This window comes from Melozone crissalis, unplaced genomic scaffold (assembly GCF_028551555.1).
Source record: "Melozone crissalis strain CALT ecotype California unplaced genomic scaffold, PUWL_Pcris_2 ptg000023l_1, whole genome shotgun sequence".
Lineage (NCBI taxonomy): Eukaryota > Metazoa > Chordata > Aves > Passeriformes > Passerellidae > Melozone > Melozone crissalis.
The window spans coordinates 12,252,175-12,396,353 of NW_026535801.1; positions in this window are offsets into that span (position 1 = coordinate 12,252,175).

The following is a 144,179-nucleotide window of genomic DNA, read 5'->3' on the forward strand; positions in this document are numbered from 1 at the left end:
GTCTTCCTGCCCTTAGTCCTTTAGGATCCCGTCCTTCATACTCATAGCCATGCATGCTGCAGCATTTCAGTCTTATGAAAGAAGCACTAATGGAGAATTTTCCCACCTTCCCATTTATTGTAATTTCAACAGGAAAAATAACCAATGTCAAGTAGCAAGTGAAGGGATGAGAGGAAAAGTCCTAAAGCTGTGCCAAGGGAAGTTTTACATTGGGTATTAGAAAAAATTATTTTGCTGAAGGGGTTGTCACAGAAACAGGCTGCCCAGGGCAGCAGTGGAGTCACTGTGCCTGGAGGAATTAAAGAGATGTGGATGTGGCACTTAGGGACAGGTTTAGTGGTGGACTCAGAGAAGCTGGGCAAACAGTCAGACTCAATGCTCTTAAGAGTCTTCTCCAACCAAAGTGATTCTGTACTTCTATGATCAAGTTTTACCAAGATCTGCAATTTTTCCTGAGATATTTTTCCCCCTGCATGGTATTGAGGCTATTTCATTTTTTCAAAGCAGGCCTCAGGCTCCTTACCTCAGCTGGTGGGTGATGGCAAGCCCAGAAGATGAATTAGCCACCACTAAGGAGACAGTGCCAGGATCCTTCAGGGACATGAAGTGGAACAGCCCCTGGCCCTGGCAAAACAAACACCTGCAATAAGAAATGGCTCTTGACAAAACTGCTCATGCACTGAACAAGAGAGAAGGAAATAGCTTTTTATCTTTGAGTTTGGAAGAAGGGAAATAAGTAACCACTCCTAGAGGGCAAGTGGCTCTGGGGAGCTGCTCCAGTAGCCTGGGAGGAAGGTGCTACTGGCCTTGAGCTTAGGTTGTTTGCCATAGCATTTATAAAATCTCCTGGCAAATGTTAGTGCAGTGCTGACTTTGCTGTAATGCCCTTGGCTGCTTGGTCTCACAAACAGTCTAAATGGTCTGGGGTTTATGACAAGACACACTTACTAAACAAACAGGATAAAGATATGCATGCTTCCTCTCATTTGAATTACTAGGAATTTCCATGAAAACATTTCTGGTTTAGTGTCTGTTTTCTATTTAGCAGTTCTTAGTGACACTATAAATGTGTGTTATAAATAGATATGCATAACATGCTAGAAGTTTCCATCAGCCTTGGAGCACCCTTTCAACACATTCTGCAACTATGCATTTTCAGAATATTTCCAATGCATTCTAAACAAAAACTTACTTCTTACCTATGTACTACACAAAATTTAATGTATTATGGACAAATTCTTAGCCATAAGGGCTGACTATTCTCATCCACAAAAATGGAAAACTGATAATTTATAACAGCTTAAGATGAGACAATGAATTTTGGATGTATGCCTGAATTTTAGTAGTTTTTAGGAGTAGTTTTACAATAAATTTTGAATGTCATCTCTATGTAGGAGTCTGTAAATATATAGGAAGCTTTGGAATTGGATGAACACTTAAGAATAATTTTATTTGAAATCTACTGATTGAGAAACTCCTGTAATTTGTCTGGTTATTTATACAGAACTTGAAGGGGAAGTGAATTTACTTTTGGATAGCCGAAACATCTCTGCAAATCCTCCTGCTGAAAAATACTGGTTTAATTTTGCAAGAAAAGTAATTTTACCTTTTTCATTACCCAGACCTGTATAGATGGGTTAGAGATACTCAAAATACAAAGTCACCACCCTGATCTTCCCTGGACAAGGCAAATTAGAGCAGATTGGTGTCACCCACTGGAACAGATGTTTACAGCAACTGAGCCTGAAGATGCAGACAGACCAGCCCTGCTCCAAGATTTTGTAAGGCAGTCAAAGGTACTGCTGCTGCTTTGAGACCTCTTTGGTTCTTTTATAGTCTCTCTAAGCTGTTTCAGCAGTCATACCTTATCAAATCAAGTAATTCCTTGCTTTCAAAGCCTTCCTGGCTACCTTGGAGGAAATTCTTTATGATTTTAACCTGATTTTTTGGTGCCTTATGCAGTATATTTCCTGGGAGCATGTTCCAGACAGATGACAAACTTGCCAGATAGGATTCTGGAGAATTTGATAATTTGCATTGACTTATACCAAGAATTCTGAAGTTCAAAGAGGCAATATCGTTTACTGTGCTAATACTGCATCTGTGCATACTAACAGGATATTTTCTAGGACACAAACAGATGAACAGGTCAGGCAGATTTAGGCTAATGAAAACCAAATTGTTCTAAAATGTGCCCAATCTTTGCCTACAGGTTTATTTCTTGGATAAAAATTTCAGACTTTCAGTGGTTCTCATGATTCTGAGATTTTTTTTTTGTCATTTGTGATAAATTTGGTTATTTTAGTTTCTTTATTTTTATTTTGATGTAATTGTTCAGAAGTTAATCCCTTACTAACTACTGTCTGAAATAATTGAATGTTTCTTAGATAAATCTCTTTTTTTCTTAATTCCATCAGTATGAAAACTATTTGTTTCTGCTTGGCCCTTCCCAAGGCAGAAAATCTGATAAGCCCAGATAACCAATCATTGACAAACGGCAAATATTAAATAAATGTTTACTCAGTTGCCTTATCACAGTAATTCCTTAATAGTGACGATATTTCTTATTGCTTTAGTGGATCATATAATTGTTTAATGATATGGGATTTATCCCTTGTTCATTATCCCTTATTTATTTACTATGAATTTTTTACTACTCTAGAAAATGCTTTCACTGAGAACTGAAAAGACTGTCTGGGATAGAAAGGATACGAAGACTCAATCTCCTGAGCCCCAGGCCAGACAAAAACAGCTGATGGAGTGGGTGCAGGGGAACAAAGCTAAGAGGAAGAGGAGGTGTCCCAGCCACAGAAGAAAGTGAAGCAATCCAAAGGTGATGAGCTACATGGAACTAATGAGGATGAGCTCAGCAGCACCAAACAGAGGCAGCTGAATGACAGTGGCACTGCCTGAAGGGATCTCTGGAGCAGGGGGAGGTGGCTTAGGAAAAAGAGAGAGAAAAACCTGCGGAGCAAATAAAAGGGGATAAAAGGTGCATTTTAGACCTGCGATGGGGGAAAATGGAAAAGACAGACATGGGTGTGGCCCGATCACAGAATGAGGCCATCAGCTGGCAAGGGTATGGAGAAATGTCTGTGAGACAGGAGACAGAGTAACTCTTGGGACAAATGAGTAGGTCAGATGTAGCTACAAACACCTACCATGCCCTGCTTTCCTGCCTGTTCCCTCCTGACAGAAATTTAAACACAAGGCAAGAGGCACTCAGTGTTTGCTGAGAAATGGATGAAAACAGAAATGTCTGTTTTTCCAATCAATTATTTGCTTGCTTTGTGTGGATTTCCTAGTGTATAATTATTAATAAACTTATTTGAGATAGAAGTTATTTGAAACTTAAGAAAACCTCCAAATTTTCACAAGGAAAGGTTTTTTTAAGATTGAGAAAAAGCCTGAAAAAAATATTTCAGACAGTTTGAAAGACAACGAGGAATAGGTACAGAAACACAAGAGTCATATAGTTCTTCAGAGCAATTTTGCTGCTTTCTTTGGCACTGGCAAGAGGAGGGTTTTCACCCCTGACTGAAACATTTTTAAATTGATTTTTCCCAAGGAGGAGAGTAGGAAGAGTTCCCTGGCATGTACTCAGCTGACAACATTTAAATGGCTCACACGGGTCTGAGCCTTGGAGTCCTGTAAGCAATTCTCATCCTTTTGACTTTTCACAGCCCTAAATTCCCAATTTTAACCTGTTGCCTGGGGGCTCCAGACTAGGAAATCTTGGAAGGAATTGTGTTCTGGTTACACTATCCCACTTTGTCTTTTGTGATCAGATGTGACCATCATTCAGAAGACAATACATCAGGATTTCCCCTCTACTCAACCACAGTAAATCCTATTTCTGATGTCAGATACAGCCTGCATAACAATAGCACAGAATTATCCACTATCGTTTCTATTGCCTGACTTCAAGTACAAAGAAACATTTTTCCCAGATTTTTTTATTCTCAGTTTACAGTCATTTGCAGCTTAGTTATTCATGCTAGGCAAGACTGAATTATTTACCTTTTTTCCAGGAGTTCCTCTTTTTTTTTATTAGTCTCACCTGAAATAATTAGAAAATAGCATAAGAGAATTGTAAAAACAGTATTTAAAATTAGGTGAATTGAATTTATGCCTTGTTCTAGAATAGTGTGTATTATTGTAACGTGCAATTATATTGGTTAAAAAAGACCTCAACTCCCCCCAGGTTACAGATTGATTTCATGGTTGTTTTGTAAGCTATTGCTCTGCTTCCTGGGGTATCTCTCAGGCTCCCTTCAGCACGGAATCCATTATAAACTACACATTCAGATAGATGAAAGGTATTATAGCAAGCTTAACTTTGCTGCTATTGAGTGAATAACGATTTATAATTATTCCTTTTATGATGTTGAAGGTAGCTGGGCATGTGCCTACCAACCCATTTCCTTTTGTTCCTGGAGGTGTTGCTTTTTAGCAACAGTGGTTCCTGACATCTCTCAGACAGTAGATTAAATGAGAGCTGCAAGCACACCCTTGATGGTCACAGCTCTCATCTACAGATTTTTACATATGATTTGCAGTCTGTTGTACCCTATTTATTGCCTGAGTTAAAGTGAAATCATCAACACAAAGAGACAGTCACCAGTTACTCTCTATTCCTTGCTGGGGCACTCAAATGAGAAGGAAGAACAAAGAAAAGGAAAGCAATCTAAAGGTGAGAAATGTATAGAAATAAACTAGAAAGTTAAAATAAAAAACACAAGAAATATAAAGAAAATAAACAAGAAGCCTAAAGAAAATAAAAAAGAAGTATAAAGAAAAATAAAAATAAATAAACATAAAAGTTACTCATTATCTTCCTTTTTTAAAATATTACTGAATCACTTCACAGTTTAAAAGACAGATCCCCAGCAGACGTGAAGCAGCATTGCCTTTTATCTCCAGAACATCACCTGGTCCATTCTAAGTGATGGGAAGTAAAAGATACTTGAGCACAAACAAATATGCAGATAGTGGCAGAACTTTGGTGAGCTTTAGCAAAGGCTTCTCCCTGATCTCTGGCTTTCCTTGTTTCACCTCTCCCCTACCTTCTGTGAATCATTGTCCAATTTCTCTCTAAAGTATTTTAATCTCTTGTCAGTAGTAATTTCTGCAATTGTCAGAGACTTGCTACTCCTCTCTTCCTTCTGTTCTTGGTGTTCCTCAAAATGCCCCTCCACATGCCTGCTTTTCTGCTGGGTGTACGTCAGTTTGGTCCCTGCAGGAGAAAGGTTTTGCCATAGGACACATGGTCCTCACCTTACTAAGAAGTCATCTATTTTATCTTTTTCTTGCTTCCATTAATAATGAGTGGAGAAAAATGAATGAACAACCATAGATGGGCAAGATTATATTTTCAGGAAAACGCTGATATAATTACACAGAGATTTCAGACTGAAAACAGTGACTTTGTGCAGTTCTCAGCTGCTACTAATACAAAGCCAAACTGCTTTCTTCAGGAAACAAAGGTCATAACTGCATCAAGCAAAAGCAGAGTTTAATGATAAATTCAGGATTATTAGTTCTTGTGCTGGAATCCTGGCTCCATCTAGTCTGAGTTCTTCCTGAAAGCTTTTTTAAAGATGAGAAGATATCTGAGAATAGCTCCCCTCATGAGAGACAATACCCTAAAATTATGCTGAGTTTTCAAGGTATACTCCACATTGTGGAAATAATGGGGGGGGGGGGGGGGAAATAGTGATGAAAAGATGGGAATAATATTCCTAAAAATCTTCCATTCAAGAAAGTAATATTATTCTACAGAGGAGGGAAGTATTGTAACTTATGAAGCAATGAGGCAGAGAGGTGAGCCCCTCTCTGCACACAACCCAACACAGCAAAAGAGCTCTGGAGTGTGAAAGGCAGAGTGTGCTGCTGGAGCCACGACTGCATTTCCATGCTGGGAGTAGCAAACCCCTCTCTGAGGCGAGGGTGAGCTAATAGTGTGTGAGGAGGAAAAGCCCTGGTGACTCTGAGTGGATGTGGCTGCTCCTCTGTGCATTCCTGTTAAAGTGCCAGTTGTTTGTTTTGACTGTGCTTTCTTTATTTCAAACAAAGGATATCAACAGTTTTAGATTCCAAAGCTTTGCCCTGCTTTGTGAACAAATAAATTGTACTACACTTAGCACATTGAAAATTCATAGGATTTGTGAAGGCAAAGGCTTAAGGCATGCTTGCCATTACTCACTGCATATTTATACAAGTTCTCTAAGCCTGGTTACAGCCGCTGGCTGCACTCAGGTCAACAGCATCACATAATAATGTTGAACTGTATTAACTGCATAAATAAGAGATTTTAACAGTGGGCTCCATTTGAAGAAGGGGTCAGCAGCGTTAAGCTAAGGGCAAAATTATTCTCAGACCTTCACTGTACATCTACATTTCTGTAATCCGGCTTCCTAATGTACTAAGAGAAAAACAAAAGTGCTGTGCTGATATGAAACAAGTAATGAACAAATCTACCTTGAAAATAGATCTGATTAATTTTTTCCTTCCCAGAGAAGACAAAATCTTTTCTTTTTGAGAAAAACTGAATTTCAACTCATGTTTTTTGTTCTAAATCCATTCTCCTCTGCTGATAATATTGTATGCATTATTAATTCTGAGTGAGATACTCCAGGCAGTCTAAAATGACATGAAATAACAGCTGTGAAGCTACAACTGAATTATAGCTATTCTAAGACAAATGTCCAACTATTTTTATTCATCCCACCAAGAATGCTGATTTAGAAGTAAAGCCCTTTTAAGGCCCTTGAAACACCTTTAAGCACAACCCTTTCAAGCTATTTTTTCTGTACTGAGAAACCTTCTCATTTCAAAGTGAAACGTGGCACATTTTTATTCATTGCCTAGTGGTTTCAAGAAAGAAATAATAATTGATAATATTACCTCAAATATTGTGTGCATAGTCAGCCTGAGAATTTCTATCCAAATAATTCATAATATAAAAGACTATGGAGATATTAGAAAAAAAGATAAATGCTCCTAAAATCAGAATCCCTGAGATTAATGGCATGATTCTGACTAAGATGAAATAAACTGATTCCACTGACTTTTGAAGAAGGGCAAAGACTTCTTCAAATGACAAGTGGAAAAAAAGACAAAGACAAGAGAAAAAAAAATAGTGACACAAGTAGACATCTGATGAGATTCTTCAATTCAATACTGGATCTGATTACAATCAGTCTTTTGATTGCAGAACTCAACTGCTTACTCTAAGGTGATATACAAAAATAGCAAGCAACACTTTGTGGTCCATATCCTATTCATTCACAATTATTTTAACATTAAATTATGGTGCTTGGATATAAAATACAGGTAAAACAGTCCCAGTTCTCTATCTCTCTCTCATTCTTCTTTGTCAGTGTTTAGCCTCTCTGAAACCAAATCTAGTGTGTCAGTGAACTACATAGAAGAGATTCTTCCCTTGATTTTGCTCTCTGGAGACTGAGCAACAAGTTCCTTACATTTTTTGAAAATACTTCTTCAGCAAGGTGAGCATGGTCTGAGGAATCACTCGACTGAGCGAGGCTGACTGTCATGTCCCAGGAGAGCCCCTCAGAAGGAAGGAAAGAGACAGGTGTATTCCATCTTCAGTGAGTGTTAGCTGAACACTTTCCCCTTCACAGGCTGCAAGCTGCAGCCCTTCCTTGCCTCCTCGTGTTCTGGGTTGGAATTTTAGGAGGCAGATGTAGCAGCCTGTTAGTTTGCATTACTGCACTTCTACCCTGCAGTTGTGGGCTCTGAGCTGTGCCCCTGGCACGTGAGGGATTCTTCATGAGGGATGAGCTCAGTGAGTGAGAAATATGTCTGGCTTTGCCAAAGCCACATCAGCTGTGGCTGTGAGACAAGAATGGATGTAAGGTTTCATTTATCAGTGCTGCCGAAACTGAGAAACAGCAAGATCTTTTACTTTTGTATTAAGGGATTGCATGGAAAAAAGTACAAAGTATGTACAAAGTATGCAAGTAATTCCCCTTCCTTAGGGGATGGGAGGTCATTAACATCTATTTCCAGGCCTGTAATAAAGCTGTTTATGTTCACCCTCTGGCTACCACTGTTCTGGAGCTGCCCTCAATCCCTCATCATTACACATTATCCATTGCTTTAATGAATGATGCTCTCACACCTAGGAAAGTAAGGTATCATGGGCAAGGCACAGGTTGACACAGTTCATACCAAATTGAGTTAAAAGAGACCTGTGAAAACATATTTTATCTTTACAACTGAGCACAATCTGCTGAAGGAAGGGATAGCCTTTTAACAGGTATTAATGTGCTAATCTGCTATTGAAATTACATCCACAGTCTCTTCAGAAATTAGGACCTCTTGCTTGTATTAGAATACATATCTGCTGAAGATATAAAACATATGTTTAGTGATGGGGTGTAAAAACCTCTTGATTTTCAAGCTGCATGAACAGGACTCAGATTATTTACAATTTCACAGGCATGATTTTTATACTGGAGTTAATAGTAGGTTAAAATGGCATTAGTTAACCACCGATTTCTCCAATTTGCTCACGCAGAAAAACACATGGTGAAATTTTATAAGTATACAATGGTTAATACTAAATTAGAACCTTTTGAAAAATTCTGGTCCAAACCCATGTTTTACTACTAGTAATTTAGTAATTCACAAAGCTATACACTTTCAAACCACTAATTCATTTTATAGATCAAGCATAAATAAGGTTCCTTGAGCAGGCCTTTAAATATCAGACTGGAGACACACTTTAAAAGGTCAGAAAATAACTCTCTAACAGCACTGATCCTGTTTGGAAAGGCAGGTTATTTCCCCTCTCCAATGACCAAGAAGTAGTTTCATGGTAATTTACAGTGTTTCAGGAAGAGAGGAAGTATGGGGAGCCCAAAGGAAAAATTACATCCCTGTGCCCTGCTGGTCATCAGCTCCATAAAGAGGGGACACTGGCTAAAAAGAAGAGAGCTGAATGTGTGGCAGCTACTTAATGGAGAAGGATGAACTTGCCATTTCCTTGCTGTCCCTTTCCATGGCATTAATCACTTGCCTTTGTGGGAATACCATCTCTGGGATTGCTGAGGGCAAGTACATTAGGCAAGGTTTGCTAATTAGAAAGATACTTTTGGTCTGAACTCTTAAAATATTTCCACATCCATGAACGATTTTTCTACATTTGGAAGAGTACCCTCAAATACATGTTTTAGGTATTTTTGCAGAATTCAGAGGAATATAATTGCTGAAGTAAATACTGAATACAGAAATGGTTTCCTTTATGATTTATTGAAAAGTATAGACACTGTGAGTTTATTGAGGTCACAGAAGTTTTTTGATAAAGTTGAGCCATATAATGAAGCTTAACTAGATTTTGCTATTGTATTATGGGCTTAGCTAACAACTACTAAAGTTCTCCAGAACGGAAGAAGAAGAGGAAATCCAGGCTGAGATTCTATGCACACAATTCATAATTACAGCTCACATAAATGAAAATCAGAAAAGAGGATTGGGAAACAGTACAAAGAATTCAGGCAGCCTAATCAGTGGCAGAACAGTAAAATTAGAGAGCAGGGAAATGTATGTATATATTTATTTGCAAACAATAATACAGAAATTGAAAATTAATTTAAACTAAGTTTAACTATAAATAAAGTGTGATTATCTATAAACAGTGTTAAGTCACCTTTTAATATTTTTTGTGGAGATTATCTCTAAGATTATTCAAATGCATGGGAGTTTTCAGATTTGGATTTAGATTTAGACCTTATCAGAGACAATGAAAAATCTGTGTAGAGGAAATAAAAATGCATCTTCTCTGAAAGATGGAAAATGCTGAGTTTTGAAATCTGCTTTGGTTTCATAGAGTCTCTGTTCCCTGCCAACACCCCCTTGCCATGTCCTCATGCCCTCAAAATCCACACAGCAAATAAAACACTTAGAGGCAGGATAACCCTGTCTAAGCTTTATCTCCAGAGTTGGACTTGTGCTGCCTGGGGCTGTTGGTGCCATGCAGTAGTGATGATTTTGGCCTGGAATGTGGTCCTGGGCCTCCAGTTCTCCTGATAGACATCAGTTTTCTGAGCTCAGCAAACTCCATATCAAGGCGAGTTCCAACACAGAATTTTTAAAATTGCCTCTTAATTACTGTAGTTATGCTAAGAATAGAGAAGAGCAGCAAAACATCATTGCTAATGAAAAGTCATTGAACTAGCAAGACAGATAGATGCTTTTAATTCAACGACTTGAGATGCCAGAAGATTTTCTCATCTAGACATCTGGGAATTAAAACCTTACCGAGCATAATTAAAGTGTTTGTCTGCCCTAACCTATAAAAGGTTTATCCACAATGCCAGTTACCATCTAATGAGAAAGGATATCTGCCAAAGAGAACAGTAGTCTATTTTTCTCCTGTATCTCTGCAAAGATGATCATCACAAGTAGTTGGAACAAATGCAAATAATCAACCTCCTATTATTATAATTGTTTGTATAAAAGGGTTGCAGTTAAAGACTCATGATATAAATCAGCAGTCTATTTATGCTGTTAGTTATCAGGTGTGCAATTACGCGCATTTATTCCCTTGAGTAATTGACCTTAGCCTTAAGTGGATGCCCTCTCCATCATGTTTACTCTGCTGTTCTTTCCCATCCTCTAAACAAAATAACAGATCTATAAATCAGAGACATTAAAATAGCTCCAGAAAGACGCCAGGCTGTTTGTCAGCCTTCCTGCTCTCCAGACTGCCCAGTTACAGACTGCAGGGTGACGCCTCGAGGGCTATTTATTTACTCCCTTTTGTCTTTGCTGTGCCAACTTCTTTAATTGTTGGGGATGGGTGATTTTTAGGATTAGCTGGCCAAGTCCCAGATGCAGTTTCTACAACAGGAGATGTAACAGACCTGCTGTGATTATCTAAACCAAGAGAGCTCTATGATATACAGGCAGATCAGCTTTAATACAGCTCAAGTGTCAGTATAGGCTTGCAGTCATTTTACCAACCATTTAAATGGGAAGGCCAGGGTTTGGGTAAGTAAGAAAGAATTCATGCTGCTTCTTTAACATAGCTTTCACGAGAAATTGAAACTAGAATCCTGTTATAATAACTCTATTTTCCTCATTTATGTAATATTTATATAAATGTTTATTTATGATATCAGCTTGGGAATCCTATTTTCTGGTATTCTCTACACACCAGACAACTTACTTTACAAACTCCTGCTTCCTACCAGTGATAAAACATTCCCTTCTTGGTTTCTATTGCATCTGTTGAATTACTCTCTTGAGAAAAGCCACATAAGAATAGAGCAGAAGAATGAAGCATATTCAGTAGATGTGAGATGAATCTATCCTGGTTGAAAGGATTCACTTCAAAGCCTTAAAAAAATAAAATCTGCCCCATAAGCTCGTGAAGCCTGACCTTAGAAAGCTGATCTTAGCTTAGAAAACATTAAGAAAGGAAAGGAGAAAGAAGAGAAAAAGAAAATACCAGAACTTTTAAAGACCTCATTTCCCATTTTAGGCATAAGCCCCCAAATGAAACAGATTTATTTTCCAGTCTGACAAAAGTTACCCCTCCTAAATCAAAGGTTTATTTCCTACTCAGCACTGTTCTTCATGAGCACCTAAATTACAAGAGCCACTACATTTCTACAATTTGCTTTTTTGGGCAAGGCTCTTTCAGTCTTTACAGCAATTAGGTACATCCCCAGCAGTCCCTTGATCCATTTGCTGCTGGGGCTCACAATCCCATCTATCAACACCAACCACCTTCATTTGGAAAACAACAGCCCTTGCTTCAGCAGCGGCCTGGCCACTCCTTGTTCTCCTCAACTGCAGCCAGGAAAAGGTAATATCAGCACAGCTGCCAAAGACCTGTTGATAATAAACAGTTATGTGCTTCCCACAGAGAGTCCATATGCTTTTGATCTGCCTGAGCTGAAGCAGCCCTGTGCTTCTCTTGCAGCTATTTCACTGCTTTGAGGGTACTATGATTGCAAGAACATCTGTCAAATGAAGTCATGACACAGGACTGTGTTTTATAGCTAATGCCTTCAGGAACAAGCAAACTGACACAGCTGAAACTGAGTTAGACATCTAAAAGTTCCAGTTGTTCCATGTTGAGATTAAAACATATTAAAGACCCACCCAAACTCAAACACAACACTTTGGGGTCAAGTCCAAAAGCTGTGAACCATGCAGGGCTGGCTGTGGAGGGAGCCAGGCCTCACCCTCAATGTTCAGTATTAGCAGTACCTACGTACACATCATCCTGCTCATGAGATCTGAGCAGAAGCTCCTCAGTCTGAAAGGTCATAGAGGAGCTCAGATCCATCTTGGGTTTCACCCCATCCAATCTGAGGATGTTTTTCTTTAAGGCTAAACCCTCCCAGGGGTCAGATCTCAGGGAATATTCCTGTATAAAGTTCCCATATGAAATTTTGCCAAGCTTATTTTAGAGAAAATACAAGCTTGTCTGGGTTTGTGTCATGAGGAAACAACTGGAAATTCCTGCTCTCATTTTGTTCTTGCAGTGCATCTAATAGGGTGCCTGTGGGACATAAGTGTAATGATTTTATGGCATCAAACCAGACAGACTGTCTCTCAGTTACCTTGCAACTCCCTCTGAATGTCTATTTTTATGTTACCTTGTGTATTTTACATTTGTTATTAGTTACAGCATACATGTGACACTCCTGTTTTATTATTCCGTAGCTCATGTAAAGATCAGATAAGTAACTCCATTAACACCTATAATGACTACTACTACCATCTGATTTACTGGGGACTCCAGTGCTGGCACATCCATCTTCCCATCATATACCTAGGGTTAACTTTAGCTTTATACAATTTTTCTAGGCTGAAGAACATTTCTTTTACTCCTTCAAACTGTTCTTCTAAGCCTCATCTCCTCAAGTCACTCCTACTTTGCATCACTTCCCAATTTAATACATTCAAATGCCTTGATTATTATAAAAGTTTTGTCCTTCAGAAAGTCAGATGGGTTTGGTAATGTTGTTTTACAGAGTGATGCCAAATCCCAAGGGTTCAAGCTTGACTTCTTCAAGGGACAAGGTAATGATGTTGAAAATGATTCCATTGTGCCATCTAAGTATTACCCTTATTAATCAATCCTCAAAGCATGTTAGGAATGCTAAAATCTGCTAATACTTATTCTTTAATTAACATTACTGAATTCATGCATTGCTTTCAAACTAAAATAAATCCAAAGCTTCTCTAACATTGTGGGATTTTTTTGGTTTGAAAATAGTCAGCCTAAAGTAATATTTGCAAATGCACATATTGCTTCATCAAAGATATTATTAATGTCTTTTAAAAGTAAGAATGATACATGACCTCTGTGTATGCCCTGCTTGATGTAAGCATTTCCACTGACATCTGTGGGCACTAGGTAAATCTCTGGCCATTCTGTAAATGTTAATTTTGCATTAAGCAAAAATTACCACAACTGTTATGTTCCAAAGGGGAGAAACTGCTGCTCCCTAAACAAGGCAAAAGTCCAGCTCACAGCACAGGCTGAGTGTCCTTCCCAAGCAAAAAACTACCCTATTTTCATCACATCAGAAGTTAAGGCCTTTTCTCTGTCATTGTCAGAAATTGATAGATCATTTCAATGGGAGGGGAAAATAAATACAAAAGAAATGTCCTCAAATAGAAATTGGGAATATAAAATTTCAGTACAAATGATTAATATTTTGCAAAATAATTAGCAAGTGAATCATCATCTTATCATCAGGTGTGTCAGGCAGTCTTAATAGTAACCTGTCAAAACAGCAGTAAAAAATAAGTGAAAAATGAGATCATATTGAAGTTGTTCAGAGAGGGATGCATTACAAAGTCATTATAGTCATCCTAGAAGCTCGTGCTTGCAACTCCAAGATTTCAACACTCAGTTAAAAGAAGAGACTACATATGGAAAGAGTCATTCCCTGTGGCATATGATGTCCACAAAAGGACAAGTATTTTAATCACACACACAAGTAACCGCAGATCTATGCTGGTTAAAGTATGCCTTAAGAGATCTTGAAATTTCTCTCCACTCTTTCAGCATCATACCCAGATATGATAGATATACCCTGGAAGTGAATATTTGAAGCGGTTCCTCTCCATTTCTCCTCACTACTGAAGCTGAAAAAAATCTCTCAGTGCCTTGCAACTTCAAGAAAACAACATTCCCATTACCACTGTGGAAAGTACCCCAGGACTCCTGTTTTTTTCAGGAAATTTAGGCATCTGAGAATCACAGAATGAAATCTTCCATGCAAAATCGTTTAGCTCCCCACACTAAACAATGGCCCTAAGTCAAAGTTCATCACAGGTAATTTTCTGTGGAATTTAGCTCTAGTAGAGGTGAATTCAATATTGGAATGAAAGTGGAAGGTATTTTCATTAAAAGGTCAGTCTGGAGTTAACACTTGTCCTTCTGTACATGTGAACAGCTATAATTAATACTACTTTATTATGTAGCTATATAACTGTACCCACATATAAGAGATCTCATCGTCCCAGACAATAATTACATCCATATGTGTATGTAGCTGCAATCTTGCAGTCAAATTGTGGCCTGCCTAAAATTCATCCCTGGTGAAAATGCAGCAGGCAACTGCCTTCCCTGCTGGGAAAATATTCCTCACCAGAAAGATTTTGTCAAAAAGAAATTATTGTTATGTAAGAATTACTAAAGTCTTCAAGCAGCATCCTGGGGAGGCCACAGGACACGGTGCTGCATTTAAAGTAATTCCTACATAAATACATCCTCTATTATAAACAATTAGAAACCTGTCATTAGTCACACCAGAGGTGTTCTTGCTTCCTGGCTATTGGTTAATGGCTTCAAAGTAGAGCACCTTCTACAGCTCCAGGGAGATTATTCCATGCTATATTGATACACCTTAAAATAGACCAGTTCCTGTAAAGACAGGTACATGAAAAAGAACTTTGTGGGCTTTTATACTTTTAGAGGCCAGGAAAAAGTTACATAAGTGTTCCATGTGCTAACACAAGCCCTCTGCAAACTCTGCTCCCAGGCTTCCCATTCTCCTCTTAAAAGGACAATTTCTGCCAGCCAAAATAAATGATAAAAAATACAACACATATTTGGACATATGAATATTATTACCCAAACCATACAACTGAATAAGACTCAATGAGTTTCTGACTTTTTCTACCATTTCCACATGGCTTTAGGCTGATTATCAAAGTATACAAGCATAAGGATGCTAGCTTTCATATCCAGGTCTTCCATCCATCAAACAGGTGCAAGGGAAGAAGCAAAGTTTTTACACCTGTGCCACACTCAGGGCCGAAGTATATGAATGCAACAGCACTTCTGATTCTTCAGGACTAAGACTAATGTTCCTCTTCTTTTCTCTGGATTCTGAAATACACCTTTTACACAAAGAAAGTCAGCCCACAGTGAAACGTGGTAAGCAATTGCTGATCTGGAAAACAGTCACTCAAAATGACTCTGCTGCTACCCACTGGCTGAGTCACTGAGGTGGGCGACTCAATGTAATTTTGAAAACATGGATTATTTTGTGGGCTCGCCATGAACATTTATTTTCCTGCTTTTATGGAATTAGGACACATTTCAGGGAAAAAATGTCTCACCATGTCTAGGAGAAAAAAGAGAAAGTGAGAGAAATCCACAAGTTTTGTAAGACAGAACTGTGAAAATAAACAATTTCTGAAATAGAAAGTATCCCTTTAGATTATAACATAATAATAATAATGCTTATGGTAAGCCATTACAGATTAAGCAATATTTCCTGAAATAACTGAATAAGAAGAAACAAGAAAAGATGCTTGTGAAAGGTATGGGGAAAGTAGTAACAGTACCCACTTATTTACCTAATTCTGCTGCAATTTTTCAAAGGAATTTCAAGTGGAGAGAAGGAACATCTCCATCTCTTATCTGAGTGCTCCTGTGCCTGTGCTCATGCACTTTATACAGAGATATTCAGTATGTTTCCAATTTTAAAGAAAAAGAATAAATCTGATTGAAAATATCTGCAGGAAATGAAAAAAGGGCTGTATTTCTGATTTAATTGAATAAAAAAATGCATTTTTATATTTTTTCAGAAATTCTGCAGTTTTCCACCAACCAGGATTTGGTTTCAAACCACTACAATAGATCAAATATCAACTACATAAATACATAAGCAACAGTAACATAAAATATTTCCTCTGATTTCATTTCCAAGTATCTGATATCTTTGGTCAGAATGTTGCCTTCATGCAGCCTATATTTGTTGACTATGTATCTAGTAGGTAACGATTTGCCCAAGCTTCTGAAGAATAAAAGCAAAAAATGTTGTTTCAGCTTAATTCTTAGATAAACTTATAATGATGGAACCAATTCCCGAAAGAATTCACTTTCATCCTTGACATTATGATCCAGGTTACCTCAGCCCAGCCATATACAGGGCAAAGCAAATCTTTGACCCTTTTGTGAGATGCTGTAATAATTACAGATATGATGGTATTTCATCTTTGTGAGATTTAATTTGCACCTCAATCTTTCTTGATAGTAGATACTACAAATCCAGGAAACACACACAAGATTTTTCTCAACAAATAATGGGATATATCACCCATTTCTGTGAAAGAAAGGGAAAAAAAAGTCTGAAAATAAAAACACTATCAGCTATATGCTGGATAGTATCCAAGGAAACCATATCAAGCTCTTTGTGTGAGTAAGGAAAAAGTCATGCATTAAGGGTCTGGTTTCTTTCATCATTCTCCTCTATTACCCACCTAACAGCAGATTCACACACAAGCACCTGACTCACAATTAGGAGACAATACAGCTGTGTTTGGAATGGGGCTGAGAATCAAACATAATGGTCACTAGCAGAGATCACAACCATGTAACAATTACTGAGATCTAGCTTATTTCTCAGGTTGTATGTCTCAAAGCTGATTTACCAAGCATTTCAGACAATAAAAATACAGAATTGGCTTTGTACACTCTTCACAAGTTGGGAATTTCAGGAAAGAGATTACATAAAAGATGGAGGTGTCAAAGCTGGGGTCTCTCACTTCACAGACATTGGATGATATCAAGGTGAAAGAGTTATTTATTTAATTTGGAGGTGTTGATTTAGGTTTTCTTAATGTATTTTCATGCAGCTACATAATACCTGAAAAAATCTGAAGTTCCAAAGCCTGTCAGTTTTATACTAGTGCTGTATTTTGTCACATTGTCAATCTGCAAGTATATTGTAATTGTCAAAATGACATTGTTGAACCTGCCATGTGACACAATAACCTTGGGTTTTGCATATGCTGCTGTCAGTTCAGGAGTGAAGCAGCTGAGCTGATCTGGCTTTAATAAACTTCCTAAGTTCGCACAATTTACTGTTACTCAGCAGCCAGTCCTGCAGGAAGTAATAATCCAGTGACTGAACCCATTTATCTATGAACTTTCCCATGACAGAGCTCATAATTTATATCTGTAAGGTGTCCTTCAAAATGGATAAAGATTGATGGTAGAACAAGAACCATGCTTCAACAGCCATTGTATTAAAGACTCCCTCTTTAGGCAAATCCAGGCTCTGATCTCAATTAGGCAGAGGGGATCTAAATCCCCCTCAGCCCAAGCACTCACAGATGCAGAAGCTGGGACACTGAATCATGACTGCCATGGCCAGGCTGGGTTAAGCTCACAGAGGAGGCTGAGAGCAGCTCATGCACTGCATATCTTCAGGGACAACCAAACTGACCAGGAATGATTCCTATTTCCCTGAAGTTCTGGCTTCCACAGGATTTTAAAATATGGTTTTAAACCTACCAACTTAACCTTGGTGAATGGTAAAATCTATTAATTTCTCCCAGATAACCATCATTAAGGGCAAAAATGCTCTTACTGTACCAATGGCTGCTCAGGGCTAACTGTTTCGGAGGAGTTTATTTTACATCATTGATTTGGAACTAAGGCCATAACCTGGTAGTTTAAAAAGAGCAAACATTAGCTCAATTTTCCATTTCTTTCTTGGGGGCCCAACAATTCTTTGCATTTACATGATTTGCACTTACTTGCAATTCTTCTACATTTACAAGATGGAATGTCCCCCAACACAGTTGTTTTCAGGGCCTGAATTACTCAAACACTAAAATGATCACTAATTTAGTCTGAAAATTCAGTATAAAAACTGATTCAGAATTACTTGTTTGCAAAAACATCTTTCCATTAAGTACACAGGACAACTGTGGAGTTTTCTACTTTATTTTAGACTCTTTCAAGTTAAGGATTGAGAATAATTGTAATTATTTTAAATTTGCCAAAGGGACAATGAACTACAAAGATGAAGCAATTTTCTTAGGCTCATTTCTGAGCTGTCATCTGAAGTACTAGGAATTTAACTTCCACTTCTTGATGAGCTGGGCTGTAGCCTATAAAACTTGATCATGGCAGGGGACAGTTTCTTATTCTTGAGAGCATTTTCTGATCTGTTTTGACAATTTTTAATATGTAATCTCTCACAACAAAGTTGGGAAGAATGCATTTTTCCAAATCACAGGTGCCTGAGGATTAGCAACCTTTATCTCAGAATGATATTCACAATGTTTGGAATATCTTCAGATTGAGTACTGAAAAACACTCCTTTTGGAGTAGCCTGGAACATTCACCTGAGAGCCTAGAAGCTGTAAAACCACCTGATGGCAACATCACCAAAAACATGCAAAAGTTTTTTTGCACTTTAATAATGCCCGGTTAATAAAAAAAAAAAAATTAGCAATTGGAAGGGCACACTTGCAGAGGTGCATATGTTTCCATTTTCACTTTCTTGATGTTCCTTTCTACCTTAAACATTTTAGGTGTATGTGAAAACAGGAAAGAATAAAACTGGAAGCCCTGGTAAAATTGTCAGGCCTTGCAGTAGAAAGGATGATGGTCTGCTCTTGATTCCTCAGAGCTAATGCTTTGCTGCTCACACAAATCTTGAGTTGGTGAAGTTTCAGACTGACTCAAGTCCCCTCTTTGTCCATGGGGTTTCATTAAATGGGTAAAAATATGACTGAAAAAATGTAAGTGCCATTAAGCAAGATTCACTGGAGCTGTTATCTATATGTAGACTGGTTTTTGGGTACAGTGGCATTTCAGGTAAGCTACTTAGAACCTACAAGTGTAATTGTATGTATGTACCACAGTGGGCACTGAAAAACATCTACAATGCACAATATCCTTCCCTCCTCTTTGCTGTGTCAGCTGACATCTAAACAGGTCTCACAGGGAAAGAGGAGAACTGAGGGCACCAGAAAGAACTGTCCTACCTGAAGCACAGCTTCACTGAGAAGCGCTCACTTTCATGGTCATCTGCAGGGAAGTAAATTGAATGTTAATGTGACTGATTATAGTCCATGCTTCACTTAAAAAATGGGGCCAGGTCTCAGTTGGGAGAATTTAATTAAAGCAGCCTTCCAGCAAGATAATTATACACCTTTTTTTTTTCCACTGGGCCTTTCTAGTCCTTAAACTTCAGTTAATAATAGCACAATAAACAAAGATTTCTACATTTTTGGTGAACTAGCAACATGGTGAACTCGAAGAGTATCTGGATGACTTTTCTGACTACTGAAGCTTTCAAAACCTGAAATCAACTTTACTGTTAGATTCATTCCTCATATTGAAAATGAGTTCTACTCCTAGCTAAACTATTATACTACCACCAGTACAATAACTGCTCACTCTTCTGATTCTTTCACCCATAGGCCTGAATATTTATTTATCTTTTTGACAAAGGATGCAAGTAGAATTACTGTAACTTACCAAGGAAAAACAACCACATGAAAATCAAGGAAGAAAGAAGACTAGTCTTTAATAGGGATAGGTATATTTGGGGTCTTCCATTTCCATTCAATATTCTAGGCTGTATATTACTTATCCATGAATTTTGGATATGTAACCTGAAATGTTTTGACTTAATGGGGGACCAAAGTTGGTGGGATATGTTTACATGTGAAATATAAGGGTTGCTTATTCTCTTACTTAGTAGAGGATTTCATTACCCACTTAATAAAACTCAAATTTGTCACCACCTCCCTTAGACATGAAAATTCCACTAGAGATTTTTTTTTTCAATTAAAAAAAACAAACAGAAAATTATATCTGTACATATATTAATAGGGTAATAATTAGCATTTTTTTTCTTTGTGCATCAGATACCTTATGGAATCGATTCCTAATTCCTGAAGATGGTTTTGGGAAGGCATAACTAGTCCAGATGCCACAGAGAGATATATATCTAATCTAATTTCACAGATGTGAGTTCCAAAATATGTCTTAAGAGAATAAATTTCATAATGCCCTTGAGCACAAGACGGTTATTGTCAGAATTATCTCCTATACCAGAGGAAGAGCAATAATGACAGAGTGGTTTAAGACTTGACTTTATCAGACATGAAGATATACAAATTAGGATTGGCTGGATCTCTAATAAATAAATTATTGCTTGGGGCAATCAACCTTCAATCATCCACACAGTCATGAGCATTTCATTTAAACTAAAAAACAACATCAAAGTTCCTCAGGGAAACGATTGCTTTTCTCTGTGGCTGGGCTGCAAATTGTAATGATACCAGAGATAAAACTCACATTTTTCTCTAGTACAGTCATTACTTACCATTTGAGGGAGAAAACCCCACAATGTGTCTGTCCTGTCATCTCCTCAGACTGCTTGGATTCCCATTTTCCTGCTGCTTTGTTTTAGTGGAGTTCTCATCAACAACAGCAACCATCACAGACCTCACCTTATGAACTATTATGAACTATTCCTCCTTCAGCTTTTTATGGATGTTGTGAGCCTAGTGACATTTAAGGATAACTAAGGGCCACCACATAGTTGAGAGGAAAAAGTACAAAATAAGACAACTTAGACTACTGCACTAACACAGAGCTACTTGCAAAAGCACAGAAATACTAGCAGGGTGTGTACCCAACTTTGCGCACCCCGCATTCAACAGCCTGCATTCAACAGCTTGCCTTCTTTCTCTTTTCAATCAGATACCATGTCTGCATCAGGAAATAGTGTTGAAATAATCTTCAGATATTTTATGTGTCACAACGCAATGTTTCTCTTGAAATGCACAATTTCCTTATCAAAAAGGATAAAAATCCTCACTGGTTTTCAGGAATTATATTATAAAATCTTATTTGATGTGCATTGTTCTATAAACTACAAACGGCTGCTGCTTAAATTACTTTAAAAATATCAAAAAAGAAGATTATAGTACCTGTTAGCCTTACATAAATAGTATTTCTGTTCTTTGTGACACATGAAGGCAATGCAAGAAAAAAAAAAGATTCATTTTCTAGGCATTCTGTTTTCTTCCTACCATAATGAGCCACAGCACATATTTTTACTAACAGAGGACACAGGTTGTTTCTTAGCATAGCTGTTAGGTTTGGAACCCATCATCCTGATTTTTCTGTGCTGGGTTATAAAAACTTAGCTGTCACTAACCCGGGAATGTGTAGCAAATATGTCAACAAAGTTTGGCATGTTGTGAGACAGCTCAGGACACTACAGGCTCTTTTACCACAAATCACAGCTGACACAAAAGACTGGAAATATTGGAAATTGCTTTTCTTCCTATTTGCAATTTTAGGTGAATTTTCATTTCCTCAAAATTTGTAGATATTCTAAGTTAACAAAATGGGATTCAGGACTTTTCATGCATCAGGGAGAAACAACAGTAGATTCACTGCTATTTTGAACCACATATTTTAATATTCTTTCACATCGGCATCTACATTTTAGTGGGCATTACCACTCAGGAACACAAAGGATAAATTTATATGTGTAAGTATTTCTAAGTCCTGTTCTTTGAGTCTTTTACTGATCAGATCAAATTTTTGACCTTGTTAACTGTACCTCAAAATTGCAGGTAAAAAAATCAGAGATGAGAGTGACCTTACAAGAGGACACTTGCCATGGGCTGTACATATCCTAAGTGGAATCTATTAACAGCTTGGTAAGGGCCAACAATCATCATCAATAATTTAGGGGGACTGATTTAATTGGGTTGCTATCAACATTGAAGCAGACTAATTTTAAGAACATTTCAAAAAAATATGTGAACACCAAAATAGTGCTCATTGGTATACATGCTTTTTGTAAAATTAAATAAATCAATGACAATCATGATAAAAATACAGCTTTATAAAATATGCAGTAACATTTAAAATAGCTTTCAAAAGTAAATTTTACTGACAGTCAATGGTCAATCTGGTAAATAACTTTTCCATCCTTGCACTAAGTGAAGAACAGATTTTACATTTCCTGAGGAGATTTTTCTCTCAGGCCAAAAATAGAGGAATGAGAGTTTGGGATTCACTATTTTGAAACAGACACTCCAGTGCAGAGAGAGTTTCATGAAAGGCAAATGAAATATTAAAATAATCTAAAAGCATACTAGATTAGAACAGCAAGAAACCTCAGAGCTGGTTAGGACCATGCAGCTGAGGCTTGTAAAAACAATTTTGCTCCTGTAGATAGAACATGAGTATAGATACTCTTTCAACATGATTACATAATTATCATCATGGTTTTTTTTACTGTGGTCATTTTTCTTGTTCTTTGACAGATGTGAGACCTTAGTGCTCCATAAACTCAAATGTGTTTTTCTCTGCTGCATCAGTTGCACTGTAGATAATTTTATTTAAATAATGAGCCATGCTTTAAATCTGATACGTTTCTACATTGCCTATGAGTCAGCCATTCTGATTTAGACATTTTCCCCAGCATTTTCAGAGCTATCTCAGTCTCTTCCAGAGGGACACACACTGCCCACAGCAACCTTATCTTCTGATCTTGACAACCACACAGAATACTTCTCTAACTTCTTCACACCTTCCTGATGCCAGTGAAAGTCGTTCCCTGCTGTACCAGCCTCTCCCAACCCAGCTAGAAATTCAATAAAGGAGGTCTCCCACTGCAGGTTTTGAAACCTGAGTGACCACAGAATAATTTACATGGGAAGAAGCCCCTGAAGGAAATCTTACTCAGCCCATCACTTAAGGGCAGCAAACAAGAAAAGAAACCCTGCAGGACACAGCAGATGAGTTTGAATATACACAGAAAATTCACACACCTCCTGCAATGTTATAAATCCAGTTAAATATAAGTGTCCATGTACTGCTCTTTACCCCAAGAAATGTGACAGAAAATGCAGTAAGAGTACTTAGGAGCCATGCATTTGTCTGCCCTTGCAATAAATATTCTCTCTTGAAAGACATTAAGCCCAGTTTGTGGCTGTCTGCAGCCTCCATGGCTCCTGCTCATCAAGGGCCAGAGATACCCAAACCCTACTGCTTTTTATTTTCTCTAAACACTGTGTTAAGGAAAAAAAAGGTGGGAAAAAAATGCAATTTGAGATGTTTAATGCATGGCATGTGTTGGCAACCCTGAAGGCAAAGGTTTATTTGCATCTCCTAAGCTATCTCTTACCATAGCACTTTTGGAAAAGTCTCACAGAAGTGCTTCTGTACAACACTTTCCTGTTCCCATCCGTGGATATTTCCCATATGGATTATCAACCCTTCTCCTTGGAGCAGGTTTCCATAGACATCCCTCAGCCCTTGGAGCTCCACAGCCTTTTCAAAAATGACTCCCATGGCTTTCACATGTGCCATTAGAGCAGCAACAAAATCCCCATGCTACAAAAGTTTGAAGGCTTTGCATAAAACCTTTCAAGGTGACTAATACCCAGGCTTCGCTACCCACAGAGAAAGCCTTCGCTTGAAAATTACAGCTGAATTAAGCACACCCAGTTTAGAAGCAATTAAAACAAAAAAAATCTCAGAAATCATATGAGAAATACCTCAAGGGCTGCACTTCACAAACTATTTCTCCTGACAGGGTGGATCAGGCTGGAATAACAGCTGGTTTTTGAACTTTTCTGCTCACTGCGTTTCCCGCCCACAGGGCCCCTCAGACCACCATGGCACCCAGGCCTCACCTGCGTGGCTCTTCTCAGGTGCCGTCTGCTCCCCGACCCTTCCAGCTCCAAGTGCCCATGGACTCCATGGCTTCCCCACTGCTCCATCCTTGCTCCAGCATCCTCCCAGGAGCACAGTGCCAGGACTGCACCCTAATTCCCCACATTGTCCTCCTCGGTGTTCCTGCAGGCGGGAGCGGTGATCGCTGTCCTGCGCTCAGCCCTGAGCTGACCCCTGCTCACCCATGCCCTGGCACTCCCACACGTGCCTTCTACTTACTGCAAATAAAATAAATAAAATAAACAGCCAAATTCATTCTTTTCTCATCCCTTCTTGCTGCTTAAGAAGAGACAGAACAGACAACAAAATCCTTCAAATGGAAAATCATATACTACTTATCATTTCCTGAATTTACCAAAGGCTGCTTTTTTAAACTCCATCCTCCAACATTAAAACTCCTTTAAATTTCTTTCTTATTATTTCAATTATGTTAAGGTATTTCTTGGAGAAGTATGGGTTTTATTGCATTATTACCTTAAAAGTAATAAAAACATTCATCTATTACCTGTTCTGGACAATCACAATTTTATTTTTGGTACAAAATTGGCCTTATTAGATACATTATGAGGTAAACAGTTTCCTTTTCCTTATTTTCTTATTTTCCTTCTCATGAATTACTTTTCCATCTACAGGTTCAAGAGGCTCAAGAATGATAAATTCCATGTATCTACCAATCCAATTATCTGCAATGCAATCTATTTCAATTAAAAAACATGTCTAAAATCTAAACAATTTGCTCCAATCCAGATGAGCTAACATTACTTAGATCCTTTATTCGGATTCCTGTTATTCCAACAATGAGAAGAAAATCTCTATAAGAACAGAATGAGTTAGCCATGCAGTTGAGAGTCTTATTTTGCTTTCACTGCCAATCTTGCTGCTTTATGCTAAAGTTACAGTTTTAAGATTGCATTTGCTTGTGTGAAAAAAAATTCTTTCTTGCTATGATTTTAAAAAACAGAGCAAGTATTTTGGGAAAACATAGCTGTGTTCATTAGACCTGGCCATTCCCTTTGAATGTCTGACAATTTACTGGTAACCAGATTTATCTGTACATAAAGATCTATATCTTACATGACTATACTTACTTGCTAAATGATAAACATTGAAAATGTAGTAAAAAATTATGAATGTGCAACATAATTTTAAGTAATGCAAAAGAAATAAGTGCATAACATAAATTTCCTATAATTATACTTCTTTCATTTTTATATGTGTTTCTAAGCATATTTTTCCCAATTGGAATCAAAACAGTTATGCTCCAATTGAACAAACTTTTAAGTAAAATAGGGGGGAAAATAAAAACTCAGAAATCTAATATGCCACATGCAGTACCCTTAATTAAACAAATACAAATAAATTATGAAAACCATGTAACAATTCTTACTTGATTTTAGGATTGCTTAACTAAATGCAGTACTGAAAGTCAGCAATTAATTAGCGTTTCATATGCCATATTTGGAATTTTCATAATTCTAAATTTTCTTTCCTTCCTTTTTTCCTTTTGCAGACTTTTACTTACAATCATCCTGCAACCTTTCAAGGCTGCGTTGTCAGATTCCTGCTGAGTCCGCAAGGATTTTTATTGGACCTGGAGTACTTGCAGGATGCTTAAAGTCTGTTTGCCTTCTCCTACCCTGCTGATGATGGCTGCAACTCCATTAAAGCCTGGTCAATACAGCTCTGCAAATGTCTCTGGGTTGCTCTGAAATATTGTTTTCCTAAACTGGCACCTGCTGATCCTTGGACTGGGCTGGTCAGGGAGATAACACAGCTCAGAGGAACCAACCAGGCAAAGCCTCACCTGCGACATTGCAGGAAACAGGTCCTACCCTCAATCTGTATATTATAAAATTAGGGCAAATAAGCTAAACCAGTTTCAATGGGTAATTGTGTGATTTCCACATAAAAGCACTACAGTTTCTCTCTGAATCAACCTCTCTGCTGCTGCAATAGTTTTAACCCTTTCCAATGCACTGGAGGGAAAGGAAAGCTGGTCTGCAGTGCTGTTAAGGCCATACTACCATGGATATCTATATTTAGTGCTCATCAAAAACAAAGAGCTCATTAAAAGGTTTTTAATTAAGTTAGAAATCTATTAGAATTTCTAAGTAAATCCTTGATTAGATATTGTCTTCCTTTGTCTTTATTACTCTCAAAGACGACCAATATTCTGTCTAGAGCACTTTAGTCCCAGGAGGAATGTTCCCACACCTCTTGCTTGTATCAGCACATGACATATTGGAAAGGTACTGTTGAGGATAAAATTAAATAGTAGGGTTGTAAAAAGGTTTTATCTCTTGCTAATGAGTTCATTCATTTTTTTTTTGCAATGACAGCAGATTAAGACTAGTGTGTTTAAATAACATTAAAACATCCATAAATTTTATAGGTTTTGAATAGCAAAGACATCAGCAGCTATAAAAAAGTGAACATTTCAGAGGATGACTTGCAGGCTGTTATTTTTCAAGTCATCTGTCACAGGCTTATTTCAAGGTTGTGCTGTCAATCAAAACTTACAAGACTTGTTTGAATTAGTTATGGGGTCACAGGTAGGTATTGGAGGATGTGCTATTCTGTCACAGGTAAACAAGAGTCCTTTGTTGGCTTTGTAGAACTGACATTAAATTCTAATTAATGCCCTGTTAACAGTTATCTCCAGTTTCCTTAATCCTTCATGAAGATTTGCACCTACACTTGAATGTGTCCTTACTTGCATCATCTGCACATAAAGATTTACCTCCCTGTTGCTTTTCTTTTCCACTCAGTCTCAACAATTTTTTTTAATTGCTTCCTGATGGAATGTAAGTACAGGAAATACCATTTTTTATTTAAATCTCTGTAAGTAGATAAATTTACACTGAGTATCTCATGTTGCTTTGTTGCAACCATCAGACATACTTGTAGAAACAAAAGTGAACTACTTGGAAAAAAGTAGTTAGGAATAATAAAGAACTGAAACATTTTCAAAGTCTGTGTGAAACTTTGAGTCAAAACTTTTCCCATTTGCTAACAATCCCAGTAAGAGCTCCAGTAGACCTGAAGATAACTATTAGACTATAGGCAGAGAGTAGATGTTGGTATTAAATGTACCTGAGATGTTGCTGCTAAAAAGACAAAAGGATTTTTACTGAATTCTTATCAATAAAAGACTGCTCGATACAACTCTGTCAAAACATAGAAGCTCTGATTTTTCCCAGCTCCACCCTGAGGGAGGAAGAAAATTATTATCTCTTACAAGAATAATGAGAAAAGAAGATTAGTATCTCTGTTCTGAGAGTCCTCAAGGAAGATTTTTCCTTCACACGGGACATCTTCATAAATGAACAAAGCACACAGAGACCTGGACAAAGACAGCATGATACTTCTTCCCTCCTCACTCCCATCAGTCAACAAATGTAATGAAGTTAGAAACTACGTTTCCAAGTGCCTTCCTCTCTCTTTTGTCCTTTTTCATGTGGCTTTCTCCACTGATGGATCTACAAGGGCTGAGAAAGGCCTGATGGCTCGGGCTATAGGCAAAGAGTATGAGATCACAATGGCTTCAGCATCTCAGAGTGGGAATGCGGGAAAACACTGGGGCCTTCTGATGAAACCATGGACTGGGGAATTGGGCTTTAGCTTTTGAGCACTGAGCTACCAGGGTAAATCAAATTCTTGCCTTTGTTTGAAAGCCTGTAAAGAAAATTCTCCCTGATGTATTTCCTTCCCATGCAGCATTGATACACAACCTTCCCCCAGAAAAAAATTATTAGGTTTTAAGCACTTGTAGAGAAATAGTTTCTTCTTACAGGACATAAACAGAAATGCAAGTTGAGTGGCTTCATATTTTCTAAGCAGTGTTGCCCTTGCTGGAAACCACAAACATTCAATTTGTTTGGCACCTGCTGGAACAGCTGAACATTTGGAGGCTATCCAGTCACTAGGAAGCTCTGGAAATTACATGTCCAAACTGGACAGTCATTCACAAAGACACAAGGGCACCATTTTGATGTGCATTACCTATGGGCTGTGGCAGTTCTTGTAGCACCAGGAGACATCTAGCCAGTGAAAGAAATGCTGTATAGAAAGATTTTACTTCCTAATGCCATGCAAACACCTGGCATGCCAGAAGAGCCTCAAGCTGCAATTTATGTCTGGCCAGATGTCATTAATAATGTGTAGATATATATGCACCTTTCTCCCAGAGAGTCCAAGCAAGTGTCCAAATGCCATCTAATATTCTGTGCTCACAAAATAAAAACTCCATACATCCACAGCACAAAGTTACTCATTCCTTCAGATGCTAATTCAAAGAAAGAATATATCTGTTTCTTTAAAAAAAACAACTAAAATTACAAGTGGAACCTTTCCAAAGATTCAAAACTTAAAGGCAGTGTTATAGTAAGAGGGACAGTATTCAAATTTAACAGCAGATGTTTCACCATTAATTAATGACTTTAAAAATTACCCTAGAACAGCACAACATGATACTTATGCACCCTTTCCACTCATTAAAAAAAAATCAAACCAAAATTAATTTCCAAGTATTTGTAACACATGCAAAACTTAGATTGCTAGAATTAGGTTCTCTAATCAAAACAAGCCCAAAACTCCCATGAGCAGGGACAGGAAGCTCATACTGAGTTTATATAATTGCCTCCCCTCCAAAAGGCTTCTTGTGCCCTATTATGAAAATAACAGCTTGGTAAAAATGACTTTCAAACCTTGCTCTCCTCAAAGGAAATGGACAGACACTTGGAGAAATGACAAAGAGTGATTCTCCTACTGTACCTTGCAGAACAAACTAAACAGACCATCACACACTGGAACATGAATGCTTGTCTAGAAACACTTCCCAGAGAGGCTGTTATGGCATTCCCAGCCAGCAAGGGAAACTAATCCTTGCTCTTTTGGATACATAGAACACTCAAAACGTATATAACTCCTATTTTTAATAGACATTTTTCACCCTCTGTAAGCCTCAAAATCACAACTCATTTTTGCAAGCTAAAGAAAATTACCCTGATCTTGTTATGAGCTAGAACAGTATGCCAGAGGAATTAAACTGAAATTCTGAAAACAAGTTTCTGAAGGTACTTGCACTCATTTTCCATGAACATTGGCATGATGGCTCCTCCCATGGGGGTTTAAAGAAGCAAAGCAAATCCCAGTAACTTCCAAGGAAAGGCCTCAGAGGTGGTGTGTCTCAGGTGCCATCCCACATGACAGGAATTGACTGCTCAAATAGAAAGAAATCAAATAAAACAAGGCAGGATGTGATCACCTTTCATAATCAAATCATAGATGCCACACAGACAAGGTTTCTTGTAATAAATAAATAAAAAAATAGCCTTTCTTATCCTCAGTATAAAATGAAATATGATTTAAGAGAACTGGGTGCTAACACACATTTTCTTTTCCTTGGCAGCCCAGCAGCAGAGGGCTCAGGCTGGTCCAGCTACAGATAAGAGTCCTTGTAGAAATAATAATAATTCCTACTGCTTTGTTTGAATTTTGAGACAGTAAACACACATTTTGTTTCTATTTGTTCTAGTCAATTAAATTAAACCAACTAGCAAAATATGAATTTCTATATAATGAATGCATCATCTAGATAGGAATTAAAAGTAGAAATATGTAAATGCTCTATAACTGTTGCATTAACCTAATTTTGTTATAGTGATGTAAATAACATTTTTTGAATGAAAATTTCCTTTAAAAACTGATTTCTTAGAAAAACCCAGGGAAAAGAAAATACTTAGGTTCTGAACCACTATAGGAAACTAATAATGTCAGCTTAATCCATCCATTATTGAATCTTCTCTATAATATCATCATTAAAACATATATTTTCAAATAGTTTTCTGTTATTTTTAAGATGAAAAGGGAGAGGGAGCAATTTCAGAGCATAAATAAATTGGATTTTTCCATTCTTCTGAAGAAGAATGTTTAAACATATACTGATAAATAAACACAGCTAGTGGCAAATTTGTAATAGAGCTCTTCTAATAGATTGCAGTGAGAGTTCAGGTTGTACATACCCCCATACCCACTAACATGTACTGAATCTGTCTGCAAAGGGAACAGCAGAGAACATGATCTCAGGCTTTGAGCATGGATAGAAAACTCTGGATTTCCAGTGGGATGCATTTCAGGCACTCAGAAAAAATGAAGTTATTATGGAGTCACCGGTATGAGTATAATGAATAGGTCATTGCTGCCTACTGATGAACAGGGTACAGATAAAGGGCTGCCGATAGATAAAAAATCCCTAACAAACAGCAAAACAAAAAAATCCCAAACACAAAAATCAAATCAACCCCAAACCCATCACCTAAAAAAACCCCATACATATACTTACATAAAACTATTATAAGAAATATGCCAATCATGCTACATAAAGAAAAGCAGGGACTGATTTCAATTCATCTTCTCCCTCCTGGGAATTGTACATAGTTTTTCTATGGTCATTTGCCCCATTCTGTAAGGGGAGAATGCAGCTGTCTGCACAAATTGTCTAGAACAGCCAGAGAGGAAGATAGTTATGGTACAAGCTCCTGAAATAAGCTTTCAATCCAGAACACAGGAGGTGACATGCCATATCTGTTCTTAGTTTGTCTTTGTTACTCTATATGAAGATTCTCCAGTCATTGCAGTATTTCGAAAACAATTATTTTTTTAAAAAATTAGTATAATGGTAGATACAGAACCTTAGAGACAATCACATTAGATTTGTATTAAGAATTAATAAAACAGAGAGCAATGAAATAAGTTGAGTACAGAAAGTGTTTCTAGAGCAGTTCATGAATCAAAACAGCTGCTGCGGAAAGCCTGAAAGGCCCATCATGCAGTGTGGGGTGCAAACCCACACTCAGCAATCCCTCTGACACTTCCCAACTGGAAAAAATAGCCTTTGGCTCAGTGGATACAAAGAATGCTCCTCAAACCTGTTTTGAAGCCACAGTCTGAAGGCAAAAATGGTAGGCTGGGTCTTGGGATGTGGTTTTCAGGGGTTGTTTTATGGTGGCACTGCCTTCAGCCTAATGTTCTGTGAGTGGCACTCTACTACAGCACATTAACATAGTCTCTGGCACCAGCATCTCAACTTGCTAATTTTGAGAAATGTGTTGCTTTAAAAATTGCTGGGATTACAATGAAATGTGCAACAAAATTACAAAATCTGCAAGGAAGTGAGTGGTTGGGTATCATAATTCATTACTGTATTTTCCCAGAGCACCCCTGAAAATGTGTTTGTTGTCAAACATGTAGAGGGATGTGTTGCTGACAAGCGCCAGTCAGAAATTTACATCATCGATCTTGGATTTTACTGGATCAATACCGTTTGTCTTTGTTGTGTGCCGCAAGCAATTCTGTGTCAAGCTATGTTTTTGGAGCTCTTAAAATTGGCAGAGAATATGCCTTGGGAAGAAGGAAGAAAGGGACAAATGGTAAAAATATACACACATGTATACATTTACACACATAAGAGTGATTCACACTGCCTACATTTGTCAAGATCAAATACATTTTTGAAAACATGTCTGATTGAAAACAAAGCATTGATCCATATTTGTAAACTCTATTCTCTGCTGCAGTGAAGTTGATTCCAGTTTACAACCCAAGGATACAGTAATGTTACCTACTGAATTTAATATTTGCAGTGCCTGGCTTTGGATATAGAAACATCATTCCATAACAACAGAGGGAAATGTGTACTGTAACTCACAGATATTTATAAAATAGTTAATTCAAATCAGGAGATCTGTGTGCTCATTATCTAAAATCCTAATCAAACCCAAACTACTAATTTTCAAAGGCTCTGACAGATTGACTTTCCTACAAAACAATATTTTTCACATGCGTGCCCTTAACCTCACTATCTCCCCAACAAGTCCTCACGTAGCAGGGTTCAGTACTTGTTCTCACAGCTTTGCTAACCTTGCAGAAAATACTGTGCACCATGCAGCAGCAAAGACAACTTCCAATTCTAATAAAGCAAAGGTTCAAACATTTGCAAATTTTATACAAATGATCTGCAACAAGATTTACATCTTTGGCCAGGATGGATTTCATTTGCATAAATGACAGAAGGTGACTCAATATCAGGACTCAACACCAGGATGTATTGCACTGCACCCACTGATGAACTTTTTTTATTCTCTTCTATTTGCTTGGCTCCACCTCCAAGGCAGGAGATATGTGATGTCTCTTCTCCAAGAGGGACAGCACCAGCCTGACCTGGACATGCAGGATGAGCAGGAAGGCGAAGCCATTGCCTCTATAAATTTTGAGCTGCAGCAAGAGGTAACTCCCACGAGAACTGTGACTTTTCTCAAAGGCTCTTGAGTGCTACACTCTCCCAGAAATATGGTTCTCTCTTGCACCCACCTATGCTTAAACTCTAAACTTCTAAGAAACCACCAAACTGCAACAGCATGGAATCTTAATGCAGCTGTTTTTTCTCCTGCAGTTTCCTTCCATTTTGCAGATTCAAATCTTGCAAATGCAAGTAGATTGTGAATCTCACACATTAACAACACATCTTAGAAGCTAATTAAAACCATCCATGTTTTAAGAATACCTTTTTAATGTGTCAAATGTGCTGTCACTTCACGCAGAGATGTGCAAAGATGTTTTCCTAGTGGTAAATCTGACTCACTGTCTTGATAAGTAAGCATCACTGTGAGTATATGTGATAGGCATATGCTGCATAAACACATCTCACAGAGATTTCAGCCCCCTTTAGATATGCTGAAAACGACAGCTCATCCATTCTTCTCCCCACCTCCTTCCACATTAAATTGTAGTTCCCTCACAAAGCAAGAGACAAATTTATAAACTTCCAATTTGGGGCAAAGACCAAGCTGCCACTTAATGTTAGAACTGAGTTCTGATTTAGAAATAAAAAGCTCTAAGGAATGACATTCTCCTTCAGGAACAGTTTACTGTTGCAGAAGACACTCACAGTCTTATATTTATAATTCATCCAAAACCAAAGTAAAATAGTGACCCATTTTTGGGTCACTATAAGCAGAGCATAAAATTGTCTTTTTTGTTGCTTGCTTTCCACCTAATTTCATTCAAAAAATATTACATATCTTCATATTGTTTAGAAGATTTATCCTTCCATTAACATGTTAAACTTGTTTTGTCTCTTGGCAATTTTATTCCAACTTGTCTTTGATGATTTCAATTGTGATTTGTGATTTATAAAATCTATGTGAGGGTAGAATCCTCCCTCTGAAGAAAAAATGAGCAAGACATGAATTTTACTGCATCTCCCAATGATCAGCAAATAGTCAGGTGCATATATCTGTCAAAACAAAATAGTTACTAAAGAAGAAAGGCCAAAGTATGTATTTTTCTTCCTATTTCCTGTCAACCACACATTTCAAAAAAGTGATGACAGTCACTCTCTCTGATGCAACAGACAGTTTGACATATATTTCTTTAGTCCTTATTTTATCTGAGACCATTACTTCTTGTTCTAGAAAACAACCTCTGATTTCAGGAAGGACATTTTGATTACAAAGCACTGCTTAATAAAGGAAAAAAACTTTGATGAAAATGTTGAAGCTGTTTAATGGTAATGTCTGTACACAACATTGGAGATTTATTCTCCTTTTTCATTTGAGCCATGCTGATTATTTGACTGGCTGGTGATATTAATGCAGTGGTGACTCAAAAAAATGAGAATATGACAAAGGTCAGGGTACAAGCCTGGCCTCTAGGGTCCTGCCACGAGGTCAAAAGATAACGACAGCCATGAAAAGCTACTGCAATCCCTTTCTTATTTAATTAAGCCAGAGATCTCAATCTTCTTACCTGGGCTCAAAGTTAAACCCATAATTTTCTTCCCTGTTGTCTGCTCTGTACTGTAGAGTTTTCTGTGGCAGAAATCCTGCACCAGCTACACGGTGCTTGTGACAGAGAACATCCCTGCTCCTCACGGCAGACAGCACCAGGTGTAAGGAGCAGCTCCAGGAGACTTGGAGTTAATTAACTGTCCTGATGGGAAATCCCAAATGCAGAATGTGGAAAGGGCTTACAAGAATTTACAATTACAGAACATGGTCCGCCTATTGGGATAGTTTTAGGATTACTGAGGTTTGCAAGTGTGTACTGGCTGAGCTGCTAAGCCCAGCTACAAGGAAAACTCAAAGGAAGCGGAAGCAGCAGTTGCATAAAATGTTTTTCTACTGAAAGGAATACACAGATGAAACAATGCCTGAAAATGGGGGCCATGCTCGGCAGAGCTGCTTGCAAGGATCAGACATATGTGCAACATACTCCACATGCCCCAAACACTGGAAGACTCCCCCTGTGGTGCCCTTGTCTTTTAGGTTATTGGTCTATAGGTTCAGCATCTTACTTTTTTGTTGTTGTTGTTGTTGTTTTGTTTGCTTGTTTGTTTTCTTTATTGTATTTCTTTTCCTGCCCCAGTACAGATGCCCTGACCAGCCTTATTAGCTCATAAACTCATTATCCAGTGGCTGCAAGTCCTGAAAGGCAAGACTTGACTGCCAAGCCAGACAGGTAAGAAAGACCCACCCAGAAATGAAGCATTTCACTGGACCTGGACATAATGGGCACATTTAGGGACAGGAATTCGCCTGAGAAATGAAGATGAAAAGACAAAGGTGCCATAGAAAGGATGGCAACCAGCCACCAAACAGGGCTATCACCTCTGAAAAGTCTTTCATGATTTAGAACACGTTCTCCAGAACAGATGTTAGGATGGAGATTGCTCTGAATGATACAATCAATGAATAAGTGATAAAACGTTTCTCGTTTGTGGCAGTGATCTGAAATAATAACAAAGAGATAGCGGTTTTAGTCTGAGTTTTGCTTATGTCATTAAAATTTAAACATGATTAAAATGAGCCAGTCTGGTTTTATAACCTGTCAGTATGACAAAGGGACTTTGACACATTTGTCTTCTGGCATATTATGGGGATTTACATTTTGCACCATACAATTATATCTGTATTAAAATGACTGAGCACACTGAACATGAAAAGAGTGATTCATAATAATGGCATTAAAAGTAATAAAGAGTTAAGGACACTGGGAAGGAAATTAAGCAGGAAGGTAAAAGAGGTTTTATATAAAGCAGAGTAGAAAGGAAAGACATATCTCCTCGCTCTTACCTCTATTATTAGTCTAAATAAAAAAGAATGTAAATGGAAAGAGTTTCTGCCTAAAGAATCAATACAGAAAGAAAAAAGCCTCCTAGAAATAGTTTTCAGTCCCTTAATCTCATTTTGCACTAAACACTGCATCCTGGGGTTGATGTACATTGGAGTTTGAATTCCACGTATGCCCATAATTTCTCCTGTGGGTTTGGCTTTCTGAAGGGACTTTGATCTTGAAGTCAATAGAGAAAATAGGGGTGTATAAGTAATTATTTTCATCTTCTGCAAATGTTTTTGTCTTACTAGGGCACTTTTGACTCCAAATAAATGAAAAAAAAAAAAAAAGAAATCTCAGAAGAATTTAATGAAATTAACTTAAATAGAAATTATAAGTTCAATCAAAACAAGTGGTAGTTAATAATAATGGCCTCATTTATTTCAGGCATTATTTTGTTGATTTTTTGTTTTGCTACAGATAACCATTAGGCAAAATACTGTTTTTAACATCAGAATATCACATCTCTAAAATCAGTATTTTCTTTTTAAAATGTCAAAGGTTTGTTGGGGTTTTTTTTAGACTTTGGAAAATTAAGGATTGAGTGTAAGAATCTCCCAAACATTTTTATTTGATTCCATAACAAAAACAATTTCCTGCAAAAATGTATTGGTTGTATGGAGGTTTTTTGTTTTCTTTTGTTAATACAAAATATTTCTTTCTTAATTAAGAATAGTTTGGTTTGTGAAACAACAGAGTAGAGAAAAAACTATACCAGGAGCTGAGCATGTCCCTATACAATGCTGAGTCAAATACTATGAAAAACAGAGCTTTGGTTCATTTTTTGGCAAACCAGTAGAGCTGCAACAACCAATACCTGTTGTGAATCTGTCCACCTAATCTCCAACCTCAGCAAAAAATTAATGCTATCACATTTTGCCTATTAAAACCTGTAGTGACATTAAATCTTTAGTTTTGTCATGCCTCTGTAAGATAACAACTTAAATGTTTGTGTTTCTTTGTGTTGACATTGAGCTTACTCCTAAAACAACTGTATGTTTTATTAAGAAGTAAAGCCAAAGCCAACACAGCTAGAAGTTAAATAAAATTATAAGTATTTCTAATAACATTTGCATGGCATTTTAAATTTAAAGTCAATGGTTTATGATTTTTCTTTTTATAAACTCAGTAGTGGAAGATAACCAACTGGATGTAATCTGAAGAAGCGTCCATTGGTCAGGAAATCACAGAGCCAGCACACTCTCAGAGACACGTTTCATAAAACACAACAAAGTGAAGGGAACTATAAATAAGAAAATAAAGCTATAGTCTGCAGTTAAAATCCTTGCTGCTTGCAGTACATCATTCTGCTCCTAAGTGTCTGTTGCTGGGCTAGAGTTTCTAAAATTAACATTGCAATAGCCTACATAGGCCCCAAAACACACACAAGAAAACACTGCTGAACTGGTTATTATAAGTGCTAACATATGTTTGTTATTTTCCCAACGTGTTTCTGTCCCTTGAAAATATTTATCAGGATAAAATTTTGAATTGGCTCTTTGAACATTCAATATACAAATGCAAAGACAGAAGTGTGTGCAGTTTTTAGTCAAAACTGAAGTATTGATGAATTTTAACAGTTTCATAGTATTTATAGGCATCATTTTTACACTTGCTAGGGTCAGCATCACTTCAAAATTAAAAGAGATTAATGCTCATGCATCTGATAAGAATATTAGCAAAGCTTAATTGGTTTATAACCCTATGAATTTAGAAGTGAAAAAATGAAGTCCCATTTTTTACTTAATACAGAAATTAGTAAGGAAATGTTGATATTATAAATATATATAAAGTCTTTATGGTATACATACACAAATACATATATATAAAGCTTCAGTATTATGTCTATAAAAATGTGTAGATAAAGCTACAGTGTTTGATGCACTCATGGCTGTCCACTAAATGCTACCTTTCTGTATGGCAACTCTATACCCACGTAAATGTGTGAGGAGGGCAAGGTTTGGTCCCTGGCTGGTTGGGAAAGGATAAGTGGCTTCCATTAAAAATAAACCATAGAATAGCAGACAATATGACCAAGAAACAGGACAACCACCTCTCAGAGCACACAAGTGGCAGCAGGTCCTCCCTGGTACCTGTTGTTAGAAGCCTTTCATGGAGCTCTCTCCGCTAACACCTTGTCGCTCCACACCAGACATCTGAGGGACACCGGGAATTTTAACGAGCACAGCTAAAACTGCTTGGGAACGACACAAACAGAAGCCAGCCTGATGTCTGCTGGCTCTGATCTGTCCAGCAGGTTCTGGAAAACACGCCACACTGAGCTGTTACAATGGAGAGGAGGAAACCGGCTTGGAACAAAGTGGCGCTGAACTTTCATTGTGATGGCAGCCCACACAGGAGGGATCCCGACTATTCTCCTTCCCTGTGAAATCCATGTGCACTCCTCTCAAATGGCAGCTGAGCCAACAGATATGGAATCACTTGGCTGAGCTCTTCCTGTGGCTTTAGACTACTTTCTTCAGCACCTTTTTGTACTGGCTTTTAAATAAGAGATTGCAGCCACAGTAGAGTATTTAGGAACGTACACATTTCTTTCACAGACACAGTAAAAAGGCCAGTTAAGCCAGATTTCACTCATTCTATTCTGCATACACACACAGAAACAAAAGAATGCTTTTCATCTGATCACCTGAGCATATTCATACTCATCTACATATTGAAGAACATTAAAAATAATTAAAACAGCCAACACATTTAGTTTAAATTAAAAAAAAAAAAAGTTTTGAGTAGGAATTGCTGAATTTGCAATGAAAACACATTGCAATGAAGGGAGCTTGTAGCCTGGAAAAATACAGTATGTGAAAGAATCAATAATTATTAGCGTATCTTAAACAAATTTGTCAACTTATCACAGAAATGAAATTTCATAGGACAAAGTAATCACCTACATTTCTTGTTTCTGGTGGAAATGGTAAAAAATATTCTTCCATTAAAAGTACTCAGCTCAGAGTATGTCATACTTCCATCACTTTTTCATCTGTAAGTTCATTATATGTTGAAGTGCTATACCTTAACTGGATTTTTTTTTTTGAGATGTTCGTGCTGACTATTGCTCTAATATTACAAGAGAGATGTAACCTTGACTGCATAATGCAACTCTTCTGGGCTGCATTTGGTAGAATCCAGCCATAACATGGGGTGGGGAGTCTGATGCAAAGACCAGACCAGACACACAGTTTGGCTCACTCACCACCCTGTGCATGCCAGAAGACATAAAAGAGTAAAAGCAGATGTGAGAGCACCTTAAGGAAAAGGAAAAAATGCAATAGCTGTGCCTAAAACAAGTTCTATATATTTCACCTTATGTACAAAACAAGAGCAGCTGGCAAGCCACAGTCTGGAATCAAAGCTATCCGCTTGTAGCTTGCTCAGAATTTTCTGGGCAGTTCTCAGTGCCTGCGTACTGGCATGCATTAGGACATCTTATTTTATCCAATATCTGAGACTCTGCTCTTTCAGAGATAACATTTGACTTGTTGTGACCTTCCCAAAGCATAATACCACTCCTTTTTTTCTTGTTGGAAGCATCAGATTGAATGTTAGATTGCAGTTGCATACCTCATGGCACCCCAGGAACTACAAAAACCCTTGTATTAGTCCTGTGCAATGCCTTCTATCACAACCTCCTGGCTCTTCCTGGGCTATGACTGATCTTATTCTGCCTTTTAACAAGCTACTCTCTTTACATGACTTTCGGAATATTTAGAAGCCGCTTCAACCAGGAGATGTTATAGCCTCCAGGAAAAGAGTGTAGCTCTTTCAGACCTGTCTCTGGGTGCCTTCCAGAGCTCAGAGGCAGATATGCTTCCCTCCCTGACACTTCAGGGCTGTGTTCTGCTCCATTCAGTGGACGGATGTAACATGTCTTCATACTATTTCCAAACCCCTCACACTTCCCAAGCCGCATCTCAAACCCTGCTCACTGCTGAAAGAAATCAAATACTGACACCTCATAATTTGCTCATTACTTCATGGAAGTGTTTATGAGGAAGATGCAGCTAAGAAGCCATAGAGAACATTAGCTTTTGAGCACTCCTGAATTAGTTTGGGTCTTCCCATTTTTCCAGAAACCTTACAAATTCAGCTGAAAAAGCAGAAGCTGCTACCCAGCTAACAGGAAACGTTGTAGTTGCTGGGAGATGAATTTTCTGGAAGCCAGAAAAGACATTATTATCATTAGGAAAATGGGCACTTATCCTCCCCACAGGAGTTCTAACGGTGGCTATGGTCCAGTTTATAAGAGTCATGCTGAGCGTGATAAAAACGTGTAAATGAAAGGATGGAAAGCAGCTCTCGGGTTTTATTACTACAAAATCAAGGCTCATAAAGAGACCCCTCAAACTGGAAACTTCATACTGGAAGGTACTTGTTTTTTGTCTACAGAACTACCTTATAAGGGAATTAGCAAAAACATCTCTATTTTGCACAGTAGTTTTTGTGTAACCTACTTAATATGGAAAAGCACAAGGCTGCAGATCACTTTTGACCTTGCTGAATACATAAAAAATGAATAACTCTATGGTAACTTTGCTATTTCATAATTTACAAATATTCACAAGTGTGGGAAGACTAAGCTTTTTGCTCTCTTATATTTATTTTATTACATAATGCAGAAACACCCAGAGGCTCTCTATAGAAGCTGTATATATATATATATATATATATATATATATATATATATATATATATATATATATATATAAAAATAAAGGCCTGATCCTCAAAAACTTACAGTCTAATATGAGCAATCTAGATAAACACCATGAGAAGACAGATAATACCATGCTGCAGATGGGAGAAATGATGGGTGGAAGCACAGAGGAAGCTGCACTGCTCAACAGCTGAGTAATTTCCTTTGTGGCCCATCTGTGCCATCCCAGTTCTGGTCAAGCCTAACCACAAAGAGCATCCTGGGACACTGGGGTATGCCTGAATAGGGGACTGCTGGCATTTCAGATCAGCACTGCTGGCAGGGAGCTCCCTGTGGAGAGACAAATTGAAACCCAGCACTTTCCCTGGCCAGACAGCGGCTAATGCCATGGCTGCTACAGGGAGTCTGATGGACTTTCTTGGGAGAAGCTGAACACCTGGAGGAAGGGGTTACTCACAGCTGCTGCTCCACTCCTGTTTTCAAGAATGAGGTGATTGATTATGCTCCCCTCAGAAAATGATGTCTGGGAGCCAAACCCTCCCCTTTCTGCAAGTACAGATTTTCTGCACAAGCAACTAACTGAACTCAGAGATCATAACCTGCAGCTGGGAAAAAGAAGGGACTCATTTCCATCACTCCAGTGAAGGGACTTCATTGCGGAGAAAACATTTTGACCAGTGAAAGGGAGCATAAGGGCAAATAGAAATCTGTAATTCAAGGTTTAGTCTCATGTCTGGGAAGATCTTGGTTTTTTATTCAATGTCATTCTGCGAGTGTTTCATGTGAAAAGCAAAGGCAGAAGCTGGGGATCTGTGCTTCCAGCTTTGTCCCAGCTGTACAACACAGTGCACAAACCAGGCCATTCTGTCGTGGCTTTGAAAGTCATCAGTTCAAATCTCTCAGGACCTGACAGCTTTATACAAAGAGTGTTTGCCAAGGTATACCGGCAGGAGAAGATGTAGGCTCAAGCAGATATATACACTACAAATATATTAAATTTCTAAATCTGAGAAGCTGTATCAATATCCACTACCTGTAAAAGTCCTGACACTTCCCTGTCAGGCAATGGCCGAATTAAAGTTTTCAGAGCTGCAATTCAAAGCCTTCTCCCCAGTGACATGTCCAAGGTCTCCCAAGACATAAGTTTCTGCCTAAATCCTGCCTTTTCACTTATTTCACTAAGTCTCCTTCCTTAAAAAGCTGGAAATCAGCTTACTGATTTAAAACAAACACCAGAAAGCCTCCATCAGGTGTGTAAACTGATGGGTTAGTTTTCAAACGGCCACAGCAATCACAGGGGTTCCGTGGGACATGCTCAAACCTCTCTCTGGTTGATTCTGCTGAGGAAGCTGTTGGTGGGACTGGAGCAGGATTTGGGGGCTGCGAACCCATGTGCATGCACATTGCCCCTTGCCCTAGAGGAGGCTCTTAGGGACAGCCAAAGGGGCAGAGGAAACAGCAAAGGGACTGGCTGGCCCTCAGTGCCCAGCAGTCACTCCCCAAGAGGCCACTCAGAAGGTGTCAGGGCTTGGGGCTCCTGCCACAAGAGTCCCAGCAATGGGGACAGGAAAGAGGATTCACCACAGGAGACACAGGACCATGGCAGCTGGGAGAGAGGCTCAGGGTGACAGGCACAGGACAGCTGCCAAGGGCAGGGCATCCACCTTGTGCAGATAGATGACAGCACTCATGGCACCAAACCCCATGGGTTTGGGAACAGAGATAAACCAAGTGCCAAGCCTGTTGTCTTGAGAATGTGGTAGAAAAATTAATTTCTGATCTTCTGCCACTCACAGGATATGCTTAGGAAAAAAGTCAGCTTCTACCAGATTACAGTTCTTCGAAACAGTGAATTAAACTTGTCCAAGCAGAGACCCTGAATTTCACAGCCCTTGATTTTTCTAAACGGCATATGCTGCTAAAAGAGAAACCAAATGAGCAAGCACAAAATGCCTGACTTTGTACAGTGCATTGTAGATATTTTCTAGCATATGCTATTGTTGTGACACTGTGCCTTGTTGCGCCAGACATCAACCAGGTCACAGCAGGCAAGGAGAGAAGTTTGAGAGGAGCCTGCTCTCAGAGTCATTAGGGGCACAGTGAAACCCAAACTGTCCTAGCAGCAGGGAACACTCCTCATCTTTGGGCTAAACAAGGCTGGAAAGCTGATTTTTTCCTAATTTTGTCCCTATAGGTGGTGCTAAATATCATGTGGCCCTGGAGCTGAAAGAGCAGGGCTTAAAGAAGTTTGTATAACTTCACAGAGTGATTATTTCCTTCAGTAATGAAACTGTGTTCTCCAGATGTAATTTTTACACATTAACAACTATTACCTTAACTTAAAATTTTCCTTCTCTGAAACCAATGCAAACTTATACAAAAATCACCTCAATCATAAAGAAAGAAAATAAAATTTTAAAACCTTAAAGTATATTGCACTTACACTAGATGGAAAATTAGGCCTTCTGTCATCTTCTCCCCATTTTTGACAACTGCAAGCTTATTTGTCTATCTTTAAAGACTTGTATGGTCTGATAAATATTTCACTATCAGACATCAAATGAAACCTAATTTTCTCCTCTATTAAATGTACTTAGTACAAATGCAGATTCAATATTTTCGTGTGTGTGTAAAATTTTAATTGCTCTAATATTTATGCAAGGTCAAATTCAAGTGGCACATGTTGAAAAATGTTATGGATTATTATGACAGCCTGTAACAACAGAGATGGAACTGGTTTAAATTTTTTTTTAATGCCACTGCTTCAGCTAGACAGCTAATTATTCTTCAAGTATGTCAATTTATCCTAATTCCCCACCACCACAGATGAGCACCAATGAGGATTTGCCAAAGAACTGCTGGAGTGTTCGTGCCAATTTTCATCTTCAACAGCCTCACATGGAGGGCAGCACCCAACAATGGTCAAGTGATTATCTAGATAGAAGGAGATATTATTTCCCAGCTATTGGCATTGCTACAACAAATCAAATTGCTAGAATGGTGCAAATTCTTATAGCCATACATCAAAAAAAAGTGCCAAACATATAAGAAACAGAGTTAAGGTAAAAAATTACTAAAGGCATCTGCAGGAACAACTTCTTCAAATGTGCAGAAGAGGCATGTAATAATACTTGGTAATTGCCTTACAACCTGCTTAAATTACTGGCTATTTACAAATTACCTCATCATTTTTCTTACATACAAAGGAGGGCTGTTGCAGGTTTTTCTAAACAAGAGAATAACCCTCCATTTAGCTTTTCAAGAAATGGAAATTGACACTCCTAATCCTTCCTTGACGTTTTTGGAAAATGTTTTTTTTTAGGCACCTTCTGACAGAAACTCCTGCCATACACTTGAGTAATTGTACCTCATAAGGATGAGATAAACAGCTCTTTTGAAAGAATTAGTCATTTCTGAACAAGTCTCCTAAACAATTCAGTCAAATAGATTTCTAAGAGGCAAATCAAACTAAGAGAAAGAAATTCATATAAAAATCTGAGATTTTGTTTATTCTTCCTAAAAGGACAGGAAAAAAAAACACCACAAAACCCCAAACAAACCAAAACCCAAACCAAACAAACACAAACACACACACAAAAATCCCCCAAAACCAAAACAAAATGAAACACTCCTAGCCCACAGACTCATTTATAAGTAGAAAGAGCTGCATTATTAATGTTTGCACAGTTTGTGTGATGCATCTGTTTGTCACGTTGCCTGCTTGCCAGAAAGATATCTAGGTGTGCTCACATTTTCTCATTTCTTCCCCATAAATGATTACCTTCCATTGCCTCCTCCTCTCTATAGCTTTCCACATACTCACATGAAGAATCTGAAACAAAGAACTGAGGTTTAGCTTGCTTTTTTTCACCCTTCTCTATAAGGCAAGAATAAAAGCAGGATATTTAAGCTATGAGGATTTGAAATGGGGAAGAAATCATTGCTTACATCCTAAGGTGCTAGCTGAGAAGATGAAATTGACAGCAAACACCATATGAAATGTACATGTGCCCACTCCAATAGTAGAGGGGGGGAAAAAAAAAAGATTACAACAGTTTATTTCTGTCATAACATACAAGCTGTTAGCAAATTCAGACAATTCTTCCTGTTCAGTATCTCCAAGTCCAACCGTTTTTCTCACCACCCCTAGTGCTAAACCCTGTCATCTCACACACCAAATGTGGTACCCTGCTGGTCCCTTGGCTTCTCACAGCTACACCTTCCTCTCCTTCTGGTTTGCTGACATATGAAATGCCTTGCTGTCAGAATAACTTTCCTCACTTGTTGTTGATTTTACTCCCTTTTCCAAAGCCTTTCACTTCATACCCCAGCGCCTTCCACGTCAAAGGTTTTAATTTTAGCAACTGCATTGTTCTACAGATTAGGCTGCACACACCTGAAATAGTAACTCTGCCACTGGCACCAGGAAAACACCATCCCTGTGAGCACCAATAGCAACTCCTCATAATAAACAAGGTCTGTGCAGACTGTGGAGGCTGACACAGACTGCAGAACAGAGAATTCTGAGGAGGCACCACAGAGACAACTGTAGGCAAAAGGCTGCAAAAAGATGCACACGTGCAGAACAGCTCCCTGAAAAAAAGAGCTGGCGCATTTGCCAAAACAGGGAGTCCTCTTGTGCTAATGTTGTGCATGTGATCCTTGATGCAAATATTTAAAGACAGACAGTTTGAAATCAAATTACTCATTTGGGAGGAAGAGATGTTTTCTCCAAAAGCAGACTGCGCTTGATTACAATATTAGGAAGAATACAATAGACCCTCTCTCATTTTTACAAATTCAGCTTGCTTACAAAGAGGTGTATTTTTATTTGACACAGATAAAAATAATGACTTCAAATACATGACAGTATCTTTTATCTTCTATAACCAATGTCCTACACCCTTTGGCAAATATTGGTGACATTGGTAAAAGAAGACTGAGTAGCTTAAATCCTATTTCTCAAAGGTTAAAAGGTGGATTATCAGAATTTTTAAACTCAGAATATCTCCGTCCCATAAAGTAGAAAGTGATGCTAGAATTTTCAGTGAATTTGTGCTGAAAAATGTAACTCCTCCAAGAAAGTCTATAAGCCTATTGCTATTTACTGGTATTACTGATGATCCTTTAAACACACTTGTGAATTATTCCAAAAACATGAAGGAATTATGCATGCATTTTTTAGCCACTGCAATAAAGCATATGGGACTCAGGGCATTGTGGGAGAAGCAACAGAAACCATGAGTTTTGCTGGCATCTCATAAGGAGAGGAGAGCACTTTGCCACACGGTGGGCTGTTGGTCTGGCCTAAACTGGATGTCAAGTATTCCCCCCCAAACACATCACATCTGCTTTCAGTCATGAAAAGGAGGAATTTAGAGTAAAGAGCATTATTACTCTAAGACATTTTAGTATGTTGTTGAAATACCACTGCTGATTTCTAAAGCTGAATGAAAAATAGTTTTTCAACGTATAAAGAACTCTGGGACTGAAAACATATAGGCTTGTATGTAGAAAGGTTTCCTTCCCTCTTTAGACTTCCAGGCCCAGATTTGGTCACATTTTTTTGGACATTTTGGAGACAGCATTGGAAATCTCCTTTCTATTTTGTTCACCTGAGCAGAGCTCTCCTGATTGGAGTTCTTTCTTTCAGCTCATTCCCAAGCAGTGTGTGGGAAGTCCACACATGATTCCCAACCAGCTGAACACAGCCCCAGCACTTTGCACGCTGCATCCTTACAGTGTAGGGGATGCTTTCCTTCCCATGGGAGTGGAGGAGGTGAATTTTTCATTTATTGAGCGTGAAGAAAAAAAGGAAGAAGCCAGAACATCCGATGATGTGTTGTGTGAGGCTGCAGTTTCAGACTTGGAACTCGCTCTGCTCTCTCTCACCGCCACCATCTGCTCTTCCAGTCTCCCCATCTGCCTCCCCCACCACTGCTGAGCACTCTCGTGACTTTCTGCAAGCACTCAGCATTCCCTACTCTCTGCTTCTCCCACCTCTGCACCAGAGAGAGTTTTCCAAGGCTCCTTCCAGTGTCTCTTGGTCATTGTTGTTGAACTGGACTTCTCCAAAGCACCACCATCCATCCAAACTCCTTCCACTGTCCCCGGGAACACTGGAACTCCAGCTGTCCTACCACATTCACTCAGCTCTTCCTTAAGCTAAAACTTCCCATGTTCTGCAAAATCTCAGCAAGCCTGTCATCATTATTCAGCCTGAGTGTTTTTCTACCCTCCTGTTGACTTATTTCATGGGTTTAGAGACTTCCTGGTCCTTTGGGCTGTTTCTAATCCTCCCTTTTATTTTCAGCCTTGAGAAGGGTCACTCCCTGACCCTTATCACCTGCTAGTTAGAACAGGTTTGCCTGCACAACGTAGACAACAGTGTAAGGCTTCATTTTTATTTTAATTTTTCAATTCAAATTAGGCCACAACTTTTCTTTCCAAAAACATTCCCCCCCCCCCCCCCCAATTTTATAATCCTCTTGAGTAATACTTTTAAACCAGCTGGGATACTGCATGTAGCTTATTTATGCTATTAATTGAAAAACAAACAATCACAGAACAACTTTGGTTGGAAAAGACCTTTAAGATGATGAAGTCCAACAGTGAGATACCCAATAACATTATAGCATTAGTAGTGTTTTCTGTGAGCTGCAAAACCATGAATGCTGCAACATCACAAATGTGAATGGGTCTCAGTAACATCACAAGGATAGATATTAGATTAAAATTTATGCCATATTTTAACTGTCCTCATATCATTACATTGTTCACAAGACTTTCACTGGATAAAATACACACAGAGAAAGCTGTCACTGTCAACCATTTATCTTGAAGCCTTTTAGTTTTCTCCCCAAAATGCCTTATTTTCTTAAGAATGAGCTGCTGATTTACATTTCTGTGAATAGCTTATTTCAAGGTCTCTTAGCGCTATTTGTGTTACTGGGATGCACCAGCTTTGATTTTACTATTAAATCAGACAGAATATCTCAGTTATGGGGGTCTAAGAAGAAAGGGCACTTAGAGAATAAAGAAAGTGAGAAATAGCAAAGCCTGGCTTCTCTTAGCATAATTCACATTGGCCACTGTGTTTTGGGACAGAATTGTCCTGAAGACCAGGGGGCAGCTCCTACGGAAGTGCTCCTGGATCAAGTATAGTTGGGAAGGCAGCCCATGGTGCCTTCCACTTTTGCATTAATGCTAGAAAACCTCTACAGCTCAGAGACAATGAGATGCTGTGACATTTGTGGCAAATTTTCATTTGGGATTTAAACTGTCCTGGAAACTCAGAACAGAGACACTAGAAACTGTAAACAAGGATTGCAACTAAGGGAGTCAGAGAGGTGATGAGACACTCATAGCAGGGACATGATTTCATTATGAGCTCAAACATCTCAGCAATTGATTTAAGGATTAATATTAATTTATAAAATTACAAAGTACAGATTATTTAAAGGCTACATCTTTTCACTTCTAAATTTCCTCTCACCACCATTAACTTCTGATCCCTAGGCATAAAGCTGACCTACTGAAGCAATTTCTCTCCAAGTTCCTAACAGCTGGAAATTTATCTCTGTGAGGTGGGGCAGCAAGAGGCTTAGTCAGCTCTTGGATTTCATTGAGGGCTGGTCTCCACCACAGTAAACAGGGCACTGCAGTCAGTGAGGCCTCAATCCTGCCTTAAACAAGCTGGTTTGGAACAAAACTGAGTCACGAAATAAAACAGCTTGAAACAAATGGGACCCTTTGCATTTTGCAGCTTGTACATTGTGGCAGCAGCAGAATTCTGAGTGACCAAGGCAGCTGGTCAGTGCCTAACAGGGACATGCAGCCACAGACTGCTGCTCATGGCTCCTTGGAGCACTGTCCTGATGGATGGACTCACCTTCTATATCCTCTCCCTACACTGAGGTGATTTCTACCCAAGGAACATACCTTATTTCTGAACCAGACTGAGAGAACTGATGTTTTTGACATGTTTGGCTCTAAAATATTCAGGACAATACTTTCTTCCAGTAAAATGATAACTGATGTAAAGCTTTGGAGCTATGTGTTGGCAGTAATAACTAGTGTTTTGACTGCATGGATTTAGGGGGGGAAAAAAAAAAAGAAAAAAAAAAAAAGAAAAGAAGCATAAGAAACAATAAAACTATGAAAGAGACCTGATTTTCTATTCATGAAATTTAGATTTTTTTCTATGACTAGAATGCTTAAAGCTTCCTAGAAACCAGAGGAAGCGGTTTAAGAACTCTGAACAGCAACAAATTGTTTATTCCCTTGCAAGTCAGACTGCTGGAGAACATGTTTAACTTACGTCATTCCCAGAGTTATCCTTTGCATCAAAGAGATGATTATTTATGCAACAAGACGTAACTGGGGAAACAGTTTTTCTGAGATAATCACACCCCTGGGACACTGCATGGCTCAGGGTTCATTACTGTTGAGAGGAAAAGCGTGTTTTGTTGTGGAGTTTTTAATTCCAGCCTGCAGTTTCAGGTGGATTCAAGTGTCCCTTCAGGAAGCTCACCTCACCTGTCAATCACAGCATCTCACCCAACCTAAATAAAACTCTTAACCCCTTCTTTACTACAAAGGGGTTGCCAAAAGGTAATACCTTTTGAAAAGGAGTTTGTTGTTTTAGTTTTAATGACAGGAGATGAGCAGAAGATACCCAAAGGGTAAGCTGGCGTTAGTACAGAAGAGATTTGTCTGCGGGAAGTGCAAACTCAATACTGAATTAACAATATGACAAGTTTGCATATGTAAATCAATTGTTTAATAAAATGAACACTGATAAGTACCAGTAGTTAAAGCCAATCACCTGAATTACAAAATGAATTATGCACACCTTCTTTGGAACAAAGCACTTTTATAACTTCAAGGTAGCCCTTCAACACCCAGCATGGAACAGCCATTTCCAGCACACAGCCTCCTCCAAGCTGCAAGCAGAGGGTGCCAGTTAATGCTCAATGGAAGTGAAATGCAATGAGAAACTCACATGGAAAACTTTTTATGCCCTACTGTGTAGTCTTAGGAGTAAGATGACAGAGGCCTGTTCAACTAATCCTCTTGAGAAACAACTCCACTGACTGATGGTTTTGATAAGCTGGATCTCTTGCAGTTTGAAGCATGCATCCAAACCAACAGAAAAAACAAATGTTAATAACCTAATGCAATACTTCAGACAGAAAGAAAATGTAACTTTCTCCCCTATTTGTTGAAATAGAAAGTGAAATAAATCTTATCAGCTGTCTACATGGATGCTCGTTCTACCCATAGGTAACAGATGAGAGTTCTCTATGGAAGTGACATCTAATGACTATGCACACGTTTCTCTTTCTCCCAGTGGGATAATTGCTTCTACTCCAGACTCTCCACACTTTCTCCTTTTTTGTATTTTACAGACACAGCTTCCATCTGCTCTATAAGCCAAATTTCATTTTCAGCATACAGAGTGATTAGGAATTTCACTTTTCTCCTCTTCCTGAAGAAACCATTTGAAGCCATCACCTCTCTGGTCTGTCTGCTTCTGCAGTATGCTTGGCCATTGGCCTAGGGCAGCATTTTGCTTTCATAAATATTCTTATGCTTTAGATATGCAGAGGTTCTTTAAATAGAATTTTTTTAAAGTTTAGCTATTCATTCAATAACTTTGTGCTTTCATTTCTCTCTTCTTCTCTTATCTGTTTCCAGTTCACCAATTTAGCTTTGGAAGAAGATTTCTTTCTTTTTAATTTTTTTTCACCTGCACCACAAGCAATTATCATCTCTCAAATACAAGATTTGCAGGCATCTTGTAACACCCACTATGATGAATTTTATTCAAAAGTAAGTTATTACAGAGAAGATATAATTTCTACATGTTATATCTCTGGGTTAGTCAATTTTAAGCCTCTATATTCTTTTGCTACCATAATTAACATACTCCTTCAAAGACACAAAAGGACAAATGATCCATGGAAGCCAGAACTGAGCATGAGAATTCCAGTAAGATATTTTATCTCTTGGAGTCCAAGTGTATTAATTCTAGTACTAAAGAAACTGTCTGTTCTTAAAATAATTGCCAAAGATGGAACAACAGAATGTATATCCTTAACAGCAACATGCTGTGCTCTCCATGCCTCCAGAAGCAGATTCATTTATTGCATCAATTAATGTATTTGTTGCCTTTGAAATATGCTGAGGTCTATGGGACAAGCTATTCAACTTTGCACTAGTTCACTATCAAATTCCCTCCTCAGATTATTAAAATACTTTGTACCCTTTAACCACCAGTTCTTTAAAAATTATTTTCCTGCAGCTTATCAAGGCAAGAGGAACAGAACTAACATCTGGTAGAAATCAGGAAAAATGTTGGCCTTCTGGCACAAAAAACATCCTCTTCATGAATCGTCAAAAAAATAAAAAAATTGGTCTACAGTCTTTTCTAGAGTCAAAACAAGATTACTCAGCTTCTGCATCCCAGCCCCTCAAATGGCAAGTAGCTGGATTTAACAGCCAACCCAAATGCTTTCAAATTGTCTTATACAGCTACAGTTTTTCACAATACAAGGAAATAAAAAGGCAATACAGAGGAATTGTTCCAAATAAATTATTTATCAACCTATTTCCAAAGGAGTTACAGACTTCAGGAGAGCTGGCCCTTCTCACTGGAAAAAAAAACCAAAACAAAACAACACATACACAACATGCCCTAAGGGAAGACAATTGTATTGCTATTAGCATTAGACTTCAAGCTCTTGAGCAGAAAGAACCTATTTCATTTTATGGGTTTATAAAGCAGAGCACAGAGAGGTCCAGTGTAGAAATCTTGCCTCTGTTTCTCTTTCCATAGCTGTGCATACATTGTGTCTCTTTTTACTGAGTGTTAAAAACAGGTTGTTTATAATTAAGACAATACTGGCAGTTTATAAGAAGTTATGAAAACGTGAAAAAAACCCATCAATAATTGATTTAGAGAATTCTTCCAGACAGAAATAAAATCAGGAGAATAAACATTGAGTGCATCTCTCTAGGCCTTTGAATGAGCGATATAAAAACATGTCTGGTTTAGCAGCCTGTACTGCTTGCTGTCATCTGATTTTAAACATATTCTCCCTGTTGCCCTACTGAGTAATCAATAAATTCATTTTCTTCATCAGTGGTTGGTTTTCTCTTTTTCCCAGCTGTCATAACACAAGAACTCCTCTAAGCAGGACTACTTGGTTATTAGATTTCACCCAACTGAGCCACATAATGCTTTTTTTACAGATTGGCAATCAAGGAAATTCTCTTTATATGTAGATAATTTTGAACAAATAAAGTTGACAGGAATCAGGTACCTGTGCTTCTATTTTCTTCTCTCATTTAAAAAGAAATGTTATGTACTAAGTTAATCTATTACTTCAAAGGTTCTAAAATTTAGTCTATCTGAAGGTATAACAGCTAGCAGTTAGTCTCCAAAGCAAAGTATAACAAAAGATTTTGGTGTCTGATAACACTTTTAAAGAAATTAGCTTAAATCTGCAGAAGCCAAAGCACAGAAACAGGGGGTTTACTTCACAGTTCCTGTCAAGTGCACATGTGAGCTACCTCAGGTGGTCACTACCTAAGGATGGGCAGATTTGATTATAAAGGAAAAAGACCCAAGAACTTTCTCCTTCCAAACAGCAGGAATGCAGTCTCACCAGATCTTTGAGGCTAACCAAACAGCTGCACAGAGGTCCTGGTAGTGGAATGAGAGCAAAAAAGATCCTGTTGTAAAGTAGGAGAAAATGCACCACTGAGCTGCATATATTTACAGTGTGGTCACCAAGGCAGCTGGGTCCATGACTGGCTTAAAAACATGTAAATTACCTCCAAATGAAAATACAAACACAAAAAATTATATTCACATTTCTATCTTCCAGAAGGAAAAATATTTGAATTTAACTCCTAATTCTTGGGGTAAAATTAATTGTAGCAAGCCAAAATCTCTTTTTCTGAGTCAGCAAACCTACTTGTAGCATTATAAAATTCTTAACCTGAGTTGGAGTTGTTGGGCTTTTCTATTTTTTTGAATGATATTTTTGTAGTAATAAAAAGAAACCCATTGGAACTCATTTTCAAGGCAAAGTCAGAGATTGGAACAACTACATACTCTTCCGGGATTTGTGGTTTTAATTAGGCTTATAAATTCTGAAATTAAATTCTCAGTTACTTCTTTTTTGAGGAAAGTTTATCATATAGAAACACATATAGAAAAAAATAAGGAAAAGATATTAGACACAGATATGGTTGAAAGAGCTGTCACATAGAAGCCCTGCTGTTTCTGTAAGTTATAGACTGCCACAGCCACACTGGCCAAGCCCTGAAATGTTCACTTCTTGTCTCTGTGCAGGAAAATTCTTTCTGGAATAAATGAGAAATTATTTCTACGTGTTTACTAGAAAATACCACCTGTTCATATTTGACATTGCTTCCTGCTTTCATATTAAGAGGAATAAACAAATAACTTTATATTAATCTTTCCTGTACAACTCTTAGCTAGTAAATTGAAGTTACTCACTGGTTCTGTTGATGGGAGCAGGAATAAACAGACTTTATAACAGTTCAACAGCATATTTAAGCAATTAGCTGCAATGAATCCATTCAATAATACTCTAAAAAACAAGATTTAAGTAGTAGAAATGTGTCATATTAAACTGGGCTGTTTTCAGTGAACATGCATTTAACAAAAGAGAACATATTGATTTGATATGTCTCTCAAGTTAGGGCAGATAACACGAACAATTTGTTTAATTGCTAAATTAACAGTAAAGCCTGCAGTGTGTGGGACAATTGCCTGATCATCTGGGAGTCATTGCTGTGTCTCATTTGCCTGCAGACTGACAGGACTCTACCTGCTTGTTTTACAGCACAGCAAGCGAGTCCCACATCCAATGGAAGAACCTGAAGGAAGAGCTGTATTGATACTGAAAATATCTCCAGTTTTCTTAAGGCTGATATAAAAGCAAATCACAAAAATAAAAAATACCCCAATAGGGTGGTTTATCTGAAAATTGACAGGGCATTCAAACAAGAATAATAGAATGAAAGGCATGCAGGGGTTTTTTTCTTAGTTGAAAGCAGCAAGGTAAGGATCTGCATCTGATCTGGCATCACAGGTCAATAAAAAGTTAAATGAATTGAAGATATTTTTAAGCATTAGAAACAACAAAACTGTCTTTGAAACTATCAGCTGCATACAGGGCAGAATGTCATCCTCCAATATGCCATTGATGGCTGGAGGACATAAATAAAACTGTTAAGATTTAAATGAAAGACCACTGACCACTGAAAATGGAGCTAAATATGTTCTGCTACTCAGTGGAAAAAAAAGTGCAGTATATTTGGGTGGAATGAGTTATGTAGTATATTAAAAAAAAGAACAAAAATGGACAGTTAAAGGTGTGCAGAAGCTGAGTGTATCACCAACATAGAGAATTAGGTGAAACTGAAAGAGTCTCAAACTTCAGGGCCACTCCAATCATCCCTTCAGTGGGCTTTAGATTCAACATTTCTGTATCTATATTCTGCCAATACAGAGAACTGCATGTGGTTCATTTTCTCTAGACTGCTGTGTCTGAGCAATGCTTTTCATTTTATTTCATAGTCCATGATATAGTTCATAACTTTAATAACTACACTACCTTAATCAGTGGATATAACTGTCAAATTACTGTTGAAAAAGAGCTGGGAGAAAAGAATAAAGTAATCTATACCCTCAGGTGTGGCTCATTTATATCCTCAGGAATTGCTGGGCATTCTGTGGGTAGATTTTGTAACTTTCTGTTTGGTTTTACTCTTGTTAGTCACAATATAGTAAAAGTTTCTGGCAAGGCACAAAGAGCAGGATCCAGTAATTTTCTCCCTGCTAAAGACTGCTTTGCTCAAGTAGCAAGAAGAAGCAGGGTATAAAAAAAAATAATCTGTAGATTGTGAAAATGATTGATGACAAGTGTGCTGAGCACAGAAACACCTTTATTCAGCAGGGTGCCACACTCAGAAATCCCCTTGCTGTTGAATAACAGCTCATGGCTGCTACAAGAAAGCCTCTCCCTGCTGGGAAATTTTGAAGCAAGGCAGAAAAGTTCTGTGTCTCTCTGCAGAGAAAATTTATATCTGAAATGACAGCTATGACTACACCTTTGAGACAGCTTTCAGGGAAGGAAATAGAGTGCACCTGGGTGTCAGTGCATGAAATAGCATGAGAAATGGAAAGTTATTAATACAAGGCCCTAAATACTTTAATGGCAAGGAAAAAATTACCATCCGTAGATGCTTGTTTCACTTTATTAAAAGCTTTATTGCTTCAAGGATGGAGGGAAAGTGCCATTGCTGTGTGTTTCAGAGGTGGTTCTCATTGTTCAGCAAGCCCATATCCAAACAGAAAGGAAACTGCCTGCTGTTCAGTTAGACAGTTGCCATTTTCATCATCTCCTAAATCTACAAATAAGTCCAGGGCAGGAACTACAGGAGCAGCTCCTTGCCTGAGCACGGCCTTTTGATCATGTTTCACTCTAAAAAGACATTTCCTACATGAGGTTTTAACTGACATGACAATAATTTTGGCTAAACTATATGTGAAAAATGTTAATTCAACAAGGAACTCTCATTTTAGCCCATCTCAGAACTTCCACAGAAAGGAAAAAGAGCACAGAGCTGAAGAAAAAGACCTTTACAAATGTGTGTGGATAATAAAATCCATGGCTGGCTTAAAGGCAAAGATGTGAGTAAAGGAAGACAGAGATGCTAAACTGGATCATATGGAACACTTCAAAAGGTACATTCTGAGGAATGTGTTCTGCCACATAAGTTGGAGAACGCACTAAATTCATCAAACAGCTATAAAAATCTTCAGTGAATTATAAAAATCTACCAGATGGAAAAAGGCTAAACAAGAAAGGTCTGAGCTGTTCAAGAGCATAAAGACTTCAAAGGAAGGAATGGCAGAATTTGAGTTAAAATTTTAAAATAAAATACTTTCTGAAGACAAGAAGATGGACTTTCACTCAGAATCAGACAAAAAAATAAAGGAAAGGCATTACCATGCTCGTAACTTCAGAGACAAAACTAAAATAAACCCCCATTTATGCAGACATGAAGGAAGGAAATTATTCTCCCTGCCAGATGGCCAATAAAAGGTCTGTGTCTCTTCACATCCTAGAGATGAGATAAAATGTGTGTAGGCCTTGCAACACCTATCATGAGCAGAGTCAGACAGCACTGAGCCTGCTGCCTTGCAGTGACTCAGAATGCCGTGGCACAGCCCTGAACACAAGTGGGTTTTTAGCAAATCTCCTTGACCCAGACTAAATTCTCCTGGCAAACAGCAGAGGGTGGGAACAGCCACGTGTGGGCCCAGCTCTGAACGCAGCCCTCACACTTGGGTTTGCTGCTCAGTAATGACATTTACCACTGAGGGATTGTCTCCAACAGCGCTTTCACTCCTATTTTTGGGGTGGTGAAAGTTTCTCTAGAGCCCTGCTGGAGCTCTGTGAGGTGTTTGCTCCAGCCTGGCCATTTATTGAGCACATTCATGGAAAGCGGCGCATCAAAAGCCAAGCCCCAGCACTGCAGCGCTTTGTGTTTGAGTGGCAACAACATCCACTGGGAAGCTGTGGGGGATGGATGGGGCTCAAGAGGAAGCTGGAGCATTTCCCTTTGTGCATCTCTCAGGATCAGGAGCTTCCCTACTTTGCAGCAGCATGAAATGGCTTTTTCCCAAATGCACATCAGATAAAAGTATAAAGGTCACTCTTTGATGCGACTTCACAACAGCAATAGAAAAGAGGATAACACTGAGGGCACATAGCTTCCTTCTACCTATTTCCAACAGCAGACCTGTACTTAGCAAAAACAGCCTGTTTTCCTTAACCATAGGAACACCCATATTTGTCTCTTAGCTGTACACTTTGAACAGAAAACAACAACAAAAAAAAACCTGCAAGACCCATGTGGATTTCAAACCACACAATGTAGGGAAAGTACAAAATAATAAAGATATGCTTCCAATGCTTGAAAATTTTTGTCTGAAAAATATACAATGCTCTACATGAGAAATATGGATTAATTAGACTGTTTACATTCAAACAGCTTATTTTAAATTCAGTATATTAGGATTTTCAAATATGACAGGCAATACCAAAGTGTTTATTTACCATATATACTATATTTACCATATATGCCATATTTACCATATATTTACGTATATTTGTCACGTAAGGTGTTTTATATTGTAAAGTCTTTGAGATTGGAGCTTATGGATGGAAAATAGGTCTTAAGCCACTGCTCAGAAGATAATAGCAATAACTTCCACTCATAATGACAGTGATGCAATATGTCTGCACCCTTTTGCAATCCCTTTCACCATTTCATTATCAATCTGTTGTCCCTTATGGTTGCTGAATGCAGCTGCTCTTACAGCCCAATACACAGGACTGTGAAGTCCTTCCAAGAGGGACAATCCAACCTCTGGCCTGCTCTGTGGTTTGGTTGCATGCTGCAGGGTCATTCTTCTACTCCACTTACTGGGAAAAGCTTGGCAGGACAGGTGAGCCTTGCACACCAACCTGATTGTGGCAGGGATTTTACATTTTTTTTTTTTCATCTTCTTTGGGAGGGGGGATCCTTGAACATTAATGGTAGGTGGCTGTACCAGAGGTATTTTTTGAAACACAATTTCCTCTATGTCTTGTACCTCCATTAAGAGCAGAAAAGCAATTTTTAATTTATATTAAAATTCCACCAGTTCTTTCACAAGTTACATACTCCAAGTCATCTGACATCTCACAGATCTCCTAAATGTGAATGAGGACATAATTTGGCCTCTTCTTTTTAATACATCATATCTGTGATGATAGAAAGCTCAGCTTTCAGACTACAAGCCTCAACATCACAATGTGAACTAAATTTGTGTGCAGGCCAGTATGCACCAGTCTGACAGAAATCACTGCATTGCGTTGTGCTAGTGAAAATGCAGTGCCTAGGCAGAAATATATTTCAACTTTACGTATTTAGCAAAAAATGAAACTCCAAACCCAATTATTTTCTTACAGATTTACTACAGAGTCCATTCTTTGAAGTATCAAGAGCAGAACCTTGCAGAAATGACAGGTACATTAGGTCAAGGTAAATAAATTGTTTGAATTAAAGTGAAAAGAACTGAAAGAAGCTTCGAGGCAAACAAGTTTGCTTTACAAACAATTTCTACAAGCTTAGAGATGGATTGGAACTATTAAAACCAATACAAAATTTTAAAGAGACAAAAATGAAAACAGTGAGTTTACTTGATTATTTTAAAACTGGAATAATAAATTATATGCCACAGTCCTCAGCCACAGAAACCAACAGCAGAAAGCTCAAGAAATTGAGGACAATTCTCTAGTTTGATAATTCACTGAAAGTCAATTAAAAAGAATGAAAAGAGTAGGTACTTAGAAACCCATAGGAAAAGAAATTTATACAGTATTATTGAATATTTCCATCTCTCTTCTTACATACAATGGGAGTTTATTGATGGCTTTTTATAGCGTCAAATTCCAGTACTCACAAATTTACTTTCTTCTATTTTAAGTTTAAGCCTATTAAGATCTTGAGTCTTTCATCCAGTTTTTCCACAAGACTTTGGTGTCTTTCAAATGCAAATCTGATTCAAATTAATTACAAGTCAGCATCATTTATTTTGTCAATTGATACCCACTACTCAATGTATTGCTGAAGAGAAAGGAACAGCTGCAGGGATTAGAATCAAGACACTATCAACCCCTCAATTGTTGTCAAGTTAGGATTGTGCGTGCATTTTTTCTAATAGATATTTTTTCATCTGGTTTTGGGAGTATTATTTTTTTTTTCTATTTAGATATTTAAGGAGTCACATTATCCATTAACAATGGCTAAATACTGTCAGCCATCTTGTATTGCATGCTAGAGAAAACATCAGAAATCTTGTCTCATTGCTCCCATATATTTTAATGTGCAACCAATGCATCAGGATGTTCAACAGTGCACAAACCTGGCAACACTTTGTTGGTGCCAACACAAACGTTGTGGCACCTGATGTTAAGAATTTCTCCTTGACTTGCATCTTACCTAGAACCAGTAACACAGGAGATTCAGGGTACAAGGTACCCATAATGCTGTGATATTTCCAACTTCCATTAAGAGGACTAGTTTGGTACAACTACAAATTTGCAAAATAAATAGCTGAGTGGAATTAGAGGGAAAAAATGCAGTTTCAACACATAGAAACAAGGAAAAATCTCAAACACAACAACATTTCTGCAGCCTTATTCAGAGTGTTTTAAAAGATCTCTGTAGGCTCACTGAGAAAAATCAAGGTTTGTCTGCTTGCTCTAAGCCCTCACCCAGGCACCTTCCTGAGAAATCCCACCTCCTCTCTCTGATTCCTTCCCAGGGGGGACAGATGGCTTGGTCTCAGGAAGACAAGTTCACCTGCTTCCTTGTTTTTTGTTTTCACAGGCATCAGCTAAGGCTCCCAAATGTGCAATAGACCTCACTTACACTTATTTCACTTTCCTTTCCCTCCCTTCCAACACACTATTCTCACAGCTCAATACAAATGGCAGTAAGAGACATGTCTGCCTGCAGCCTGAGCAGCCAGACTCGTAAGCAAACAGCTAATCAGAAACTGGTCTCCCACTCTAATGAAAATTCAAGATACTGGAGGTGGATGGAAATGCTCCAGTTTGGCTGAGAGAGCAGAGCCCCTGAGCTTCCCAAGACCTTCATGGAACACCAAATGCAGGCAGGAACCGGTGGGGAATCAACTGAGCACAGACGCATGAAGCAGCCAATGTGTCAGATCAGACATTTTCCTTACTGCAAAATAAAACAGGGAGAGTGCTACAAGCAGGGATCCTGCAAGACAGATTAATCATTCTGTCTGGAACAACTGTTAACACCATTCCTGAGCAGAAGCTTTCCATGAAGCGGCCCAGCAGGGAGGAAACATGGACCCCGATGGCAGCGAGCTGCAGAGGAACATCAAAGAGTGTCCTTGCAATTACAGGCTGGCAACTGAGGGGCTGCTGAATGTGAAAACATCACCAGAACAGGTACTCTAAATGGAGCTGGCCCATGGAAGAAATCTGCTTGTTATTCAGCTCCATTATCACTCACAGAGTAATAAGTAAAATGAAATTCCATTCCGATTCATTTGGCACTCATTCCTGTCTGGGTTTGAATAGCTGAAGTGGTCTCTGCACTGCTCTGTTATCTCCATCACTGCAATTTCAGACTGCTTAAACATGCCCTAAACTTTAGGTACCCTGAAGCTGTCTGCCTTAAGCCAAATTGCTGAAAGCCCTGAGCAGCTGGCACCCACTAGAAAGGCTTCAGAATGCCCAAGGTGTTATAAAAATCACCAGGGCCTCTCTTTGGAAATGTAGCCTTGCTTGGTACCGTCTCCAATTTCTATACCTCACCTGAATGATGCAGTGTTAGAAAGGATTATTATTTTAATTAATAGAAAGAACGCATCTGTATGTAAATGGCTGGTCACCAAGCTGTGATCTAGAGAAGTATGCATAAAAACTTTTACTGGATATAAATTGGTTTTGATTTCTTTTTACTATATTACCACAGATTTATAACATACTGAATACTCTGGTTTCTGAGGTAGAAATCAGTAAGTCTACAGTGAAAGATATAAAAAGGTGAGTATGGTGAATTCCACATCAACATATAGCCAAATAGATAGGGACTAGCAAAAGTTCAATAAAGTCATTTTAAACCTTCCACGTAAGTTCAATGGTTTTATTTTATAGACATTTAGTATATGACATTTAACTTTCTGCCTTTAATAAAACAGGTGAAAAATCATTTAAGAAATTACATGGGGAAAATGCAGTTAAATATGTGAGGAAAATTATAATTGGTTAAAGATGACTGCAGTGCCCACAAGAGTTGACTGCAAGGCTGCCCCTGACCAAATGGGAGCTGCTCATGCCATTTATCTGCTTGTCTGCAGGAGAGCTCCAGCCTGGCATCACAGGACAGAGAAGTACAAAGCCCAGAGTCACAGCAGTGTGCTAAAGCCTCAGAGGGTGACCCCTCCTGAAAATCCATATACATCAGTAAGCTGCAGCTCTTCAGGGAAATGAAGAGCCAGACAACAGCTCTGTTATCCCTGGCCCTACCACACTCCCAGAGACTCAACCAGCTGTGGGCTTGAGACATCTTACCTTTATGAACAGCAGTCAATATGGATTTAAAGTTCAACTTCTGAATTCAACTAAATACAGTTGAAGCATTTACAGTAAATACAGTCTTTATTTCTAAAGAAGGGCATCAGAGCTGGCCTCTCTGGTGTTCTGCTCATGCCCTCTTCTAACTGCTACATCCTAAATCCTGGTATTAAGATCCTTAAATTACCTCAGGATGAAGACTCCTAATCCCAGATTTTATGTACCATAGATGCAGGTTTTCCACTTGTGGGATTGTTGGAGGTGCGAGTTTCTGCAGAAAATATGCACCCAATAAAACAAGGTGGAGAAGAAAACTAAACTTTGAAGAATGCTTTTCAAAATCAAAGCTTTATAAAAACCTTGTACTGCATATGAACTAATCAGCATCCTTTCACTTTTCTCCCTTCCCAAGTACAAAGCCATCCTTCCATGAACTGTCTCCTGCTCACACTGGCCACAGGAGCATGTCAACGAGGCTGCAGGCTTCTGCCTCTGCAAACAGAGATTCCTCTCTGCTGAAAACTTCTTCACGTCTTCTGTTCACCCATCCACAATAAGTCTCTCTCACACACACATTTTTCAGTTTAAAGCACAATATTCCAGATAGTGTAATGCTCCATAAAATGACATGAAAAGCACATCCCTACAAATGTGACCCACGAGCTCCTGAGAAACGGCTTGAAGAGCTTCAGAGAAACCAACAGTGTGTTTGCACAACACAAAATTCTTTCTGGCTTAATTTGTATTACAGCATCCTGAGGAGAAAGCCTGATCATCGTTCATTACTGCTCAGCACCTGTCATTTAAGTATCAATTTCAAACAGTAAAAACACAAACAACAAAGGAGAATACTTTTTTACAAATACATTAAGCAGTATTACATTTTTAATTGCCATTACCCTATTTAAGTTCTTAAACATTAAAGCAGAAGGATATCAACACTTTTATCAATACACAGACATTTGTGATGCATATGCAAACAACTGTAAAAAAAAAAAAGTCCTAAGCAAGAGTTGAACAATGCAGTAACTGAAAGACAGCTTGTTGCATCTCATTTGTTGGAAGGTGGGGAAGCACAGTGAGGAGGCAAGGTGATATTTTAGATTAGAAGTACTTTTTTTTTGCAAAAGCCTTGATTTTAAACTTGCATAGTACCTGACATTGCAGGGAACTTGAAGTTCAATAAAGGAAAATGCATGCACACGGGAACATTTTCTTAATTGGACTCTTGAGCTGAAAACTCGGATGTATTTCTAGTAGATGAAATGCTTCATATTAAATGTCAAGATGTATTGAAGAAGTGACACTTAAAATGAACTGAAGAAAGAAATAAAACGGAAGAAATTTAAGACAGCGTTTATTAGCTGAAGATATTCTATGCATAGAGCAACTCACATTTTAAAACTAATTTCTGTCTATCTGGGATAATGATTGCGTGCCAGGAGTCAGGAATACAATGCAAAACCAGTATCAGAGGGAAGAAAGGAACTTCTATGGAAATAATCTGAAAACACATAACACAGCTCAGAGAAAGACTACTGTCTTCAGCAGGTCTAATTAACACCAATTGTGCTCCATTTCTTGTCCATAAATACACCCGAGGGAATTTTATTTTTTTAAATAGAGCTCTAGAGCCTTGTTCAAGTTGCAGTCACTGTCTGGTCCAAGCACATAGCCTGCAAAGCCACAGTTGCCTTTCCCTGTGCTCCTGCCCCCTGCTCCCAGCTCTCTGCCTGCCACCACTGCAGGGCCTTTGGGTCCAGCTTGGAGTCCAGATTTGGGGCCCCTCAGCTCCCAGCCTCTCCTCCTGGTTCCTCTCCATCCTTCCATGCCACTTGATGGCTTCTGGCTCCTCTCACCCTTTGCTCTGCATTTTCAGTCTTACTAAGAGTCTTCATTTTCTACAGTGACCCCGGAAGTTCAGGTATTCTGACCTCACTTTTACATCCCTTTTAAAAATTTCTTCCAAAATTTCCATCCATTCAGGGTACCATTACTCTTTTGCTCCAAATCTCTTTCACTCTTCGATTATTTCCTTTTGCTCATCACCTATTTCAATTCAGCCTCACCAGCTTTCTCTTTTCACCCTGTCAGACACTTTTCACATCCATCTTTCCGGCCCTCCCTCCCTTTGTGAAATGACAGAGTTTGTCCTATCACCCCTGACAAGCTGTCCCCTCAGTTATTGACATCATGGCACCGTCACAGCCAAGCTCCAGCTCTCCTCCTGCTCCTGCTCTCACACTGCTGAAGCAGGCGTGAGAAAGGGCTCAGATTTTGCTGCCTTTCCGTGCCTCACATTGATTCTCCTCTTTCTCATCTTTGCCCTTTATCTTTTGGAACAGCCCAGATTGATCCTTCTGCTGTCAGCCCTCGGTACCACCACAGCTGCCTCTTACCCGCTACCACACACTCTGCTCTTCAGACCCTTGCTAACACTTCACCTGAAAAACCAGCAATCTTCTCAACATGCCTTTCTTGATCTGTGAACTCCCTGAGGAATCCAGAACTGCCTTTTAAAGCCTTACCAATGCCAATTTGAAAAAATCCTGAAATTTATAATTTGCTCACATAGCCTAAATTTCTTTGTCTTTAATGTTCTTCTTATACCTGGTCATAAGAACTGATGCAGCTAAATAGGTATAGGTCCTTTTTTCCAGTCCCTGATATACTTTTGTTTCTTCCTATTTTGAATATCTTCAGCATCTGAGGAGTGAAATTCGTCTTTTTTCTTCTTCTCAACTAACCAGTGCTCAGGAAAGTCAAAGAAAGTCAAAACTAGAACTCTCACTGCTACTTAACAAAAGACTTTTATATTACTACAGATTTACACTCCCATTGCTGGAAATGACAAGTGCAGAAAAAAGGAGTAAGTATAAAGAAAGCAAGGAAATACAAGCCAAACTGTATTCTGCACAAAGATCAGGGGTGGCTTTGGAGATCCAGAGCCTGCAATTCCCCTGCCTGCACTGACAGTCCTGCAGTCTTCTTCTCAAGGCTGCAAAGTGCCTTTATGGTTTTACCTATCACTGGGTTCTGGGGACAACATATCCCAAATATCCCTTTCCCATTTTCCTTCTCCATTCCAGTATATCACACTTTAAAGAAGATTGAAACAGGCTCAATGGTAGTTCAGGCTCACCTGAACTTTCAAACAGAGCAGATTACTTTTATATAGAAAAATGAAGCCACAAATTATGATGATTTATTTTAATAGCATCCATCCCAAGCAGAGAGAAGTAAAACCACGGGCATGTGGGAGTTAGCAAGATCAATGCTCCATGAGGATATTTGGCACTATTTATACCTAACATAGGTGTATTTTCTTATGTATTGGCTTAGAGGAACCCAACTATCAGAGTTCCAGGGAAGGATTTATGCAATGCTCTTACATACAAAGAATCAGAAGAAAGAACTAAATTTTAAAAACTCATTTCTCTCTCCTGTTCATATTAATTCTCCAACTCCATGCTGGAAGAACAACTGGAAATTTGGATGCTCACAGCAACTCTTTCCAGGATTCAACGCTGGACCTAGCACAAGAAGATACCTACAACAGGATTTTCAGGCGCTGTGTTTAATCTTCAAGCCAAATTAATATTCTTTTGCTAGAGGTGAAACTGTTTTGTGCACAGGAGGACACCAAAACTTCCCATAGATGTCAGTTAAGACATGCCATACACACAATTGTAACAAGAACAGTGAATCTGTTCTTGTTGGCATTAACTTCACCAAGCCACTTCTGGGTCAGTTTTGCTGTAAGCATGTGGTTTCAAAAGGAATCTGATCTCAAGAACTTCCACACTTCCAAAATTCTCCCTTGACTACAAACTTTAAAAAAAAGGTTGAGGAATTTGGAAAATACAAGGGAAAAATGCTGGGTTTGTAAAACCAAGGGACTGACAAGAAAATAGGAGAGCTCTTGTTTGTCAGGACACAGGTCTCAAAGTCAACCTGAAAATGAAAGAATTCTCTCTCAAATGCTAATCAGCCAGGATCATGTAGCACCTTAGTGAAATGATTTAATTTTGTGTTTAACAGCTTTTATCAGTGCCAGAGCACACTGGGACTACAAAACAACTTAGCTCTTGGGAGCATTGCCCACAGCTGGCTGCTCCAAGGCTGCACATCCAAGGGCAGGACCTGGGGTGGGATACAGCTCTGAACCTGCCTGGGGTGGCAATCCCACTCTGCTGTACAAAGCACTCATCTATTTCTCTGACCTCGTATAAATATCCTGGTTTTAAACTCCTTTGTTTTTCCTTATAGTTATTTCCTTTATATAGGAAAGTTCCTATATAAAGTTCTCTTTATAGTTCTTTCCAAGAATTTTTTTTTTCCAATCTGCAATAAATACTGGACTTGGTTTTTTATTTTAAACTTAACAATGTTTAAACAGAAATAATTAAAAATCTGATACACAAAGTTGCAATTCTAACTGTAATAACATCTCACTTCTAAGCATATTATTTCTCAAAAGCCACTCATGTAAGAATAAAATGTGCTCATATTCCAAAATATTTAAAAAAAAATTAAAATGTGGAATTTAGGTGGAAAGTTAAGCATAATCAGTCTATACCCATGGCAAGGCACTGTGCTTTGCCCAAAATGCTGTGTGCCCTATAAAGAGACATGTGATGTGAGGAGGAATTTTTTTCCAGCTCCATCCTTGTTCTGTTGTGCATCAGCAGCCATGCTTATTCCATTTGTATGTGTAGATAGCATGGGAGCTGTCATTATAATTGCATTTTTCAGAGAGAGCCACAATGATTATTTGCATTTTCACCTGCAAGACAATCCAGGTAGGGAGGTCTGCCTTTGGAGAGAGCACAGGAGGAGGGTTGGCTCCTGCCTGGAGGAGGAGAGCAGAGGTGAGGACAGAAGTGTCCCTGTGCCATTCTGCGGCTGCCACCTGCAGCAGCCAGGGGGACCAGCAAGCCGCCCAGGCTCTGCTGCCTGGCTGAGGTTCAGAGGTGTGAGATCAATGCTGCCTTCAGCCAACAACACACTGGCAATTTCAGCGGCTGAGGATTCCTCCTACACCATTGGCATCACAGGGATTTCTGAACTTTGATGCAGAGACCTTGTTTGGCTGCTTCTTCAAAAGCAAAAGGCTCACAGTCCTTTTCCTCTTCCCTTGCACATGGCTCAGAGCCTTGTGTGAGAGAAAAACCTAATTAGCTCCTTCTGCAACACTTTATAATTGAGATCTTTTCTGAGATGATCCTTGAGACTGCCCAACCATATTTCATTCCTATTTATCAGTAACATGTTTGCTAATGCATTACATGGCACCATTAGCATCTATATACTCTGAGATTAGTCAGTGTTTCCATTAGGGAATTATAACTCATCCTTACAATTTGATTCCAGACAGAATTGTAGCTTTCAGCATCAAAGCCCAGAGTGATTTAAATAATGGAATTGGGCTATAAAATCTGTTTAGTTTCCAGTGTATATTTTATATTTGAAACCAAATGCAAAAATATTGAAAGACTTAAAATTGGGCTATTGCAAAGCACATTTGGGATGCAGTTTTACCAATATCAAAGATTGCTACTTTTGTGCATTTATCTTTTTTTTTTTAAATAATGGTACTCTTATGTTGAGCATTCTACAAATACTTTTCTCAAAATGAAATTTCACAAGAACACTTACAATATGGGCTTGCACATCCATCTATCACTATACAGATAACTAATGCCATTTACATGGGTGGTTGATAACAGAATATTTTGAACATTTAATGGCTGTGAAATTCTGAAGAATGCATAGGGAGCTCTGATATTTTTCAGTCAACAGAACTAAACCATCACATTACATCAAAGACAGCATTTTACATTCAGGAAACAGCTTTTTACAGAAGAAAGATGGGAGTGCCAGGAAACTCATTTAATAAATGAACAGCAGTCTTTGACAGAGGTTTTCCAAATTGTATCCTTAAATGCAGGTTTTAAACGCCCAGATAGGCATCATTCTTTCTACACATGATGGGAAAGGCATGATGCTTGGAGTCCCAGGGAGAATCCCAGATGTTTCTGCTGCTCTTTACAGTAAATGTTGGAATCCACAGATAAACTCTCCTTTGATTTATAATTAACCCTGATTCTATGACCTACTTAAAACAATGTACATAACACACCCCTTCCCAATTGGGGTTATTCTTTTATTCTGGCTTCAATCAAGTTTTCTAAAATTATTGGCTTATTACATCATTGAACTCAGCAAATTTCATGTATCTATCATAGAATCACAGAGACTGGAAGGGTTTGCAGAAGTCATTTAGTCCAATCTCATGTTCCAAGCAGGGCCACTTAGCTGAGGCTGCTCTGGGGTGCATCCAGGCAATTGAACCCTTAAGAGATAAACTCACTCCCACCACCTCTGTGAAAAGCATCTTCAGTTCTTGGGCCCCCTCATACTGACAATATTTTCTTAAAATCTAATCAGAACTTCTTATCTCCATTGCATTTTTCCCTCTCACGGAGCACTTCTGGGAAGAGCCTGTCTCTGTGTTCTCTGGAGTGCCCTGGTAGGGAGCTGAACACAGAATTGTGTCCTCCCTTATATTCCTAAAGCTGACCAAGGCTCTCCTCAAGCATGGCATTTTTCAGATCCTTGACTGCACTGATACCCTCAGCTGGGCTCACTCACTAAGATCAAAGCCCTGCTTGTACTGGGCAGTCAGAAACTGGACACAGGCCAATGGGACTCCCAAGGGGAGTCATGGCCTACATGTGGAAAAAATGCTACAGTGAATTCACTTTTCATTTTACAGATTGACTGTATTATTTTTATAATGTACCATTGTAAATTTATGCTTATAGTTACAATATTTATAGTAGTATTTTTTAAAATAGAGCTTGTATTATGATTTTTCTAAATGTAACACATTGATTAAAACAGTTAAATATTTGCTATACACCCCTAGGAATACAAGCAAACGAAATGACTGAAGTATCTTCCAAGGGGAAGTAAATGTGGCATTCTCATAAACTAAACAATTTTAATTTAGCATTAAAAACTTTTATGCTTTAACTTTAGAAAGCAGCACTAAAGAACATGCGTCCACTGAACTAGTCAAGAGAAGAAAAAAGATTAAAATTAAATTTTTATAACTTTCTTTTAGAAGTTGCTAATATTACAGTTAAGAAAGTCACAACACTTAATTTGTTTATATTTCAAAAAATCTGTTACTCATTTGCCTTACAGAGCTAATCTTGTTATAAAATTTATGATGTTTTACGAGGATGGTCAGGTTGCAGGATTCATACACAAACAACAAAACTGCAGAGACAGAAACTATTACCCAAGTACCACAACAATTATCACCATCTAAACACAAAGATGACAACCACATTATGCTGCAGGGATTATTCCTCAGCACAGGATGAGAAAGTCCCCAAGACTATTATGACAAAGCAAAGGATGAGATGCAAACATGAAAAGCTGTGTTATTTCCATTTGACAAAAGTAGGAGACAGGATGCCAAGCACTGAAATAAACTGCCTAAGGCAGCACGTGAAGACGCACGTGCTGAAACCAAATCTTCTGAAGCCCAGACTTGGATTTTACGGTCATTCAAGAGCTCTGGTTTCAGTTTCTGGGCATTAATGCACCCTCTGAATGCCACCATTCTTCCTCCTCTTAATCAAATGAGGACTTGGACTGACTTTACAGCGCAGAGGCTGTACTTATGAATGGGCAGCTCTCTCCTGCACCCTCAGAATGTGTCAGGCACCAGCGGTGAGGGGCCCTGGGAGAAGCTGGGGCATGTGGTGAGGCTGTACCTGGTGAAGAAGGACATGGTACAGCATTCCTGGGTCTGGGAATGTGGAAAGGCTCCTTCCTGGGGCTGCACCAGCAGGGAGACAGAGCCACCCACCTCCAAACCACAAAGAGCTCCTCAGCCTCACCTGAGCCCTGCTCCCTACTGCTGTGCTCACTGCCTGGCCCTCTTCCTAAGCCACCCATCCAACACCCTCATCATCCCAAAACCACACGATTTATCCTCTATCCCAACCTCCTACCAACTCACTGCTCACTCAACCCACTCCCTTCTCCAGAAGTATCAAGAATTTGGTTTTGTTCCCTTCAAACATCTTTGTAAATATCTTTAGATCTGCTGTTAATTGTGCAATATATATACATTACTGTAAACATACATACATGAAGCCTACAGTGTATACAACAAGGAATACATTGGGTATAAGCAGGAAAAAAGGGCTATAGAAATATTAATTCTAGCCTGTACTATTAAAAATGCCCTTCATATTCTATATATGAATATATATAGAATATATATCTATATCCAATATCCAATATCTATATCTTCATATCCAATATTCTACTTTGGCATAGCATTGTCAAACTGAAAACTCAGGTCTTCCTTTCAGTGTGTTCCAGAAATTTACACAATTCCTGAATCCAGAGTTCCTATATCCTGAAACTAAGAACAGATAGAGTAAAACCTATAACTACAGAATTACTCCTTTTTTAATATTTATAGTGAGAAAGATGGAAAATTGGAAAAAAACCCACAACAACCAAAGACACAGACTTCAAACTGAGTATGGACACAAGTATTTTCTATTTCGACTTCAATGTCCTATTACAGAAGTTAGGTTGTTGCAGAAGGAAGCCCTGCAGACCACTTTTGTACCAAGTATGAAAGGAGAGGTAAAAAACAATTGCAATGAACAAAAGCAGCATGATGACAGCCATTATTGCATCTGCTGTTCCACTGCTGCATGTGCCATGTAGCCAAGCTCACACACAAAAACCTGTGAAGTATTTAGTGGAATTGCACTGGCTACAAATTTTACCCCTAATCTGGCATGTCTCTAAAACTAAAGGTATTATTACACCCCAATGGCCTGATTCTATAATTTGGGTGTTGCAGGTAAGTCACAAAATCAGCTTTCATCTATAGTTAAATCACAAAATCAGCCTTCTACTGTTCTTATCATGGCCTTGGTACCATGTACACAATTCCAATTCTTGCTCATTTCAGTAGAAGCAGTGGTTGTAAAATACTGAAAGACATCATGTAATTGATTTTAAGCTGATTAAAGGGAAAATACAGCATGAGTTCATTCCTTGTTTTATCTTCTCTTTGTGTTCTCATGTGAACACAAGTGGAGAAAATATAATGTTTTCTCTACCCACAGTAATGAAACATTCCAACTCTGTTTGTGGAAAAAACGAGTACAATGTTTGCATTAGATACAGTGTTATTTTCACTCATAAATGGATTTAATTTTACCGAATGATTTGTTAAATTTTTAAACCTGGAGGAGGCTGCTGCCATTCACAAGCTGCATTACACGAGGCAGCATCTCTTTTTTTATTCCTCATTCAGTGACCTGGAACACTGTGGCATTTCCAAAAGCTGATGCTGCGCCAGGAGCTGAAGCATCCAGTGGGATTGCAAACGTGCTGAGATGGGCAGAGCTGAGCAGGACTGAGCTGGGGAGAGACAGAGCTGGCAAACAAAGGCACTCTGCTCTCTCCCCACTCCCTTTCTTCCCCGTGCCTGGCATTTGTGCATGCAGTCCATGAGAAGAGAGGTTCCCAAGGAGCTCCTCGACGCCTGGCTCCATGCCTTTGGAATGCCACGTGGCTCCTGAGGCAGCCAGGCCACAGAGCAGCTACTGCACAGCTCCAGGGATGAGCAGCAGCTGAGCAGGAATGCTGACTGCTCACGGGGCATCCTGAACACCTTCCATCCACTGGAATTCCAACAGCTTTGGGCTGCTGCAGCCTCCTTTCTCACATAATTATGTCCCACAGCCATCCCCACGGGAGCAGAATTCTAGCTGCTAGGAGCAGCAATAGCAACACATGGCAAATAAAAAGCAAGTACTTTTTTTCCCTCTTTAATAATGTTATACATAAAGTAATAGCATCAATCCTGTTTCTGATTTGAGGAATGTAGGTTGTCTCACCTTTGACAGTGTTAAACAGCTATCTCAGTCTTTTCAATTAACATTATGAAAGTAATTACCTAAAATGACTCTGGATTACAAACAGAATAAGAACTGGACAAGAACTACCAGCAATTAACAAATAAAATACCATATATAAAAGAAAAAGTAAAACTGTGATTATATTACTAAAGACAATTATCAGTGTGTATAACGGATGCTTACACAGTGAACCAGTCATAGATATTGTAATTATTGTGCAAAAATTGCTTTATCAATTATATTCCCAGAAGTTTGAAGCATGTGTATATGATGCAGAGCAAGATATTACTGATGCTGAAAGCAAAACAGATTCTACAAGGAGGTCCTAGAAGAGTGAAGAGTAGGCACATCCAAATATGCTTTTACTCTGCTTACAAACGAAGTGGAGAGATGAGATCTTTCATATTTCCAGCTAAATAACAGGCAAAATGACCCTGAAATATTCTGCTAGATGGTAGAGTCCTCTGCATTTCAGAGGTGAGGTGAGCAAACCCCCAAACCAGTCAGCTCCAGCACCACATGGCTCACACTGAGGTTGCTCCATGGTACCAAACACAAACACGTCAGTCACAAGAGCCATGGCAAGACCAATTTTAACATGTTCAGGGTTCAAGTGCCTTAGGTATTCTGAGATGCAAAAATGTACTGAATTCACTCAGAAACTGTGTCCTGGAAAACAACCCCCCAAAGCACTGAAAATGAAAAGCCTTCCTGTCCCTTGTGCTGACCTAATGCCCCCTGCAGCACGTGACACAACACCCAAGGTTTTTTGGCGACACCTTCTTGCTTGGGCTCTCCCTACTGTCCACCTCAGTTGCCCCTTCCTCAAGAGGTAGTGAGAATTAATTACACAGTGAGAACAATTACATACTAGCTGAAGACAGCCCAGAACATGGAAATGAGCATTAGGTGAGATTACATTAAAAATATTAGTTATAAATCATGTAGTAGTCTGTGCAGGGCACTGAGCAGGATTGAAACATGAGGCTACTTAGAACCAGAGGAATTAAAGGCTTTGAACTGAATGCTCAGGAAATATTTTTAGTCAAGAGGGATTGGTACAACAGGCCTGTACAGGCCAGGACAGTGACTCCATAATTTGGTATACCCACCAGAGAATTCAAAAGACTAAGAACACCTGCAGTATTTCTAAGTGGCTTCCTGTGTTTGGCTCGACCCATTTACAACGAAGATAAAAGCAACTAAAATTATTAGTTTTGTTTGCATTCAAGTTGATAAACAAAAGTTCTATTTGTATTTGAATAAATCATACATCATGAATTATGAAATTATACAACATTGAAATGATGAAAACCATTGATTTCTGTCTCTGCCTAAGGGCAGACACAAAGAACAGAAAAATGAGATTTAGAGCGTATTCACTAGGAATACTTCAAAAACGATGTACATTTTTCCTGTGAGAGCAGATCAATACAGTAATTTTATTTTTAAGCTAAGACATGGGTAGAGCTAGGACAGCCTTATCTCTTATCTGTCTAGTCTCACACATATGCAATGATATTCACATAATGTCTACACCAGCAAGATACAGTTTTTGAAAATATAACACTTCACTGAGATCCTGGCAGCACAGATCACATTTCTGCACTACATCTTGCACTTAGCACAAGCATCCTGGGGCGAAGTGACATTTGCCTTCTTCACTCTACAAAAGAAAATGCTACTTTACTTGAAACAATTAACGGCATGTTGTGAAGGACTGATTGAAAAACATACATTTTCAATTTTATACGCAATATGGAATAAGATGAAAAAGTACTCCTAAAAGGGTCTAAGCTCTTCCCTAGGAGGAAAAGGTGCAGCAAAATCAATGTGTTGGGGGGTTTTGGTATGGCTTTTTTAATGGCTCATAAACAGGCCAGCAGGAGAGTCTGCCAGTAGGTCAGTCTGTGCCCAGTCCTGGGGAACACACCCCTCTTAGCATTACATTGATTTTGGACACCACATTCAAATGGGGAACACATATCCCCCCTGGGATTTGCAAGGCTTCAGTGAGGGAACATGCAGCATTAAGGCTAATATGGCATGAATTTGCACTGTGAATTTGAGCTGCACATGGTCATTGTCTCAGGAGAGGCACGAGAAGAACCTGCCAACTTCCCCACTGGGCAGAAGATGTGTCTAATCTTATTGATAACGTTCCTGCAGCCATCACAGCCTCAGGACAGGATTGAGAGTGTCTGCAGGGGAAGGGAATATCTTCCCTTAGATCAGCAAATGCAGCTGAAGAGTGGACAAGCTGTCAGATACACAAGAATTTTTCTGCACTTGTTGGAAACCAAACTCAAGGACTCAGGAGTGATATTATTCTTATGGACATTTATAATCTCACCTGGTTTGGTCCTTTCCCCACAATCCCTTCAACATTCCTTAGGAGATAACTTATCTGTTTTCTCTCCTGTACAAACAATTGCTTTCCCTGTAACTTCACTTTCCTTCCCTTAATTATTCAGTTAGCAGCACTTTTTTTCTGTCTACCACATCCACTTAAACTCACATGTAATTTGTCATCAACTACCATTAGCTACAAAGCTTAATGGTATTCTTTCATAGAGTAGGGTGTGCCTGAAAGCTCATCCACTTTTTTCCAGGCATCCCAGACTCCAAGAGGGAAAACAGCTGCAGAGTCTGGAGATGCTTTTGCTGTTCATCCTTTCCTGAGAGAAACTGATTTTGCAAGGCACAGATGCAGTAATGTTGCAGACAGTAAATGAAATTTTATGGTCAGGAAGTTCCTATGTAAAGTCCATACATTGTTAATCATTAATTGGCTGTTTAGGGGCATTTACCAGTTGCTAGAAATTCTTCTTTAAAAATATCATGTGGGTCCTTAAATAGAATTTATAAATAAAACAAGCAATTAAACATATACACAGAGACTATGCCTACATTGTCTTTGAAGTCAAGGTTGCTTGGTGGACACAGAGACTTTAATTGACTGTATTTAGGAAAGAAGGCAACATTGCTAATTGAGCACTATGATTCACCATTATCTTTAGTATTTACAGTCCCACAGCCAATAAAAAAATTGTGCATGATTTACTATTGATGGACATAGAATCTCATTTTTCATGCCAGTTCAGAACCATCTGAACAAAATACAAAACACATGCTTTCACAAAATACACTGAAAAAAGTTCATTTATTTCAGCAGGATAAATATCAGATGTTATTTGTATTTTACATGGAACTACACATAAAAACACGCCACTCTCTTTTGGAAGTTTTGAGGACAGCAGTTACAATCTGTAATATATCACACTGCTCTCAGTTCTACGAAGTTAAAACCCTAGTTCAGCAAAAGAACAATCCTTACATAAGTTTTTAATGTTTCAAATTTAAAATGAAAGAATAAATTATGTGCATTATCACATTAATAATTCTAACAGGTATTTTGAGTTTTGAATTTCAGACTAAAATAGGATTCAAGTAATCACAGGACTTGCTCAGAATGATTAACACAATATGAAACTCCTCCTTTGAAGAACAAAAAATATTCTGCATGTACCTTTCATATCCCTACAGCACTGTATTTTCTACATGGCTACATTACCACACTATATACAACAAATTGTGCACAATACTGTAGCACAGGAATGGTTGGAGAGCCAAGGAAGAAACCAATTCAAAGAAATTCTAGACCCAGATGAAAGAACTAGAAAGGTGTGTCTGTGCAGAGTCCTGCCCTGCCACTGCCAGGGAAGGGACAGGATGAGCCTCACTGACCCCTCTCGCTGCCTTTGGGACAGGAACCTTTCCAGACACGTGGGAGAAGAGTTACAGGCTTTGCTTTCCAGAATGGAATAAGCCAGCAGCTTGCATTGAGCTTGAGCAGCCACCCAGTCTGAGCTTTCTAAATATTTCCAAGGGATGTGCTCAGGTGGTTGCATACTCCAGCACAAAGGCACTGCATTGGCAGGGCTCAGCTGGTGCCACTGACCAACCTGGGCTTTTTAGAACACAGTAAAAACAGCCAAAATAGCTATGGGGGAACAGGAAGCAACTCCATGCATTTCCTGCTATATCCTTCCCACTTTATGATTCCAGGTTCCAGGTAATCTTTCCAAGTGCAGAAAGTGGAGTGAAAACCACATAGAATCTTTGTTATAACTGCAGACATGACAGAAGTCAGCAGGAGTATTCCAAAAAGGAATGAAGCTCGGCCTATTCCAGTACAAGCATTTTATAAATGTGGATGACAGATCATTATGTATTATAACATCTCAAAGGTAATAAAAGCAATAAGAAATAATTTACAACTAGTGCCCCGTTTATGGCCTCATAATAGTAAGACTTAAAGGCTGCACAGACCTTGGAGTGGCCCTCAAAGAGTGAAAAGTTTTATCTTTATGAACCTGGCATGATGGCTGTTTTATCTGAAGCAGCAAGCTGGTTAAAGTCTGGGAGCGGGACATTTCCCCCAGGTGTCCCTCTTGCTGTATGACTGATGTGCCCTTTTGGTTTCTATTGTATGAAAATCCACTGGGAGGTTTAGGGGGTTTTATTGCAGAAACCCATCAGATCTTATTGCCCTTCTAGGCTGATGAGTGGTAGGTTGTTTCTCACTGGTCTCCTCTCTTCTCTCTCATTTTACCCCTCCTTCAGCTGCCTTGGTGAGGTTTATGACACTAAATCTTATTTCACAGGAAGATGTAGCTTGGTTTCTATAGCCTGATGTCTGTGTCACAAAGAATTACACAAGGCGTCCTTAAAAGTGACAAAACTGGTTGCATTGGACCTCTGTTTTCAGTTCATAAACTTCATTGATTTTTTTTCAAATACAAATATGCCATTAAATTCAGAGTCAAAAGTGTCTGGATATTACAAGCCTTCCATGGAAACAAATGTTTGGATTTTTGGATGTCTTCCAGACACTTTCTTATGCTAGACTGGTAGAAAGCAGGCTTAAAACTGGTGATGCCTGCCAGGATCAATGCAGGATTTGTCTAAAACAGCTGTAAGGAAGGTGTGTGAAAGCTATAGGCACTTTGGTAGTGCCACCCTGAATAAAACCCTGAGAAAGCCTCACCCTTCCACTTGCTAGCCAGACAAGAGTTGATTATTTTACACAACCACCATGATACAGTATGGGACTGAAATTATTCCACAGTTGTATATCTTAGAGACAAAGGAACAGGGCAAAGCCCTGGTCACCAACAGCCAGAGAGGGACTCGTGTGGTACCTCACAGTAACCCACTCCAACCTCAATTTCAGTCATCTTCAGAGCAGCCTGATACTGCAATGAACTTGTTTCTTAATCCATACATTCTGTCAAAAAAAGAGAATGAATTCCTCTTTCCTCTGAATTCACACGATAGGACATGTGGGGGATAGCATTTCACAAAACCCAAGGTCTAAAGTTCCTTGCTCTGTAGTCCAAACCTTAATCAGAAATGTAACTCCTACCATGACAAGTTTGAATGCAAATGGTCTGTTCTGGTCATGTGCATTATTAGCTGGATGAAAATCTTTAAGATAAATTATTTGCTTAAAAAATAAAAGATGTCTCACACTCCAAGGATGCAGCTTAAGCTTGGCACAACTTTTTGTGGTTAAAAAAGCCAAACAAGACAAGGGAATTCAAAATATTAGACTATTTTTAAATGGAAATATTCTGTTTTCTTGTGTTTGAGAGTACACTTAGCCACAATAATTTTAGAAAAAGATCAAAGCAAAGAATATTTCATTTCAGATCAGGCCAATTTTTCACATTATTATTAAGCATTCAAACACCAACACAAATGACAGACTTTTCCCACATATCTGCAGTTATTCTGACCTGCTTTATGCAAATGCATTGTTGTGTTGTATGTTCATTCACCATTCATCTCTCACAGCCTTTCCTTCTAACAAGCCTTGTTCAATTCATAAAGAGAACATAAACAATTAGCACAAGCAGTAAAGTTCAGTAACACCTGAAATGTCTTCTAGCACCCCATATTAATTTAAAAGTAATAACAACGAGAATGTCAACACATCTTAAAAAGAAGTTATTGCTGCTTGCTATGTGCAGCACTCTATGATTCATTGGTTGACACAAAGAAAATCTTTTGCTGAAACGCTAAGCAGGTTATAAAACACCATTTGTGTGTTACTTTCACAGTGGCTTTCATCTGTCATTATAAAACCATCCAATTAGGACAACAAAAAGGAGGGCTGTATTTTTTAAGTGCTGTTTCTTCCCAAATTAACTGCTTCATTTTGACATAGAACACTTTTGCCTTGTAATTTTTCTGAAGCATTACGTTTGATTTTTATGTCAAAGAATTGCACAACATATTTTATTTTTGTTTTGAATGGGAGCAATGGGAAATCTGCCCTGATTTACTTGGAACTTGTACATTTGCACTATGATAATTCAGAATTTTCAAGCAAAGGCAACACATCAACCTCTATCAGCTACAACAGAAAATCACAAACAGAGCATAGTAGTTCATTCCCCCTGCAATTCCATGTAGTTTGAATTCAGGGTCTTTATGGGCTTCCATTAGACCAGTCATTATTTTATTAAATTTTATAAAAAGGAAATCTTGGTCTGTAACTATGAGACAAACACTTGCTTTCATAGTAAAGTGCCTTTTACTTGTGCACTTGGATCAGGCAGAATCTTGCTTTAGCTTTGGAATGACAGAAAGAGCAACAGTTCTCCAAATCTGCATCCTGCTTCTAGTTTGAATTATAAATGCATTCTCTCAGTAAGCAGGTCAAGGCTTTTTTCATCCCACTGACAAACAGCACCACTCAACCAACCACACTTTCTCATTCAGGAGTTGCTTTGTGCATTTCTGAGATGCCAATATATGAGTACAGTATTTATTTGGTATAATATTTGTTCTTTTGTTCCAAATTAAATTTAAAAATATTTTAGGCATTTGCATGTTTTCCTATGTCACACTTTTGCCAATTCTGTAAGGTTTTCCCTTTATAATGCTTCAGGACTAACTATGAATAAAGCAAGACCTCTCTCCAAGATTCCTTGGAGATGGTCTCCTGCTATAAAGTATTTCTTGGGGCACTGAAAAAACCATGTACATATTTAAAATACATGGCATGTCTAATGAGGTAAGTTGGGGTTTTGTTAGAGCCACATATTTTTAGCAGGATCCTGCTCCTCACATTGTAACAGTGAAGTTTTTTCCACAGCTCTCAACACTTCCTCTCCTTCTTATCTCAAGTCTCTACCTTAATTATCAGCAACTACAGAAATAAAACTAAAAAGGTTAGAAAACAAGGTCCAAAATGAGGAGTGCACATTCTTTTCACATGAGAACAGTTATGGAGTCAATTTAAGCTAAGGTACACCATAGCAACAAAACATGCAAGAACCAAGTCTAAGAACCAAGTCATGCAAGTCTAAAATGGCACAGCACATCCCGGTACAGATCCCTGGACTTGATGCATAAACATGCAAAAAATTTTCAGCTCTTTTCTCTGCCTAACATTTTATTCTGCTCTTTCAAGTTTATAACTGCCCTGACCACCTGGTACATGATATGGAACTGCCTTCTCCAGGAGAACACAGCTTAATTAGCCCCTACATGGTATTTATCCTGCTTATTTCTCTGCCAGAGAGAACAGAAATCATCTGACAGAAATGTCCCAAATGTGTTTCAGTCTAAATTCTGATTTTGCCTCTTTCTTGCACACACTTCAGAAAGAGTCCCTCTCTTGCACAAAGCTCTTCTGCTCTCAATCTTATTCACAGCACAAGAAGTGGTAAACTACAGATTTACTGAGTTCTCTGTGATGAGGAATTACAGGCACACATTCCATTGTTCTCTTTTTCTTTCTTTATTCCTCATTAATGTTGTTGGGTCTCTTGATTGTCCTGCAAGAGTGTTTATGCTTCAAAGTCAGACTTTTTTTGGCCAGCTGGTCCACAAGAGCTTTTTGAGGTAACACAGCAATGCTCTAATCCTCAGGAAGTTATGACAAGCTACGTTTAAAGGATTTATGTGCCTGACTGATAACAAATTAATTAAAATCAAACTAGCAGCAATATTCTTTGTGCCTTCACATAATGTCTGGCACTCTATTAATGAAAGAAAAAAATTCTTAGAGAATAAAAGTTAAGTGTCAATACTGAATTCCCTGGGATTCAGGAGCAGAAGGGTGAACTCTTTCATTAATATCAGTGGATTTCTTCCAGGGAATGAATTTGCAGTGTTTCAAAATGTTGCTCTCCTGTCAGGACATTATATGGAGAAAATAGCAGAAGCTATCCTTTTTCCTTGCTCTAAAACTCTTTGAGCTAATTTTTTTAAATATATTTGTTTTCTCTGTGATTTTCATTACTATTTCAAAACTAAAACTACCTAAAGAATTTACAATGTCACAGAAAAAGCCTTATGGAAATCTGTATGTTACAGTCCAATGCCCTATCCAAGAAGGTTCAGAATAAAGCACACATAAAAGGTTTGAGGCAGTGGAATATTTCAAAACACTTTTCAGAGTCAAAAGCAATTTAAAATGTTTATAGCACCTTTATATTTTTGCTGTGAGTGCTCCAATTTGGTTATCAGTCAAGCTGAATGCTCACAGCACAGGGTAGGGCAAACTTAACTTATTTGCAAATATAACCATGAAAAAGGAAAATAAAAAGAAGTTCAGGAAGGCCAGCTGGGGGAGAATAACACCCTAAAAATAAAAACAGTTTTGGTTGCATAAAAACCAGCAGAATTCCTACAGTCAGCTATGGATATAGAGAGAGAAAAAAATAAAAGAGAGGCTTTTGCCATGAAAATAAACAGAAAGAAATGAAGCTGTAAAATCTCAGCAATAGCTGGATATTTAACTCCAGTCAGTTCTTGTTCCAGAATCATTTCTCATGTGCACATGTCTGCATACGCTTTTTTTTTCTTCATACAGCAACATGGCTATGACAAAACTTTTTGAAGGGGCTCCAAATTTTTTGTAGACAGCTAAGGAGAAAGGAGGTGTCTGACACACCTACTCCAAGCCCACTTTCTCCTGCAGTCAGCCAGGGCCCCTGTCCAGCACAGGAATTAGGGCATATCCCAAGCCAAGCAGAAAGAGGAGGGCAAACCAAGCTGCTGCCTCCAAGACTTTAATACATTAACCCCCTCTGCCCATTTCCCACTTGTACATCCATCCAAGAGCTCTGTTCTTCAGCACCCTGACACTCTCTGCTGCTCAGTTTTGCTCTCCAAGCACACCACCTCACCCTCCAGCTCCAGACAGTGAATTTTATTGAATCTCCATGGTAAATGGCCTCCCAGCCCACTTCCCTGGTAGGCCAGCCAAAAATGCTTCTGCCCATTGGAACAGTTACTAATGTGCCTCACCAGTCATTAATTTGTGTTTATACCTTTAGGCCAATAACTAAGTGGTTTAATACACAGAGTTACTTGCTTGGCTGTAATTTAGCTAAAAAGCAGTGGCCAGCAGCAACACTTAAGCTATGCTGCTCTGATCCCCACAACATATCTTGGCAAACACAGCCTTTTTCAATGTGTTTCTTCTTATTGTTGTTTTGCTATGGGTGGGGTTTTTTGTTTGTTTTGGGGGGGTTTTTTTTGCCATTTTTTTTGTTATTGCTATAGTTTTTGGGCTTGTTTGGGGTTTTTTTGGTGTACATGTGGGTTTTTTGTTTGGGTTTTTTTTGGGGGGGGGTTGTTGTTTTGTTGAGGTTTTGTTTGTTTGGGTTTTTTTGTAGGTAATATACAACCTCTAAGCAATATCATAAAGTTAAAAACCCCCAATGATAAAAGACACCATCTACTTTATAAAGCCAGTTATAAAAGAATTAGCCTACTTTAACTAACTGCAGCAATGGAAGATGGCACTGATGACATTTTCATTCATGTTGACTTCAGCACGAAGGTAACAATTCGTCTTCCAGCCTGACCACAAGCACATAGAGCTCTAGCTCTCTTACCTGGGGAAAGTTTGTCACTTCAGCAACAACCTCTCACAAAGCAAAAAATAAAAAATAAAAAAAGGAAGGCGCATTTAGGAAATAAATAGGAATAAAATATAAAAAAATAAAAAGGAAGGCGCATTTTGGAATATATAAGAATACAATATATAAAATAAAAAAAAAGGCGCAGAATCACAAGGTTGGAAGAGATCTTTAAGATCATCAAGTCCAACTTGTTCCCTGACACCTCAACTAAACCATGCACTGAGTGCCACATCCAGGCTTTTTTTAAACACATCCAGGGATGGTGACTCCACCACCTCCCTGGGCAGACCATTCCAGAACTTTAGGAATTTAGGAAAGCATTTTAGAATGTGAGCACAAAGGAGTAATAAAACCAGCAAGAAAAAACAAATCTTCAGAAGGGGTGTTTTCCTTCTGTATCTCCTCAACAGCCAAATCAGCTCTACCACAAAGCCTGGGCAGAGAGCTCACACCTCACCTACATCCCAGCTGATGAAATCCTATTTTCAGGGCTCACATCAGGCTTCCTGCTGGCAGCAGGATGAGCCTCACTCCCACCAGCAGCTGCACACTCCCAACCTGCACACCTTCCCCTCTGCACTGCCCCAACACAACATGCCCAGACTTCACTGGGAAACAATGGAAATGCCACACAGCAACCTGGGGTTTATTTCTGTACTCTACCATTCACTTCTGCTACCCTGTTTGGTTACCTAAGAAACAGTCCCTGGGTAAAATTTGACTGATTATGTTGTCAGGTTGATTGTCACTGCCGTGGGTAGAGTTTCATGGGGTATGTGCACATGTGGGATGCACAAAAAATTAAAATAAACACTCGACAATTTTAGTTCCTTTTTAGTAGTATTATGGAAAAAAATATGAAAACTGTTGGAAATTACACTTTGAAGAAGTTTATTAGGATCTGCATTATATTTTGAGGTTAACTTAGCCAAAGGAAAAAAAAGAGAATAGGCCTTCATGCAGAAAAGAGGGATATTTTTAGAAAAGCAATCTGTATTGGAAGGTTAATAACACAGTAACTTTACAAACTCTACAAGATTGTAATAAGTACTGAACTTATTTTCAAATAACAGCAGTGCTCATTGCTTTCATTTATCATTGCCTTACACAAAATATTGAAGCATAACAGCCTTATTTAGTGAATTTCCAATGTTAAAATCTCTAAATTATTTTAGAGATTATTTGGGCACTGGAGATTTGTGCAATTTTATTTGCAGCCCACATTACTTAGATTCAAAGAACTTGCTAAACAAAAACCAAATAGCTGATTGAGAGATGAAAACCTTGTTGTTAACCACAGGTAATACAGATGTTCTAAGACCACTATTTTCTCTCTCATATAAACAAAGAAGCAGTCACATCTAATAGAACTATTTCTGAAAATATGGTGGTGAGGAATATAAAAAAGAGGGGAAAAAAGAAAGAACATCACTTTAATTACCACAGACCTGATAAAACAGAATGTTTTCAGGGTTCTGATAATATTGCAGAGATTTCTGAGAAGCATCATTTCTGAAAGCTTTCTAAGTCAGGATAAATGTGGGCACCAGAGAACAGGTTTTTGTCTGCAATCTAAACACATTTTCCCTCATTATGATCTCCCAGCATTTATTACAAATGTTGTTTCACCCTCTTTGTTATGGTTCTAACTACAGTGGGGGATTTGCTGAGCAAAGTTGTGACATATAACCCCTTTTCCTCCCGCGGTCTGAGACTGCTGCCACTGTATCTGAAATCTCAAAGGATGCTGACAGCAACACATGCTTCTGTGATAAGTAATACTGATAAAACAGGGCTTTGGGTGGAGAAGGAGGATTGTTTCCAAGCATTTCTGCATCAGTTTTCCCAGCATAGGTGCAGAATGTTTCGACCAAGGACAGAAGTGCACACAGTAAAACCAGAAATCTCTGGGGAACAAGTCACTGGTGACTCTGTAACAACAGGGAAGAACAAGCAGCCTTGTTCACTTGTCCTAAGCATGGCACACTTGCTCCTAAAGTGCTCTTCTGGCTGGCAATTAGCCAAAGGTTCCTGGAGCAAGTCCCCACAAGGTCAGCTGTTTTTTCCCTCATTCTGCAGTAATGTCAGAGGCACTGTAGCATGGTGGCTCGACAGCCCGGTGCATCCTGCTTAGAGCTCTGGCCTTCTGCTCCCAAGCACCAGCTGGGGATCACAATGCACAGCAAAACCTCCATGCATTTCCAGGTCTGCTGCACTGGAACACAGAAGGGTCTTTGGGTTTTGATATTATGAAGACATTTTGCTTTTGGGAAGGTAAACAGACCATATGTTTGGAGAGATGACTGACTTCTGTAGGGATTTGAAAGAGCACAGATCTATTTTGTTGATTATTTCTATAATGAGGATAGAGTGAATAAACACATTACCAAAAATCCAATGTACTGCAAGAGTGCTCCAAATGAGAGTGTAACTCTATGGTGTACAGCATTTATTGCTTGACATGATGTATTAATGGACAGGCTACCTGAAAATCATCCTATTTTTCAAAATACATTAACATTCCACCATTATTTCCTCCTACTCTGCAACACAATTTTTTTTCTGGTTTTTTTTTTTTTTTCCAGTTTGTCTCAGGGGAGATAGAGCTTGGGGAAGAAGATTTTTAAAAAAAAAGGAACTAAAGCCAAACCCTTCTAGTTGTTCAGTGAGCCCAGTGACTTGCGCAGTCACCTGCAAGGCAGGAGATAAACACAAGCTCACCCTCCATAAAGAAGGAGAATGAACCTGGTTTCATGTCTCCATCTTCCAGGAGGTTTCAGAGTTTGAGGCTACAGAACTGGCCCAGGGCCAGGAGCTGGACTTAAAGATCCTTGTGGGCCCCTTCCCACTCAGGATATTCTATGATTGTATTACATTTTCCTTCATCCATTTAATCAAGACTGAATCAATTTTATTAAGCAAAGCAGAAATTTTGCAAAACTGAGTCTGAAAAAAAAATAGGGCTTAAATCTGATTTCTTGGTTCAATGAAAGAAAATTGCTTAAAAAAACCAAACTCTTAGGAAAAGCACTGGGACAAAAGGGAAATATGAGGAGATGGAATCCAGCATTTGTGGAAGATCAAAAGATTACAGACTATATTTTGATATCTTCTTCTTCCATAAAGTATCCAGAAGATTCCTGCACTTATGAAAAGCTGATTTTCTGGCTGTAAGAAGGGCCTAGCTCTCCTTGGCTGCTGTTCCAGGGCAGAAGGAGATCTCTGTCACAGGGCTCTGGAATGGACTGGCAGCCAGAAAAAGACTGCCATAAGTGAAAGAGCTGTTGGGGTGCATTAAACCATTCACTTCAAGGATTGTCACAATCAAACTCTGCATTTCTCCAAGCCACCTCACAGCAGAACATGCATTTCACTGCCCAAGACACAATCTTTTATCTACATATTTCTCTACCACTGCAGGACAGGCCATGACCTTGCTTTATACTGACTGCAAATTATATTTACAGTACACTGAACAAACAAAAATTCACAGTGCTCTTTTAGCACAATTAGCTGCATCACTATGTTATTCAAAATAACTTCAGAGCTGCAGTGAATGGCTTCAAACAGAGCAAGGCTGCATCTTTGGAGGTGTTACCATTTTCCCCTCTGTTCTACATCAAGGTGTGCTCTTATGTGCAGAGTTTCCAGGTAGGTGTTTCCCAAAAGTTTTGGCTCTCAAAAAGAGGACCTTACAACCCCTCCCATCCCCAAGGATGGAAGGGGGAGCTGGGTTAAAAATGTCTCTACAGTGCTGGGGACAGGTCTATTTTCTACTGCTATTTTATTTCTACAGCTGATGATTAAATAACCCACCGTGCAGTTGCCTTATGGCAGTCAGTGCAAAATTAAATATTTCCCCATGCAGAGTTCATTAGACATCAGAGTTTCCTAGTTAATTCGTTAGGCCTCTATGAATTCCCAGGGAATATTATAAAATTATAATTTTGGTCTATTCTCCTCCAACCTATTACAGAATACATTTCATTTTCCCATATCTAAAGCATAGTGAATGAAACTGTTAGAGGAGAAAACACATCTGGATCTCATTTACATTTCTTTTCATGCAGATCAACATAACAGGATGAATTCAGTCCTTCAATATTCCTTATTCAGAGAAGCAAAAAATCAAAATGAAAGAAATACTAGATTGCTCCTCCTACTACATAGCCTTAATGATTTTTTTTTTCTTCCCACTTCGCTCTTTGCAGCTTTCAAGGCAAGAGTCCTATTTCAAATTCCACAGCACCTCCTGGAGAAGGGAAAGAGCATCTGGAGGAATGCAGAAGCTGCCAAGTGAGATTCACACCTTGAAGCCCCATTCATGCTCTTCAACACTGCCTGTGTGCAACTGCCTGAACTCAGCCTTGCAAATGCTTTCCACATGAGGAGTGATATTTTCACCTACACGCTGTAAAAAGGTCCCAGCTTAGACACGGTAAGCTGCCTCATGGGGACAACATCCAGAGCAGGCAAATAAGAGAAGAGGACCTTCTAACCCCAAGGGACGTTGTCAAGTCCAGAAAAAATTAAATTCTACACACAGTAGAACACTCAATTTTTAGGTTATTTCTCATATTCCAGCAAACTCCAACCCTTTTAGGAGAGGTAGAGGTGGGAGAATGGGCTGAAGGAGAGCCCATGGAGCTTTATAAACATTCCCCATCATGTTCCAGGTGCCTGTGAGGAAGGAGCAGTTGAGAAAGGGCAGGACTTAATGAACTCATAGCAGCTCTCAGGTTGCAAGGGGAGAATAAGGAGGATAAATGGTCTTTCTTTCCTGAGCAGTTAACTATCTCCAGTAACTCGGGCACATCCAACACAACCTGTTTTATTGGACCCTGTACACCCTCCTCCTCACCTCAGGGAAAAATAAAAAGGAGATAATTTGGTCAAAACTGGTGTTTAAAAAAAAAAAATTGAGTTCAAGCAGAACCTATAAACTGTCATGGCAATAAAGTACTCCCCAGCAGATCTGGTAATGTGGGGAAAGGCTGCACTTTAATGGATGCAAGATCTCAAAGGAGATTTACCTGAGAGCAGCACACACCCAGCCTTCACACAGGTATTTTACATGTCTGAACAGCTTCATAGCACATTGTGTGCAAAATACTGAGCCTCCATAAATGTCCATATTTCTTCATTCAGATACAAGGTCCTAAAGCATTAGATATGCTTCTCATCTCACCGCTTGTCCCTCCTGAACTGCTCTACCACCAGCAATGAACCTGAATATCTGATCAGTTCCATTCCCCAAAACCGCACAGCATATTTTCATCAACACGGATATAGTTTCATGAACACAGATATATTTACTGAAGTCAAAATTTTCTTTTTGCCAATACTAAAACTTATCAGTAGTGCTACACTGAGGTAAGTGGCTTCTCTCATAACTACCAGTTTGACTAAATCTTGAGTGTTGATTGTACATTTTACCCTGAATATTCATGTATTTAAGTGAAGTTACACACACAGAAGCAAACATGTACAAAAACATGTACGTGTCCTTGGTTCTCTGTGTATTTCTCTATCATGCGTACTCATTTAGGCGTGTGTCTGGTGACAGGTATAAAACAAAAGCCAATTCCAATAAAGGAAATCCAAAAACATCCAAGTTTTCCAGAGCAGTGGATAAAAGCATTAATCTTTAAGGTTTACAGAGCTCTCATGAATCAGTTTTAGATTAACTCAGACAACACAGTTGCTCAGTGTTTCATTTAACTTCAGCAGTCTTCATTATAAATAAAAGTAATGTACCACACACTCGTGCACCTTCTTTGTGCTGAGCTCTCTGTAACACTGCTCACCCCAGTCTGCAGCAGGATAAAACCTGCAGCTGTACAGTCTCCACATTTCCAAAAGCAAGGCTACTCAGTGGAGCAGTAAGGATACTGCTAGCCAGGAGGCTATTAGTGCTGGGCTTTGGTTTCCCAATTGCCATTGCCCTGTTCACACTCCAGGTACCATTGGTTCATGACAATATTAGCACAGGTGACCTTATACAATGACAGAGTGAAACGCAGAGGGAGAAAAAAAGTAATTTCTTTCAACTATAAGGTGCCAAATACTTTCTGACCTCAGCATGGATGTGTGAGAAACATAAAATATGGTGTGCAAATTCCCTTTTTTTCCCATGTCAGAAAAGGGCTCGTGCTAAATTTCTACTTCCTAAAAAATAGTGTAAAGTGTGAAGAGGCTCACCAAGCCCACTTCATGATGCACAACAAAGCCATGGGGGTTCCAGAGAACTGTGGGCTCATTCCTCATAATCTTGACAACTGACCACTACAGTTAATGATACAGAAAGCTGTTTTACAGAGCATCCCTGTGGGAAAGAGTAACAGGATCCTCACACAAATGCAGGTCCAGGCATGGGAAGATGTGCTAGCCCCAGTTCCTCACTGCATGGAGAGTCCTGTCTCTCCAGAGCAGATTTCACAACCCACTGCAGCACCTCTGAAGGGAGCAAAGTGCTGTGCTTATGTTTGTCTGCTCTTCCTCTGGAAATCCTGTTTGGCACACACCTGAGATACTGACAAGAAAATATGCACTGTTTTGTCTTCAGTATCTGATCTTGATATATTTATAACAATCTCAATTAGAAGATTTTGATGGCTCTGTTATGAAATGATCTCTTTGTAGCATCCCTCAAATTTATGCACTTCATCACTCCTGACTTCTATGCCTTTTGTTCTTCTTTTGTTACAAAGAGAACAATAACAGTGGAGTATACTGACACAAATTAGAACAGCTTATTCTCATTAACTTCTCCAAGAAAGAGAGCAGAGACTGAGCAGTATCCACAGCAGCTCTCTCCAATGCTGATTTATGTAACAGAACTGCAGTTGATGGAAAAATGCGGTGTGTGAGATTGCTTGCACAGGAGCAAACACAAGCAACTAGCTGGCTGAAACCTGCTTTAATACTTTAATACTAAGAGCCTAGGAACATTTAAATTCTTGCTGCCATACCTTGTGCCCCTCTAAACTCAGCCTCCTCCTTTTCTTCTTGCCACAGGGACACCTCTGCTCAGTGCTCGTGTGCTTTGTGTGCTGCACCAACACTGCCAGCACAGGACTGGGGGTTTGTTTCAGCAAGAGCACACATGCAGTGGAAATGGCTGGGACCTGCTGTCCCTCTAAGTGCTTCATGGGGCACAATCAAATCTCCTTCTTGGCCTGCATTTGCAGCTGCCACACGGTGGGACCCTGAAACCTGCCCAGGTCACGAACGTTTCCAATGCTCGCAGCCAAACAAAGCCGTTAATTCGCAAGGATTTGTTTCCAGGTTTCCTTGCCTTTCCCATAAACAACTGTTGACAGGTCTCTAAAATCCATTCACACTGAATTGCTTCGATAATTTGCATATGCAAATAGAAGCAATTCAAAGTTAAGTGTCAATTTCCATAAACATTACAATATCTGGCTTGTAAATATACACGTACATGTGAAATACTAAGCCTAATTAGACCTCAAGAGTATACATAAATAACTTTTATTGTTTTTTCTTCATTTTGAACCTAAGCTTTCAGGCACATGAACTCCAAAAACAAGGGTTTATTGGTTGCATTGTGAGATATATTCTGCATCTGATCCTTTAACTCTGGGAGCTGCAGAATGATGCTAATTTAAACTAATTTACAGAATGAAATAGTTTCCCAGGAGCTCCTTTTTCTACAGGTCATTTTTGTTACTTGGGACTGGATAAGAATAATATATCAATGCTAAATAAGTCTTCTGCTAACAATTTCAGGTCTACATGGTGATATTGAATGAATAGGGCTCATATTTTACTTCAGGCAAATATATGCTAGATTTCCAAGCAGCAAGATACCTCTGGCTTTAATAATGAGAACTTTTTGTAAATCACACACCAGCTTTTGTTACAGGTAGATAAAAATATGAAAAGAAAACAAAGAAGCATAGATCTGGTTCCACAATATAGATAATATTTCTGTGCTTATTAGCTATCATTGCAGACATTATGGTTCTTACCTCAAAGTTTATATCAGATTGAACTCTAATGAAATCAAAGTTAAGAGTCATGTAATGTTTGATGCATCTCAAACAAAGCTTATTCCCACTTTCAGAAATACACCAAAACCTGATCACACAAATCCACCATTCTTACCATTTTAAGGAATATGCATTTTCTTCAAATCAAGAAGAAAAAGGCACATACAGACATATGTAAAAACAAAAGGTAGTCGATGACAGGTGTATGCAGGATTGGTCATTTACCAATGTTTATTTAATGTTTCCATCTCTCTTGTTTCTACTGACATACTAAGGAGAGAGTGAATAAATAACATAGTAAAAAATTCATATCCAGTCATACATTAAGATCTAAGCTTGAAATTGAATCTTAAATTTACACATATAACCAGCTCCTGCATAAAAAAAAAACATACCTGACTTCATAAAATCTTCAGGCCAGGACTACCCCTTTGTTTTACAAAATAACTTATGCAATGGGATATTGACAATGGCCACACACCTTTATGTTTTATTGCTCTTGACAGGCCAATTTCTAGTTTTAGCCAAACAAGAAAACCTTAACTACTGTGTATACAAACAACAGTGTTAAATAAATCAACCAACATCTAATATTCTAAAATATTTACAGCCTCTATGGACAATTTTTTTTTCCATAAAGTCTCCTTGTACATACTTATGAAGAAAAAAAGAATAATGACAAGAAAAAGATTTGGAGACACATTTTGGATGTATTTTAGAAATAAAGGGGAGAAGATAAAAAGGTAAAATACACTATGAGTGTTAGAGATGCTGCACGGTCTAATGCTAGTAAAAACAAGTTGGTGAAGGCACACATGGAGTGGAGACCCACTGAGAGAAAGAAAGAAGGCACAGGAAGGCAGGGAAGGAAAATAAAAATCAGTGTTTCTAGAAAGCCAACGTGGTCCTTGTGGTATTTGTGACAGAACTGCTGGAGTCGTATTGTTATCATTATTTTAAAGAAAGATAAAGAGAACACTGTTTCCTGTCTATGGCACTTCTCCCATGAGACTATCAGGGATACATTTGCAAAATCCTTGGATTTCTCATTTTAATCAGGACCCAGTAGGAAATGAGGCTGTTCCATTTTTTCTGAGGCATTATGCTGCCACATCCATCCACAGAGCTCTAACGCACACATGTTTCACAACACATCAGAGTTCAGCTCACCTGACAGAAGGCAAATATGACAAGTTTCAAAAATAGCAGCACAGCTAAACTGCAATTTCCCCCTCTAACCAGCATGTCCTAATCTCTCAGCTTTGATCTCCTCTTCATCTGGGAAACCTGACACTAAACACTGCAGGCAAATTTGTTTCACCTAGCGGCAAGCGCTTCCTTCGGGACCAGGCATGAGTGAAACTGGGGTTTATCTTTCTCCCATGCCTAAGTTTAAACTTGTACTGCAGAAGGGCACCCATTCCACAATCTGGGAGCTTTTCAAGATAAATCCCAGTGGAGATGACACAAAAAGCAACTAAACATTCACAGTTCCAACTAGCTTATAGTAATTAATGACTATACCTGTCACCTGTACCTTCCTCTGATTCCCGGCTTAGCTGTGAGAGAGTTTGGCCATCCAGCCCTGGATGAGCATGGCTAAGGCACCCTCTGATCACTGGCCACAGATTCCAAGAGCTCTTTGGGGATGTTTTACATGTAACAGAGCAGCTTTCTAAACAGACCAGGAGTGATAAAATAGGGACAATCACCACCACAACCCAGTGCCTAAAGTCACTCGCTACTCCAGGCAGTAATTGCAGCCACGTAACTGGGCATGCCCCTCCTTCAAGAACACACCAGTACAAATTAAAAACAGCTTCTCAAAGAGACAAAATCTCAGTACTACAATTCTCATCTTTATCAAACATACTAAATACAACTGAAATTAAACACTAGGCATGTCACATAAGTCAGCCTGTCAGATGCACTCTACACTCGAGTACCTGGGTGGTCTGCACGTTCAAAGGCCTTGAAAAACACCTTTTTTTCCAGAGAACTCACATAATTTTCTTCCTTTTCTATGAATTGGGAATGGTAGATCCTCAGAAGCCATGCAGCACCTTCACATTTTGCAAATGCTCCCTGAAATCCATGACTGTTTTACAATCATCTCCTCAGAGGGCAAGCTAGAAGTCTATTCATGAAGTATGAAATTTGGTTAGTCCCCAGTGGAATCCCCACTTTGAGACAGAGATAAATATTTGACTAGCTAATGGCTAATTAAGGAATAAGGTGCTAATTAGTGTTATAATGGATTTTTTAAACACTTACAGAAATAATTAGACCAGGTATCAAGACACAGCGAGCACAGACATGACTTACACATTGAGGATAAAATCTGAATCAACCCTTTCTTGAAGTTACCTACATTTAACACCTTGGCAAAACTTCTATCAATGGCTCTGCTTTTTCAAAAGTTATTTTTGAGTCATCTCTGAAAGTGAGGCAGGTACTCTTTGGGTTCTAAGTAATGCCATACTGGTACATTTTAAATCCACCAGGCACTGCATTCCACCCAAGGAGAGAAGAGCTTACCTACAGAAGTGCTCTGATACATCAAAACAAAAGAAACCAAACATAAAGGCAGAAATACATTACAGATAAACTGCTTTTGGACAGTGCATTCCAAATTATGGAATCGCATAACTTTGGAAATTAAAAATCTTGAATACATGAAACTAAGTATGAAGTTTATATGAAGATTTTCAGGGTAATACCATCTTTCAGTTCAAAAAGTTGGGGGTCTCCTCTTTCTGGTATCCCTCTCCCAGCACTTTGTGTTCTGCTCTGAAATCTCTGTATGGCCATGCTGAGCTACATATTGTTTACTTATGCCCAGATTATCAAGAGCTCTAAATCAAACCGTTCCCTTCATTATTTTCTCTCAAATCATCTGCACAATTACAATATTAATTCTGTGATATTTTCCAGGTCACTGAGCAAAGCTGTAAAAATTCATTCTTGAAATCACATTATAAGGACCTTACTGGAAACATCCTCTTTTGTAATGAACACTAATGAATTAATCAGGTTTTATTTCTTTTGGTGATTAGGTGGTCATTTTGCATATTCTGACTTTTTCAGGTTTAATAAAACTCAGACCAAAGCTAAATGGCACTTCAGAAATTCAATTCATTGTCCTCTATTTATTTTTTAATCTTACTCAAAGTATTTCTTGCAGAAGATAGAATGATACAATATTTTGCTTGTTTGGGCATCCATGAAGAAAAATCTCTTATCCCTTTGTTTTTAGCTCCATATTTGCAATCTCAATGAGCAATGCAGGGCTGGCTACCATAAAATTACCAGGGTCATTCTGCTGACACGATATGGAAAAATTATTTCTGCTGATGCCTTCAGGCTCACTAAAAGCCATCACCAGTGGCCTGGAGAGATCCTAATTCAGCTCCTCCAAAACTCTTCAATACATCTCAATGAAAACTACTGTTCCCAACACTTAATGCGCAGGTTTGTTCAACATTTTCTTTAAGTACTACATGAATGAAAAGTATGTTATATTCATAGAAGTACTCCCAAGATGCAAAAAAGAAATAATTAGAGGAACAGCTATTGTTCCTCACCTAATAGTAAAAACACACTGCCAGATTTTTCTTCCAAATAATCCCAGGCTTTTATTGCACTGTGACAACCACAGATTTCTCCCCGTACTGTTTGGCTTTTACTATCAAATGATTATAATCACCCACTTCTGGTTTAAATTCCTTCTTTTTGCCTCTATTTTATAATAGATATAATAAATCCAAATGTGAATTTTATTTCTTAGAATTCTTATAGCTTCCTCTGTATTTATTTTACATCTATGTGTGTAGATATTTGTTGATCATACCCATCTACCCAAACCCAGGGTATAATGAGTAAAATTTTGCACTTCTAGGGTCCTTTGCTGCTAAGCTTGGTTTTTTAAGATGTGCTTAAGCCTGCTTGTTGACTTGTCTCCATGGAATTAACAAGGAATTTAGAACAGAACCATGAAACAGCTTGAAAAGATGATGGGGGAAAATGTGTTTTTCTAGGTACTGCTGAATTGCATGCTTTAAAATTAAATTAGAATATAAATTCACAGCTTTCAGCATCCAATATATTTAGATGTACTTTAAAATATTAAGTCAAATTATGAGTAATTTGAGGCTAGATGGTCTCCTTGTTATTACTCTGAAAGCTTTCTTTGTCTTTCATAACCTGTGGTGACGAGGCAGAAAAAAGCAATTTTTTATGAGCTAGTAGCAGAGACTTTTTCTCTTCTAATTAAAAGTCATAATTACATTTTTGATTAACCCAGAATGAACAATAAAACAGATTAGTTATCAGCTTGCTACATTTTGTGAAACAATATCGAAGCTTAGAAAATTTCAAGTTCTCTGACACTTTTAGCATAACTAGATAAAGCAAAAACATAAATGCAATTTATGTTCAACAATGTCCAATTTTGACATCTTATTTGAAAAATGAGCAGAATTACCAATTCAGACAAACTTCTATTGCTGCAGATTTTTGTTGGTTCATAAACCAAGTGTTTTGCTTGCATTATTTGAAATAACTTAATTGCACAGCAAGTTATGGGTTTTGGGGTTTTTTTTTCAATAGAAAAAGTCAGTGTTTGAGTTTTTGAATGTCAAAAATGTCAATGAAATATCTTAGAAGGCTGATTTCATGCTTTTAAAGAGAGTCAATATTGAATGTTTGGGTTTGTTTTTTTTAATTGACAGAAGGTGTCAGGCCATGCAGGACAAGTCAGAAAGGCAGACTCCACTTCAATATGCTGCTGAACCATGATAAAATAACCCACGGAGTGCTGCCCCTTCCCCAAAACACAGATTCCCTAACTCCCCTCATGTCTGCAGCACCTTCCATAAAGGGAAACTGGAGTTTTTGCAGTACCTGGGCATGTAAATGGTTCTACTCTTCTCCAAAAATAATGGTTACCAATCACTTCTGACCCACACACAGCTCCTAGCATGGCAAAGAATAACATCCAGGTTATTTTCAAAGAATGATAATGCTTCTCTTGGGCTAAACCTGCAATTCAACAGTAAATGGTAAAGCTGGTATTACACAGCTGTGCATAGGTGGAAACTTCAGACATGAGTGGAAACTTCCTTCAAACAGCACAATTGGGTTTTAGCCACAGAAGCTATTTTAGATTTAAAGTTTTAGAAATATTATAAACAATAGGAAAGAATCAAATATAAAAAAAAATCTCAATGTGAAGATAAGGAGGTATCTAGGGCAGTGCTGGTGCAAGTTCCTGCAGTATTCCCTGGTCAAATACTGGCAGAAGACTCAGCACAGATCCCTCTGCAGCAGGAAACTTATCTGAGAAACTTCAACTGTGGAAAGGTGCTTAGAGAATTTTAACAACTGAAATCATGCCACATACTTATAACTACATACATAAACAAACAGATAATTATCATTCATGCAAACTAAGATGGCCTTAACATCTCAATTAAACTTCAGGAGCTGAATCAAGACTGAAACCTAATTCAAACTCTCAGATCAGGCTGATATCTGAAATGAGCATCTCAAATTCCTGTCACACTCTAAGAATACCAGAATTCTTTATCAAGAGAGATCTAGGGGTGGGGAAGTTCATTTCTACAACCTTGTGAAATGTTAGAGATCGAGCTGGGGAGTGTCAGAAATTCCTGAAAAGCAATGATCTATTGGGCAAAACTTATTTTAGGGTTGGGGAAACGTACAAGTCTCAATTCACAAAGTAAATCACTTTTGTGTAGAGGACATGAAAGGCTCAGGGTTCTTGAGGTTTGACTTTGACAAAATTGAGCTTATCAGAGAGACCATACCTGGGGATGGATACTCTTTCCACCTCTAGCCTCTTTCCACTTCTAGCATCTGACCAAAATTTGCCCACAGCACGCTTTCATTTCAAGTATTGTAACAGGAAGCAACAAAAAATAAAATTTTATCTCATTTAAAAAACTTCTAAAATGTACTAGACAAATGTACATTTGTCTCTTCATGCTGGGAAATTCACACATTAATTTTTGAACAAATGTTTAGAGATTCATAAACATTTACATGAACAAGCAATTTTGCACATTGACTTAATTTGAAACTTGATTCTACTTGTGCATTGGGATAAAAAAGAAGATGAATATTAATCTATTATGAGTCTGCTAGCAGAACTGTTAGTGTATTTGGGAGTTTAAAATAATAGCTTTAAATTTGATCAAGTAAAGGCCAGATGCACCTCTAATTACTTCAGATGTCTTGTAAAATTCTATTAATATTGTCATGAAATATAAAGTATCTATATCTGGAATTCCTAGAGGACAATTAGCAGAAAATCTACATAAGGTTTAACAGGTTATAGAGAAATTATCAACTATTGAGATCACATGTTATAGTTATATGCTATAATCTTACATGTTGTAATCTTGGTTTTAAAAGCAAGTTTCTAAAATTCAGTGTTAGAAAATGCTGTCTTAGGGCTCTCCACATTTCTTATTTCCTCAATTAAAAGCATCTAAAATAGTAGCTAATAGTATTTTTGTTGGTGTATGAGGCAGCAGTCTCACATAACAGAAGAAGAAATGCATATGCATGAACAAAACCAGCTTGTATTAACTACAGACTGCTAATTACAGGGATAATTATATAATTCTTCTTTCCACCATAAATTTCCCACCTTTAAAAATTAAGTAAATTCTCCAGATTTTAAACATTCTTTAGTAATTCACTGGGAAAACAGATTGTGCTCTCCAAAACAGAAATACATATAGACAAACAGCAAGAAGAGGTGACACTTTTCCTGTTCAGCAACCTGAAACTTGATGCAACTTCATGAAGAGGAGATCAGAAAGAGTCAAACTTTGCTGGATCACAAAGAGAAGGGCAAAGGAAGAGTTGCTTCTGGGAACCTCTAAGACTCCTAAAAAAACCAACATCTCATGTTGGTGCAATGGATCAACAAAGGCCAATCTGCTCTCTGTGCCCATAATTAAGAAATCAATCTTTTTCTTCCTATACTGGCAGTTTCCTTGACAATTTTTATCTACACAGTTTGTTAGCATATGTAAAAAAATAAGTGAATCTGAACTAAAGATGCACACCAGTTTAAGTGTGTGGAGAGAGTTGCCCAGGCATGTCAATTCTCCGAACAAAATGCCCTGTGGGACAAATCACTCTGAAGAATTTTTTAAGAATTCTCCTTAAAATTCATTGTTCTTACTTGGTAACTGAAATTTCTTAGTAAAACACACTCTTCATCGAATTTTTAAAAATATTTGTATTCATGCATTAGGTAACACAGGAAAACAACATGGCTGTAAAATAGTTACTACAATTAACTAATAGCCTCCATTTCCATGGTGAAATCTGAAGATGCACCACTCCTGCTTTGAACTAACATGAAAGGAAAATGAGCATCATCAGTAGTTGTGTAACAGATGAGATGTGAAAAAAGTTCTATTAAAAATCAACAATGCCTCCCAAAGTATTCATCTTGCATGGTGACTCACCCTGAAAACAGTGCTACAGTTCTTCCTACAAGATTAATTTATATCTCTAGTAACAAGATCTTTTTCTTATAATTTTTTACTCAAATTTTTATCTTTTTACAGGAACTCAACAGCTGCTGTATTTCCTTCTATAAGTAGCAAGATTAGCTATTACAAAGAGTTTCAAAACTTACAATATCTAGTGACAGAACCTACTCCCATGCCCAGCCCTCACAAATACTCGTGGACATCACAGAAAAGTAGAACTTATAAAAGCAATACTTATCCCCACTTCCTCCATGGCCATGGCAGTCATACAAACATGCAAAACATTAATTTCAGTGCTCTATAACAAATCTCCAATTGCAGTTGCTGGTTAGCTCACAAAAGGACCCCAAAACCAATAACAGAATCTCAAGCTAAATAGAGTGAGAGAAATGTCACACTGTAAAAGCACACACAGTACTGACCAAGAAGAAATCCCTTTTGGAGCTCCAAACTGATTCTTTTAGAGTTTAGGAGAAAGCAGGGGATCACTTAGAATTAGAAATCAAACATATTTAAATTGCACCCTCTTGATGAGTGCACTGGCATAGCAAACTGCAGGCTAATTTATCTCAGTTTTCCATGAATTCCAAGAAAATCCAATTGCATTCTGCACCAGCTCATCAAAGCTCCTGGTTCATGCACCTCAGAGCAAACAACCATTGCTTGTTCTTGGCAAATTTCTACAGGGCCAGAGACAGCAGAGATATGTTCAAGAGCATCTGCACCACTGGATTTCCAGCCTAGGTCAGCAATAGCCAGGGGATTTCTCATTCCATGCTAAATAATGCAACTCTTTCCCTCTCCATCCATTCACTGTTTCACCTTTATTCTGTATCTACCAAGTTTTTTGTTTGCCTAGCTTTTTCTGTGCTTTGTAATACTAAATGAGCCACCTAAAAAGTCATCAAGCTTGCAAACTTGATTCACTAATTCTCTTGTAATACACCTTTGCTGTGGAAGGAAGAAAGCTTTTTCTGCACCAGCCAAGCCTTTTCAAGTAGGAGCTGTTCACACTGTCCCCAGTTCATTAGGGAAATTAGTAATAGTTTGTACAGTTGGCAAACAAATGAGGATATTGAACCTTGCCATTATGCAGAAATAGAATGAACATTTAGAAAAGTGGTGTTCAAATGAAAGAAAGTTTAAAAGTGTCGAAATTTTTGCTTTACAAACATGGAGAATAAAGCTGAGGAACCAATATCACAGTCATTTAAATTTTACAATATGTAGAAAGCACAAGTATTGCTTCAATAAAACAAACAAAGGAATTTATCATCCAGAAAGTATGATTTTGAAGCCTTTGCATTCTAGCAATATAATTAATGACAAAACTCTCAGAAAACAATTTTGTAAATTAAGGGTTCCTCACCTACCATTTCCTTAGCTCCCAATTACCTCCTTGTTCAATGTATTCTTTTAAGGAAAACAGCAGTAGGTGGACCAAAATAAAATCATACAGTGAATTAGTTTTCTCCAAAGTGCTGCCTGAATTCAGGTTGAACTCCTCTCATTACAATGGGTCAGGTACTTAGAGGGTAAGTTAACATTCTGCTTCCTTTCTGAAATGCTGTTTTTATTACAGTATTCTGTTCACTGCTGTGCTCTCCTTATCATACTCAGGGAAATATGATATTTATCACATTTTATTTGAAAGTGACTTGCAAAGTACCCCAGTTTTATACACATCTTATATGAGATGTTCAAACGTGCTTTTTCTCTTAGAAGACTAGAAGTTTCTGCTTAAACTGTGCTCTGCAGTGGCCCCTGATGGTTAAATTACTCACTAATTCCTACTTTGCAGAGTTTCTCAGGTTCAGTTAATCTTCCCTGCTCTTCTTTCCACTTGTCTCTCTGCTCAACTCCTTCAAGTGAGCCAGAAGTGTTTTGAGCCATGGTTGGAGGTGAATTGAAAAAAAAAGCATGATCAAACACAACTTTAAACATGAAAAGTAATATATGACATGGAGATTTTATAATTATTGCGGTAGGTTATGGACAAAAACAATACGAGAAACTCTGGTAAAAGGCAATGCTTTTAATATTTTTCAATTTCATTCAAACATTGATCTTATTTAAGAGATCAGTGGGGTAAATTTAGGGCAAATTTCAAGTCCACCTATATAGTTATTGACAACAATGCTGTCATTCATAGGCACAGAAATAATTACAGATTAAAAGCTTAATTAAATATAAAAAAATTTTTACCTCTCACTTCATACATTTGCCTTTCACATACTTTACAACTTGAGACAAGATAAAATCAGCCTGTCATCCTTGCTTCCATCATCTCCTTCAAACCTTCTTGAAAGTGGTCATAGCAACTGCCTTTGTTTGCCATTTTCTGCTCTAGCACAGCAGCAGTGCCCAAAACAAAACAGCAAATAAGCCCCAAAGTCCAGCAGAGCATCATTAACTGCTGAATTCAAGGCTGCACTGAATCAGGACATGGGAAGAGAAAGTGCAAAGACCAGAAGACTGGAATATAAAAACACAGAATCATTTAGGTTGGAAAGGACCTTGAAGATCATCAAGTCTAACCAGTAACTTAACACTGCCAAGGCCACTACTAAGCCATATTTTCCATAGGACTACATTTTTAAGCACCAGCAGTGAAGTATTTAAAATGCATGGAGAACAGTAATTGTTCAGTTTAAAACTGTTTTTGTTTATTTAGTCTTCTTTTAAATTTATGATCATGACATAGTGGCTGCAAAATGGAAAAGCCAGTGGAGCCCACTGTCATCACCTTGTGAACCTGGCTCTGCCATATTTAAAGCCACAAAATATGGCTGGAAAGGCTATTTTAACTTAAATTCCAAAAGCAGAGATATTTTTGGACTGAGTATTGCTGAAAACCTCCAGAAGATGGAACAGAGATATGTCAGCCCCTTCCACTTTTTTCAAACAATAAAGATATGCTACAACAAACAGAGCAGAGATCCCATGCCCAAATGGCTTGGAAGAGATTTTCCAATTCCAACTCCCCTGCCATGGGCAGGGACACCTTCCACAATTCCCAGAACTTCAGCAGCCTGCTAAAACTCTTCTAGGAATGGGGCAGCCACATCTTCTCTGGGCAACCTGTGCCAGTGTTTCATAATAAAAACATGTTTTCCTTATAGAAAATCTTGCATCTTCTAGTTTAAAGCCATTGATGACTGGATCAATCATTAAAATATTAAAAATCACCTTTAAAAGCCAAACATTCTTTCTGACAGGAGCTTAAAAAGTAAGAATAATGTATCACACCAGGACAAGTAAAAAAGCTTCATAGAGTCTGTTTTTCAAGGAAGAATTCTAAATGAGAATCACACACTCGTTTATCTCTGCTCAACACTTTGCAGTGTGCTAGAAGGCTTCTCATGGGAGATATTTGCTGATATCATAGAAGGCTTTTCTGAAGATTTCCAGCATTCTTATGAGGATTCTAAAGTTCAGCAGTGCTTTAGCAAAGTCAGTCTGTAAATTCCATGGTTTCTGGGATAAATAAGGGCTTCTGAGGTCTGGAGAGCAGTGCAACTCATGGGAGAAACCAATAAAACTGACAGAATGCCTTATGATCTTTTTATTCCTTGCACAAATGTCTTGCCTTATTTTAGATAAGTCAGAAGGGGAGCTGGCAGAACACAGGCTTAGCATAACTGCAAATCACATGTGAATAAAGTGAGGGCTAGGAGGGATGCAACTCATGACAGCAGAGTTTCTCATAAACAGAATCTCTCTGGCTTTGTAAAAGTTGCTGACTCAAAACTTCAATCCAAAAATATTAATAGAAGTTTTTGTCAAACAGACATAAGTGAAAGGTTATCACATCTCATCAGAGAAAAGAAGAAAGGAAAAATCCATCTCCCCCCAGCAGTCCCTCAACTTGTGAGCTTCCAAGTGAATGCTTATTTCACTGGAAAAATTAAAAAGGTTCTTCCAAGTGTTTCTCTAAAGAATTTATCACCTCAATTAAAAATTTTCCTCACATATACATATATATATTTATTTTTTTTAACATACAAATAAGTAACCTAGCAACTCATTATCTGACCACTACATAAGACTTCACTTAAGCCCAGTGTACTCTGTACTCTGGAGCCAGGACTGCCCATGTTCATATAAAGACACCACTTAAATGAGGAGTTGGATGGAGGATCTCTAGTAAGAGATGAGCTCTTGATCCAGTTATTGAATATAAAATTCTGGCACTCTCCAAGGAACCACTATCAGTACAACAGAGACATCTTTCTGCTGGATTCCATAAAACAAATGGAATATGGCCCCAATTCACCCACTGAAGCTTATGTTGCTCCTGATACCCCCAGTAAGTCTAACATGCACCCTGTGAACTCAAAACACTGCATTTATCCTCAGAACAGGTAATATTGCTAAAAACAAAATACAACAAACAAAGCAAAATAACACTCTAGTTGTTACACATCTACAGTGGATAAATATTAAAAAAGCCTACATATTTGTTTTGCTTATGTAGGATTTCCTATTTGGTAATGTCACAACACCTTTGTCAAAATTAATTATGCTGGAATTGAAGAAAAAAATCTGAAAAATCATTTTGGATTCTAACTGACATTTGCATAGTCTGAAATGTGAATTCACATGAGTTAATCTTCTAAGGAACAGTGTGTTTCAGATGAAGGCTATGACAAATGTGAAACAACTTCATAGAGTCTACTCAAATGCAATACCACACTCCAAAATGAGTTTGATCAAACTGAAATCAGGTCTATATCATAGAGTTCTGCTGGTGCAGGGATACTAACAGATTAAAAAGAAAATCCCTAAAAAAAAAATCACAATCTAAAGGACATACCAGTATGTTTTCCTCTGCATTTCCAAAGCACATAAAGAAACAGTTTTCACAGACTGCAATGAACTTTTGAAAGCAAATAAAAGAAGTAGTATTGGGGTAGAGCTGGTGCACATGTTACTTCTCTAAAACTGCTCTGAGGGGTAGCACAATGGTGGCTACACCTAGTAAATATTTTATTCAGTGTCATAATTCAAGCTAAATAAAGTGAAAGTCACCTACCACTGATAAATACAGTCACTTCTGCAATCTCTTGGCAGTAAGAAGAGCAGATGCACTTTTGTCGTACCCAAATTAGTGCTTGCTGTGGATTTATGAAACTTGCAGCTTACTTGCCTATCAAAACAGTGACAGCATTATTCTGGACACGGGGAAAATTTGAATTTGATCTGGCCACGGGCCAAATCATAGGAGGTGCATGCTGAAACACAGTTAATGAGTAGCCAGAAGAAGTGGCCAGTAATTGGCAGCTCAGCTTCTGTTGTAACGAAGGCTCATTAGGAAGACAGGCTGACTACTTGGCTTCTTCATTTATTCCATTTTTGACCCATAATTTAAATATTCCTAACTGTTCGGTTTTAAAATACAGGACAAGACTCTATGATCTCACAAATGGAGGTGGCAGGTCCCAAAATATTTACACGTGAAGCAGCCAGTTAATGCACTTTGGCATGCATGGGAATTATATCTGACACTAAATAAACAACAGTGATAAATAGTGACAGGGAGGTACCTGTTCCAGAGAATGTATGAGCTCAAGCAAATTTTGTGCATTTCCTAAAACGTGCCTGGGAATTTTTTTTTGTTCAAAAAAGGGGTGTTAGGAGCAGCATGCTCCCTAGGGTACAGCTGTTGGGCATTGTTTGTGCCCAGAGATCAAGGAAATGCTGCTCAAGGCAGATGTGTGCTGGTGTGTTTACAACAAGCCAGATGCAGTCACACCCTTTACCAGCCAAGAGAATTGCTGAAACTAATGGGCAGTTTGACAGGAACTTGTATCAGCTGGCATTTGGAAAATAAAATTCAGTCAAAAAGCAAGCAGATAATGAAGAAAGATGTCATCCACTCAACAGATAACAAAATCAGACAATTTGAAAAGTGGGAGACAGGCCTCTTCTTGCTTTTAGACAAAACAGAAAATCTAACCCCACAGCTGATGGTGGTGCTGAGAAGAATGACAGCAATTTCTGTAACACAGTTCTGTGCCAGGACCCATTAAGTGCTGAAAATGGATTTGGAATCAGCTGGTAGGAAAGCAAAGTATGCAAGTTCCATGATCCAAAATTAAATAGCTGAAACAGAGTAATTCAATTAAATTCTCTACAACTTTCAGTGATAAATCACATGCATATATCACTCGCATAGATTACTTGCCTGTGTGGGCCCATCAATAAAAGTTCTGTCGAGGAGTCCTTCCCACAGCTTTCATCCAAAAATGTCCCCAAAAGCATTCCTGAGACTGCTTTGGACAAGCTGCTCTCCTAAAAATTGTTTACACATGAGCTGCAGCCTAGAAGTGACCCCTGTCAGTAAACAGAGAGTGAGTTTGGAGCCCAAACGTATGCCAGGCTGCTCCAGCAGCACCGTACAGGCTGCATTTCATTGCTCACTGCCTGAACCTCACCATGGTGTGAAATGTAGCTCAAAGAGCTGCAGATGGACTGTACTCAAATGTCTGAGTTTCTGATGCTTTCCATGAGCTGCTCAGATCCGTGGGCTGCCATCCAACAGGTTTAGCCAAGCGCAAAGCATGAAAAATTGCATCAAGAGACTCTTTCTGTAGTCACTTCAGCTGAGCTACTTGAATGCCATGTTTATCACTGCAGTAAAAAAACCCAAACATCACAAAGGCCTGGGATCTGCTCTGCTGAGCTACCCAGCTGCTGTGACCACACCACAGCCCAGCAGGGCCATCAGGAGACAGAGAGGCTGCAGATCACCACACCAGACATGTCACTCTGACATCCACCCACACATCTTCAAATTTTTGAAATCTTGGTCAAACTGTTCATGCCAATGTGCTTAAATCCAAGCTTTCTGAAAACTTGTTATTCCAATTCAGCCAGAGGAGGGAGAATGACAGCCAATCCCAAACACACACTGGTAGCACAGTGACCTGTGCAAGCAAAAGCAGCCTGTGTCAGTCATCTGCTTGTGAGGAAAACTCACAAACTTTAATGAAGCAAATTAAGGGCAATTTAAAGGGGGTACAGCTCCTTAAAAAAAAAAAAAATACAATCTCTACAAGCAGATAAATATTGACTTCCTAAGATTACTGTGGGCCCTCAAGCAGCCATCAACAAAGAGTGCATTAAAGCTCCATACTCAAAAAATATAAGAACTCTATGACTCCCTCACCATTAACAGGCTAGCCTACATTTCAATAGGAAAATTAATGCTAGAATGAGTAACCAGGGTCCTCCCTCCACAACTCAACTTAAATCCACGCATTATTAACAAATCACCAATATGCAATAAATCCAACAAGCAGAGTATTAAGTACCTTGTTAACCTGACAGAGGAGCACCCATTAAGATTAAAATCTGTAAAAGGAGCTGGGCAAACCTGTCAAGGCCCAACTGTTTACCAAAACCATGGTGATTAGTGATTAGACATACACAATCTGTATGGAAGGACTTCTTTTGTTGTTGTTTTTAATAAACAGCCCAAAGAATTACCAGTACTGATTTAAATGACATATACCAACCCAGCCCTTCTTCAGTGATCTTACTCTGTGAATAAAACCAGCAGCTGCTCTTGGAAGAGCTCTTTGTTCCTAAACTGCTGTTTAGAGGGGCAGCATAATCCTTCTGGGAAGGCACCTCTCCTTGCAAGGATAAGCTGAAGCACCACAAATCTTCAAGGATAGCTACAGCACTTACAAAGTTTGCTCAGGCTCTTTGAAATTGAACAAAGTGAATAGTTGATTCAAAGCAAAATAAACATGTCTCTGAGTATATAATAGGTAAATAAACATAAGACAGTAATTACAGTATTGTGTATAACACTAAATACTGCAATGAGAGAATGACAATAAGAGATGTGAAATAACATCTGTGGTTAAAAGGAATCCTTGACAAAGGACAAACACCTGCCACTGATTTTGCACCTATTCACCTAAAAGAGTAGCTGAATGTGTTTTTCTTATCTGTAGACCTAATAGTTACAAATACCAGTTCAACACAGAAAACCCTCCCAGTGAAACACACTTTAGGCACAGATCTACCTGTGCAACCAGTTGTCTTTTCAGACTAAAAAACAAAAACACCTTTTGCTTTTGTGCAACTCAACTTCTTATCCCTTGCCTGGGGACATCAGAACAGTAGATTCCAATGACTTACTTGTAGTAATTTAAAAAAAAAAAATCCGATGATGTTTGCATCATCAGAAACAGAACAAACAACTCATTTTGATGGCACTGATACTATGTCTTTTTTAAGAAGGAAAAAAGAATTAAAGCATTTAATATTGACCTTTTATATTAAAAGGGGCATTTAAAAATACAAACTACTTTCACCTTTACTTATCACTGGTCAGTGCTCTAAGTCTGGCAGGAGTACAAATAACTAAAAAATCCAAGTGTTTCAGATATTTACACACAAAATGTAAATGTGTATGATTACATACCTCCCCTGTTTGATCTGTAAACTATATTAAACATCATACTTTCAGATGCAGAACTGTCAGGCCAAAGGAACAGTGGCCTTTTCACTATATGAATGTTTTACTACAAATATAAGTGCAGGTTTCTCCCCATTTCCCCATCACTACCCTGTTATCCACACTTGCAAATGCCCACAGACAAGGAGATAATTTAATTAGCATGCGCAATTAAACCAAATGATGGTATCTGGGCCCTTATGTTCTTACTTTCATTATTAAAGCTTATTTTGTAATGACAGTCATCAATTATTTTTCAGATTTTGAAGCACAGGCACAAAATAAGAAAATGTTTCCCAAAAATTACTGTAGAGGGTTTAAAATTGTATTTCTTGTGGTTGCACTATCAAAATAAATTCACAAAAAATGAAGTCAACAAGGACAATTGTTGAAAGGTTGGACAGTAAAATCACTTAGACCACATCCTCAACAGAAACCTTTCCCTGAAAAGCATCCTGCAACAAACAGGGGGGGTGGGGAAAAAAAGGACATAATTTTTCATACAACCAAGAATGTTTTGTACCTATCATTTTTTCTATGTCTGCTTCAGGAAAATCTGCCATTTGGGGATCTATCTGGATTTTATTTAAGAGTTTTGAAACTCTACATATTGGGAGTCAAAATGTTTCCTAAAGTGTCATCACTTTAGGTTTTTGGATAGCACTTTGCATTTCAGTAGTGAGATTACCACAAACACAACATCTCAGTGTATTTAACACAGGAGGTTTGCAGTGGGAGCCAACAAAAACAATGGAAGTGATTTCTCCCAGTAACATCCACCTTAAAAAGCACCTTTGCAATTAAGCGTTTGCCATTCCTGTATGATTTTAACTTTCTGACACTGCTCATTCATTTTCAGCTTATTGTTTGTGCATGGAAGACTGCTGTGCCCTGAGGAATTGCTGTAGATAAAGGGGGGATTTTTACCTCAGCAACTATTCACATTTTGTACTTTTATTTAGAAATGCACATCATTTAGGGGGGAAAAAATTCAAAGTATATTTTCTCATCTGAGCTCTTATGCTGTTATGAACATGATCTCATTTTTTTTAATCAAATGATAAATGAAGCCAAAGCTCTGACTCTCTAGTGTTATTAACACAAAAAATTCTTCCAAAACGCAAACCAGCTTTGTACTAAAACCTTTCCTTACTCTGGTATGTGCAAATCATTTTTATGTCCATGCACTTTTGGTTTTTTCCAATCCATAGCTGATGATATCGGCTTTATATATAGAAACTATATGGAAATATGGTTGCTTTGAAAGATGATTTTGCATGCATATCTAGAGCAATTCCTAGTGTAAATTATTATATTTACATTTACATTACTTTACATTTACATTCTCACTTATTTTTTCTATAGTTTCAGCTTGTTGTTGCTATTTTGCTAAGGGCCAGGTATGCAAAAATTACCATATTATAAACTTTCTTCCCATAAGAAAGCTTCCCTGTTTTAAAATCATTATGTTTTTGTGATATTTAGCTGTTATTTCCTGGTGAACTTCAAATATATTTCAGCCTAACAAAGTCAAATCCCTTTAATAAACACTCCTTGCTGCTTGTCCATACCGTCCTACAAATTTTATACACATTTAAGAACTTTGTCCTTTGTTGTACCTTCCTAACGCTTTCCTGAAAATATTCCTAAATCACACAAAACCAGTATTAATTCAGGAGGCCTTGGCACATTATTTTGGGAATTTTCAGCCTGTATTCTGTTACATGCTCAATCATATTCAAAAGTCAGAGTCCACATCAGCTGAAGTTCAGGTTATAAATGCAATGAATAAAACTGTTCTGACTATGGGTAGAAATGATTGTGAATAATCTCAAATTTATACAGTACACCATAAGTCACTGCCACCTTTTATTCATGTGAGCATGTACACGTTATATTTGTTTATGGAAAACAGTTCTTAAAAAAAATTTCTCATAATGTTGCAGCATATGCCACACAGGGAAGTTTTCCCTTGGATCTGTATAAACCTACATGTTCAAGACATCTTTAATCTAAAAAACTTAAAAAACTTTCTCCACTATCACCTGTGGAGAGTTTTTAATTAAAAAGTTGAGTTACTAGAACAAAATGAATCTGAGTTAGGAAGATGTATGTATTTAAGAAACTTGGGAAAAAGAGCTTTCACAATTTTCTTCAAAATAAGAATAAATTGATAGTGTATTTTAATTATGAACACACTTGAGAATAGTTAAGCTAATGAATATTTTCCCTAACTGTTACAAATACTAACAATAATTGACTAATAAATATTCACTGCAATAATTAAAATAAAATTTAAAATAATTTTGAAAAGATCATAAGGGTTTTCAAAAACAGTATAAATGCATCCTTTTGTAGCAGTAGCAAAACGAGTCTTGAAATTCCATTAATTTAGCAGACACAACTTTTTCTAATCAGGAATATAAGACAACACATATTATATTCACCATACCTGCATTTTTATTTCGCTACCCTATCAGTAAATTTTTTATTTTGCCCATTGCAAAGCAAATACTCAGCAGCCACAGAGCAGCTTTACTGAAAAGCATCTGAAGTTACCAAAGGTCACTCTCAGGAGGATGTATTACTCAGTGCCTGCAAATAAGATTTCCACTTAATGTTTCTCTGCATGAATTTGATCCTAAGAACTTTAGTCACGATTCAGCAAAACCTCTAAAGAACAGGCATTATCCCCCTGCCCTTGATGGGGGCTGAGAGGTTACTGGACCCCTTTGAGTAAATCTGGTTCTTTCCTTCAGCCTGAGAGCTGAGGTAATCCTGGAGGAACTGCCTCAAACACAAGGACATGAAAAATAAGCTGGATGACTACACATGTTGTCAAAAACACCACTGAGAACAGAAACTTTCTTGAGCTAGATACAGCAAGATGGAGGAGTAAGTAGCACAACATTTATGATTTCAATGTTATTTTTAAGAAATTATCAGCTTTCACTGCCTTTTTACTCTTGGACCCAGACCTCTTATTTGCACTGGTAACACTCTCAGGTTTTTTTCTGCAACCACAGGAGTCAGGAGTTCTCATTCATGAGTGGCAACTGACTCTCTTGGGTAACCATTTGAATGTCCAGAGCTCAAGAGAAATTATTGATGTCACAAGATCCATCATAACAAAAATTAGCAGAGTTAGAAATAGGTATATACTGAGGGTCATATCAGCAGTCAGCCCTAATCAAATGGTATCAAATATTCAAATGCAGTACAAATCCACTTAAAGAATGTTTCTTTAATCAATGGATTGACAAGGCCCCGAGGAAGCTGCAGAAGGCAATCAGCATATGCTGGCAGGGAACTGGAAATGTAATTACAATCCAGGGAAAGCAAAGTTTCACTGTGCCCTTCTAAACGATGCAAACTCTTGTCATTTGCATGATGTCCCTCCTACCAAAGAGAGAGACAGAACCCCCTTCCCACATATTTTCATGTTAGCCATTTAGTACATCCACAAACTTGTAAAATCAGGAAAGAAAGGAAAATGACTTTTGAATAAAGATGTGCTTGACTTGAAGCTAAATTTCGGAGTCCACAATCCATCTCCCACAGTACCTGGGAATTTCTGCCACAAAACCTGACACACAATAAGGCCCTGCTTAATTGTGCCACAGCTTTCAATGATACAACATGAAAATTAAGATAAAGCTTGCTCATGCTGATGCAATTCCAGTAACTCAGGTCCTCTGTATTCAAACAAAATTTTTCTCTTTTTATTCCTGATTATTGTATGGTTCATTAAAGGAATAAACCCCAGCATGACATGAAAAATCACTTTACTCTGATAAAATGAAATAAAACTCTATTCAGCAGCAGAAGTAGCTTAGCTTGACACTAAGAGAGAAGCTGAACAATAATTACTTTTATTTATTACAGAACTTATTTTATGATTTTAATGTTTTCAAAAATTACACTTCTGAACAAGAGGTATTCTTTCCTACTGAGGGGAAATCTCCTTTTTCTTTATTTAGAATTTCCCTGCATACACACATTGCATAAATTTGAGGGCAACTAAAGCTTCAATTTACTTCATGTTCAACCTTTAGGTCTAGTTAAAATAACCCGCAAACTGGAAATAGTTAAAGACTGAAGTAGCAAACAAAGCAAGCAGAGACAAGGGAGGAGGAAAAATACTTTCTACCAAGTTGCTTACATGACCTCATCTATATTTCTGAAGTTATCTAGGCAGATTGATCATTACAACTTTTACTGAAAATTCAGTGAAAAAGTCTGCATGAAAAACATTGAGATTTAAGTTTCAGGAAATAATGGAGGATAAACATCAGGTACTTAGTGTGCAGAGAGCACTGGGGATGCTTTAACAATAAAATATTTTATACCAAAATTGTCTGCTTCAATAAAGCCACAAAAACTGGCCTAAAGTTAGAGGATAACTAGACTTTCTCGATAGATCAGCCACCTTTTTTTTTCTCCAGTAACTACTAGGATGATTTCACCTTTCAGCAAACACCACACAGTTATCACTCTCTCCCTCTCCCAATACATTTTCAGTTCTCCTGCTGCTGCATACAGGAGTCACCTCATTGAAGCTTCAACTCAAACCCCTCCCTAACCACCACTTTAAAAGCAAGACATGACAAGCAAGCTGTTCCTGGTCCAAGCTACCCAATTTCTGTGAGAAATTCCTGTCAAAACCCACAAGACCTCCCTTGAGCTAAAGTGAACCAAGACAAGGATCCCTCCTGGGGGAGGCACAGAGGGGAGCTGGGAAAGCCCTGATGCGTGACACTCCAACCCTTCACAGATGGCTTCTGAAGGAGCCTGAAAGGCAACTACTGATGGAAATACCAATTATGGACAGCTTCCCTCCCAGTAATAACAAGTTTTGTTTGCAATAGCCAGAAAGTAAAACTCTTGATTTTAAAATACCCTTGTGCTGTTTCACAACAAATGTGATTTTTGTGTGAGTTAAGTGCTGGTGAGCAAAGAAGCATTTAATTTCCTCAATCCCCCATTTGATGTAAATCAAGAATCTTGCTAAACTTGGTAGTTTTACTTTTTTCTTTAATAAAAACTTATAAAATAAGAACACCTCCCTCCCTGCATACACACACACGCACACTGTAATAGCAACAAGCAGATTTTGGAACTTGGTTCCACATTTGTTACCAGGGAAACAGCACAGACTTGGAGAGATTCACATGCAAATTATTTCCTAATCTGCTCTGTCATAAAAACACAATCTAGCTCTCAACTAGCAATATCCATTAAAATGCAAAGCCCAGGATTATCAGCGAGCTCAGTCTTAATTTTGACTCTGTTTGGTTCTTACATCCAATGCTTATATTCCTCCTATGAAACTGCTGCTAAACCACTCTGATTTGGTGAAAAAAGTCTTCTACCTACACAGTGTAATGAAGACAGTAAGGAGCAAGACTTTTAAGCATAGAAAAGATTCTGCTGCCTTGTGAGTCAGGCTGGGCAGTGCATCCAGCCATGGTGTCCCTGCACTGTATCACCAGCCCTGCTAGCACACCTTACTCAATTGGCATCTGAACCTGCTGCTGCAAAGGCCACTACTCTGTTAGCCCCAACACTTGGGTTTGCTCCAGTGAAAACACACACTGGCACAGTGCACAGCACTGGGAGAAACAGAAATTAAAGTTCTACAAGCCCGACATCAGCAGTGCTATTTAGAACACTCCACTGAAGGAGAACTGGCTTCACTCAGACTTGTGTGTGCTCAGGCATTCCCACACTGCCTCAAATTAGTTAATCCATGTATTTCCAGCACCAGTGAAGCTGCACAGCCAGAGCCTGCAGCTGCTGGCAGGGGCCAGAAACACCTGGAAGTTTCTTGCAGCTCTGTTGGGTCCCAGCTGCAGCAGCCTCGAGTCTGTCTCAAGCCCAAGCATGGCAAGGTGTGTGCCCTGCCAAAGGCAGAAGCAGCATATACATCTTCAGGGAATGTGATCTTTACATTAGAGAACAATAAAGGGAGCTTCTTTCCTGTCACAAAAACATCACAGAAACCTGTCTGCTCCTCACTCCTTCCGCTGGCTTGAGAGAGGATGTGTTACCAGCCTCAATCCCTGGGTAAGTGATACCCCAACTCTGCTGTGATAGGAGCTCATCAGAACCTGACAATGTGCATTTAAGCATTTGATTACATCACCCATTGGTCATTAAGGAAACCACAGTTGCATCTTCCTGTTACAGCCTATTTGATTAAGTTATATGATACATCCTCCAGCATTATTCATGCCCCTGTGCACCAGCAGCTAATTTCCTTTGCTGCATGTCATCCGGTTTTTATTAATGTCTCCTCCAAAATGAACTTCTCCAGTTATATTTTTCCTCTTCACATACCTCAGTCTAGTTCTCACAGACATATTTTAATTAATTTACCTGAAGAACATACCATTATTTAGGTATACTATTAAATTTTATTTCATACCTTCTTATAAGTAGTTCTAGTCTGGGTTTAACTGCTGGTTTTCCTTTTTTGGGGGGTTATTTGATTCAAAAGTACTTATTCTGAGCAAATTAAGCTCTGATCCATAAATGACTGATGCAATTTTTACAACATTCTAATTTGCATAAGTGTAACTGCTGATACTAGAACAGGAAAGATTAGCCAACAGTTTAGAGCACTGACTAAACGTGAATTTTGTCTTTGTGGCGTGCACAGGCTGTGGAAAAACATAACCAGGGCAGTGCTTTCTCTGGAACTCTTGACAGAGAATGCACCTGAAAATGCTCAAAAAACTTGAAACTGCATCATCTACAGCCGGAATTGCAACATGGCACTAAAAAACAGGTACCTCAAAGCCCAGTATTTACTTTTCTTGCAGTTTTATCCAATTCCTACTACAGGTCTGCTGGAGAAAGGATCCCTCCCCAGGAGATGATGGATGCAAGAGTTTTACCATGTTCATGGAAAAACCCATATTCCACAGGTTGAATCATGCCTGATTAGCCCTTGACAACTTGAGTGAGTGTTTTGCTCTGGAGGTGGCAGGATTATCTCATCCCTCTCTGCTTGCAATGTGTCCTCACCCATGCACAAAACCACGGAGGGTTTACAAAAATGCAGGGAGAGCAACAGATCCATTTTTTCATACTTGCCAAAACATTCATGGCATTACAAGTGCCTGCAAACTTCGTGTTCTAGCCGTACATGAACATTTCTCTTAAACTTTGTCTCTCTTAAGTTAAGATTTGGAGCAGGCTCCCTCCACTAAACTCAATAATCTGATCTCCAGATTTTTTCTTTCCACAAAAATGGCAGAGGATGAGCTGTCAGGAACACAGAATATATGGTAAAAAATTCAAAAATTTCACAGAGAAGCTGATGCATGATGTGCATTACAGTAGAAGTGAAGAGGAAAACCAAGGGGAACTCAGGAGGTTCTTGAAAAGGAACTTAATAAAAGATAAAAAATGCTTTGAAGTGATTTAAGTATTTCAGGATTATTTAAACATCGTCCTGGATGTGAGCAAGGCTCAATTTAGTCTTCCTTCCATAAATATGCACTTGCCTTTCTCACACAGATCTTCTTAATCCCTTTTCTATCCTGTTATTTTGGCTAATTCCAAGTGTATCAAATACACATACAAATTCTATTCCTATTTGCCAGTGAAGTTATCTTTAACATGTGCTACAACAATAAGTGCCAGAGGGCAAAAAAACCTTATCCAGTTTATATTATTGATTATATATACTATTTTGTAATGAATTTCACTAAATCCTGCAATATTGTGCTGTTTAAGACCCACTACAAGGTTTGCAAAGTAATTTGTTTAACAACAATGAAGAATTACTCTGACAAAACTGTGAGGGAATTCAGCCCTCAGTGATGAACACAGCCTGAACTACGTCCTCTCATTAGTGTGGAATTAATTAGGCTTTATTTATTCATATGACATTAATGATTATATAGAGCCTATAACTGTCAAAGTTTCAGAAATTCTTGGTGTGCTCTGATGGGGGGAGAAGTTCTATAGCCGTGTAAGACATAATAACCCAAAGTTTGCATTCTCACTTTAAGATACCACTTTAATTTTTATTTTCATCCTGAACTTTTAAGATTCATAAAAGCTTCAGCCTAATTTTTCCCCTTACAGTCACAGAACATTTCAGTTTTGTAGTACAAAATGCACATCCATAATTAAAGGCTTCCATAAGAATTATGCTGCATGATTCATTTTGTTCAAAACCAACAGCAGATATTATGAGGATACCATTTATTATATGATTACTATTGTTGAATTCTTGGTATTTCATCTTCATGCATTTAATAGTCTACTTTTTATTTCGCTTATTTCTACAGAAATACTGCTTGCATATTATGATGAAAAAGGAAGAAAAAGGGGAGGAACAAGATGAATATTTTTTGGGAATGTGTGCTATTATTTTGATTTGTGAATACATATGAGTTTTAAAAAAAAAAAAATAACAAAAAAAACCAAAAAAACAAAAAAACAGAACTTCATGTACATTAGCCTGCTGGGTCTACATGCAGTAGACTTTATCCTAAAGAAGGAAATGAAAAATAAAATATAAAAGTTAGATGAGCTTTCAGAAAGGCTTAATTTAGAAAATATTAGTGAATTATATTTGACACAATGTAAAATATCCTTGCAAGATGTTTAAATGTCAGCCAATTCCTGAGAGGAATATTAGTATTAAATTCTTATGGTTTAAACAAAACAGAGAAAAGCAAAACAGTTTTATGCATTTACATGTCAGCACACCTGAATATTTTCCTCATTTGCACTGAAAGAAACGCTTAAAGCCTGCAAAGCTCTGTTGGGTAGGGGAGCAGAGCCAGTAGCAGTGGGGATGTACTCCAGGAAGGGATTTATGGAATTCTAGCAGTAAAAACAAGGAACCCAGCAGTGATCCTGTCTCAGTCCCAGCACTCAGAACTGCACAGCACCAGGATCACCCCACTTGTCACTTCATTACATTTCTACTTTGGTCCCTGGAGGGGTGTGTGGGACAGCAAGCTGGCCAAGTGGCATAAACTTTTTAATAAAATCTCAAATGTCAATCACATCAGACAGCAATCAGTAAAAGACATTTGATTACACACACAGGCACATGACAGCACCCAGCATCACAGAGGCTCCAAGGATGAGCAGAGCTGATGCTCCCAGTTGTGCAAAAGCCCTTTCTACTTCTGCTTCCTCAGAGTTTCTTGTTTCTTTAGGGTTTGTTTTGTTTCATTTTCAGTTTGGTTGAAAATGACTGACTGACTCTTTGACTGACTCTTACAATAATCTGTCCTGAAATACCAACAAAAACATAAAAGATAACAACCTAAAGCCCCTCCTTGTTCCTCTGGCAAGTGCTGCACACAAAACCAAGCAGGTGAATGGAACAACAAATTTAATTATTCCCATAAACCCTCTGGGCAATGTTACATATTCTCAGAGTTACCTATCACTACATTACCATTAATCAGCAAGGTTACACACAGAGAGAGCTCTGATAACATTCCTTAATGGCTTTTCATAATGAAACAACAATGTATGAAAGGAAGAAAATGAAGCTGCTTTTTCACTGCTTTGTCCTGATTCAGAGGAAAAAGAAATTATATTGGAAGCATTTTTCAAATAAATACTTTATAAATTAATTCCCATCTAATAATTTAAATATTTCAATTAGCTTTACATTTTTCTTAGATTGGCTTACATTCAAAAATAAGACCTTGAAAAACAAACTTCTCAAACAATCAGTAATTTTCACTTAAAGCATCAAATACAATGCTGACCACCCAATAATTTGAAAACTGAAGAAAACATTAAAATTTATCTTTAGACAGATGTGTTTTCAGAGAATGGGAAGCTTTCTGAGAAAATGATTCTCCAAGTCCTAGCCAGCTTAGAGCAAAACAAAACACAGCATAAGGAGTGAACTGTAAAAGTGTGTCCTGTCAGTTTTAAAGGAAAGGAGCAGGCAAGAAGCAACAGTGCACAGAAGGTGCTGTGTGACAGGAGTTATGCAGAAAGCTATAGATTTGTCTCTCGAAGTAATGATGAAATTGAAAAGTCTCCACTCAAGGTAGTCTGAGTTCCTGTTAGAATAATTAATTCAGCACTGTGGGGATGGAATTGTTATTGATGTGTTAAGGCACCAGGAGACTTGGACAGGCACTCTTTAATTATTTATAATGTAAGCAAATAAATATAATTAAGGAATATGTATCTTTATGAAATTCAAATTGAATCTCAGAGGTATAGAAGATCACCTTTGCTTACAAACCAATGACTTAGACAAACTTTCAAAGATCTACTACTGTTGTGTTGAAGCTAAAAAGTCTTTAGTAGTAGGAACTGGGAAATGCTATGACAATGTTTTGATCAGCATAAAATCCCAATTTTGTCAAGAGAAAATCAGGCAAGTTCTGTGACAAAGATGACAGAGACAATAACGGAGAGATAGAGAAAGTTAAAAATCTGGGGATTGCATTGTACATGTAAAATACATTCAATTTCCTCTTCTTAAAGTTTTTGGGCATATTTTAGCACCAAGTGAAGAGATGACTTCACCCAGACTAAAGTGCTTTATGCAAATGTATTTATCACTGCAGAGAAGCAGAAATGGTTCCAAGCTGGAAAAGGATGGCTGTCCATACATCATGAAAAGAAACAGCCTAGGGAATGTACAGAGAAACACATGCATGGCCAGGCAATTTCCATCTTTTTCCAGAATGAAAGATAAAATTTCACTATCCTAAGCCTACTTCTGCAAAGGATGGAAGATTGACTTCAGGATTATTTTTTCCCCCATTTGTTTAATGGTTTGGGCTTTTTTTAATCTGTTCACATCTGCATGCTCCTTTGAGTGTTCTCAAGAGAAATATTTCTTTTTTTTTTAATTACAACTGAAATTCTTGCATTATTCTGATTCCAGGACATGAAACATACTAAGAGTAAGTATTGTGAGATCTAAGATGAGTTGCCAAAATATTGCAAATCTTGAAGGTTTCTTCATACACAGTTAGCTAAACAGCTAGAAACAGAGCATAGTAGAAAATAAAGGAAGGTCTTTAAGTCTAGATGCCAACAAACAGCCCACCAAGATCAGAACAAAGCTCTCCTTCAGCTTCTGGAGAATTGGAGTCCAGATTCTACTGATGTCATGGAAAGAGATTTGAAATACAATACATAAAAATTATTCCTCATACATATATGAGGAATACTTCCTCATCTTTCTTACCACTTCTCTTTTGCTGCAAGCTGCCTTCCCACTGACTTCTCATGTATCATCACTGACAGAGGAATCAAAGAAAGGGCCTGTTTACACAGTTTCAGTGGTAGTAATGTCTATCCTCTCAAGCCAGTGCAATAGGATAACAACTAAACACTGAAATATGCTTTCCTAAAGGGTTTTGGGATGAGCTGAAGAAAAATGAACAGTAGAAAGACCAAACTGGAGGGGGAATTATGGGGGGGAAAAAAAAATCACTCTTAAGAAATCAATCACATTAACAGCACTGGAGACAGTCTAATTAATGACATTCAGCCATTCATGTGGCATTTAGTGGGAATCCCATCCAACTGACTCATTCAGCAACAGGCCACCCCATGGAGTTGCAGCTGCCTTCCTCATCCTTCCTCAGGGCACAGGGACTGATTTCCCTGTCCCCAGCCCCTCCTTTGCTCAGGGTAACTGGGAGAGGCCCGCCCTGCACAGCCAGGGAGGCAGGGACAGTGACAAACAACCTGTAACAGTGACAATCACGGTGGGAGAGTGCCACAGATGCTAAAGAGAGTGATGAGAGTTTATAGAGAAATAAACTGAGATCTATAATGGTGTGAAGTGAGGCATCCCTGGGAAAATAAAGGAAAATGAAATGATTTGAGCACACTGCTGGGTTTGTGGATGCAGGGACGTGAATTGAAGGAGCTGCTGGAGAGATGCAGGGTCTAGAGGCACCTCTTGCTTGCTTACCAAAAGCACCATGTACAGATGGAGTCACTAATTTATGATGATATTTTCCTTGAGCAGCCAACTAACAGGGTAGAAAGAGCTTCCTACCTTGGGGTTAAGAACACAGAAAATTCTTTCTACTGCACACTCTTCAAGTTGTGATAAAACCTATGAGTGTGTTTCAGGGGGGTTCTGCCAATCAATACTCTGTTTTAAAGTTTTGGTAGCCCAGTGGAGACATTTCACTTTCAAGCATTTTAGCCTCACCAGAAAAAAGGAAAACTTTACATTTCTCTCTTAGATACTGCATTTTTAGTTACAAAAACACGGTATTGCCAAATTGATTTACAGGGCTGGATCTTCAAATCCAGCTCAGAACCAAAAATTAAGGGCCCTGTCCTGATCCTGTGGTTCTATGCTGTTCACTGCTACAGCACAGGGACGTGGTCATAGCTCCTGTCCATTGGAAGCCACGTGCAAGTGTGAAAGTAGCAAAACTCTTTTACCTCTATTACTTTTGAGGGTCATTTTGTGTGATAAAAAGGTTAAGTAATGGTTCTGAGCCCTTATTGTCTTCCTTTTTCCTCATAGAAGAAACAGTGTAAAAATGCATCATTGGTCTATCCCTTCTGAGCTTCTTTTCCACTTCTATCTGTATTTTCAGTGCTTTTCTGTATTATGTGCCTTATCTTGAGAGAGTTGCTGATCAGGTTTTTCAAACTTTGGCAGATGTGGCACCAACACCACACCTGGGCAAGCCCAGGATGCTCAGCAGGGCCCTCAGACCCAGCAGCCAAACATGAGGAGCTGTCAGACCTGCTAACTTGGTGCCTTTGTGCCACTGTACCAGCAAAACCTTTTTAAAAGATTCTCTTTGATGTGTAACCACAGGAGAGCACAGGTCCCAAGTTCAGCTAAGCGTGTTGTGAACATTAGCAGGTTTAGCTCCAGAAGGCAAAACAAGTAACAGCCTGTAAGTCAAGATATTATTTTGGAAGGGTTGCTGCAAGAAACATACTGAGATGGAGAAAGAGTGGCTATTGTGGATTTTTCAAGTGAATATTGGAGTTCCTGAAAATCACCACTACCCAAAACTTTGATTATAATAGGAAAGGTGCTTTACAGTGCCACTTTACCTGTCCCAGACACAAAGGAAAAATCAGAGAGGGGAGCATTCAATTTTCCTTAGTACCAATAAACAATGTTGAACAGCATCTTCTACTCACAGAATGCAGTCTGCACTTCCAGTATGGAATAAAACCTTCCACACTCTTAACACTCTACCTTCCTCAGCCCTGGTACAAAAAATCTCATATGCCACTCAGGAGGGTAACAGTGTCCTCCAGACCCAGCTCACTGGAGAACACTGGTCAACCAGGGTGAGCAAATTGGTTTAAGCTGTGGTTGCCAGTTAAGCCTAAATTAATCCCCTCCATGGATCAGCATCTTGCAAATAAATTAATGAGCACACTACCTGGCGGACAGTATAGTCTTTTTCTACCTCATTAAAGAATTCCTCCCTTAAGCAAGATATTAGTCATTCTGAAATTTGTGGGTCCTTCTCTTTCAAATTTTCAAAGGGAGTTTTGAACTCAGTCTATGAAGGATTAATACACGGTTTGTAGTCCAACCAGGGCTTCTTAGGTCTGTGGAAAGAACAGCAGCACAGAGCAATCACTGTTACTTTTGATTTAAATGCCTCATTTACTCCTTCCACGTGAAATGCTATTAAATAAAATTATGCTTAACTAACAACCCAAGGAATTCTCCTTTTGCTCAGAGATAGACTGGTGTTGTACACTGACCCCAAAGCAACCATTTTCTACAACTGGATCTCTGTCAGTACAGTCAACGTGTTAGGAAATACACAAAATGAAACAAAAACACAGTATCACAAATTTCTAAAAAGAGAACAAGAGCAGTTTCCACTGTCTTATAAAACAACAAAAAATGATATCAGTATAAAGTCATCGCACATTAATTGTGGGTGAAGTAAAATCCGAAATCATATTCCTTTGGTTTTAATTGTTGGTAGAAATTGGTATTATTAATATAGGGAGAATAAAGAACAACCATATTATGATTAAGGGTATATTGCAACAGGTGTATTGCAATGAAGACTTCTTTGTTATTCAAATCTGTATTTCTATATGTACATCAATACATATAGCACTTTACATAGCTCATGTTCTACAGAACAAACAGGACATTTTTCATACACATCACACACACAAAGTACTGACTGCCATTACCCTAAAAGTGCCCTGGACATTGAGATCAAAAGCAAAGGGAGCCACCTGCTCCTCCTTATTCTTAGCTGATATTTGCTCAGTCTGTCAAGCAAGACACCTTTTTGCTTCAAGACACTTTCTTTTTTCCATTCACAGCTTGTCCTATGAGCCTGAAACACAGAAAAAAGCCCAAATTTTCTTCCTCTTTACAACAGCCTTTCCCATAACTGAGAACAGTTACACTGCCTCCCCATGATTTTCTTCTAAAGACAATCCAAACTGCAGTTCTTTCAATCACCATATTCTGGGTTGTTCTTCCTCAATAAATCTAAATCCTTCTTGAAGGAAAATCATTGTATTTTTACATAGGATCACTTCTTGCATTTTCTGCACTGTTTATACAGCCTAATAAGGTATTTACCCTTCTCTCAGCAGTGCCACACTGCTGGCTCACACTCTGCTTGGAGAGGAGGAAGGGCAGCTCTGCTCCTGCACTGATGCTCGGGGTGCTGGGTTTAGAGACTGGAAGCTCTAAACCAAGGCTTTCCCAGGGGTCTGGTTTTAAATTCAGCCTCTGACAAAAGAAAGGGCAATTTCTCACAAATAGAGAAGGAACAGAACATAGTACACGGGAAAGGCAGACCAATACAGAAGTTATCAGAGTTATCTGAGCCCTGATAAGTCCTGGGTTTCCAGTCAGTAAATTTCTTTCCATCTCATCACAAACTGGAACAACTCCTTCATGGGAGTGTGTGCACAAGTGATGGTGTTTTAGCAAGGCAGAATTCCCAAGTGACCACATCCTACTTCAGAGTGTGCCTGTACACAGAACTGTAACAGAGGAGGCAAAACTACAAATAAGTTCAACTTTTTTCAGTTTTGGGGGTGAAAAAGAAATCTGGTGGAAAATGTATTGGCATACAATTTGTATTTATGCAAATACACATTTTCAGAAAGAGCAGAGAAATAAAAAGGTGCCCTCAAGGTGGTACCAGTTGTCAGAGGGAATTATATGATTTATAGAAGCTCTCATAGCTGGGGCAGGTGGCACAAAGATATTTATAGCCATCTTCCCAGCAGAACAGGTGTGCTTTGTGAGTAAAGTTAATTTCACACAGTTTCATTAGGCAAATTTTCACAGATAAGATCATGATTCATCAGATCACTTTTTCTATGATTATATGCATTTAAATCCTTTACTGAATCAGGTTGCTGTAGTCAAGCTCAAGTCTGCAGTCAATGGCAACTCTGTCATTACCTTCAATGAGAAAGAATTTCACATGATTTCTTCCAAGATCTATTCAAACCTTGTCTCAATACACAGGCACATCTGTTCAGACTCTGGTACTGAAAGAATAAGCATTTTGCATTTTGACTCTGGCATTTTATCCATCATGTGCAATGACTAAATTAAATGTTAGGTACAGGATTAGATATTTATTCTTAAAATATTCCTACAAGATTTTTTCCAACTTCTTAGTTATGTTAAAACAATGGAGAAACCCTCTTTTTCCCTACCTATTTCCACCTTCTCACTCATCAGAACAATCTTAAATCAGTCCTGACACTTGGTTAATCTCTGTGTGCAGAGAGCTGATATTATAAAGAACAGCTCAATATATGTCCCTTGGAAATTATTCTTACTTCTGACGGGCTGCAGAAAACTGGAAAAATTGTACTATAAGATAATGGACTAATCTATGTCACACAGAGATAAATGCGGGTATTTTAAACAGAGGTAAAGTGAGATCTGAGATATCACCACCGCAAGGCTCCACCACCATGGTTGCATTACAAGAGAATTCACAACAGGACAAAGCCGAGCTGGCTGACATGAGGCTGATCCCAGCACTGGATCCCCCTTTTCCAAACCCATGGGCTCTGTAGAGTTCCCCCAGCCCTGATTTGTAAGGCAGCCCCTCATGGTGAGACTGCACCCACAGGCTCCTCACCTTCGGACTTGGAGCTGCACTGCTGCTCCCAGGGCCCTCCCTGGTTTATACACCTTTATTGCTCCCCTTCTTTCAGACAGGCTGTGCTGTACATTTAACCTCTTAAAATATGGTATATAAAGCCCATTACAGAATTTTCTTCTTACAAGTACAGATAAGAACAACCTATGAACATGATCATGCAAACCTCAGTTTAATCAAGCCTGATGTGAGGCTCCTCCATCTCTTCTCAGACACATTCCTTACTCAGAACATTTTTTCTTTTTATTCTTTCAGGCAGACGCATCTTTGCCATTATTTAAAATTCCATCCTTTTTCTCCACCAGGAACAAGATAAATGGTTCAGCAAGCCAGCAAGTTGTGGAGAGATAATCAGCACTTAGGATTCTCAGACATAGTGAAAGCTGGGGCTACATTCTGACATTAGTGTCACAACAAATGGCAGAGTTTTACAGCTCAGAGGTGGCACGTGGTTTCATTTACAGCTCCAAGACAAACATATTCCACCAACAGTCTGACATTTGACAACAAGTCGAGTGTACTGCATGGGATCCCAATCAAGTTTATGGTTACAAATTATCAAATACAAAATTTAAGAGTCTTTTCCACTGTTCAGTTAATACAAACTTCAATTATTTCTGGGGGAATACAGATTTTGCTAAACCAGCATCTCAAAAGGATTTAGGAACAAGTTAAATAATTTTCTTATCTAAAACAAAGAGAAAAATGATACATCACACAGCTAATGGAAGAACCACAAAAAAAAAATCTGCCTCCCTCTCTCTCCATATATATTATATATTCCAAGATTTGGATACCTCAGAAACCTGCTAAAATACACTTCAGGCTTTTAAACTCAATAATTCCCCTGACATACAGGTACTTTTGAGACTACTTCTGAAGATACTGCCAGTTTTCCTGATAAATCAAACTTCTCAAGATGAGAGGTCAGGGATGGTTCACAAGATGTATCTCTACAATATATAAAACTTGGACAGGGATACAGCTAAGGTGGGAAAAGTTTGAGTCATTTAAAAAAAAAGTAAATGACTATCAAATGCATAAAACAAGCGAAACCCCACCAATGGCTGCAGAAATAATGTTCCCAGAGCTTTTGAGCAGTAGCAAATGAACACAATCTAAATGAAGGCATGAAACCAAATTGCCAAATTTTTTTAGTATAGCTCAGTTTTTTTCATATTTATATAAAGCAAGAGCAACATAACTGATCAAACTATAAGCTTCTAAACTTCTTGTTTTATTGCAAATCATATTTGACATACATGTGTTCTCACTAATGTTTGAGTGCTTAATCACCTCTGCATGAGCAGGTTGGTGCTCTTTCATTGATGGCAGGTTTTTTACAAGGAACACACAAACATACATTGCAAGTGGATACAGCACAAGACAATCAGAGTATTTTGTCTTTCCAGGCAAGGATGGCCCAAGTGTCTTTTCACCATGCAGTATGAATGGACAGAGAAATTTCATCCCAAGCCTTTAGCTATTGCCATCAAAAGGCAGTTTTTGCAAGTGAAAAATTGCTCTTGTCTACTGAAAGCCTATTTCTCACTCACTCTGCAGATGAAGGTCAGAGCTGAGATGTGTCTTGCTGTGTAATGAAGACATAATAAAACTGTGAAGCCCCAAAAGAGGAGGAGGTGATTACAGCACTGTAATGGATGCCCTGTTTGCTCTGCAGATTGCATTCCACCATGCAAAGCCAGGCTCTGATGGGTGCCACTGCTCCTTGCAGCAGCTCCTTTGGACATCTCCTGGGAAATGACACCTTCAAACAGATTATATTTATCAACAACACGGTGCCAAGACTGGCTGCTGGCCTGAAAAAGCCCCTCATGGTGTTAAACACAAAATTGTTCTCTCTGTTACCATGAAAGGATTTGATGGAAGCAACTTACAGCGCAAATCAGGCAAAGGCTTATAGGCAGTCTATCTTTGTAGCTTGCTATAGGAGAAAAAGGACAGTACTCTGGTCTCAGTGAAAATGGAATGTTAACAGAAAAGGAAAATAAGAAAGGCAGTAGTACCCATGTGAAACTGATGGGTTGGAGTACAGAGGAACAGAGCCTTGAGCAAAAGAAGGTCAAAAAAGAATTACTGAATTTCATCAAAGTTATAATAGGTTTAAACTACCAAAGTTGTATTGGAGTGAGATGAATTTTTCAACCGTTTTTATGTTTATCTTCAGGTGCAGGAAATTATGTACCTTTGTGGGTACATTCAGTCAACATGGGAAAATTGAATGCAGAGTTGTAGAAATGTAAAAGTCTTCAGTTCCATAGAACAACCATGCACTCCAAGCCTTAGAGACACCCCAGGCACAACAGTTTTTAACATCCTCAAAGGGGGCTGAATGCCATTTCAGTATGAAAAAACCCCAAACAACTGGACTCAGATTCTGCATATCAACAAGTTTTTTTGTCAAGTAGAGCAAGTAGAGAAGACATCTGAAAAAAGGATAATTGCACAGCTTGAGTTTTTTCATCTTTCCTTACTGGTTTTGACTTCACACCACTCATGCTTTGACCTCTTCCCCGATTTGCCTGCCCTATGGAGTGTTTATTTTATACAAACATGCAGGTAGTCAGTCAATTCTCAGAGCTGATTCTATTGACTGGAATTGCTTGGGCAGTGGGAAATTTCAGCAGTGAGGCATCCCTGAGGTAATTTTTTTGGTAGTGTTTTCATTGTATGCAAGCAGGTGCCTAATATTTGGGTTCTGTTCCACCAGCAGGACACTATCACTAGAGTGTTAACATTTCATACACAACTTTGACTTTCAAATAGGAAATAAAGTGTGTTCACACAGTGATATTTGACTTCGTGGTCTTGCTTAATCTCCTTGCCTCCTTGCCAAAAATTTAAAAACAAACAAAAAAACCTCCCCAACCACCAAAGGAAGAGGAAAGAGGACACACAAAGACAAATATGAAGGATTTGTGGCTGGACAAAATAAAGGGTTGTCCACCCTGATGTGACTCCCTTGACCCACTGTGTGGGCATTCAATCCAGCAAGAGATTCCCACCAGCTGCCCCAGCCCATGCACAGACTCGGGAGCTTTGTTTAAGGTTTAGCTTAAATAATAATGTGACCATCTCCACTAAAAATCACGTTATGACAGACCCTGTCGTTGTCCCAGCTTCAGAACCAAGCCCAATTCTCCCCAGAGTCCCTGTTGTGAGAGTGACAGGGAATTGCAGAGCTCCCTGCCAGCCCTGTGGCTGTTTGCAGTCAGGTGGAAGCCTTGGCAGCCACTCTGCCATTTCCCACTGGAGTTCCTCTCAGGTTAATGTGCCACCTGACCTGGGGAGCTCCTGACAGCTAATACATCTGTTTGTTGTGGTGAATATCCTTGCTGTGTATTTACACAGACCCCTTGGGTCCATCTGACCTCCACCCTGTTTACTAGAAAGCGTGGCTCAGGTGCACAAACACCTCTGATGTCCTCAGACAGCAGCAAAAGGAATTAACTGAACCTCTCTGCAATGGCTTTCTAATTCCAGAGTCCTTCCTTACAGTTTGGTCATTAAGCGGTCCCACTTATGCCCTACCTGACTTCCAGCTTTTGATTTAAGAACTTTTGACTAGAAGCTTGAGCACCCTTTGCAAGTGTTTAATCCTCTATTTCCCGTCTCAATTTGACCTGTCGTGATTTATGGCCTTCCTAGTTCTCATTTGGACAAGCTTTTTACTTTTTAAAGAAATTTTTTAAGCCTTCCCCTATGATAGCCTCCTTGCAATCATGCTCCCAGGAGCTGGGGCCCTTTGATGGCTTTCCTGAGTTTAGTTTGCCTTTTTTTTTTCCTTTTATAAATGTGGCAATTTACCTGTGCTTCTAATAAAAGACTTTCCAAAACTGGAGAACATTTTTTGGGCCTCTTACTTTTCACACAATTATTTTACTAATTGTAAATATACAATTTTAAATTATACTTTTAAATATATATATAGGTGCATACACATACTTCTGCTTCTTTACATTAATTATTTGTCTACTGGGTTTATTCAGCTTGCTACATAAAACAATTCAGTGCAACATAAAACAATTCTAATTAGGAATACTTTTATGGATGGGTCTTTAATTCACCTTGAAGCAGACCTTGTGAATAACTTAAGACAAAATTCAGAAGGGCTTTTTTCCCCTCTAAGGTTCTGACACTACAGTTCAGCCCAAAAATTTTATCTTGGTACCTCATTTATGTGAAACATTGATTGTACATATCCATGCTATGATCAAGTGTGCTCAATGCACAACTTTTGATTTCACTTCATATTCCCTGATCAGTGTGATGGTCCTGAATAAGAGCTTGCAGTGTCCATTCCTAGTTATTTTGACTTTTGGCAGAAATGCTGTGCAAGCAAGGCCTCCACAGAGCTTCTTGCTTTTCTCAGTACTTGTGTTTTTACATTTTCCATGCTGTGGCACTCCTGCTGCACATGGGATGCTCTCACCCTTGCAGAGCTGGTAGCCTGGCAGCTCTGTGCCCCATTGATCACTCTATTCCTGCCACAGCTGGGATGTGTTATCACAGCCAGCTGCCATCAGACATCCAGCACTCCTATCCAGCTTCCCAGGCCCCCAGCATTGGCACAGAGTCCTTGCTGGTTGTTCCCTTCCCCTGCTGCTCAGTGTCTCATCTGGCAGCTCACTGAGGGCCTGTCCCAGCAGTGCTGCTTTGTTTATTCCTCCCCCCCTGCCTTATTGGCCCTTCCAGATTCACACTGCTGACTACCCCCACCCTGAAGCATGTATCAGCAGAACCCAAGTTTGCACCTCTCCTCATTTCCTTGGTGTGTTTATCTAGGACATCCCAGCCAGGAAAACACATCTTAACCAACTGTCTTAGGCTGAGAGATGTGGCTGGGGGTGTCTATTCTACTGCGATCTGTCAGAGATGGGGCAGTTACCTTCTGTTCATTGGGCAGTTTTCTTCATCTCTTCCACAACCAATCCTCCCTCCAGATCTCTTCTGTTCACAGGCTATTGAGTGTCCCTGCATGGCTGATAAAATGCCATCATCCACTGGGAGATGCTCCACCCAGGGAGAGAAGCCAAGCATTCCTACCTCGATACAATCTGTTGTTTGGAACACCACAGCAGGCTTTTCCACTGGATTCCCAGAGGAAGATCAGGCCCAACTACGCCACCACTGGACCATCAGAGGAAAACTCCACCTTTCTACAGGATCACTGCTCCAGCAGAGCTATACCCATCACTGCAGGAGGGCTGAGCCACCATTTAGTGGGACTGCTGCCACCACCCTGATCCATAGGGTGTCAGGTGCTATTCTGACTCTGTCAGTGTTGTTCTGCATTACTGCACTTTATTTTTATCTGTTTTTTTTTTTTTCTCCTAATAAAGAACTGTTATTCCTATTCTCATATCTTTGCCTGGGAGCCCCCTTAATTTCAAAATTACAGTAATTTGGAGGGAGAATTTTACATTTTCCATTTCAAGAGGGGCTCCTGCCTTCCTTAGCAGACACCTGTCTTTTCAAACCGAGCCACCAGCACAGCAGAGATCCACCAGTTTTCCCTGCACTTCCCAGTAAGCTCTGTAGGGTCTGCTCCCATTACACTTGTCAGGGTTTATTCAAGATTAATCATTGTGTCTGCCTTTTTGCAACACCCTGGCATTTTATACTCACGTTTTTCGTCGCATGCCATAACCCACAAGCTGAGTATCTTTTTATGATTATTTTATCATCTTAAAAACACTAAAAGAAATGACATGCTCTACCTATAAGTGAATATCATTAGCATTTGCTTTCAAGTATGCCACTGACAGAAAAAGTAGCATTCTCATCTTCTCACATTTTTTTCTTCCCGACTCTTACTTCATACTTTGTAACTATTAGAACTTCAAAATAAAGTTAAAGGCACTGCATGCTTACCAGTACTGCTAGTACTTGAGCTACTTTCACCATCACTCTTCCTGAATTTTGTATTTCAATCACTATTATACAGGCTTTGTTGATTCAATATTGTCTTTTATGCACTACGTTCATAAAGCCTTATTAAAGTTTAATGAAGACACAGAATCAGATAATATTTGCATGTAAAATAAAGCTGTAGTCTAAGCAATACAAAGTATCTATAATCATCAAAACAAATCACTCCGCACAAGAGACAATAAAAAGAGAATGGAAGCCAGGGAAAGAATTTATATACAGAATCTCTTCCTAGAAATCAGCTACCAAAGGTTCACTAGACACAGTAATTTAGCACACAAAGCTTTGTTTATCAAGCAGAATTGCAATTTCTGTAGTGGTTTTTTTTAACCTTTAAAATCCCAAATATCTGTAAAATCTCAAATACAGTAAGTAGTTGTTCTAATTTTAAATTATTTTTAAGGATACAACTGCAGAATGAATCATGAAGGATACACTATGATGTATGTGGGCTAAGTGACAGATGAAAGAGCCCTTTACTGAAATGCTACCAGTAATATGGGATAACAGAAAGGAAAGAATCAGTTTCAATATACCTCAAAAAATTTAAAAAGGTAATGAAAATCAAGATGAAGGTGCATATTCTTTGCTCTCGTACTATCTGCAAAAGATCTAAGCAATTTGAGACCTAATTTATTCTAAGATCAAAGTTGTCCTAGTTCAAGCCTCTCTGCTGACAGAAATGATTTTACATTAGCAAATTATTTTTCTGTTTTTGTAGTGATTCTCAGATGTGTTTTTATGTTCTCTGACTGCTGTAGGTGATTACTGAAGACCAGGGAAATATTTTGGCTGAGTCAAAGCTAGATCAGAAGCCTGCTTCACCTCAAACAGAGGTGAAACAGCACTGGTTGTTATTAACCATTATAAACATAAATGATGCTTCCAGCAGCTAAGACAACAGGAGAAGACAACAGCCCCCAATGAACTGCCACTGAATTGAACCAACGCTGCAAAATCTTATCTATGAATATTTATTTGAATTTTAAAGCGCATTTGCTTTCACTTCAATTTTGTATCCTTTTTGTATTTGCTTTTGGCATGTTTTAGTAAATTAATTACTAGCAGAAATGCCTGCTGAAACTGTGGATTTTCAGCAAATACTACAAAATATTTACTGAAACTGCCCTATAAATTTACAGTTGTGGTTGCAGCCAGCAGAAATCTGATTTTGGAGGTTAATTTAGGCCCGTCAATGGAGAATAAAACAGCAGGTAACCCCATCTTGAAATTCCTTCTATTAAAATCAGCAAGAACCAATTCATGAGCTATAGTGACTTAATTGCATAGCTACAATAAACAATTTTGGATAATAAATACTTCACATCATGTAAATAGTCCAGAATTGTACTGCAAGGGAAAAAAACCTTTGTGTCACTGCAGAAATTATGCACCAGGCTTGACAACAGCCCTGCTTAGGGAGCTGCCTCTCTAAAATATTAGATCCTTCAGATCCCCATTTCTGCCACAGCCATCAAATGTTCTGACCTGGCAACATGATTATTGTCAAAGCAGGGAGCAAATCCTGCAGCTCTTTAGGAGAGGGTCAGGTTTGAATTGAGTCAGCCTCAAACACTGCCAGCTCTATAAAAGCATTTTTCCGAAACCATAGCATCACCACCTTCTCCAATTAAAGAAAACCAGTTTGCACTGGAGTATCCATGAAATGAAAGAAGAAATAACCTCTGTAGGCTCACTCTTTGATCAACACAAGGCAGTATGAGAAGCAGGCACTTGCAACAGACCAAGAATGAGTAATTATAGTAATCTCCTTGAAACTGGATGACTTTGGGAATGAGCAGATATTAAAAAAATAAAACAGCAGAGACTCCCCCCAGAAAAACATCCAGACTTGTAAGGAAATGGTTGGAAAATAAAAACATATTTGCCTTAACTATTTCTCCAGTAAAGGTGGTTAGAATTTTGAAATATTGAAGGACATTCAGCTGAGAAGTTCATCATAGAGGTAGGGTTTTGCCATATCTTTATGCAGGACCATATAACACTGAAGAAAAATCATGAAGCAAATAATGAAACTTCTTGAGACTATATGTGAAATTATTTTTACATTTCAGGTTACAGCACTTCAGTTTTTGGCTTCCCTTGTCTAAAGCTATTTTATGACTCTAAATGAAAATTTATATTTTTATCAGGATGGTTACACAAGCAAGAAATTAAACTCTCTTCAACTTTGGCAAATAAGCCTCAGAGGAACTCTTCAAAATCTTAAGGATTTCTGTCTACCAGAAGATTTTGACAAATAACACTTCAGAGTAACTGAAAAAGTAATAAAGATAGTTCCAAAAAAAGCCCCAACCATCTTCCTGAATAATACCTGGCTCCACTATTTACAGGTAATATTCAAACAAAACTGTAAAGGTACAGGATTTGCCAACATCTGTTCAGCTTCCCCATCTAATTTCCCAACTGAAAGTAGACACTAACTGGATAAATATACACAATGCTTTAGTAAACAGTTTGGCTGAAGCACTTGTGTTTTGCTTTCAGAACTCTTTCAAAGCTCCATTATGAAAACAATCCAAAAACCCCAGCACCACCATAAGAAAAATATATTAAATAAGAACCTGCAATTATTGAATAAAAAACCTGAAGGATTGTCTTGTTCTCTAAGCATATATGACAACACTAAAAACTGCTGTGGACATTTATTTCAAGTTGAATGTACACTCAATTCTTTACAACTGCAAAAGAGATTTTGTTTACAAGATCTAAGATGTTAACAAAGGTGGTACACTCAGTCATGGAAAACAGTGTAAAGCCTAAGGTTTAGAAAAAACAGGAATTGCTCTTCCATTTTTGCAAAAGAGTAAAACCAAGTTCAAATACAAACAACCCCCCACTCACTGGATATTTAAAGTGAAGATCCTCAAGTATTGACATATTTCTTAAAAATGGCTAACTTGTCACAACATTTCCTTTGAAACATATGGAAAATTGTACTTGCTTTTTTTCATGCTAAAATTAAAGTGCCTGCTCCAGTAGGGTAGCACAAAGAATCACTGTGGAAAGCCCACGCAAGAGGAGGGACTGTCTGGGCAAGACATGAAAAGATATGAAGTGTATTAATTACTCCCTGGAGCAAGCCTTGCTGGGAGGTGCAGTCACAAGGAAGATGGAGAAAAAATATAAAGAAGCTGAAATTTCAATTATTCCGTACTAACAGGAAAGTATGAACAGGTCTTGAAATTGGTCAGTGCATCAGGGCCTGGAGGATGCTCTGAGTGTAGGCTTGACTTAGCAGAGTTGGAGGTACCAGTTAGTAGTATCAAGCCCTAACATCCATCCTTTAGGTGGGTGCACAATTTCCCTTCCAGAGTTTCTCTGGTTCCATTTAATCCTCACCATCTCATAAAAAAAATTATCTGAGGACATAGGAGTAGGCCTGCAGCACACAGTAGTGTTTGGCCAAGAGGTTGTTTCCTTGAAGAGAGATAAATATAAATGTCTTTTTCATTAGCAAGGAATGAAATAATTCTTAGATAGAAGTAATATTGTCAAAGAAAAAGGCAAAGCCAATTACTGCACCAATTCATGTCCATTATGTTCAGTGTTGAGAACATCCATGAGATTCAGCTACAGGAATTCTTCAGCACAAAACAAACAAACACAAAGCCAACAAACAACAACAACAAAAAAAATGAGCTAAGAAAAAACTAGCTAAAAATCCCCACCCAACCAATGAAAAATTGCTCAGATAAGCACAGCTGGAAATAAAAGACAGTCTCTGAATATTGCTATTCACTTTTTAAAAAATACATTTCTGCAAAACAAACATATAGACGAAAAATTGCTACAAATAAAAAAGCTAATTATTGCTAACCATGATAATCACAAAATTCTTAGTCTGCACTCTGATATATGCATGTGCAAATATTTATAAACTAAAAAAGCCTGCAGTAAATGTGGAAAAAACGTGGCAGGATATTGGGTGAGGTGCATATTTCCTTTAGAATATATTTCCATCAGACAGACATTACAATTGAAGCTTCAGCTATACAAGATGTAGGAAAAAACTGCTGCAAATAAACCAGAATTTTCCAATATTTTGTTCCATTTTTAATACTTAATAATCAAACATAAGTCACAGGTACCTTCCCAAATCTACTTTAATTTCCCTAAGTGTAGTCAGGTACAATCTCAGAGGATACATAAAACTGAGAAAAGGGAAACTGAGTGTATTCAGAAACAGAAAACTCTCTATGTCAGCAAATGCCAGGGTAAAGTTATAGTACCATGACCATGCAAGATTAATAGAAAGAAATCCAACACTGAGATTAAAACACTCTACCTTAGCAAACAAAAATGTCTTCTACTTCATGCTTACAATTCTTTTTTCACTTTTTTTTCCCTTTTCAAATACCCAGAAAATCAAAAACTGTAGGTGAAGATAATCCATTACCATTGGAGAGCAGCATAGCTTTAGCGCACAATACCCTTTCAGTTTTCAGTGTTCTGTTGGGCTTTTATTTTTGGGTTGTTTTGGAGGGTTTTGTTATTTGTTTATTAAAAAAAAACACCAAAACTTTCCAAATCGATTCACACCTGCATAGGAAGTACTTCCTACACCACTTGTGTCTGGTTTGTCTTACACAGATATTACAATATAATGGTTTGTAGTAATACCTCCCTCTTCATCAAAACTATACACAATTATCAAACCTTCTACATCTCCCAAGTTCTGCTGCTTCTCCTCACAGACTTTCTAAGGAATATTATTTTAAAATATAACACAATTCTGACACTGTAGAATTTACTTCTGCCTCTTAGCTGATAATTCCCCTCATTCCAACAGCACTGCAAACCAAATAACCCCAACAGGGAGCAATGCACTGCTCCTGCTGAAGCTCTTAATGTGAATAATAGTGCTCATTTTGGTGATATTATTCATCACAATCAGAGCACACCTTTATCCCTATGGCTGGAAATACACATTCCCAAAAAAATTATATCAGATATCAGAGAAGTGTATCAATTTACAGATTCCACGTATCAGGTTACACCTCTGTTGTGAGTGCAAAAGAAAATTACCAATAAGGAAATTAAAATATCCCACTAGAAGACAGAAATTACAGAGAATTCCGGGGTTTTACAACTGGAAAAAGGAGGATCCTCACATTGACCATATTGTCACCACAGCTGTCTAAGCCACATCAATATCAGAGTAAGACACTTCTCCAAAGCTGATTCAAAATACATGAATCACAGCACACTTCTTTTCTCCTCACAGTTTAGGCTGACTGGTGAAGTGCTGTTTATGCATAGAATAAGCTACAGGTGCTCTAAATTAAACTGCAGGCTGTCCCCCTCTACTGACTGACTGCATACAGGACCTAGGGACACTAATGCTCCCTGCTATTCCATTTTTTTCTTGGCCACAGCACAGGTAAACTGTTCATCTACTAAAGACAACTCTTTCCAATGATTCATTTTTCATTTGCTTTAATAGGAACATATACATACAAATAATAATAAAAAAGGGCAGCAAAATAAAATATTACAAAGGTGATGCAATTACCACCTTGGGAGTAGGAGGAGGAAGAAGCCAGACACAACACATGTGAGCTGCATCAGTGAGTGTCTAGCTGCCAGGCTCCTGGATACTGAAGTGGTGAAAGAAGCCTTACAGAATATGACTGGAAAGGTAATGGAAAGCAGACATGAACCTTTGATTGATGCTTAGCTACAGCACTAAACTTAGACTTCAGAAAGGATGAGGAATATTTAATTCTTCATTAAAATGGTGCTGAAAGAATGGTGTCAAACTCAATTCACAGCTAGTATTTTACCTAATTACAGTCACACATTTAAAATTACTACAACTGTGGGGGGAAAATTGAAATTAAATTTGTGTAGGGAAGCATAGCAGTTAAACAGTGATTATCAAGGAAAATTATGTGGCTTCTGGGAAGAACTGAAAGCACTGATCCCAAAGATCTTACCATTCACGGGTAAGAGACTATGCACATTTTATAGTTCCGTGGAGTATTACTTTGTCTTCAGTGAGGGGAGAGGAACTCCACACAGCAAATCACTGAGAGTGAATGCCACAGCAGCTCGAGCCTGCTCTGCAGCAGACTGTGCTGTATGCTAAACTATTCAGAGTGACTCTTACAACCTCTGCTGAGACAAGTGCCATCTCCTCTCCCTGTTCTGCTGGCAGTGGCTGTGTCTGCACAGGCAGGCATGGGAGGAGCAGGGCTGCAGAAAGACACTCGCTGCTAAGGACTCAATCCTGACATGACATGACACGCATTCTTTACCTCATACATCTCAGGTGCACAAGACAGACTCATGGAATAGTTTACCTAATTTGAGCTTATTTGCATTTAAGTCCAGGTCAGAAGTGAGTCTGCCAGCTGCCACCTCTCACTGTGCTTCAGCTCACCCTACATCTTTTATGGGATGTAAAGAGTGGATGTTGAACTCATCAAACATTCAGTCCAGGGGGTATCTGATGAGCCCCAAACACCAACAGCTATTCAGGACAGGACTCTAAGTGCTATAAAAGAAAAGATGGATTCAAGACAAGTAAGAACTGAACTGCAACAAGCAGTGTTTCTGGATGAAAAGCTGTTCCTGCAGATCTCACCCACTCTGATGTTTAAAGCAGTATTATGCAACATGCAAGAAAGACACAGCCTGTGGCAAACAATGTCGACATGATTAGCAGCTTTAAAAAAAAAACAAAACTGAAACTTTTTTTAGTTAATTATTTCTGGAGTAGAAAACAGACACTTTCTCAGCTGCACTGTTTAATTGCAGAATCAACTCGATGGGAAAGGTTTTTGAGGGAAAACATAATTAGAACTGATTCAAAAGGCAAATAACTTCTGTTTCACTCCCACCAAGTAGGCAATGGTTTTAAAGCTATATTTAGGCTTTAATAAAGCCACTTCCCAATCTGAATTTTACAGTAAAAGAAGCCACCAGTGTTTAAGTTAGGAAATAATGTGTTCTTGATCACAAGCTGGAAATCTGACTGACTTTAACAAGCTCCTGCTAAATGATGTTCAATCGTCTTTTCACAGTGGACAATCCCATGCTTCAAGTTCTTTCCTGACTTCCATCTTTTCCAAATCTCTAATGAATTTGTGAGAAGAGAGATATAACCCTCCCATCAGGCCAATGGCACCTATGAGTTCTTCAAGAATCTTTCCACTATTATGCTTCCACTCCCATGTCTAGTCATCACTTTTGAATTAATAGGAATAAACCAAACCAAAGGCAACCCCTTTTTTTCTTTTTCAGCGAGACCTGTATTATTAATTCATATTTTAGTGTGAAAACCTAATCATGTTGGACAAAACACTGTCATATCTTCTCTCCCAATGTTTATGGTTTTTAAGAAATACTTATTGGGAAAACTAAGTCCTTCAGGAGAACATACGTTTTCAAATTTTCAGTAAAATGCAGGAACAGAAAGACTTCTGTTTGTTTGCTGTTATTTTGGTTGGGTTTTTATTTGGGATATTTTTTCTTTTTTTTTTTTTCTTGCTTTAATTCAAATATCACTGATTAATTCTTGGCAGACAGTGCAAGCACATTTCTACTGACATTCTGAATTACTTAAGTGAAAATTTCAAACATCCATAATTCAGAAACCTCAATTCTCTAGACATCCATTTCAACATCAAAATATTTACCCTATGTTATTTTAAAATAACTTTCAAACTTCATTTTCATCATTAATCTATTTTTCTCTAAAGATTGCACAAAAGCCACTTTTTTAAATGAACTTTGTAATTAGGAGAATACAGAATAATGCAAGCTCATGGAAAGACTGGCGTTATTCAGAGTCTTTGGCAATTTGGAAGTTCTTACTTTCAAGATAGATGTTCTGGTTTTAGAAAAAACAAGATTCTACAGTTGCCTGTCCCCTGGCACCTTGTAACTATAACTGGACTGAGCAAATTAAGTTTGACCACCAGTGAGCAAAGATGTGGAGCTTTTAATTAGATGGCATGGGGGTGATGGCTACAGGCCTCGTGGACAGAGCACAGTTATTGTGCCATTCAACCTTCAGAATATTGAACAGAGCTGTGAAATGGAAAAAGGCCTAAAAATCACCTCACCACTAGAAAAGGCTTTTTATCCTAAAGGTTTCTGTAGTGTTTAAGGGACTTCACAGTGCAAGTGAATAATCATCTGAAAGAAGAGAACCGGTGGACTCATCAAAATGCAAATAACAAATGAGAGGAAAGTACAAAATAAGGCATTTCAGTTTCCACATTTCCTGAAACTGTACCAGATGGCCCAGTGCTTGCCTTTCATTAACTAGTGTGCTGGGATAAAGCTGTGTTAATTAAATCACTAAACTACCTTTAATTCTCTGTTATTTACTAATTCAACAAATTTAATTTTTTTTTGTTTCGTTCAATACAGCAAATTCTAATTAAGTCTTGTAAAGTTGAAAGGATCAATAATTAAATAAAATAGATGAATAATGATAGGTGGTTGTCTTTTACAGCATTAGCCATAAAATACAAGTTCAAGGCACAAGCCAGCTCACATGGAAGGAATATTTCGCACTAAAGAGACCCCGTGGAACAAAATATTGAAGGAAGAACTTTCTAATATAGCCTAATATAACTTGCTAGAGCATTACAGATGCTGCCAACACTCTAATCGGGATGCAGGCTGCTTGGCACTGCAGCTTTTCCCTGAGATCAGGACCTGCCCTTGGGGCCAGCAAGGCACAGAGCTGCAGAGGACCAGGCAGAGGTAGCACACAGCACCTGAGCTGCACAGAGCAGGTCCTGCCTCTGCTCAGCTTCCCTTCAATGTGATCTTTTGGGGGAAAAGCCATTTGAGTGCACCAGAAAAAGACACCAGCTGTCCCTAACTACTTCCAACAGGACTGGCAATTCCAGGGCTTATTTGAGTGTTTCCCTCCATTTTGCTCTCCACTTAGAACATGCAGTCCTGGGGGATTGTTAGGAGCTTCTCCTTTACTCCACCACAATCAGTTAAGAAGTTCTTTCTTTTTAAAGATGCTAAAATTAGAGAGCCAGGAGAAAATAAAATAAACAGATCTGTTGATTCCCATGCAAGGACTCAGGTGGGTTTTTGGGTCCCTGCTGAGGAGGTGCAGCAGCACCATGACAACACAGCCCAAGCCCAGCAGGCATAAAAATCCCTGGAGTCTAGGGAGTGAAGAGCAGGAAGCAGAGGAGTGCTCCTATACCAGGAGGGCTGGCTTATATTGCTTAAAGAGTAACACAGGGTTATTAAAGAATAACCTCAGAGTCCATATTTATCCAATATTTTCAAATTCCTCAAACAAACAAAAACCTTGTTTCCACAATTTTAATTCCACAATTTTAGCGCCTCCCAAAATCTCCAGCTTTCACTGATTATCTAAGGAAAAATTCTCGTTAAATGTGAAGTTATCAGTCCATTAAGCATACTGCTAACCAGGAATTTAAGAGAGAGATACTCATGGCTACATATCTAAGGATGTTTTCAAGACTGCTCTTCCCATCTTTCTCTTAGCCTAACATATTGTCTAATATAGAAATTATTTGCCTAACATATTGTCTGTCATAGAAATTCCACAAGCTTCCTACCTTAGATGACCAAATGCTCCACAACTATGGTGAAGTGACATGGGAAGATTTCTTTACGAATTTTAGTGGCTTTGAAGGATATGTTTACTACACCCCTAGTAAAATGATTGCTGATGTCATCTCCCACTCTTTGTATACCTGAATAATAAAGACTCATATAATCCTCTCAATGATAGGAGAAAACACAGAAATTACTAAAATGCTCCAAAACTGTCTCTGCAAAATCTAAACCACAAAACTGGAACAACAATAAACTTAGACCAGCAACCTCTAGGTTAAATGCTATGTTGAAGTCTGCACTCACAGCTTAGGTGCCAACCCACTTCATAAGCAAATGCAAACTCTTTAGAAAATATTTGTGGAATCACAAGAAATATTGGGATTTTTTTGTAATTCTACATGTTTTGGAAGTGAGAATTGTGCAGAGAACTGACACTTCAAGGAAAAAAACTCCAGAGAATCAAAACAATGCTTACAACTGACACTCAGTGTTTCCATTCCAGCTCCATCCATAGCCCGTCCTTATTCTACTATACAAGGGGAAACTGTCTAAAAGTATTTAGACTGTCTAAGACATGAAACCAGTGCAAATTTACCCACCAACACAGGAGAACCTTATGTCAGGAGACAGAAAACATTGTTAAGCGAGGAATTCTGCTGAAATATCTATTTTCCTAAAAGACATTGGATACTGTTGAGTGGACAGTGGAAACAGCACCCAGGGTTAAGTAGCAATGTTTCTCTAGAGAAGAAAAGATTTTCAGCAGCACAGAGAATAGATAACTACTGCCTTTGGTAACAGCTGTGGCACTAATGCTCTTAGAAGGTTGGCAAACAACTCTCCATCAAATATTGATGCCAAATGCTCATCTGTGTGCATGACAGGTGTAACTAACCTGTCCAGCTTCTAATTCCTGCCATATTTGCATTTATGATTCTCAATTATGTAGTTCCTTGAAACAGTCCCCTGTGAATTCAGGCAGTGCCAAAGAACTGGAAGATAGTCACATTCTCTCGCACTGCAATAACACATTATTATTTGAGTCCTAAGAAATTGTGAGATTCTAGAGGTATTTTGGTCATTAAAAAAAGCCTCAGTAACAGATATAGGGTACACATGTATAGGACACATTCACACCATTTTTCTGCTGAAGCATTAGTGACAAGAAATGCAAGAGTAAGCACCTGAATTACACAAAAGGATGATAGGTACAGGCTAAGAATGGCTCATGGCTGAAACACTGATTAAATCTCTAATGTAATCCCCCTTTCGCCTTTGAGGGCAGCACATCAGCCTGTCCTTCCCTCTGAGCCCCAGTCCATCTCCAGATCACCCTCCTGTCAGTAGTACCAGGGCTGAGCAGGTCACTGGGGCTCACTGTGGCCAAAACTCACAGAGCTACCTAACAGTTCCCTTTTGGCTGCACCCTGAGCTGATAAAAACATTGCAGAGCATCCCTTCACAGAGCTGATGCATAAATCTCTTTCTAACACAGAGATATTTTCAGAATGATTAAGAGGCAAACAGACCATGAAGTAGGAAATCCTAACAGCTTTTATGTTGGATTTAACTGAGATAAATAAAAGTTGTAGCCAATTTCAGTTATATTAACTTGTTCTTCTTAGGTCTGGGGTTTTTTTTTCATAGTTACGTAATTAAGCATAAAGTCTTCCTCAGAAATTTTTGTTTTGTTGGTTTTTTTTTTTATTCATTCCTTTTTAGAAAGGATTGTTTAGCAAATGCATACAGGCAAAGCAAGAAGTCCAGTGGTCAAACTTCATTCACAGTCAGATAGTCCTTGGTTTAAGAGAGCAGAGCTGATGTTGTGGCTGGTGCAGAGATGACACATGGATGGGCAGACATATACACAGAAGCAGAAAATCTTAACTGGAGCCTGCATTGAACCCAGTGCACCCAAAGCAAGAGCAATTTAAATGTGCTGCTTTTTCCATCAGCCAGCTCACAGTGACAAAACAAGGCTGACTCTGCTGCTTTCTGACTGGTAACGTTACTGCTCGGAGTTTCCTGTGGAAAACGACCAGCCTGGATGGGTTCCTCTTGGGAAGAAATCATGGAAGGAGGTGAAACATCTAGAAATTATACTTCCTTCTAATTGTTTACGGTGCTCAAGCCAAACTGCACCTCTTAACAAAGGAACTTAGGAGGTTCACAATCTTTGAGGGATTACACTTTGCTGAATATTGAATAGCAAGCCTAAAATTTTCCTCTCCTGTTCCAGGGCCACAGCAGCCAAGCTTAAAAAGTCTCAAAACTTATTTTCAAAACAGAGTTTTCTTTGTAGGTGGTTGGACAGGGTTTCTTCACCTTTTTGTCTTTGAGATTTTCTTTATGCAAGAAAAGAGAGGAGTATATTTGATGTGTTTCCTTCTGGAATTGAGAATATCAAGAAACTAAGCTTGAGTGATTGGAGAATATCTCTAGCAAGTTTAGTCTGGGAGAACAAGAAGTTTGTTATTGTACAAAAAATATAGGTCACGTGAAAAGCACTTCAGAAGAACAGCAGCAGGCATTTGGAAAAGCACTTTACATTTCTTGTATAAGATATGTGGAAGGGGCGAATGAAAAAGTCAAGTAAATGTTACTATTATTGGCATGCCCTGATAGAAGGAAAAACAAGCCAGAGATACAATTAAATAAATCAAAAAATAATTCAATTATTGAGAAAATAATTACATTGAACTGGCTTGGTATGCACTCAAGATGCCATATTACAAAGTCCAACACATGCCTGGGTAAATTAAATGGTCATTGCACATCATACATCTGCTTTTCAAATCTTGAACATATTTGAAGTCCTTTTAAATCTAAATCCTTTAAATTTACAGTAACTCATCTGGTGATTGTTACACTATCTGTTACTACACCAGTTAATTAACATATATTACCAGGTATCAAATTTCACCTGTGCAGAATTACAGAATTAAGTTTTTCCTTCAAAGCATGCTTTTTGTGAACACTTTTCTCACAATTATTAATAGAACTCAATAATTTCTTCTGGTAACAACCTCCACAATTATTAATAGAACTAAAATGCATTTTAACCCTAAATTACCTGGTTTCTTTTTTCTTGATTTTTGACAAAGCATTTCAACTTGCTCATTTCTACAGGACAGGTAAACAAATTAAAAGCCTAAGTAAATTATTTCAATCGTACAATTTAAATGTCCAAACCCTGCAGTTTATCAGGGTTTGTAAAGCAATAATGAATAAATCTGCCTTAATCACAAAGTAGTCTATTCTTACTTAGCTTGGCATTTCCTGCTGTCTTTTTTGCCATGTGATTTTTGAAAGGAATAATTATGCTTCTGCACTACCATAAAACTGGCAACATGTAAAACTTCCCTGAATGCACCAGAGTCCAGGAGTGTCACAGGCACAAAGCACTGTGGGCACCCAAACTGTCCTTGTGTTCCATGTCTCATTTAGAAACCTAAGTCTCAATTAAAAGCGAGGTATTTTCTACCCTGTAACAATCTGCTTCATTAATCTTTGACCCTGTACACCCAAACAGTCAGTTGCTAAGTGAGCTGCCTGCGGCACCATTCCAATCAGAATTTAATTCCTATGGTGGCTATTGGCTCCTTTGCAGTCTCAAATAGTTGCTCTGATTTGGTTTTCCAAACAACAGGTGTCATTTTGAACTTCAGATGCCTTGCTAATAGACATGTAAAGCTCATTCATAGCCCAGAAATAATATGTTATATTCATTAAAATATCCAATTATTTTCACAATAAGTTCTAACATTATGTACTACAACACACGAAGCAACAAGTAAAAACGCAAACCTAAAGGCTGAACCCACCTTTGCTACCTTGTGCTTATCCAGTCACAATTCTCACTCATAAATTACCTCCTACCTTCAAATATTAAATGAATGTACACAACCTTCTCCTACATTTCTTTCTAGTTTATCAATAGCCACTGGTGCTATTTAGAGACCAAGAGAGAAACTAAATCCATAGCCATGCTCCAGTAATTCTGCCACAACAAAGCAGATGAGAAACAGATTCTAAGAGCACTGCACACAGTAAATTAAGATGTTTATTTTCAGGAGATTCATTTTAAAGATGGATCTCACCCAAACACAAAAAATGGGTATCTCAGGATATGCAGCATGCAGTGTAAAGTTGACTTTTCATAAATTATCCATTTCCTAAGTCCATCAAATTTGTAACTGGAAATCTACTTTCCTGGAGAAATTCTAAGTTCCCAAAAATGAAGAAATTTCCCAGACTAATAAAATCAAATTGATTGTGGAAAGACTGCAATTTGGTAATGGGCAGTTGATCCAAAATTTTACCTGCTCTCTAATTGCATGTAAGGATTACAGAAGATATTTGGGTTTGCTGATGTTTCATACAATAATATGTAATAAAAAACTAATTACATTTTCAGAGATAAATGAAACACAATCTTGTGCTAAAAGCACAGTTCTGCAAACAACAGCAAAAATTAACAGTAGATGTTAGAGAACAGATTCTTTTTTTTCTTCCAAATAAAAATGTTATAGCACAGAAATTTAAAAGTCTAATGCAAGTCTAAATCCAAAACTCTAACCTAAGCTATTTTATTATAGTTTCTAATTAAACTATCCCCTCATGAACCTACTAGTACAAAGAATTTTTAATGCCAAAATGCTGATTTCAAGAAAAAAAAATTATTGTTTATATTTCTTCTTCACAGGTGGAGCCAAGCACTGAAGTGCACTGCTAGCTGTTTATAAACAGCTTTTGTTCAAACAAGCTAGTGCTGCAAATATTTTAATCACAGGTTGTAAAAGCGGGAAGGAAAAGCAAGTTTTGTGGTGAACAAAGCAGCCTGTCACACTATTGTGCCCCAAAGGCAAACAGAATGCTAGATGCTTTATCAAATAAAATAAAAACAGCTTGTACCTTTTTTACATTAATTGGCTCATGATTGAACTTTAATAAACCCACCAACTCTCTTTAAAAAGTTTCCTTCCAATTTTTAAGTGTTATCTTTTTATTTCAAATTCCCTTAGTTAAATGAATTCCAGAACCAACTCTGAGCAGTTGCAGGCTTTTATTGCCTTTCAGTGCTTTATTCTATTTCAAAGCATTTCAAGCCAGCATGCACACTCTTGCTCAAAATATTTTGTTATAATTTTCCTCATGCTTCTTATTTATCTTTTCAGCTTGCTCTTAGGTATGTTTTTACTTTCACAGCTTGCTCATCCAAAGGTGTATTATTTAAATGTCCTCTAAGACAGGAGTAACTATTTTGAACACAATGCAAAAGGAAAACAAGAAAGCAGTGCAAAGTACACATTTAAAATCACGCTTGCTCCAAAATTGCCTTTTTCTTGTCAACAGCTGGCACATTCAGACAACCAAAGTTATCCAGTACATAAACTTCTAAAGCTACATCAGTTAAAATGCCTAATTTCTGTTCAGCTTCAGATTCATCTATTACAAGGAAAAAAATAAAATTCCCTTATCTGTCTCTCACTGTAAGTCAATTTCCTGAACTAAACAGCTGGGAAATAAAAACACAGGTAGTCAAAACAGAGCCAGTAACAGAAATTAACTTCCACATGAACTCTAGAAAAGCAATAAGCTTATTCAGCATGGTCATAATTAGTGAAATGGCTGAGGAAAGAAGGGGTTTTGCAAAAACTCAGACTTCTGAAATATGATACTCTAGCACCTGTGTATAATAAAAGTTGTATTTAATCTCTGCAGCTATACTGCATTAACACTACTGAATCATCAATTCAGTGTACAGAGAAATTTTATGGAGCTTCCAATTCAATCCTATCACTGTTGACAAGACAAACAACCACAATTACAATGTCTTTAAGGTAAACTATTAAAAATCATTTAGTCACTGGAAGACCAGGTAAAATTCCATCTCCTATGTGAGGAAATGCATGTTTGCTGCCATAATATTTTCTTTCTTTTGCAGAATTTCAGAAGAGTAACAGGGAGTGAGGAAGGTTTATGGAAGAGTCTGGGAACTGCTTTTCCTCAAGCCTCACAAGGTTCCATATCCAAGCCTGGTTTTTTGTGCTGGGTAATATCTGTCTGGCTTCCACATATCTTCCCTACTACTCATTTTATGAAGCACTTGGCACTTGTGTGAATTATCCCTTTATTTTTACAGTTCTGGTATGTACTTAGCAAAATTAGATGCCATTAGGTTTATAACAGCACAATATACTTAGTCTGCAGATGGTAACTCTTACTATTGATGTCAATGAACAAGGAAATCAAGATTCCTTGGAGGCCCAGGACTTTATTTCCTTATCTCAAAATTCCTATAAGTCTACCAGAAACCAAGTCATTTTTTAAAAGTAGGTGTGATAGTCTGAATTTGAAATCCTGTCTCAGAAATTCCCAGGTCCCTGTGATGGGATGTGTGGCTATTGCAGAATTAAATCCAGCAAGCTCATACAGCCCTGGATTGTTTTAAGATCAAGATAATGAGACAATAAAAGAACTTTTTTATGCTGTTTGTTGAACAGGCCTTTAAGATCAGGTAAGATTGGCACCATATGAGTTAATAGCAAAGTTTCCTCCCATTTGAGTCCTGATTTTTCTGTGCAGAGTATGAAGCCATTGTGCTCCCATAGCTTAATATGGGGAAAAAATAGGCACTTTTGGACCAACATAATAATTATTTCTTATGCATCTTTCTCACACTTTGAAGGAAAAAAAGACATTTCCTGAAGGTAGCATTTAATGTCAGTAATGAGCAACCAGTCATGGTTCCAAGACTAGCAATTCAAATTCTGCAGAAATAAACAAAACAGCTCTGTCACACAAAAACTTAAAATAGCTTTTCCTCTAATTTTTAACCAATGCAAGCCTAACATGGGTGTGAGTTTGGATCATCACAATGGGAACATATTCATCTGCACTCCACAATTATGCATCGGACAACCAAAGTAAATATATAACAAGTTAAGTAAATTGACAAAAAACTTAATCACAAAAAGTAAAACAACTGCTTTTCAAACACCACCTTGTGTAAAAACAGTCTGCACCTTCATATATTTGTTTTTGCTCTGAAATTTATGCAATAACAATATTCCATTCTAAACCCATTGTAGCCAACAAAGGAACTGTCAATGTTTCACAATGACCAATGAGGAATTACTTGTTGGTTAATCCCAAATTGATGGTGGTGAGTTTATAAAAAATCCTGTCCCAAATAATTTTTAAATAACGGTCACAACACAGCTGGCCATATGTTAAGCTGTGCTTATTCTCCATTCTATATTTGATCCCTCACTGTTATCTGAATTTCTCTGTTAATCCCCAGCTCAATGGTGGCTGAAGGATCTAGAGTGCAGAGTTTGAAGAATCAATTTATAAGGTGATATAACTTACTAATTTCTGCAGTTTTGGCTTATGACTATAACTGCTATATGGGGGATTTTTTTTTTCCTGCATAAAAACATTTCCATGCTTGTTCTCTCTAATGAAGTTTATGTCATCTTGTTCATAAAATGACTCTCATGTCAATAAGCTTGCTGGCATTAGTTAATTTTTCTTCCATTAAAATTGCTTCCCAACTTCATTAGAGTGATATTTGTTGTGCACATCAACAGCAAATTATTTTAATAATTCAGTTAAGATTTTGCATTGTCTATTTAAATTCTTCGATACTTCCTCAATATTAAAGAAAAAAGAGTCAATGCTGTCATTACTCTGTCTGTCCCAGAATAGTTGGCACTCAAATGCTTTGTCAGCCCAGAGACAGATTTACTGAATTCGGCTAAACTGGAGGCTATTAAATCCCCAAACATAAATCCTCTTTATTCAACAAGGGGTTTAGAATGAAACACAAATACTCTTGTTCAAAAATAGTGTATGGAGTCCAAGTATGACAGAGCACATCACAAACCATTAGAGTAATTATTTAAAAGGCAAAAAATCAAAGTTAAATGGTGAAGCTTTATCTGCCTGGGCCCTGCACAGCAGCATAGAATGGTTCAGGTTAAGAGAGATGTCCAGTGGTTTCTAGGGTAAGGTCCAGCTACAGCAGACTGCCAGGGATGCTGCCCAGTGCATATCCTGCAAGGATGGATATTCAGCACCTCTCTGGGGAGTTTGTTCCGTGTTGATCACCCTTGAGGTGAAAACAACTTGCCGTGTATTCTAGTGGACTTTCCCAGTTTTTTGATGAATGGAAGTTGCGTGTAAGATCCTGGCTCATTTTTCTCTCTATCATCCCATGTTTGCCTTTCTTAGTCTCAGCAAACTGCTCCAACCTCCAGACATTCCAAAGCCCTCCCAAGAACACAATCCACCTCTCAGCACTCTCAGGTGGCTCTGACTCAGCCTTGCCATCCCTGCATCTCTTGCAAAGCCCTTGGCTCTCCTCGGGCAGGCACAGCTGCACTGCCCAAAGAGCCTGTGTCCATCCATGGCAGCACAAGGTCCTTATTTTTGTGATCAGAGCTCTGCAACTCCGCACAGTTCCCAGTTCCCTTGGCTTCCTCAAGGGCAGCTCCACACGCTCCCTCTCAGGC